Here is a 117968-nt window from a genome sequence, read left to right as displayed (position 1 = left end):
CTGTTAATATGTTCAAAATGGAGGGGGTCCTCTCTATACAAGCATGAGGGTGGCCTCATGCACAGGAAGAGGATGTGTGTTTTGGGTATTTTTTGTGTTAAAACCCACACAGCTGCAACCTATGTTTAGAGAAATCTAAACTAATTATGTGATGCCTGTGCAAGGGTGAGATCTGTAAAAGAACCTCCACAATATGCCACAGCTGAACAGGCTCTGCTCAGCCATTCTTCCTGGGACTCAGGCTGGACACACTGTAACATCTGTGGGAACCACCTGTTTTCAGCCATGAACATTTATGTCAGGGGCTGTTCTATAGATAATTAAGGGTGCATTTGGTCCATAAGGGTTTTAATTCAGGCCCTGGCTTTAATTGTTTATTTTCAGAAAACTAATCCTTGAAAGAAGTTGGGATAAAAGGTGAAATAATCTGACAAGAGGGCAGCATCAATGTGGCACTGCCCTGCTCTGCAGTGGCCACTCAGAAGCCACAGTCAGGCTGTCCCTACTCAGAAATCCATGGAATGGGAATTATTATACTAACACTGCCAGCTGATTTAGGCCATGCATGGTGGCATGTAGGGAGAGATGACCAATGGAAATCTTTCCTTTTATTCGTGGGGCTCAGATTGCATCTGGGAGAAATCACAGGCTGTGTTTTCCCAAGAGCTGCTCCACCCCATGCTCTCCACTGCCTCTCTAAAGGTACTACACGTTTCTGAAACATAACTGCTGCCAATGGTGGAATGCTAGAATTCCTTCTTCCCACTCCAAATACTTCACTGGCTCAGCACTTGGGCTCCTGGATTTCAGTGCTCAGTTCTGAACTGATCTAAGTGATTTTACCTTCAGCGGAGAGCATCTTTCATTCATTAAGATGCCGAAGTGTTTAAGAAATTGCCTACCAGCAGGCATAACTCCATCCATCACTTAAATGCAACAAATCAGCTGTTTATCATTACACAGAAACTCTACCTAAAAGCGTGCAACAGGCATAAAAAAAGAAAATTATACTCAGTTGATAATGCAAAAGAAATCTAAAAAGAAAGTAGCTACACACTCTCCACCCATAGGACTCAAGTACAAACTTTCCTGTTTTTGCAAAATGCTGCTAGAATCATTCTTGATCACAAACAAGTAAGGGCTTATACTCCTGATTAAGTCTGAATTGATTCCCACGTCACTGCACATCCAGCAACCTTGAAGCAAGTGATGATGTGTGCTCCGCTATCTGAGCAAATTTGAGGTGATTTTTTCAGTCCAGAGGAGATGTAAGATCAGTCGCATTGCCTTCTATTTTCTGTGTGCCTGTGTGAGCACAGTTACGGAAGCTGAGCAGATATGCAACGATTTATCAAACTTTAGCCACACAATGGTAAGCCTGAGGCCTGTGCCTCATTCACAGGAGGCTAAGACTGACTGTTTCTCTATGGTTTACCGTGAAGGCTTAATGCTTTAGGTATGAGAACCATTAACAGCTTGGGAAGTGCTGCTAGATCACAGTGCTAGTGTTCAGTACCTGGGTGGCACAAACGCAAAAAGAGAGAGGACGTTTTAATGAAGCTGAAGGCATTTGTGAAATACTTTGAAGTTACACAGAGAAAACAAAAAGCTTTGTTAGGACTGGGAGAGGAAAATTCTGAATTGATAGTGTTTCCCTTTACTTGTGTACATCAATAAGTCATGGCATATGCAAGTGTGAACATCAACACCTCCAAGATAGCTGGAGCCATCAATTCTGTATCCAGAAGGATGTGCATGTGCCTTCTGCGCATTCACTGCCACCACCTCCTTCAGCAGGCTGGAGTCATGCAGGTGTGGAGCAGGGACACCTGGTGTTGGACATACGGTTAAATACAACTGAGTTACAGTGACTTAAGAAGTTAACACTTTTCTCCTGACCCACCTGCAGCAGCATAGTTTCTCTTGGGTTGCTCCAATGACTAAATAAAGCACTCGGCTTAAATCCAAATGGAAGTAGTTTAATTGAAGGCACTTTATCTCACTTTGGGGTAACCTGGGGACACGTGCATGGTCCACAGCACCTTAACTTGCAAGCAACAACTTTTTAAATGGTGGCAAACTGGTGGTGCCCCAGACATGTGCTCAGTACCTGGAGGAGTAGGCACATTTCCTCAGCAAACAGCTGTGGGGGAATTAAGTCATCACACAGCCCAAAAGTCAAATGGCTGAAAATACTATCTACACCTTGGTATGAAAATGTTTAATATTTTGCCACTAGACTAAAATTACAAATAGGACTAAAATTACAAATAGAAAATGTTATATTTTTTTTTTCCCCCACAGTAATATAAAAGTCTTCTGGAAACTGAACATAACACACCCTTAACCTAATTATTATGAACTCAGAAATGCGTTGACTACAATGCAGGAAAACAGCTTTAACTGTTCTAGTTAAATCATTTTCCCTTCTTGAGAAAAAAAGGTCAATTTCTAGCTTTTAAAGGAAAAAATATACATGGTTTCAATGGATTACATAGCCTGCTCACTGCTATTATAGTTGTGGGTACTACAGAAATCTAATAATATAAAGACACAAAGACATTTCTGCATGCACACACGGACTCTAGACATATACATATCATAAATGCAATGGCAGCAGCCATTAAATAAATCACACTTATTACGGTTTATTGCCCACAGTACATTTCTCTTCCCACTACTACACCTTCTTGAATAATGGGCATAATATTCCAAACCTCTAGGGAACAGCTTCCTACAGCTATTTTAAAAGCTGCAGCCAGACAGGCAAATGTTTTGTTCCTTCATCCTAACTGTTGAACACAGATAGCTCCAACCTGCTGACCCAAAGATGAAAGATGAGCATCAGACCTATCACAGACCTCATCTCCACAGGAATAGAAACAGGAACCTTGTGCTATCGGAGTAGATCTCTCTCACACAGCACTCACTTTGAGCTTTATGAGGTCCCAAGACACCAGACTTTAGAACTACAAGGTGACTGTGCATTAAAAAAAACCAAAACCAAAACCAAAACCAAAACCAACCAAACAACAAAAAAACCCCAAACGAACCAGAACAAAACAACAAAAACAAACCAAAAAACCCCACCAAAACAAGCAGAATTTATTCTAGCTTTTGTCAAGAGCTGTCTCGAATGCCTCAGATCCTGAAATGTGAACAGTTGGTGTAAATGAGCCTAAATGCTTTGACGTAACAGGCAAAGGGCTACAAAGATTAAACCAGTGAATTTTCTATACATTGTACAACATTTAAAACCAGATCAGTTTCTGCAAGTTATCTTGAATCTTATCTCTGATTATTCATCTTCTCCAGATTCTAGCCAATATGAACTTTGCATCATGATGAAGAGACATGTATGTTCTACATATAACATAGAAAGGATTGTTACATCAAGATTGCAATTTGAAATTGTTGCTTCTTGACTTACATTTCTTGAGATTCCTGTTCACTAGTGAAGTCCATGAAAGTCCCACAGTTGCTAGCCATAAGAGGAAAAAGAAATAATTTTTACAAAGTATAATATTTGAGGGAAAACAAAAAAGGCTGACGAGTGCAATTTGATACTGCATAATACAACAAAACAAGATACAAGGAAGTTGCTAAAAGAACCATGGTGTATTACAAGAACAGGTTTCTGAGAAAATTGTGTTAAGTTCTGAGAAAACACATATACATTTTTCTTAAAAGTGCATTTCTATTAAATGTTTCATTTGAATAAAAATGTCAAGATATTGGCCAGTGTATGCGCCTCTGTGATCAGAGTTTAAAAATTCAGGTACTTTACATTTACCAGTCATACTAATTATAATCAACTCTGCTGCAATTTCACTGAGATTAATAGTTAGATGAGAGACTGATTTCACCCACAGATTTGAACCTAAGCCATACTGACTCTTCTGTATGATCATTAATACTCAAGCAAAGGGGGAATCTGTGATACCTTTCCTTGTGCTGTAGTATAACAGTTCAAAAGTTAAAGGTGCCCTGAGATGCCAACTCTGGGCCTGCAGGCCACTGTGCATAAAAGCTTTTTTTAACAAGGTTCTCAATTTCCGTGTGAGTTTGGTACCTGCGTATCTTATGCATTTGAATCTCAGTCCTTTGGAAAAAAAAAATCTTTAGCCTTTCAGTATCAAGATGAAATGACTGCACAGGGTGCAAACAGTGGAGAAAAAAAATCCACAGGCACACTAATTCACAAGTTTCTATAGACAACAGCTTTTTATTATCATTGCTTATTTTTGCTCTTTGTATTGCTATCCTGCATGGATTTCATGTTACTATATGTATCAGAATATACCAGAAAAAGAGTTGCTTCACTGTTTTTAAAGGACTTTAAAAAAATTGTCCAGCAACAGGTGACATAACACTTGTAATAAATGGCTCTAGTGGGTATTTGCAGGGGAGTGTTTGGCTCCATACCTTTACATGGATAAGTTTTACACCTCTCTGTGTTTTCTGCTACCACAGCAAGTGGAATGCTCACAGACACAAACCTTCAGTCCGTTCCTTTGGCATTTGAACACAACATACAGCAACAATATAAGCTGAGGTGTGTCTATTGCCCTACTTGTAGACATCTTTTGGTGGACACATAGTACTAGATAGTGTCTACAACTTAGTGGTAACAACTGTTCTGAAATAAACAACTCTAAAGAGCTGTAAGATTTGCAGAAGAATAACAAAAATAAGAGAAAAGAATGGAGTATAGTAGAACTCACCTGAGTTAATAAGGCCATGAGCATCCCTGTCCAAGAGCTGGTAGTAAGAACAGTAAGATCCAGTAGAAGAGTGGTAAGAAGAGAAACAGGTAGCTGAAGGAAATATCAGTATAGATAACTACATTACTGTCACAGCCTAGCAACAAACAGGTGTGCATTCCATTATGTTGCCTACTGTAAGGATATAAAGACAATTTCTCAGTCATGGAAATCATAAAATTGATATTTTATTGTCTAAAAATTTTATTTTCTAAGATGAAAATCAACTAGAAAGCTCCTATTATTTTTAAAACAGTTATATACTAAAGCACGCATAAACTATTTGATACAAAGGAGATTAATTAGGTTAGCAGCAGGTTTAGCTGCTGCTCCCAGTCAATTCTTTTCACTTTGGGAGGACACTCAGCAGTCCCTCCCCTTGCTGGGATGTGTCTGTCCCTGACAGATCCTGCAGGCTCTCAGAAATCCAACCCTCTGAAGTTGATGGGGCAAACCTATACTTCTGGTAAGGCAAAGTAAGAGGTTCCTTTTACTGGCCCCTGAGTAAAAAGGAGTGATTGAGCTATGCTGATGACACACTGCCACATTTGTTTCTCGAGAAGAAAAGGCTATTTGGTCTGGGGAAAGCCTGACTGTTCATTGGAAACAACAGTGCTGATGACAGCGGCTGGCAAACTTAGCGATGACTTGGGTATAAGACCACACAACAAAGAAAATACCCCACTGTTCAGAAAAACATCACACATGCCAGAACTTTGACCCCTCCCTGCGCTCAGGATGAGCAGCTTTTGCTTCTCTCACCCTGCTAATAGCATAAGCACTTCAGACACGCCCCTGAGACCTCAGGGCCTGGATGTTCCTCTTCACCCACTTGCCAACGCTCTACTTCAGTCAGGCAAAGGGAAGAGTGTTGACTGTCTCTCCCCAGGCTGCTGACAGCTCTTAATTGCTCTTACATTCACTGGGGCAGCATTAGTTTTTTAAAGCTGGAGTTTTCAAGCGTTCTGCACCCAGAGCTGAGGCCAGCATGGCAAATGCAGGGTTGGGAGTGGCTCCCACAGTGACAGTGGCTTCCACATGGTTGCCACTTCTTTTGAAAACCTGGCCCCAATTATAGACACTGAGCTTTTCTGCAAAGCTGGCCCTTTAAGGCTGTTCCTGTTCCCATTGCAATCAGTGATGACATTCTGATTGATTTAATGGGGGCAAGCCCAGAGACTTAATTAGAAAATTAAGGAAGTGAGAGAATGCACAACAGATCTCCAGTAGGATGCAGTCAAAGGAGCCAGTTGTCCAGTTGTACTTAAGAGAGAGATTTCAGCCTCTTAAAAAAAAAGAAAAAGATAATAAAAGAGATTGGCAAGATGGCCTTGAAGCTGCTCTTAAACATCTTGTATAATATACAGGTGCTTTTCAGCTCTTGAGTACTCTGTCTGCCTTTTTGATCTGTCCCCTGGGAAGAAAATATGAAAGATGCTAAAACACACAGCCCTTAACAGCAATCAGTATTTTCAACTTCCCTCTTGTGTTGGGAAGCAATTAAAACTTTGCTTAAAACTCCTTACTCTTTGAGAGGTACAAAGACAGATCACATCTAGGGTGTGTTTTTCATATTAGTCCAGCTGGGGCCAAAGAGGCATTTTTCATCAGCCCTTGTTTTAAGAAAATACTGATATTCTCAATTCATTATTGCATGAAAAATTCTAATATCTGGAGGCTCACAGTTGCAACACTCCAGAATTTTTATTTGCTTTGAGAATTATCTGCATTCATGGAGGGCTTGCGTAACAGATTTGGGGTCTATTTCTACACTGGTAAACGCATTTATGTGAATGCAGGATCACCAGCACCAGGCCAAGCTGTGCAGAGTTAACCCTGGTGCAGTCTTATCCATAGTGCTTGGGAATTAATTATTCCTTGAGCAGACTATCCCCCAGACAATGTCTGAGCTTGTCTTGGACAGAAGTAGCTGTTTAATACCTAAGGAGAGCCTGGGCATCAACAAACGTTTGCCTAGTTTGAGCAATAAGAGGATCACGGCCTGAAATGTGCTCTGAGTTATTTGATAGTGTAGGTATACTTTAAGTGTTGTAGTCCTCAAGGGGAACAGTCAGCCTGGGTATGTTGTATCAGGACTCAACACTGACAGGGTGAAGCCATTTTGTTCTGTGCTCAAAAAACAGAAATGTAGAGAGCTCAACAGACTTGTCTCTCTCTTGATCCTCCCCATTCCAGTGGGGCAGCCACGCTACACATATATACACAGCTGCTGGCTGTGATAACTACCTGAGATGTTGGCTGCCAAGCCATGAGAAGAACTTCTTGTCTAAAAAATCCCTCACATTTGGAGCAGTCTCCTATCTGAGTTTAATGCTAAGCTAGTAGCAACCAGGAAGGAAACCAAAAGCCATAACCTTCGAAATTTCCAAAGCTCCAGAATGGATTCTAATTTAGCTAACAAGGTGTATCAACCTCGAATTCAGTAGAAAAGGCAACATGCAGCCAAAAATCTTGATGCGGGTGGAAATTTTGCCAACTCTTGGCAAAACAATGTCTTACCTTTCTTCTGTATGCAGCCCATGCTGCCTTGTCACTGTGATAGCTGGGTTAGCAGAGAGCATTCATACAGTCTCTACAGTCTCCTGCCTCTGGAAAAATAATACAAAAGCAAAACATCACAGGGGGTGAAATGAGGTAGCAGAAACACTTAGGTGTTAGGACAATGTGCGACAACTCACTTCTGATGTGAAGCTGTTCAGACAGACAAAGAGAGATTTCATGGCTGAAAAATTTATGCACAGATGTGGCAATGCAGTGCTGTGACAATTCCTTTCTGGGTGCAAGTTGAAGCCCTCACTATGGAAAAAGCAGAAATCCCTCAGTTGGGTGTGCTCAGGGGCAGTTGCACTCCCACTTCAATGGCAAGGGCACCATTTCTTGGTGCTTACAAAATCTCCTGAAAATGGCATTTATTAGCATGGTGTGGCTAAGATCACAGCAGCAGTGCTACAGTATTTATATATCATCCTCAGAGAATTTTGCATGTCTACCAGGGTGACACAGATTCCCAACTCTACATTCAAATGTGTTCTTAACAAGCATATCTTCTCTAATGTTAATAAAAGTAAAACGCTGTAATTGCCCATTACTGCTTAAACTCCAAAATATTACGAACTGCTCCCACTGTCTGGCTGGTGTAATATGTTTTTGTGTTTGATTCATGGACAGCTTCTGCCATGCAGACTCACATCAGTTAGCACCTCAGGGCTGCACCATCCAGCATTTGCTGATTACAGTCCAAATGATTTAGCCTGCAAGGAGTCCTGTGTTATCTGCACACTCCCCATTTACTTTCAGAGGTCTGCAGGGATGTACACCCCAATCTACAAGAACATAGACTGAAACTACAAATAGAACACATCAGAGCCATCATCCAGTTTTGCTTGTACTAAGCCATAGTCTCACTGCTTGAGAAGTAAACAGGGTAAACAAAGAAATGACAAGGGAATAAAGCACAACCCGGCTTATTGTGTGTACTCACAGAAACTTCCACAGGGTTTTTGTTTTGTTTGGGGTTTGTTAATGTTTTTCAAACTGAAACGATATTTCCTGTAAAGAATGCAGGTAATTCTGTGGAGTAAGCAACCATGGAACATTATTGTTCTCCTAACAGCACACTGAGATGCACTGAGGGTTACAAAGCTCAGGGTGAGACATCCTCGTAAGTAGCATAAAAATGTGGGGCAGCACTGCAGTTTTCTGTGTGGATATTCATAACAGCAGACCTGACCACATAACTCTCTTTTTTTCCCCTGCTCTATGTTTTCCCTGAGCCAGTGTTTGAGGAGAGGAACCAGGCAGACTTGTACAGGCTGTGAGGGAAAGGGAGAAGCTGAAGGGCTAGCTGGTCAAGGGACTGAAAGTAGGAAGAGGTGACATTATCTCAGCCTGTACGCAAGACGCGCACGAGCCCAACACCTGCTCTGTTCACAGCAACTGTGATCATCTAACACCACTATAGCAGCCTAGGCTGTACAGCTTTGGTTGCTAATTGTGCATTGTATGTGATGATTACAAAACTATTTCCACATAGTTCAAAATTGTATACTTACAGACATCATAGTATGTACCTGTAGTTCAGGCTGCCATTCATTTTCCATTATAGGAAATAACTTTCTGCCACTCACACTATTGCCGAACTGTTCCTTCCTGGGCCAGAAGTCTTCATTTCAAGCATCAGAATCAGGATGAATTGTTTAGGAACACTTCAGTCAAAAACTCCTAGCCATTTCCAAGAACAAAATAAGTTAAAATGATTCAGGATGCTGATTTTAAATAAATTCTTTCAACTGTTTTAATAAGAACAAACATTTTCAGATTTGGTGCAAAGATACAACATGTAGCTGGATGGTCTCTGCAGGGAAGAAAATATCACGGTGAAAATGTATCTTTTTGTCCTCTGAAAGCTCTTATTTCTTACACAATACCTACTACAAGCGGACAGTCCTGAGTTCAAAAGTTTTAACTTCATGGTGGGAAGTACCTTTTGTGTGAGAGTCTAATGCTCACAATGTGCTGAGAAAGTGGCAGACTTCAGTATGAGGCCTTTGCCAGAGTGAAAAGATTTAGAAAAAGAAGTATCGGCCAACCGTACATGCTCAAAAAAGACAGAATTTTCCTATTTCTCCCGTCTCTGCTATTGAAAACAGGTAACTTAAGCTCTTGAAATCTTAGATAGGGTTCTCAAAGTAGCTTCTCTGCATGTGGTCCTGCATACCACATAAAATACATGAATTTGTCTAGCTTGCACACTGAACTTTGTAGGGGCACAGTTCTTTAAAGTACTTTAAAACATAATTATAGTGACAACGTCCTTATGGCTAACATGGGCTGTCCAGATGTGCAACTCCAAGTAATCCTCTTGGGCTTCATAGCTCCAACGCACGTTCCAGAGGAACTGAAAACACATTTTAAATTTCAGTCCCTCTATGCAACAACCACCAGTGTATCCTTTCCTACTTGGTATAGTTAACTCCATACACAGGAGCCTGGAGTTTCATGGGTTTGTTTGTCACATAAAGTGCCTTTTGGTGTGGCACAACACGGCTGTTTATGTTTCTCCAGCAGCTGCCCTTTGACAGCTTTCCAGAAGCAGAGGACACAGGCCCAGGTGTGTAGCACAGCTCCTCATTCCCCAAACCTGACACCCCATTTCCAGCCCTGGCTTGGCTGACAACAGCCCTTGTCCCCAGCAGGTACCCCAGAAAGCTCTCCCTCCTTCCTCTCTCGCAGACGGGGCACTCGCTGGTACAGCCAGCTCTCAGAAACAGCCCCCACAGTGGTGAGGGGCTAAATGCAGCGGTTGCCACAGCGCCTGGCTGGAGACATACCAGAAGAGGGGGAAAACAGAAGAGATAAGAAAAAAACAACCTGATTGAGTGTCATGAGGACGGAGCCAGGCTCTTCTCAGTGACAACCAACAATAAGACAAGGGGCAATGGGTTCAAGCTGGAACACAAGAGGTTCCACTTAAATTTGAGAAGAAACTTCTTCTCAGTGAGGGTGACAGAGCACTGGAACAGGCTGCCCAGGGAGGTTGTGGATTCTCCTTCTCTGGAGACATTCAAAACCCGCCTGGACGCCTTCCTGTGTAACCTCATCTGGGTGTTCCTGCTCCGGTGGGGGGATTGGACTGGATGATCTTTTGAGCTCCCTTCCAATCCCTGACATTCTGTGATTCTGTAACTTACGGTCGCTGTGGGGGCGGAGAGGGACCCACCACCCCCCAGACACACATCTGCCCCCCAGCAGCCGCGCTGCCAGCCCGTCATGGCGGCGGCGGGCAGGGCGGGGCCGCCCCGGCCCTTACCTAACGGCGGGCGGGCAGGGCTGGACCGGGCGCCTTACGTAAGAGCAGGGGCGGGGCGACCACCGTTGTGGCGGCGGTAGCAGCAGCACCATGTCCTGGTACCGCAACGCCGTGTGGTTCGTGAAGGGGCTGCGGGAGTACACGAGGTACGGGCGGCCGCCTCCCCCCGGCGGCTGTGAGGCGGCAGCGGGCGCTGCGGCGGGGCGGGGCGCGCCGGGTCCGGCTGGGGGCGCTTCGGGGCGTCCGCGGCGCGGTTAGTCACCTCGAGGTGTTGGGGAGTTTAAAAGAGTTTTTAATCGAAGCCTCCCCACCCCCGCCAGAGCAAACGAATTTCAGGGCCTTATCTGTGGGACCTGCCCGACGGCGCTGCCTGTGCCCACCCTGGGCAGCCGTCATGGGGTGGCCGTGGTGCCACGGCCTGGTCACCTCCGGAGTGACAAAGTCTGGGCCATGTGGGGCAAAATGCCTCGAATCGTTGTCATATTGCTTATTGCAGTGTCACCGGTCCCACAAGTGTGGAGAGTAATGGAGAGATGGGGGTGTACAGCATATGTGGAGCCGTAAGGAGAGCGTTTTTTTGGAAATACTCTCTTCTAGTTTCTCACAGGTGTCTCTGATTCACTCAGGAGCGGCTACGAGTCTGCTTCCAAGCACTTCGATCCAGCCGATGTGGAGGTGAACGTGGCTGGAAGATCCTTTCTGGTCACGGGCGCGAACAGCGGCCTTGGCAAGGCTGCGGCCACGGAGATAGCGAGGAGAGGTGAGCGGGGCTGCGGTGAGGGGTCCGCGCGGGGAGGGTGGAAGGAGGCAGGTTTGGCCTTCCAGCACGAACACAAAGACACAGCTTCCCTGGGATGAGGGGTCCGGTATGTTATTTTACAGGGCTGCTGGCGTGGGTTGGAGGTGTAAGCACGATCACTAGAGTGAAAACCGGAATAATGAAAGAAAATTGGCGGAGAGGATTGGCGAAGTGTTTCTCAAGTGTATGTTAACCGCAACTGTGTTACAGTGGCATTGGAGGATGTTAGTGACAGATCAGGGTCTGTTTAAGGCTGATTTGTTATAAATATGAGTCTAGCTGAATTTGGACTATTTTGCAGAACATGCAAATGTATCATGTGATGAAAGAAAACAGTTGGCTTTGCTAAGCTGAGGGAGTATGGCTGTAGCAATGTAGTTGTGCTTGGTCTTAGAAATAACCTCAAGTTTGTGCCTCTTACCTGATTACATGTAATCATTTTTTCTGTTGCTCGCTGTAAGCAAAGAGATGGTATGAACTGGAACTGGCTACTGTGGAAGGATAAACCTAATCCCTTTCAGGGTTGACAAAGTAATTCCAGTTGTGCAAGAGCGACAGGAGTTTTGGCAAGTAGAATAAAAGGGAGGAGTTTGTGGCTTTGCTCTCTCTTTGCCTACTTACGTTTTGTAATGATCTTATGAAGGAAAGTGGCGACTCAGTTAAATTAATTAAAAATTATTAGCATCAAAAAGCCTTTGGGTTAAAGATCCCCATCAGTGCCAGTATGTGATTGATTTTAGGTTCCCACTACTGCCATTATGCCTAACAGCCTTATGTAAGTATTGCCTTGACTGGTGACTGTTCTGCTCACAAATGGATATGCTATGATAGGCCGTCAAGCTGAGTGGAACTGCAAATGATCTGGTCACCATGTCTAGTGTTAGGGGCCCCAAGAAGTACCTTGGGCTCAGGTCTGATACCTTGCGTGGGTGTTGGCTGTGGCTATGAAGTTAAAATGACTTAACAGTGTCTTCCTGATCCCGTCCTTGCATATGTCAGTCCAAAACTTAATGTCAGCTGTTGGTGCTCTGGCTTCTAGTTGAACCTCTTCAAGTACATTATGACAAGGAAACAAGGAATTCAGACTCAGCTAAAGAATAACCAAGCTACATTGGCTTTACCTTCAAGCACTTCGGAACTTTGTAAATAATGACAGTCTTGATGACAATTTCTCTAGCTTGAGTTCAGCTTTTCTCAGAATCGGTGTCTTATGGGTATTGCAGATCTGGGCTTTCCTGTATGTCTTGTGAACTCTGGGTTGACTTTGATCTGGTCTTCTTCCAACCACTCTGACAATTCCCATGTGTTGTTCAAATAATTTTGATATTTACCATGGAAAATATATTTAAATCCCGTTTCTAGCCCATAGGTCACACTAAAACTTCCCTCACTCCTTAACAGCAAGAAAAAAGTTCATATTCAAAACCCTTAAATCCCACCTCTGTTTTTATTGAATGTTTTCCACTGTAGACTATGACAATGTTCCTTGTCAGCTTGAAGACCAGCTGCTTCTTCCATATGTTTAGTTTGTATCTGCACACGTTACTTGTGCTGTCCCCTTTGCTTTGGGAAGAGCTTTTTAAATGTCTGCAAATGCATATCCTTGACTGCCTTAAGGTCTGTAATTAAAGCTCTCTTTTGCAGTGAAGCCTGCAGTCATTGTGAGAATGTCCAGAGATGAGCCTTGGACACTGTCCCTTCTGATTGTCTTTTCTCTCACTCATGAAATCTACTTTTCCTGGGGCAAAGACTGTATTTCTTTCTGGTCTTTATATATCCATGCCTGTCTGGGCATGGTCCCTTCCATGCATGGCATATGTGTAACACAAACTGAAGATGAAACTTTATTAAATGTTGGTTAGTGTCATTCATATGATTATCTCGGATTCGGGAGTTCTTCCGCTGTGGTTGTGCACTTGGTAAAAGTAACGTAACCAACTCTGGCAGTGCAGTAGAGGAATCACACCCTGTTAGAAATTCTCATCAGAACCTCGAGGCTTCTTACCTGCACCAGCCACATGCCTGTACTTTAGTCCTCTTTTTGAAGGCTCTCTTTAATGTGGCGAAGTTATGAGGTCGTGGTAAGTGTCCAGGCCTTTGAGAGGAGCCTTGCCCTGCGTATTCCTTTCATAGAAAAGTTGGTTGGAAGTTACATCTAGAGGTCATCTTGTACAGCATCTCACTTGAAGCAAGACTGTTGCCAGCACTAGGTCAAACCAGCCATTGCTTAGTCTCGCTGGATCTTGAAACCCACAAGGATGGAAATTACGCAGCCTCTTGGGAAAAGTGAAAACTTTTTCCTTAATGCCTAACCTGAGCCTCCCAAGCTGTGGCCCTGGTCCTTGTCAGTTCTCCCACTGCTGAGAAGAATTCTTAAATGTGGCATTTTAATTACCTTTTCACAGAGCCATTCCAGTCCCTTGTTGTTCAAGCCCTTTACTGAACTTTTTAAGGCATGTGCCAAAAGAAGTGTTTATGATACAGATGCTTTAGCTTCAGCTTCCAGTGTAGCCCTGCTATTCTATCAACACCAAACATGATGTGCAAACTTCACGGATATGATTTGATCAGACAGTGCCGAGACTGCAGTGGCCATCCCCGTCCACAGAACCTTGCTTGGGGGACCCAGTTAGAGCATGATACTTTCTCCCTCCTTCCTGCCTTCACAGTGACCAGAGCCAACCAGAAATCTTCCAGCTTTCTCAGTACATCCGCTCATTGTGTCCTGAACATTTTGTTTACCTCAACTCTTTGACAGACCCTGTTGAGACACTTGGTGTGTCCAGTCTGCCTGGGGATACTGCTGGCTCTGGGCCTTTTGTGGGGAATTTTTCCCTAGGAATGGCCCAAAGCTGGTGGATGTGAAGCTGCTATGGGGTGCTATGACCTTAACTAGCTCCCTGCTCATCAGCAAGTGTAATGGGAACTCTGAGACCTCCACAGACCTTCAGCAGCACCGATGAAAAGCCACGGCTCAGCTCTTGGCTGCAGAGAAGTGGGATTGTTGGCTGTGGACAGCTCAGGAACATTCTGCCTGCTGGGAAGCTCCTGTGATGTTTTGGTGACCACCTAACTAGTATTGCCACTGCTATTAGCAGGCTATAGATTTCCCACAAACTGAAATGCAATTACAAAACGTTTTTTGTTTCCTTTTGGACTGTATTGAAAACTAACCCCAGACAGAACTGTAAATTGCACATCACTTCCTGACCCTCCCTCTTTGCTACTGCCTCCACAAGCACTCTTAGTAATTAACTATCCAATGTATTTCTTGTGGAAATCCACCAGGTGGCACGGTTCATCTTGTTTGCCGAAATAAGGAGCGGGCTGAGGCTGCCAAAGGAGAAATAGTGACAGAAACAGGCAATCGGGTGAGTTGACATTTGGTCTTTTGTTTACTCTTAGAAAGATTGTTAATATAAAAGACCTTAGAGGCTTTGAGATATTCTGTTTTGTCATTTTGCTGTTGTGTTTTTAACAGTATTTTCTTTTGGACATACAAACATCTAGTAGTCTGTCATCCATGTTGTTTGAAGTGATTTAATTTCACTAGGTAATGTCTTCTGTGATTAATAACATCACCAGCAGCCTGCTGTTTTATTTAATGTTAGTTGTTGATATGTTTTGTGATGTCCTACTTACTATTCCTAACTATGTGGCTGAGGCTCTTAAAAGTTAATGCATTGCAATACTCTTGCAACAACATTTATGAGCTTACAGTGTTGAAGTTGGAAGTTTTATGTGTTTGAATAACATGCTCTTGATTTGCTAAGGCTGGCTGCTCTCTGAAGTCCTGCGTGTTGTCCCAGTTCCATGCTCTACAGATTTTTCTATCTCCTTTTCTTATAGTATCTCTTCCTTGGTTCCTCTCTTCAGATTCTTCAGAATCTTCAGATTCTTTTTGCTTCTGCATGTATCACTCTACAGTATACTCCTATAGCTGTCACTGTTGCTTTTGCTAATTATTCAGACAAGTATGTGTATGGAGAAGTACATTGTCTTTCTGTCTTGGTGTATTGATTTTGTCTGGGATAGAGTTAATCTTCATAGTGGCTCCTGTGGTGCTATGGTTTAGTTTTGTGACCAAAACAGGGTTAACAACCCATGTTTTAGTTATAGCTGAATAGTGCTCGCACAGCATCGAGGCCTTTTCTGGTTCTCATGCTGCCCGATCACCCTGTGGGCTGGGGGTTGCACAAGAAGTTGTGAGGGGACACACTGGGACAGCTGACCACAGCTGACAAAAGGGGTATCGTGTACCATATGATGTCGTGCTCAGCAATAAAATCTGGGGGAAGAAGGAGCAAGAGGGTGCACTTGCAGTTATGGTGATTTGCTTTCCAATTACTGTTGCGAGTGATGAAGCCTGCTTTCCTGGGGATTGCTAAATGCCTGCCTGACAATGGGAAGCAGTGATTGAATTCCTTCTTTTGCTTTGTTTTCGCGTGCAGCTCTGCTTCACTCTTTGAACTGTCTTTATCTCAACCCACAAGTCTTGTCTATTCTACCCTTGTGATTCTCTCCCCCATCTCACTGGAAGGGGAGTGAATGAGTGGTTGTGTGGGGCTTAACTGCCCGTTGGGGTTAACCCATGACACTTGGATGGAGAGCTGTATTCATTTTTAAATAGTGACTTGACTCTTGAACATAGTATTTTGATTCCAGAAATAGTTTTTAATGTGGATCGAAAATTATGAAGACTTTTTATGGTTAGAGATACCGTATTGACTAAATTTCTGGTCTTTGGTTTCAGCTCCCTAGTGTGAAACAACCAGCATTACACTTCAGTTCTTTAGTGGAGGTGAATTAGATCAGCCCATATGTAGAACCAAACACTTTCCAGCTGCCTATAACTGTTATCCCACAGCTATAGTAAGACTGGTGATTATCTGTGTTACCTCCTTTTTTAACTGCAGACAGCCTGGGAAGATGGGCAAGTTCAATGACCTCTGAAGGTTCCTTCCTGTTGTTTTCTGTCATTTGGTGAAACAAAACTTGAGGCAAATAACATTCTTCCTCTAAAAGCAGCACAATTACTGCATCCCCACTTTTTGGTAGGCTGCAAACCTGTAGTTTCTCTAGTCATGAAAAAGTAGGCGGGCACTGCAGAGCTAGTTCATGACCCTGGGGACAAGGCACTTGTACAGAAAACAGCATTCAGTGAAGTGTTAATGAGCTGTTCAAGAGGCCCCATGGGACATGTGGCTGCACTGGGAAGAGTCATCTTAATAAGGAATCCACACTAACATCCTTCTTTAGAAGTACTCATTCAGAAGCAATGCAGGGAGGTAATAAAATGCTTTATCTGCAACTTGACAAGCTGTATCCAGACTTAGCTTGCTCTTCTTGATCATCTGGATGGAGATCCTGTTGTAGTATATGCCAAAGATTTTTTTTTTTTTCCATCTTCCACAGCAACACATGCCGGAGTTCAGTGCTGAGATGGTGTTACTATTTGGCAGGCACCTGCATCTAGACCTGGAAACTGGGAAGTTCTCCTAACTGTTAAAGTAGATCTAGTCACGGATATTAGGTCTCACTTTGAAAATTACTTTGTTACCATTGAGGACTTCTATAGGGAACAGGCCTGTGGGTCCTTTTTCTGAGCCACTGTGACAGTCTTCAGCAGATAAGTGTTGATTTAGATCTTTTTTCGGTCTCTGAAAGCACTTGTAATATTGAACATCTGCCCAAAAGCCTTCAGTTCTTCTGTTCCAGTAGATAATGGTAGTAACTTTAAAAGTAGAAAGCTTTTAGAGATGTATCCAGTTAGGAAACAGTAGAGCAGTGTCAGGTTTTTGGTCGGAAATGAACATTGTGATGAGAAAATTCTGACCTAACTCAACTAAGGAGCTGAAATCCAATGGCTAGAGAGAAAAAGTCATATGGGGTTTTTTTTATCTTCAGGGGAGCAGAATTACAGGCAGGGAGTAATGCATTATAATTTTCTCAGCTTCTTCACTTATCTCATTTGTTTGTGTAATGACTATTTAAAGAAACAGCTTGGAAAGAGAGGAGGCCCTTTAATGATTATTTGTTGTTTTGCATGAGAACACATCCTCTGCATAATTATTTTAAAACTACCTTTTCCTGGGGTATGTCATAAGACTGTCTGTGGTGTGTCTTTGAGACTAAGTGCTATCTAGGAGAAGAGTAGGAGTTGACATTCCTTTTGTATGCTGATAAATGCCACTGTGCTGTACTAGGTGAAACACAAATTTGCAAAAAGCAAGAGAATTGCCTGTAACAAACAGTAAAAAGGTTTTTGATGCTTCGAAGAGAGGAAATATTTCTAGGTTTAGTGGTTTAGAAAATTATAACTTGACTCTCATGTCAAGCTTTTCCTTATTTATTTATTTATTCTTTAAATTCTGTTGCATCCACGTTCCTGGCCATAGTATTTCCAAATGTCGTGAGACTGTTGTGACATGGGGTGGCTAACAGGGACTTAGCTGTTCATGCAGTGGTTGGTGTGGAAGGGGGTGCAGAAGTCACCTGTCACTCTGAGACAGCTGGAGTAGGCGCAGGGATGCACCTGACAGCGTGGGCTCCCGCCCCGTTTGGAGCGGCTGTGCCTGGCACGTGGGAGTCTGGCCCAGACAGAGCTCCAGAGGAATGATGTAGCAGATCTTTGGCTACTGGGAGTGACTGTTATTTCTCCCTGAGCTTGGGGCAGAGCATAATGGTGGCCTCATCTCTTGGGTTCTGCTGCAACCAAGGTGCTGGGCTGCCAGGTGAAGCAATGGCAGGAGGTGAGCAGGCTGCATAGCTGTAGGAAGCAGAAGCAGGAGATTGGCAGGGTCTTTGCACAGAGTAGAAGAGCACAAACCCTACGTTGCATGGAAGGAGGGACAGCTAGAAGCTCGGCTCAAATAACTGGTGGACAGAGACTCACAAGATGGGGAAGACTGGAAGCTTGTGACTGCTGGCAACAGAAGGCAGGTTCATTCTCTGCCTGCAGATGTGCATTGGTAGGATAAGTATAGTGCCATGGTAACAGATGAGAAAGAACAAGCTCTGTCAGGGGAGGTGCTGGAGCCAGATGAGCCTGAACCGTTGTTGGCACTGGGAGGAAGTGGTGGGTGATAATGGCTGGAGGCTCCCTCCTGTGGGAGGTGGAGGCGCCCATCTGCAGGCTTGGCTTGATGTCTTGAGAGCTTTGTCGCTTGCTGGGGACTCAGATCTAGGGTATTGTGGAGAGTCTGCTGAGGCTCATCTAGACCTCAGACTAATACCTGTTGTTGCCCAGCCACATGGGCACCCATGACATTGTGAGGTGAGACTTTGAGTTCATCAAGAGTGCTTACAGAGGGTGAAGAGCAAGGAGGCTGAAGTAGTGCTCTCCTAAATCCTCCCAGTGAAAGGGAAGGGCTTGGGTCAGAGCATATGCACCCTGCAGGTCAACACCTGGTGCCACTTTGTCTTTGGCCTTTATGACCCCTTTGACCTTCTCTGAGAAATAAGCGCAGCTGAGCAGTGATAACAAAGTGGAGCAAGAGTATCTTTGCCAACAGGTTTGCTAAGCTAGTGAGGAGGGCTTTAAACTGGTTTCACTGGGAAATAGTGACCAAACCCAGAAGAGCAGTGGAGTCATGGGGGCGAGTACATGTCTAGGGAACAGCAAAATGGAGGAGGGTCTCATAGTTTTCATGTGAAAGCAACATGACCAGGAGTCCATCTCAGATGCCAGTATGTGAATACACATAACATAGGAAACAACAGGAGTCCATGCATGGTTGCACAGCTGTGATCTCACTGGCGTTAGAGTTACATTTGGCATGACTGCAGTGCTGGAATGGAGGTATAAAGGCCCTCTTAGAAGGGCAAGCTGGGAAGATGATGAGGAGGAGGTGTTGTGTTCTGTGGAAAGGAATGGTTTGAATGCATGGAGCTTTGCTCTGTAATGGGTCATGAGCCAGTTGAGAGCTGATGAGTAAGGCACAGAGGTCAGATCAGTGCGGATGATGTCATGGTGGGCGTCCGCTACAGACTGCCTGATGTAGTGAACGAAGTAGATTGAGCCTTTTTTAGAGGGCTAGGGAAGCCAAATGATCACAGGTCCTGGTACTCATGGAGCACTTGAACTACCCTGATACCTGCTGTAAGTTACTCTTTTTTTTTTTTTTTCCTTTAGAATATTTTCTTGCATATTGTGGATATATCTAATCCCAAGGAAATCTGGAAGTTTGCTGAAAATTTCAAAAATGAACATAAATTACATGTGTTGGTAAGTTTGCATACTTAAATCACGTGTCTGCCTTTGAAGTGTATAGCCTCTGAACTTGTCTAACAGGTAGTCTAGATTTTACAATTTGACCCACAGTTCTCTGCTTAATTTTCTCTAGGTGTTTGTTGGTCTGTTTGCCCTTGTCCATTCTCAGTTCACATACACAGATATGACATTTGGGGGAAAAAAAAAAAAGGAAAAAAGAAATGCAGTAATTTTTTTAGCTGCATCTTTTGGGGTTCTTACCATGCAAACACTGTGGCCTTTAGATTGCATATCAGGCTATGCATGTTCTGCTAAACAGAATATGGCAGGGACTGAGGCCTCCTCCCAAGGGCAGATTACACTTGCTTCGAGGTAATCCCTCTTAAAGATTAAATTTTTCTAGAAAGGCTAGATAGAGCAGTCTAAAACTGAGCCAGGGAGGGAGCTAGCAGTTAAGCAGCATGGATGGTAAGGGGCTCGGTTCTCTCCCCTTTATTTAGCAGTGCAAATTTGCTCTGGGGGTTGTACTAAAACTGGGGCAACTGGAGCAGTTGTTTTAGTGCTTACTAGATTCTGAAATTCTGATAGAAATGGGAAAATTGCTTGTGAGGAGTGGCAGTGAAGGAGCAGGGAGATATGTAGGGACAGATCTCTTTTTGACGTGGGAAAGGAAAGCTTGAGCTTCTTCTGGAAGATAAGGCAGAGAAAGAAGTGTGTCTGAGAATATGCTGGCTACACACAACAAGCTTCTGAATTTTCATGAGGTTCTACCTTACAGTGCATCCGTGCTCTGTGCTACAGTGCTGTTTTAGCAGTGTGTGCATCAGGTGGGGGTATCTGTGCTGGATTGCCAGGCAGAGAAAAGCTGGGGTCCTCACAACCAGGGCACAGAGTCAGTGTGATGCACCTCTGCCAGTTGTCAGAGGGGCTAACCCGCTGACCTGGCTGAAGTGCTGCCAAGTTTGGAGATAATTCATTTAATTTAATGAGAGTGGAGGTGCCTGCAGACTATTCTACCATGTTGTGCAGCTTCCCTTAGTCATTTTTCACCAATACAGAAATCTCTAACAGAGAATACATCACCACATAGCGCAGATGATGTGGGATCAGTGTGATCTCTCAGATGAGACTAACAAACTGCACTGTGTTTGTATGTTCTAATATTGGCTCTACAAAGTGCATATTATTTTCTGTGAGAAAAGAGTTTAAAAACATGCAGGAAGGCACGAAGAGGACCGTTGGCTATTAGAGTAATACATATGGGGTGAGCCATTTCTCTGAAGATCCTTTATTTTCTGAAAAACTTACGATCAGCGACAGAGTATATGACTTGGAATTATGTGGTTTATTGAAACAGTTTGTACTTTTGTGTTGCAGTGTCAGAAAAGAGCAAACTATCATGGACTGCTTGCGTGAGTGATTTTGTTTGTAGATATTTGTGTAGATGATTTTTGTTTACAAGAGTTGTCTTACAGATCAATAATGCAGGATGTATGGTGAATAGCAGAGAATTAACTGAAGATGGACTTGAAAAGAACTTTGCAACAAACACTTTAGGTGAGTATTGAAGGCTTAGTTCTGAAATATAGTTATTTTGGTTACAGAAGCATGTTTTTACAGCTGGGTTCAGGAGGTGTATATTCCTGCTCCAAGAAGGATCATACCTTTGCTATGCCAGGGAAGCAGGAAAGAAAAAGAAGAAATACTACAGCTTGTTTGGAGGGTCATTTTTTTTGATTTGTCCATTTTTCAGTTGTTCTCATATCAGTGCCTTTATTTATCAGAGCAGCAGTGGACAAATGCAGATAATGTTTAATTAAATTGGTTCTGAAATTTGCTAGGAAACTTTGTTCCAAGCAGTGCTGCTCATAATACTCTCTGTGTAATAAGCGTACTTCTGTGGCTTGGATGGAGCTTGGAGCATGTTCAGATATTTTAGAAGACATTCAAGTGCTTCAGTAGGCTTGAACAGCCCTGTTTGCTGTGCCAGATGCACTGGGTAGACAACTGTGCCTTATTTTGTGCCCTTGACGTGCTCAAACAGATGCAACATCCAGTCAAGTGATTGAGCAGTACTGGGCAAGTCTTAGGCTAAAAGCTGCACCTCTTGCAAAGAGAGATGAAATGTTTGCACCAACAAACAGTCCTGGCACTCTGTTTTCCCTTTGCTTCCATGCAAGATGGGTGGCTTTCCCAGGAGATTGTCTTTAATATATTCAGAAGTGACACAGTAAGGAGCAGCTGTGGTGCTTTGTTTCTGTGTTTCCCTCCTGTTCATTAATATCTGTGATGAGGAAGAGGGAAGCTTAGGCTATAAAGATCAGGCATTTTTAGAACTAATATAGCCTGGAAACCATTGTTAGGTTTTATTCTTGTCCTTTTTCCTGTGTTGCTTTCTTAACTCCTATTTACTTGTGAAAGCTAACTTATAGTGGTATGTATGTCTTGTGCTTAGCTGATGTGGTGCATACAGCTTGTTTTTTTCTGCAAGTCTGACTACATTAAACTGACAATTAATTGAAGTATAAAGGCATAACTTAATTTTATTCAGATTAATCTTCTGCCAACATTCATCTGTTTCTCATGGTCAAAATTCAAAACTAATTTTATTTTGCTGTCAGATTTCCCATGGTTGCAGAAGTACAAGAACTTCTACCTCGAGAAATGTATTCACCTTAAATTAGTTTAAACCTCTTGTGGTCTTTCAAACAAAAATCCAGCAACATGCAAAGGTGCAGCTCTTCCAGAGGAAAGCAGAGTGAAACAATACAACAGTCTGAACATGAAAGCATGTTTTGCTTTAGTTTTAAACATCGAGGAAATTTATTGCTGAGAAACTGTACTAGTGCATCACTTGAATTAGATTTTATCACACAAGTAGAAGCAACGAGTTCTGCTTTCCCAGTTGTTAGTCAGCCTCACTAGAGACATATAGCTCCATGTATATAGTAGAGGAAGCTGAATTATGATTGTAGCAAACTAGGAAAATGTCTGTATTATCTTTTATGAGTGTTATGTATCGATCTTTATTTGTGTATCACTTGCTGTGTGACTGTATAAGAAGGTCAAGGAGATGATTGCACATTTCACAGATAAGTCATTCTCTATTGACCAGCTTCTGTGGAATTCAAACAAGGACTGGGTTGTTTGCTTAGACTGGTTAAGGATTAAATTTTGAATCTTTTAGAACAGAGTGGGACGTGGTTGAGCTGGAAGAGGCTGTCTGTGCAAGTGAAAGCTTCTGTGCTTGCAGTCAGGCACACATGGAAGACCAATGCTATCAACAGTGCAGGTGTTTTTTCTTTTGAAGTCAGAATTGGAATAAAAAAATAATGCCTGTTGGAGTGATAGCAGGAGAAAACTGTATGGAGAAATGCATATCAGAGTAGATGCGTGTTAAGTCATTTCCCTAAGCGCTGAGTACCTTTGGGCTTGCTTTACTCTGGAGATGTTACTTCTGTATTGGTAATTATTTGTGGTTATAGGTTTGCAGAGAAAACCTTGGCTAAATTAGATGTGGCTATTATGTAGGCTGGCTCTAAACTAGAATGTGGTCTGAGGGAACAAACTGAATTCCCCTCCCTGCCTTTTGCCCCAGAAAAGCCAAAGCCTGAAGGGTGACATGGGCTCAAGGCCCCTGTTTTGAAAATCTGCAGTTGTCCCTCTCATCATCAGCATGGAAACGATAACTCATGACTACGTGATTTCTGCAGAAATAAGATGGAATGACATTACTATATTTTTTCAGATTTTCACATTCCTTCCATCTTTCTTTGACTGTTTCTACCCTGGATCTTGGCTTTGGTCTAGTTAAGGAGTGTGTAGGTTGTAACTAAGAATATGAGACCCTGAACTATAATATGCTTTAAATGCAGAGCAGTCTTTGAATTCTGTATCTGACATGTGATTAATGTTTACATAAGTTGTAGAATTGCTCATCTAGGTGTCTAAAATACTGTGGAGCTTTAAAATCCAGGCTAGGAATATTTTCTTCTTCACTGACTTGTTAGTCTGGTTTTGGATATTTTCATAATGGATGTTCAGTTCTAATTGATAATCTCATTTGTGAAAGCCTACTAGAGTAGGCTATATATAAATATATTGGTATATATTAGTATTAGTATATATAAATATATTGGTTAATGGTTGGACTTGATCTTAAGGATCTTTTCCAACCTAAATGACTCTATGGTTGTATTCTATGATTATGTGATCTTTTCTTGGACATGTGTGAGACAAAAATGAATGCCTATGTCCTTTGGTAGATAAGATGAATACGTACAAAAATAATACTGGTTAGAGTAGAAAGTCAACCTCCCTTCATGTGAAACCCCACTGACTGGCTCATTGAGGACAGCTCACCAAAACAGGAGGTACAGAGTCCTCTCCGATGGTGTCAGAATTTACAGGTGGGTGAAGGTCATGAAAATGCAAAGTACAGATTGATAGTTCAGGCTTTGTATGGTTTGTTTAGTGTTCAGGTTCAAACTGTGAACTGCTTCGAGCAGGCAGTGACAGCCGTATCTGTGCCTGGCATCCTTAAAATGGGGTCAGACACAAACACTATACGGCTACTTGTTGTTCTCTTACTGCTTTCACATGAAATATCTTACCTTTTTTTCCCCTGCTAGATCCCCAAGGATTATTGCTCTGATCGCTGAAGCTCAGTGAAGGTGCAGAGAGCAGAATAGCTGTGGAGCACTTAGGCTGTAACATGGGAGCGCCTGCCAGACATGAGTCTGAAATGGCGTGTTGCTGATTGAATCCCACCTTCGGTGTGGAAGTGAGCGACTGGCTTGGGGTAACATGGGCAGATTTCCTGGGGAGCTGCTGATCTCAGTGGGCAGATTTTGTTGTGTGTTGTTGCCCTTTTGTATCCTCCTGTGGGCTGGCCTTATACTCGGGCTTTTAGACAGGAGCTGGGCAGCAACAAGCAGTCATTTCTTCTGAGACTTGCAGACTTCCGAGTCAACACTTTTTTTAAAAAAAATTAATTTTATTTTACTAGTTTTAGTACAACTCCCAACAAAGACTATTCGAACTGGCAGTATTCTGTCATTTTGGAAAAAAACCTCAGCATTGATAGGCAAGTGGAGGCAACAGCAGCATGTTTTTACTGAAGCACTAGACATATAGCTGAAACAATCCTTGTTCCTCTATTTTATAGCCTGCCTCACTTTACTTTTAGTCAACACATCTTCTTACTTGACATGGAAAAATGGCATATATGTTACATTTTTATTGCTACTTACCAGCCAAGGGGATGCTAAAAACCCACTCGGAGATAAATAAATGATGCTCCCAGCATGCATCTTTTCTGCAGTCTAATGTGCTCTCATGTTTTAATAATATAGCCACATACATTTACTCTCTGTGCAAGAAGGCGTAAGGCCAGGGGAAATAAGGTGCTTTTCTACCACAGTAGCAGTACAGCCCACCTATGGCAATTTGCCCAACCTGTATGAATATTTGTCAGTCTCTTCCCTACACATAAACCGTATCTAACTGGTGTTTCACACGAGCCAGCGTTGCCTGGTGGGTTGTGTTCTGAACTACTTGGAAGTCAGGCAGCTTGGATACCAGCTGTCAATCTGCCGTAAGGTCAGTGCTTAATGTTTGGCAAGACAACCTTACCTGTGAAAAGGAGACTATGATACTAATTTTCTTTCTAAAGAACTTTGAGACTTATGGATGAGAGGTGCTACGTGAAAGGATGAGGTTGAATATAATTGTATATCCACTAGCTATGCTGAAGCCTAGGTTCCCAAAGCACTGAAGAACCCTTATTGAGCTGAGCTTCATAATTCAATGGAAATGTGAACCTTTGTTTTGTCTTTCATGTTCATTGGCTCTTCCCATACACTCTCAGTTATTGCTAGTGTGGGGGAATTGGCCCGCAGAGACTGCACACTAAAATCTTCATTCTTGATCTTGTGCTCAGGAAACAGGCTCAGGGATGTCTCTTGCTTGGAATAGCATACATTGAAGGCTTGAAAAGATAACCAGGTCAAGGAAGAATGTCAGTTTGTTCTTTTTTTTTTTTTTTCTTTAAAAGACTTGGACATAAGGAAAGCAAGCCAATTTAACTGATTTTTACCAGATGAATGAGCCACTGAAATCTGTACAATAAAACTTTTTTTTTTTGTTCCCGCTCTTTTCACAGTTGAAATAATGCTGTTCCTAATAATACTGTGAAGCTCAGGCAGATGGAAAACTTCACTGAGTGTGGTGCTGGCTGCCTGTCCTTGTCTGAATGTTAGCAGATTAAAAACCTCACCAACAATTTACCACTAATTGCCAGATAGAACATCAAGCAAAAACTGTTCTAGAATCCACCAAGACACTTGGGCCTGCAATAATTGCATCATCAATTAATTTGATGTTATAAATGGGTAGTGGCTTTACAATATGACTCCTGCTGAAACCATAATTTTCTTTATAAATCAATTTTAAAGTACAGGTTTTGCGGTCACTTTAAATCTGTGAAGCAGGGAGTAGTCTGTGTTCATGTGCTATTGTTATATGTGATATCCTGTTGATTTCCAAGTCTGAAGTATACAAATCCTAAGGAGTCTTCCAGGTTTTGGCAGGCTAAAGCTGAGTTGTAATACCAGCATTTTGGAAATCTGCCTTCACAGTGTTTTTATATTTTCTGTTGGGGCTATTCTATGTTTTGCTTAGTTTCATGTTCTAGTACAGAAAGATTTGTAGCCTTATGTGGGAATAAAGACCGTAGGCTTCTGTTCCTTGCACGGGGATGACTTTCACTTTGGTTACGGTGTGGTAGAGATGGTGAGATCCACGGTGAACCAACTGCTGCAAGAACATTCAGAGTTACCTTCTTGCTAGACCTTACCATAGGCTTTTCCATAGAGTTCCCTCAGCTTCTACTTCAGGTCATGTGAAAGGTAGCCTCATTTTATTTAGGAATTTATGAAGCAGACAGGCTGATTTTTTTGGTAGCAGTTTTTTAAACAATTTGGTGTACAAATAGATTTTTTTTTTTTCTTTTTTAAATTTCCCTAACAGCTCCTCATTTTTGGCCCTTGCATCACTGAGGTTTCACTCTGTGGTTGTGAAACAGTGAATTACTGCTCATACAGGTAGACAGAGGAGTTCACTGTAGGAGTTAAAAATGGGAGTTGCTAATTAAGACACCATATCAGATTACTCAACTAGATTGAGAAATTGAGAAAATCTCAGAACAAGTGGTGCAGTTACACAATGGGCCACAAGGGAATGCATGGTGATTCAATTAGAATTTTTTTTTTTTTTTAAGCAAGTAAACATGAAACTTAAACATTAACATGATCAGCACTTGGGAGGGACTGTGTATGAACAAAGTGTCTTCTCATTAATTGCCATGCTCATTGCTTCTACTGGAATTACCATGTGTAATGCACAAACTGACAACCCCCACTCTCTGATCTACCATACAATAGAGTTGGTTGAATGATGTGTAATGCTGGAGTAGCTGGATCCTTATAAGAAGGTTGTAATTACATGGTGTTATACATGATTTGCTATTATGTGAGCCCAACTTCAAGACATAAAACTTACAGGAATTTTTCCAAAGAAAAGCAAATGTTCAGAGGATGTTTATCTTTAAAAGAAATTGTGCATCAATCCCAGGAGCCTCTTTAACTGGAGAAAACACGACCAGCAAGTACTGTCTCAAACATGGAACATGGATGTAGCTTGTCCAGTAGGTTTCTCCAGTCAACTATTCACCTCTGCAGAGTTCAGTGAGGGTAAGATGAAATCCTGCATGTGTGGGTGATGGACAGGATGCTTACTCACCCCCTTCCCCATTCCTGCTGCTTCTGAGCGAGCTCCTGAACTCATCCTGCTGGACTTCGGTGTGGCACACCAAATACTCCTTTTCAAAGGGAAGTGTTGTACACTGTTTTCCTGCAAAAATGTATTTCTTTCTTTTTTTTTTTTTTTTTTTATATGACAGTCCGAGCCCTGTCACACAGCCATAGGGGCAGGTAGAACAGCCATATGTCCAGTGCTGCCTTGTAGGTGTGCTCGTAGCTCCCTGCCTGCTGGGGGTGAGAAAGAGAGAGGCTGTTGCTTGAGTTTCCACCATGTCAGTAATTCAAAGTAGTCCGGGAGAGCTCTTCAGACAGAAATGTCCTGCTCCCAGTTGCCATGTGTCCCAGAGGGCACTCTGTTCCTCCTCTGTCCTGGGCACAGCTGCTGGGAAGCAGGCACTGGGAAACGTGGTGGCCTCAAGGCTGAGCATCTCCACTTACAGAGTATCTGCTTGAGACAAGGACAAGCTTTCTGCAGAATACCCCCAGGAGTACTGGCAGTTCTTTTTTTTTTTTTTCCAGGAAAAAAGGTCTGTCTTTTTTTTTTGGTAGAATCCTGAAGGTCCTCTCAGAGAAGGGGCAGGATCACCAAGGTACCCAATGCTTGCAGTGCCAGGCACTTCACTGCTGATCATTGCCTTTCCCTCTATGCGCTTTTGTGTTCTCTCTTGGTCTTTTAAGCAGTTTAAAAAAAAAAAAAAAGTAACTTCAAAAGATCTGCACAGTTTGAACACAGTGGTAATTAAGCATTAATCACGTTGATATGCTTTACCATTTTAACTAAGCTCTGTGGAAAGGACATTTCTCCTTTAACAGACAAAAATGATTTTTGTGTCAAAGAAGTATACTAGAATGCTGAAGTGTTCATTTTGGAAAGGCTGATGTTCAGTACATTGGTATTAATAATCAATTATATGACAAAGGATATACAATTTGGATGTTGTCTTGATTTCCTTAAGTGGGGAGAGAGGGGAATGTAGTTTCTTCTACCAAATCAGTCTTAGTTGTCCTTGCAAATTTTCTTTAACTACAAATAAAATTTTCCTTCTTTGTTTTTTATTCAGTTCATGCAGTTCATGTTTTTATAAGGACTATGGGAGGCAACGTAGTCCTTTGTGGCTTCCTCCCCTTTGACTTAGAAATTCATTTCTGTGCTACTGCACGCTGCAATACAACTGTGCTTGGCCAAACACAGGCCACGGGGTACATGGCTGTGCCAGACATCTAGACTGGCTGCACTTTGTGTTGTTCCTATTTGTTCAAAGGTATCTAGCAAACTACGTGCTAGCTTTTACATCAGTAAAAACATGGAGGTTTCAATTATTGGTGGTGTATTCCAATCAGCAATACACCTTATTAATAAGGTATTCTAATTAATCTGCCTGACAGACCAGCCCATGCAAATAAGAGTGTTTAATATCCGTGTATATTTGTGAAAGTACTGAGAAGTTTGTGTTCAAACACTTAAAATGGAGACAATAGTTGGTGAAATATTTAGTAGTGGGAGAAATTAAATGCTTCAGTTGTAATGTCTGATGTGTTGCATCTGTGTGTGTTTTGAGATACTAGTGCTTACCATAGGAAGCTGGGATCAAAACTGTTTTTTTTATGTGTTGTCTCAAAGCAAATGAGCAAATGGTTTTGTGGGACCAAAAGATTGAATGCTCTGGCTCTGTGGGATTTAACTGAATTCCTAATAAACTTGAGGAAGAGAGGAGACGCTGGATTTGCAGTTAGTTTGTGGTTTTAAATAAGCACATAAACTTCTGACAAGCTGTAGTTGCTATGAGCAAGCAGGATTTTTGGCATTGAACATTTTTCTCATCCAGCTGGAAAACAAAACAAACCCCAGTTGTTAATGAGGCAATGTTAATGCATTCATCTTTGCATCCCTTTAGAATTAACAAACCAACATTAAACCCCTTATAAGTATAAATTACTCTGCAGAACAGTAAAATTGAGCATCCTCATAGCTGGTGCATTGCAGCTCTGCCTTTAGGAAATGCAGCATATTTAAACAAGACATGATGTTATTTTGCATTTGAAGAATCCATAGCAAATCAAAATTTAATCCAGGCTCCCAGCTTGTACCGAAGTGGGTTTTTTTTTCTATTTTTTTACCTCGTGGCAGTCTCCCGTGACAATCAGCGGTAGTTCTTGTCCTAATGATGTCATCCTTCAGTCTCCCTGCCGCTATTGGGGGAGACATACGGGCTCTTGTTATTCACTGGCAACTGCCTTTGCTTGCATTTTCTGTTGAAGACAGGCTGCATTTACTCATCTGATGTGCATTCACTTTGTTTGATTTGCCAGGGTTTTAAATATATTGTGTGCATATGGGTGTCCCTCTGATTATATAGAGAATGCTGTGACTGACGGGAGAAATGAACAGTTTGTTCACCAAGCACGTAACACATTTGATTTTGGTAGCGTGTTTATAAACATGCTGTATTTTAACTGAGTGATCTCATTGCCTCTGTGGAAGAGAGGTTATGAAGACACATGCTGGAGTCTTCATGTCTAGTGGAAAACATGGCCTTGGTAGCTCATGGAGAAAAATATGTTTATCACTGACATAGAATTTTTGAACTAGAGCCATTCGTGAAGAGATGAGAGGGAAGTATTATACTCAGCAAAGAAACACTAGACTAAATAATGCTAGATTAATTTTGAATTAAACATTTTCTTTAAATACAGTTTAAAAGGGAAAAAAGATCTCTTAAGAGATAAACAAAAATCCCTGTGTTGCAGTTGAGCGGGTGAAACATCACTAGGTGTGTCTGAATCAAGCACACCAGCACTTGAACAATGTTTTGAATAACAAACTTCACTACTCATGGTAACAGCTGTAATGGAATATATTTGTATGGTGTGTGCAAATCTTATGCTAAATGAACATGATTAAAGTGGGGAAGGACACAGTTCAGTTTCCCCATGTAATCTTAGCTTAGTCTTGGGCATGCAACATTAATGTTTTGCCCCCAAGGGTTCCCTATCCTCTGCGCCCCACGTTGGGCGCCAATTATCTGTCGTGGTTTGATTGCAGGGTGACAATAAAACCGTGGCAGATGTATTGTTAACCTCCTCTCCCCCCTTTTCCCCTTCAGTCCCTCCCTCTCCCCGCTTCCCACTAAGGACAGGCGATTGGAAGGGAAAGAAGGACAGAGAAAAGAGAGTTGGAAAAAATTAAAAATGTTTTACTAATGCTACTAATAAAAATAGAGAAAATAATACAAAATATACAAAACCAATCTTGAAAGTCCCAGCCACTGCTCTGGCAGATGTGGGGCCGGCACCCAAAGTCCTGGACTGGACTCTGCAGCCAACCGGAACTGGATTCAGTCTGTCACTGGGCCTCAGTTCGCAGGGACAACTCGCAAGGTCCTCTCCCAATGTCGGCCATAAGGAAAAGGGCGAGATCCTTGTGATCCCCCACTTTTATATGAAGTATCACGTGAATGGGATGGAATACTTTAGTTGGTCAATTTACAGTTCACCTCCTGCCTACACATCTCGCGGGATGCATCATTATCAATGACCTTGCATTCCGTTCCTATGTCTACCAAAACATGTACCTAACTTTCAGGAAAACTGCAGTTAGTAAGAAGACTTTAGCTGACAGGGAAATTCACTAAAAGAGAAACTTGTTTTTAACAAAACCAGGACAAGTAGTCATGCTGGCGATTTAAGAGGCAGTTTTTCTGTGTAACGCAAGTCAGAAATGTTGGGGTACTCTGATTTCACAGTGAGAAGGTAAAAGTGGTTGAGTTTTAAGTGCATATGCAAGGGTCTAAGATACACGATGTGAAGCACAGTTTCCTTCTCTTGTTCATGACCCGGCATATGTACATGTATATATGCCACACATGGAGTGGAAATGCATTATCTTTTTCCTTACTTTTTCCTTCCTTACATTGCCTCTCCCACGAGGAAACCCATACCTGAGCCATTTCACTTTAACAGTCATGGCTGGAATGTAATGATCAGTTTGCTCTGTAGGTACTATAAACATAAAAGTCTATAAAATAACTGATGTGCCTTTGGAGAAGTATGCAGCCATGCAGACCAGAACAAGTTGAATAGGCGTATTGCAGGTAAGAAAATGATTAAATTCAGATGAAGCTTCAGAGATAAAGAGATGTTGTGACAGGGGTTGGAGAGAGAAGAAAGCTTTTTTAAAAAGAAAAGTTAATGTTGATGTCTGTCTGTCTTGTAGGTACGTACATTCTGACAACTGCCCTGCTGCCCCTGCTGGAAAAAGAAGCTGATGCCAGAGTGGTGAGTCTGCAATGCTGTTGAAAAGCGGTGGTTTACTATTTTTACAATTCTTGTGACAGCATTTGTTTGACTGTCCTGGTGATGCAGTATCAATTATAATGCTGTAAGAATCTCTAGAATTCTCTTGTATTTTGCTAAAAACAGCCACCTTCTCCAAGGCAAAGCTCCTGCTTGCTGCTCTCAACCCTTCTTTGGAAAGCTGAGTAAAACGCTTCCGTTGGAAACTTCCCCTTTTCCTTTCCCTGGGGCAAGTTATCTCTTGCAGCATAGTGCAAAATACCTATAATAGGAGTACAGGCTTCAAAGAACCTTACAGGTCTTGGTCTAAAATTGGAGAGCAGGTAAATGTTTTAAATGAGATTTCCCAAGTTTTATACAGTCTCTTGTTTTCTAAATAGCTTCTATAAAGGCTAAACATAAACTACAAATAGTGCTGTTCTGCTCTTTTCTTTCTCCCAATTACTTTTCAAAAGTAAATAGCACAAAGTTCCCTGATGGAGTCAACACCACTTCAAATGAAAATCACTTTCTGAAAAAATGCTATTTCTTCTTCCTCATCTCCGAGTATGTTCCACACCTGAGGACAAGCATAGTGCAAAGAATTTGCAGAGAAATCCTTCTAGGGACTTCAAAATATGGGCTGAAGACCACATTATGTGCATGAGTGTGATTGTGAGGAGTTCCTGCATTTGCTTTTCATTCATTTGCTTTTCATTCATTTGCTTCTCATTCATTCACTTACAGATAACTGTCTCTTCAGGGGGCATGCTAGTTCAAAAATTAAACATATCTGACTTGCAGTCGGGAAATGGGACATTTGATGGAGTTATGGTGTACGCGCAAAACAAGGTACAGTCCATGGTTTAGAGAACAAAGCCCAGCACTTGTTTGTTAGGTGGCTTACAACATCTGCTTTGCAAAAAGCCTCTTGTTTGCTGTTGCTTTCCTGTTTTATCCAACCACACAGAGCTATAACCTTCAGGAGTGTGATGGCACGCACTTATGTGTGCCATCTTGTGCCAAGGGCATGGCTAGACTTTGATTTGATTTAAGTCTCAAGGGGCAAAACTGTCTTTAGCTGATGGACACTTTCTGCCTGCTTAGTTCTTAGCTACAGTCTGCAGCAAATAGATGTGGTCAGTAAAAGCAGTGTGACCACTTGAAAAGTAAGCTCGTGGCCAGCATATGGATTGCAATGACTGCAGTGGTCTCTGACAAAATTATCCAATAAATCCAGTCAGGATGAGCGAGGGTATATTTCTGCTATGCATAGGTGCCCTGCTATGGTGTAGTTTATCTCCCTGGGAACTAACTTGTTGGACAGGCTATTGAACTTGATGCTCGTCTGGCTCTTTTTGCTCTATCTCAGAGACAGCAAGTTGTCTTGACAGAACAATGGGCAAAAGCTCACAGAAACATCCATTTCTCTGTTATGCACCCCGGCTGGGCAGACACTCCAGGTAACATCTGCTTGACACTCCGACTGTTTTTTTTTCTTTTCAGGATTAGTCTAATAGCAAAGAGAAATGAGACTCTCTGGTAGATTTCTCCAGCAGGTGCAGTGATTTCTTAGCTCCAAACTGGTGCTTGAAGTAGTTTTGTACTCCCTCGGTAGCTCTGTTCTGCACAGTGTCTGCTGTCTGTGTATACAGAGAATAATAATGGGCAATGAATGGTTCCAGCCCTGCACAAATGCACAGCAGAGCCATAGTGCGTTAAGCTAACCTTGAAGTTACATTTATAGTGGGACTGTTAAACACACAAATAAGAGCTTTTGCCTCTGTGAGTGCTGATTCTGGGAATTTGCAAGGGCATAGAGGAAAATGGAGCACACACCGTTGTGCAAGCCCTGTTCCTCTGCTTTTCCTCTAAACATTCATTGCTGTCAAGAAGCAGCATGTTTGGCCAGACAGCCCTTTGTGGGAGCTGCAGCTGTTTTTCAGTGCCTGTGTCTCAGCAGGCGGGCCAGCACCAGTTATCCAGTGTGCATGTTGCGTTCCGCGGTATCTTACCGGTCCCTAACACCCAAGCTTGGGGTGCAGATTGGCAATTCGATCTCTAGGTCTTTCCTAGGGATACAGTTTCCCAAATTTGTTTCTGGTGACAGAAGCATCTACCCTGTCTACTTCATCTTTGAATACTGTGTTTTCCAACTAAATATCCTAGTATTTGTTTTTCTTTAAAATACATGTATTTTTGCACATCCTTTGTGGATTTCAAACCTAATGAACCATAAAGTTATCCCACCTTAAAGTTCAAGGACTCTCCAGCCCCCAAAAATAAATAGCTGCAGGGGATGGGGCTTCAGTCATCACCTGTTGGGCATAAGAAAAAGAAACCAGAGTTTAAACATGAATTATATAGTTGATTTAGATACTGTTCACCATACAGTTTTTTAATGCAATACTGCAACTGGTTTCCTAAAACTGGTGAGAAAATAAGAGCTAAAAATCCTGTTAGTATACCTGTTATTTGGTATTTCTGTTTCCCCCATGTCTTACTTCTTTGCAGTTTAGAATGGAATTGGCTCAGGAACCTCTTGTGGGTCCTGTTCTCAGCTCCTTCTAGTGTTATCCCTGTAATTTGACCCAAACTAACAACTGGTGGATCATCTGGCAGTTTAGCAGTATTCCCGCACAAGCCATCGTACTCCTAGCTATGGGGAAATACTCGTTCTCTTTCATAAACTCCGAGATGCCTTATCTTCTACCTACACTCACGATGGCAATTTTAAGCTGCTTTTTTTTTTTTTTTTAGTCAAAAAAGCCTTGCATGGCAGACCACCATTCCTTTGTTATTCTTTCTAGCTGTGAGATCGTCAATGCCAGATTTCTATCAGAGGATGAAGAACACTCTGCGCACAGAGGCCCAGGGAGCTGATACCATTGTGTGGTTGGCAGTATCATCTGAAGCAACAAAGTTACCAAGTGGCCTGTTCTTCCAAGGTAAGGGGGCAGTGTCTTACATTGTATAACAGTGGAGATCCCTGAGCTGCCTGAACTCTAGGATCTCCATCTGGCCTGGAAGGGGATGGAGGCTCCACCAGGCAACCGTATTTCAAAGGATAAAGTATTTATCAAAATCATTCCAAGGCTAAGGGTTTCAAGTGAGCATTGCGCAACCAGAGAAAAACTGTATTAAGTTGTTATGTTCCTGCTTTTGTTCTCTAAAGTAGCTGATGGGGACTTCAAAGGATTTCTTTTGGGAGAGTTGGGTTTTTCAAAATGAAAATGGCTGTGGCAGGACTGTGCCAAGTGGAGGTGAATCACAGCAGGAAAATAGCATCTTTTATGACGCTGGGAACTAGCATCGTTCTGACAGAGCACTGGGGGTTGGCTTTGCTTTGACAGGCTCTTCTTCCTACTGTTCCATGCTAGTTAAAGCCGCCAATTCGCCCTTTCTCTAACGCTGGGCAGAGGCTCGAGCACAGTGGCATTTTTGGCACTGTAAGCATCGGGAATGGAAAAATAGGGCAGAGCCTTTCTTTTCTCCCAGGCAAATGACAGGCACCTTAGTAGGAGGAGCTGGAAGCATGGATGTCTTACTGGTGATGCAGGTCAGTCCAGAAGGAGAAGGGCAAAGCTCAGGGTAATTGCTTACAGAAGTCCAGTACTTTTATTGGATGTGGCACTCAAATCCTGATTCACTGAATTTCTAGATGGAACATGCAGGAAACTTAGACTTTTTTGGAGTTGACTTTGTGCCTTCTGTCCCCTCCCAGACAGTCACACAGGATTGGCTGACAGATATTTTAAACAGACCTTTCTCATGTCATCATGTGGTACCTACAGAAACCCTACATCCCAGCTGCTCAGTGTTCTTTGTGAAACCGGGCTTTGCATTTTTCGTACTCTTATCACCTTCTCTGGTCCTAATGCTTCTGCTCAGTTATTCTTTCTCTAGATCATAATTCCACCAGGCTCTTGCCTTTGACCTTTGTCTACTCCCGGATTTAGTAAAAAGGGAACACGCCTTGGCTCTTTAGATGTATCTGTTGACTTTTGAGAGCTTTGGTTTTAACAAGACTGCCCTTAAGGCTGCAAGAAAAGTCCTGTGGCCGTGTCCCATGCTGATCAAATAGTGATGAAGTTGATTATTTCTCTCTCCTACTGCCCTTTGGAAGCCATGGCTCAGTATGGGACTTCTTTGGGCCCTTTCAGTAAAGGGCTTTTTGTGCAGGAGCACTTTACCACAGAGCCTGCTCTTCTGGTCCTAGGTGGCCGTTTCCCAAATCAGTCACACCTTCCCTGCATTTCCTCTGTTCTCTTTTATTCTCTTCCCTTTGAGTGCAAACCAAAGTGAGCATTTTTTTTTTCCTGAGGAAAAAAAAATGGGAAGCGAGAACATGACTCCTACAACATTCTCTTCATCTGCCAAAATAAATAAAAAATGTTTGCCAGAGTCCTGTTTTCCAGAGACTAGAAGCTGCTTCTCCGTGATGCTGAACTTGGCTTTCACACGTAGTTCCCGAACTTTAGCACAGGCTACTGGAAGCACTGCAGTTAGGTAGGAAGCAGCTCGTATTCCGTGACAGAGAAGGGAACATTCCTCTGCATGTTTCTCTCAGTTTTCCATGAGCAGAGGTTACGCGGTTTGTGCAGCCAGTTACAATATTTGCTCTTAAGAGAGCGAACATCTCCACTCCCCTGGGAAGCCCAATGGCAGCCTGATAGGTTTGCAGAGAAATCTGCTCCCCAGTGTTGCAACTGCCTGTTCTTATAGTCTCCTCTTAAATCCCTCTTCTAGTCTCTCTCTCTAGTAGGTGGCTACTGCAGAAGTTGGACTTATTAAATAGAGTAACCATGCTGCACCAGCACCCTCGTGGTTGCTTCATACACATGTGAGAACATTGTCATGAGGTTCCCAGGACCTAAATACTGTGGTTTTGGAATGGATGATGATAAAGTTGTATTTACGCAGAGTGAGCAAGGAGTATGAGATCTGGGAAACCAATCCAAAGCATCAAATTGAGCAAATTTGGTCAGACATCTTTGTGTTGAATACATGTTACTTCTGGTGGTTGAGCAATTAGTGGAAGTTCTTTAGCAATTAGAGTTTAACCATTTATTCTTAAGGATGAAAGTAAGCATTTCAACATTGAAAATTTTGCAGTGTCCTAGCTGGGGAATTTGTGTAGCACCAGAAACATTAGCCAGGAGGCAAGGAAAAACTGTCTCATGCTGCAAAAGCCCCTTCTGCCTGCAACAACAGTCGCAAGTTCTTGGTCTTTGTGTACAACTGTCATGCTACTGAAAGGAAGCTGCCCTAGCCCCACAACAAGGCCGTCCTTCGTCTGTCCTGTCCCTAGCTGCACATGAGATCTCCCTCCCCAGTCTAAGTCATATTGTGCTAAAGCACGATCACTCTAGTTTCAGAATACAATTGAAATCAGTTTAATTTCCGATTTGGAAGATATGCTTAACTAACAGTGTTTACAGATACCTAGAAGGTAAGTTTCCTGGCTTCAAGACCGTGAGGTGTTTTAGAGAAGACCCTAGCAGAAAAATCTCCTTTGTGCTGGAGGAGATAGTTAAATAGTTAAGGATTTTTAAACTTTTTTGTCTTCCAGACAGGCAACCCGTCCCTACACACTTACCCCTGGCAAGCACCCACAGTCCACCTGAGGACGAGGAGAAGCTAACAGAGTTGCTGGAAGAATTCTCCCAGAAGTTTAAATCTGCTTCTCTAGGAACTTAGTGTCACTACTCGGTGCAACCACAACGCTTCTAATTACACAGGAACAGCGCTGTAGTGTGCCTGCTGTTGAGGGGAAGTAGGATGCTGTAGGCCTGTTAAAAATAGATTGTGTTCAGGTGTTCTCATCATGGGGCAGAGTGGTGCCTGCAATTTCTTTTTTTTTTTTGCTGCTGCCAAGTCTCTCTCATTGTGAATATGCACCTGCTGTCTCAAGACACAGTAAGGTTGTGTCCTTTGAATTAGAAGAAAAATTGGGAGGCATAAAATAAAGCCTAAGACTTTGTGAAGTTACCCAAAATCTCTTAAAACAGCACAGAGTATTGCAGAGGAGTGTACCGTCAGTAGCCCTCATGGAAGACTTCAGGAAAGAAGTAGTAAATGTTTTAAACAATGTTCAACCACTGTATTTGACAGGGTGGTGACTTTCTTCATTGTACAAGGCTGACTGGGCTCAAAGCTATAACTGGGAATGCAGAAACTCTCTCTTGCATCGCCTGCTTAGTTTAAATAGAAGGATTCCTTGTAGCCTTCAGTTTCTATAAATCAATGCTGGTATGCAGAAGCGATCTGCTTCCTCATGTTTAAACAGCAAGAATGTGGGAGCACTGCCAAATGCCTTCCACATTACTTTATGGATCTAGGGCTGAAGATCATCCTGTTTATGTCAAGATACCATGAAATGGGAGGTTTCAACACATGCCACACCCAGACGTGGTTTGATCCAGCAGAGAAATGGCTGCATGACTCCAGGCATGAAAAGAAATAATATATTAAGCCATACGTGCTTGCCGTTTCTGGGAAAGATCAAAGGGAGTTGCTTTGTCATTACAAATGGATTAAGAGGGGGAAGGGAACACTGGGAGGCACAGGTTTTAGAGAAGTCTGCCTCCTGATGCAGGGGTTGTATTTTGCCTGGAACTGTTTATTTCCAGACACAGAGGATGGGATTCATCTTACCTGACTTGTGAACATTTGAATTACTCATTGAGATTCTCAGCGTAAATCAGTAGAGAGAAAACAGACTTTTTCACAGTGTTTTACTGGATCTAGTTTAAGAAACAACCCCTAAATTCCTACATCCCTCTACTGATGGTGAAGACAACCAGCTCAGGCTAAGACGTTCAGGTGGGATTCATTTTGTCTTACACATTTCAGATTTACTGCAAAGCCAAGATTATTAATGAAAATAGTGGTAATACATTTTCTCCTGCACTGCTGCGTACTGAACCCAACCGTGTTGCACTAGTGTTTTACACCTGGCTGCAGACCCGTGTGGTGGGACAAAAGACCCAGACACAACTGTAACACAGGTGTTCTCGAGCTCCCTGCAGTGACCGGTAGCTAAAGCCCATGCTGGTGGGCAGTGGAGAACTCGTTATGTCCCCTTTTCATAATTTAGTTTCCCCAAAGATAGCGTTTACTCATTATTCAAAGACACCCTGTTAAGTATCAGTTTAGAAAAAAACTTCTCCTTTCAGCCCATTGTCAGTGTCCTTGGAAAGAAAGGATTTACTGGCAGAGGGGCCCTGAAGTAAGTTTTCCCATGATAAGCAGCGCTGAGGCACGTTATGCCCGTCACAGCCCCTCCTGGAGAGGCTGGATCAGCATTTGAACTATTGCTGCATTTTAGAAGCTTAACTCCTTCTTGCACTGCAGTGAAAGAAAAAAACAGAAAGGCTTGTAGAGATGTTTATTTCTTAGAATTCCAGTATTAACATTTTACTCTTCAATACAGTTACTGAAAATAAAAGCATGGCTGAAAGCATATGTACTAACTACATTTCTCAATCCAAGAGCTGCAAAGCTGAGAAAGACGCATACTCTGATATTTAAGTTGCTTCTCAGCTCTGCAGTATAGAAGAAAAACGTAATGACAGGTATTTAAATAGTTCATAAAAATAACTAAAAGTGCGCAGTATATAACATATATTTTAGTCTACATTCTGTACTGATGTATTTGAGTCGCCTGTATTTTTCTTTTTAGTCACAGCTTAAAAATAAGCTGAAAGTATGAAGTTTGGTCACAGTGTATAACAGCCAGATACTATGGATTAAGAGCACCTGTGATTTAAAAAGAATTAAAACACAGGCCAGCAATTAGTAACAAAATCTGGAGTCTCCCCACACTGATACTATGGTCTGGATGATGCTTTAGCTCAGCCCTTTTCCACAAGAGCAGACACGGCGTGTGCCTGTAAAACCAGCGAGATGCTTTGTGCTGATGCAGTTCAGAATGACTTGTACCTGCATGTAAGCAAATACGTTAATTGCCACCTATAAAATTTTAGAGGCAAGAGAAAAATGGCATCCGGGGACAGATCACCAGAAGTAGATGGTGGTGCAAATTCTTGCTGAGCAGCGCACCCTGAGGTGTCAGCACACACCTGGTTTATAGGAGCCCAAGGAGAAGAACAGCAGCTGTTCTTACTGCCATTCCCTTTCCACGCTCAGCTGTCAGGCTCACATGGCTCTGACCTCAGGGTTTTGTCGTTTGTTTGGGGTTTTTTTTCCACATTCTGAAGACTTTCACATTTTTCTTCATATTGTGAAGTCACTCGGTCGGAAGGTTTTTTGCTCATGGGGGTGTTGCACAAAGAGGAATGTGGTGCCACGGACCATGTGTAGACTCATTTCCCCAGGTCCTAATGGGAAGGCACGGCCCATCAACAGTGCAGCCGGGCTGACCGCAGTGCTGCGGGGGCCGCCGAAACGTTTCTCTGTCTTGGGTGAAAAGTTTAGGAGCTCAATGTAATGAATATCAGATGATTTTGTAAACTGGATTTCCCCTTTTCCTCAATTTCTGGGCCATATTTATTCTTTGTAAAAAATAAATAAAAACCAAAATAAAATGAGCTGTAGTTGATTAAAGGTAAAAACAATTGTGTGTTGTCTGCCTTTGAATAGCAGGGCATTCCCATATGTACTTCACTATTTTGGAGGAAACTGCAAATACCAACTGTTGGCATTTACAACACCACACCCGCCAGTTTCATGCTGTCCTAAGTCTCCACACTTGCACTGTTCCACTCACCAGGAACAGGACACAAAGAAAACTCAGGTGGGGTGTTGAACATGTCCTATCTGGGCCCGAAGAGGGGAGTTGTGCTATAGACTTCAATGTAAAGAAACTTAAGTCAGTGCTGAAAAACTCAACATAAGCAATGTATTTGGTGAGACACAGCCCTGGACCAGACACTGCAATTTTCAGTTCAATCACTAATTGTATTTTTGGAATGACAGGGTGTTTTTTAGAGCCACAGCACTAGGAACAGTACTAATTTTCATTAATTCAGTGAGTGGAGAGTGAAGGTGGGCTTTCTTTCACAGAACAACCTGGTGGTCATTGACTCCAGTGGAGAAGGGCAGCTATCATATAAACAAGTTTAATCCACAAGTTCCTTTTTGCCGGTGCCCTTTTCCATTCCCTGTGTGAGTTGCGCTCTCGCACTCCTTGCAAAAATAAAGCACCCCTTCTCATGACACCATTTTATCTAAAATTGGTGCTGGTCAACAGCCACCCACTGTCTTTGTAAATGAGCTGTTGTCACTTACCAGCAGTGGGAAGCCTCAGATGCCTTCTGGCTCAGGTCAGCGTATTTCCCTGTTTGCACGTCAGGTTTACACGTCTTGTTTTGTTGGGAGAGGCAGCTCTGGCTGCAGTTGGTCAGGCACATTGGGTGATGACAGGAGATAATTTTGAAATGCAAATAAGACTAGTTGAAAACCCTGTATTCCTGCAGTCACGCTAATGGCATGGATCTGGACAACGCAAGAAAGAAGGCACTGAAGAGGCAAGGAGTCTGATGGGGAGCGAGTGTAACAAAAACACTTCTGGGGCTAAAGTGGCCCAATCCAAGAACTTCAGTTTCTGAAGCAGGTCAGTATTTATGTTCCTCTCTCTAGAGGGAGCCATCAGATAGCCATTAGGAAAAATGATGTATTCTTGTGAAGGAACCTCGTTCTCTCAAGACAAAAGCTAATGCACAGCTTTATGAAGAAACACAGCATTGGCCTGGCCAAAGGTCTCAGCAGGCCCGATTTTCAGCCTGCCCAAGAAAGCTCAAATCTTTGTTGTGCCAGCAGTATTTCACAGATTAAAACATCGTCAGAACAGAGGAAGAATGGTAAAACCTGCACTGGTGCAAACATCAGAGAGGGAGCACCCAGGAAGTGGCGTTTTCCTTGATGGTCCAAAATCATCTTCTCTTTGCTTCCCAGCTGAGAATCCACAGGGAGCCTTGAGGTGATGCAGAAAATAGTGTCATTGATTCACTGCCCCGACATGCTGCGTCCTCTGGCTGCTCACCGGCTGCCAGGTGCAGTGAGGATTCATCATAGCAAAGGAATGACCCCGTGTGCCTATAGAACACTTGTCAGTTTTATGACAGCATGCAGAACAGGTAGGTGAATAGCTCCAGTAAAAACTTAATAACCCAAATTCCTCATTACAAATCAACACACACATAGAGAAGGAAAAGTAACAGGCAAAAGCTGATAGAAATTCATTAAGTTGGGTTTAACTAGCACAATTTATTCACTTACATTGGAGGCAGTTATTTACATAACAGTTCAGGAAAGTGTTACCATACAATTAGCAGAAAAGATGGTCAAGTGGCTGAGCAGTATTCCTAGAAAACACTGACCTGAACAAAAGCCAGTAATATCTTTTCATGTAAAAAAAGCTCTCTGTTCTGAAAGACAAAAAAGGCCACAAGATATTGGTCAGTATGGGGAACTTAACTTACCAAGTAGAGTCAGATGCAACTGTCGTTGGAAAACTAAACCACACCTGAAACTAGTGGTAATGACAAAGATGAACCAAGTATGTTCATGTACTTTTTTTTTTTTCTGAAACTGTTTTGATTACTTGGTGGTGGCAACCCCACAGAATTTTCTTGGGACAGGACAAAATAGACCTGTTAATGATGGCTCTTTCACGTCTGAAGGAAGCCCTGATCTGCTATAAAACATTTTTATTTGGTTAATATCTGCAAAGGTGCTGAATTCAGTGAACAGGGTTGAAAAAAATGTGTAAAGAACCTGGAAAGTACAAAGGAGATAAACTCTTTAATAAATTCAGATGATGTAATGTCTAGGGAACAAGTAACTGGAGAGAGGCAAAACCTCTATCTGCATAAGGCCCGACACCTCTTCTGCACCATCTCAGTAGTGACATGTCTCTTCTCCAACAGTTTAATGCTGGAGTACACACTTAGGGCATTTTTCACAGTGCTACTTGAGGTACATAAATACTGTTGGGCGATTAAACCAAAGAACAATTCCATTGTGCATCACTTGTTTTGTATATTCTATTACTATTATAATTATTAATTATGTTATCTTCCTTTCACAGAATCACAGAATGCTAGGGATTGGAAGGGACCTCAAAAGATCATCTAGTCCAATCCCCCCGCTGGAGCCAGAACACCCAGATGAGGTTACACAGGAAGGCGTCCAGGCGGGTTTTGAATGTCTCCAGAGAAGGAGAATCCACAACCTCCCTGGGCAGCCTGTTCCAGTGCTCTGGCACCCTCACTGAGAAGAAGTTTCTTCTCAAATTTAAGTGGAACCTCTTGTGTTCCAGCTTGAACCCATTACCCCTTGTCTTACTCTTGGTTGTCACCGAGAAGAGCCTGGCTCCAGCCTCATGACACTCACCCTTTACACATTTATAAACATTAGTGAGGTCTCCCCTCAGTCTCCTCTTCTCCAAGCTAAAGAGCCCCAGCTCCCTCAGCCTTTCCTCACACGGGAGATGCTCCACTCCATCATCTTTGTGGCCCTGCGCTGGACTCTCTCCAGCAGTTCCCTGTCCTTCTTGAACTGAGGGGCCCAGAACTGGACACAATATTCCAGATGAGGTCTCACCAGGGCAGAGTAGAGGGGGAGGAGAACCTCTCTTGACCTACTAACCACCCCCCTTCTAATACACCCCAGGATGCCATTGGCCTTCTTGGCCACAAGGGCACAGTGCTGGCTCATGGTCATCCTGTTGCCCTATTAAACTGTCCTTATCTCAACCCACAAGCCTGGGGTTTTTTTCCCCCTTTTGAGTCTCTCCCTCATCCCACTTGGTGTAGGTGGGCGAGTGGCTGTCTGGTCCTAGTTGTCCACTGGGGTTAAACCATGACAGATGTTTTCAGCTTAAAAAGACTGAAGTTTGGGGCTCAGGTTGACCTTCCTTCAGCCACCTGGACCACGAGTGGCTCAAGTCAGCTGCTCAGACACAGCGTACGCGACCGCTGGCTGCCCTGTCACCTGCCTAAGCACTACAGATACTGCTCATTTTAAGACCAAGAATGGCAGGTAGATGGTCTGAAGAACACTGCTTCTTCCCCCAAGGAAACGGCAGCTGAGAGAAAAATTAAAATCAATTTTCTAAAGCAAAGAGCAGAGGAAGGCCAGTATTGTTTGTACATCCCTTGGCACAGCAGGAGATATCGCTAGAAGACTGCTCCTGCACTGCAGCAACCCTGGACTCTGCTCCATATGAGTGTGTGTGGGGTGCTACATAGTTTGCATCTGTACCAGAAGACAGCCTACCCCCGCTCCCCAATAATGTAGTTCATAAAAATAGCTCAGATTTGTTATTCAGCAACTAACATGGAAATAAAACGACCAGACAACAAAGATCCGTTTTTGTGTGTATGTAGAAGACGAGAGTGTTCCCCTAACACATCAAAACAGAAAGGCAGGCGTTTTAACTCAACATCAATTCCTTCTTGTTTCATTTGGGAGGTAAAGGAATTTCTTGAATTAGAGACACCTATTTTCCCTTCATCTCTCTACATTACAGCTCTTGAGATCATAGCAAAGGGACACACTTCCCCTCCTCCACCAGCTTCCCTTTCAGCTTATACCACTTTCTAAGCCAAGATCAGTCTGTCCTGAGACTGCAAGATAAAGGAATGTTCAGGTTAAATTCACATAACCCTGCAGATAGTTTAGTCAGAAAGAACAGCAAGGGAAATTTTACAAAATGGATTTGTATACCCAACATCCATCCATAAGCAACACTGAACCCACAACTGCTTGGAAGTGGGGGTGGCCAAGCGTTCACTGCAGAGCAGCCCAAACACACCTCGCTCTCAGATTTAGTCTCTTTTGGAGTTGGTTCCTCACCTTCGTTTGGACATCACGTGTTCAGAAGGACTCAGCGTTGACCCAGGAGCAGATCCTCAGCTTGCTGGCTCCACTGCTCCATCACTGGAAGCGCAATCCATGCTGGAGTCCCAGGCTTGTTGCAACAGCGATGCGTCTTCAGGAACAAGGTGCTGCGCAATGATTTCGGTTCACTTCGGCGCTCCCATGTTTCTGCCACTACGTGAGAATCTCTCTGCACAGCAAAGCGAGTCAGGTCTGCGGCCAAAAGGCCCTGAGCCCAAGGTAATGTGGAACAGTGTAGTCCAGCAAAGTTTCATACACCTTCTCCAGCTGGAATGAAATATTGGCAGGCGACTTGCTCATCTCGCATAGCCTCGTCAGCCAAGAACACTTCAGTCATCAGAAAACATGCACAAGGTGTCATGAAAAGCTCTCCAAGAGGAAACAAGCATCTAGCTTCCAGGAGAGAAAGTGGGAGGACTTGGAAAACAATTATCATTCAAGCTGGAAAAAGAACCTTTTCAGTGCTGTGTGAATTATGTTTTGAAATATGCTTTAAAATATGCTGCCTAGAGGGGAACCAACAACACGCTGTATGACCAGGAAAGCCAAAGTGGCATCATTTCAGAGAACGTGACAGCAAAATGCTTAAACACAGTTTATAGGATGTTTGAAAAGAGAATTTTCCCTGAAAATACATAGCAGTCCTGTGACACGCACACAAAAGTCCACTCACCCTTTACTGCAGCAGCACACTGGTCTAGAATTAATGCAACGGATGGTGTTAACCTTTTTGTTTCCTCAAAAGCAAATTACTTCCAGGCAAACAGAAGAGAACCCTTATTTGCTTTTGGCAGTATCACTCAAGGGAAAACACAAGGCTTCTCTAGGTAGCAATGTGCTCTGTAGTGGTAAATATCATGGCCTCCCTACTTTAGCGGGGAAAAGTAAAGTCTGAAATGGGGCAGGACTGAGCCCCCCGATGTGCTGTGTCACAGTGCACGAGGACTGCTTAAGGAAGAGATACAGGAAAGCCCTGTATCTACACCAGTTTCTTCAAAACACATCAGCAACAGCATGCTAAAAAGTCAAAATGGATTAAAGGAACAAAGAATTGACTCCTCAGAGAAGATCCCTTTGGAAAAAATGCCTTTTTTTTGTTTATTCATCCTGGCAATGTCCTTCTAAAAAGGTAATTTAGGTCAATCCAGGTTTTAAAATTGTTTTTATTTTTAAAAGAAACCATAAAATATGACAATAGGACAATGGGTGTCATTCAGCAATATCAGTTTCTGGTCTATAGAGAAAATTAATAAAAACCATCAGCATTTTAAAAAATAAATATGACTAACCATATAGAAAACAGGAAAATCAAATTCATCTTCAACAACACAGGTATAAATGCTGAAATGTTGCCGCACAAGGTAGAGGTAGAGGTAAACTAGATTTTTCAGACTAAGACCAGTTTTAGATCTGCCCCCCTCCCCCCATGCACACACACCTCAAAGTTCCTGTTGCCAGTAATTTGATTTGATTCAGCCTGTCAGCCTCATCAAACTCAAACACGTCTGTGTGCTCCTTGTAATGCTCTGAGACAGAAAACTATTTCAGTTTTTGTAGAAATTAGTTGCTAAGTAACCTGGCCCCCTGGTTTTGCAACTTGTGCAGCAAAGAAAGAGGCAGGAAGCTGGATTTTAGCTACTACAAACCAATAACACTCTCCCTGGGTGATGCCCGCTAGGACAAGTAGATGGTAGAGCCCTTTTAGGAATTGGAATAGTCCTCAGTGATGCACCCGGAGAACACACGACACCACGGCTGGAGTTCCAACACTGAAGAAAACGTGGTCCGCAGAAACATCCCAAATCAATAGGTACTCGCTGCGGGGAGAGCCGATTGCCCGATACAGTATGTTGATACCCAAAACTCACATGGTAAGACAACCCAAGAACCTTCTGTACAAACTAGCAAGTATCTTGACACGCTGAAATAGAAAAACTAAAAATCGCACCACATACGGATTTTCCAAAGAAACTCAGGACAACTGAAGTTGGATCGTACAAACCATTAGTTAAAAAAATACTTTCTTGTATATTTTGAGAATAAGTGGAAAGAGTCTTCGTGCAAATGTTCAGCCTTGATCAAGCAGAGGATGTAAAATCATTGTAAACACATTAGTTTCTTCTTCATCTGCTGTATGTGCCCAGCGTTACCTATCTTCTGCAGTATGATTAGGGTTAGGAAGTCTGTTTCTTCTGTAAATATCACCTTTCAAGCTCCACTGATGTACCATCAAGACACTACTGGTGTCATATCCCACAACTGTTAATACAACAAAATAAAACAATATAGTGAATAATGGTAAAAGATAATAAAATATAGTATACAAAGTAATCTCTAAATAATTTCACTTCTTTTATTTTTTTCTGCTTAAGAGAGGCTACATGGTTAGAGGAGGAAGCAGCAAGTCTGAAGAAATTTGCTTTCGTTTTCCAGCACTCGTGTCAGACCAATGGAGGCTGACCAAATGACATTCTGTGTGTCACTATGCTTTATGAGCCATGTTCACAGCTGGCCTTAAGAGAAACCAAAAATCCCACACTATATTGCTAACTTGAATGATTAACATAGTCATAACACATTGTGACGTGGGTTGTTTTTTTTATGTTGTTTTTTTTTTTAATTATTCAAGCTTTGTTATAAACTTATTCATTATTTTAGCTGTTTCTTTACCTAGCCACACAAACTGAGATTCACCAGGTCAAAATACAGTTTGTCTTCCCAGAGGAAAAGCTACAGTGAGCACTTATCCCAGCCCCTTCAGGCAGTAACTTCATAGACCAAGACCTCCTTGGTCCTTATTGGGCAAAAGTTGATCAGTGAGAGGTCGCTGGGTGGAAGAACGCAGGTAGGACATACCTGAAACCACACTGGAGAGGAAGGGGAAATGCCACACATGAGCTAGAGCAAGCTCCTCACTCCTACCTTAATAACCTTGTCTGTCCCCGAGGTCAAGAGCCATCCTCTGGTGGCATCAAAGTGTACGTGAACGATGTTGTGCTTACTGTCGTGGAAAGTAGCTGTGGGCGCCCGCCTGAAGAAAGAGATCCAGAAATCAGCAAAGACTACGACTACAGGATTTTCCTCAAAAATGTTCTCTGTCGAACAAGTATTTGAATGCTGCTGTAAGTCATTAATGCGGCAGCCTCTTTGTAAACTCCACTTTGAGACATCTCCAGCATGAGAGGCACAGGGGTGGAGGGCTCGCATTCCCCCTGCCCGTCCCAAACACTGGAGTTTCACCTCACTCCAGGGCAAGCCGGCTCAGTGTCCACACTTACTCTTCATCCGTTATGGACTCGTGACAGCTGTCACAGACCCTCACTTCGAACTCGAACCCCATCAGCGGGATGGAGGAGCGCTTGGAGCTGCACTTGCCGCACACGGCTTTCCCACACTTCCGGCAGTGATGCTGTGGGAGACAACATGCAGAAAGACATCGTGAGCCACAAACCCATGTCACTGCTCAGGTCCCACTGGCTCCACTGTCTCACTCCAGCAAGACCCAGCCAAGGCTGCAGCAAACAGCAAAGTGACTCTTCCAGAGAAGATGAAGAAGATGATGGGAAGGATGGGGATGGACTTTGTAGCAGGGCCTGTTGTGGTGGGACAGGGAGTGGTGGTTTTGAACTAGAGGAGAGGAGATTCAGGCTAGGCATGAGGAAGAAATTTTTTACAATGAGTGTGAACAGGTTGCCCAGAGAGGTGGTAGATGCCCCATCCCTGGAGATATTCCAGGCCAGGCTGGATGGGGCTCTGAGCAACCTGATCTAGTTGAAGAAGTCCCTGCTCATTGCAGGGGGGTTGGACTACATGACCTTCGAAGGTCAACCCAAACTATACTACGATTCTGTGAAGGAAAATAGGCAACAACCTCAGAATAAATGGGGGAAAAAAAATTCTTACTTTCCCCCCCTCCTCCATTACCTGGGGCAAGCAGCAGCTGATCACTAGCATGGACACTGGGAAATGGCAGATAAAGCTCTGCCCAGGCTAGGTGGACTCTACCTCTCTCTCAGGCTCCAGGTGACACTCTATACCACCCAGTAAATCATTGCTGCCTCCACCACCTGGCATCTGTGGATGTAGCTGTGGGTCAGGACTTCTACACTGAGTGTGACCTGTGTTACAGGAGGTTTTCAACAGGGCAAAAGGTAGAAGAAGGAAGTGCAAGCTGTCCTTTCTTTGTTAGCACAGCAAGAGATGAGAGCACTGGACAAAGAGCCCTGCTATGTGCGTAAGAGATGTGTCCCTGCCAGATGGGCATCGGCCACAGGGCTGGGAGCTATAATTATCCCTGTCCCCGAGAGTCTCACTTTGAGGTTGTAGGGGATGACACCACCACTCAGCAGCATGTGACACATTAAGACATCTCCAGGTTGAGGTAGGACAGGGCTACATTAGCACAGTGCCATTCTGGAGTCCCATCCCATCCTCTAATTATAAACATCTACCACCTAATCATCTTGGTCAACTCCTTTGGCCATTTTTGGCCCCAGAAGCACTAGTGTTTCTGCATTTTGATGCTACCCACCTCATGTTTTCTTGTGCACTGGCTGTGTATGATAGAATCACAGAATGTCCTGAGTTGGAAGGGACCCACAAGGATCATGGATTCCAACTCCTGTCCCTGCACAGGACAACCCCACAGTCCACACCATGTGTCTGAGGGCGTTGTCCAGTCCCTTCTTGAACACTGTCAGGCTTGAGGCCGTGACACCTCCCTGGGGAGCCTGTTCCAGTGTCCACCACCCTCCGGGGGAAGAACCTTTTCCTAATGTCCAACCTGAACCTCCCCTGGCACATCTTCCTGCCATTCTCTCAGGTTCTGTCATTGGTAACCAGAGGGAAGAGATCAGTGCCAGCCCCTCCTCCAATAACCTCGTGTAGAACTGCAAGGCTGCCTCGGTGGCCGCAGGACAGGCAGGCTCTGCAGTGATGAGCGTCACATAAAGAGAAGATGCAGCTCAGCTCTGCCACAGACACCTGGCTTCTCCAAGCTCCATGAGAACATCTCTTTCAGCATTTTTATGCTTCTCTCCCAAAAGTCTGCAATCCACAGACCTCTCCTGCTGGGCAGGAAAATGCAGCAGCATGTTCCAAGCAGACCAATAAGCCTTTTCCAAAACAGCCTGAGCAGTTACAGATGTTTACTCAACCTCATTGAAAACAGTTCTGGTTCCAGCACAATCTCCAAAAATCAGCTGCAAATTTCTTTTTACAACACATTCAACTAACAATAAGCAAAATCCCACATGGCTGAAGCCATGGAAGGCCCCAAACCAACTTAATCAGTCCGAGGCCTATACACGCATTTCTTATTGGGACTGGCTGAAAAGCAAAAAAATAAAAGAAGAAAAAAGAACTGTGCTCCTTCCAACCACAAAATCAAGCCCTGTCAGAGGGGAGCTCACTGTCCCACTATCGAGCACTCAGTGGAAGAACAAAGTGCAAGTTCACGAGGCTTTATGGGGAAAAAGGTTACCACTATTATGAGAGAAAAGTCTAATTGCACCATATTAACACACCAAGGATGCATACAAACCTGCCTGAGGCCTATTTTCTTACTGTCCCACATTTGCTTGAAGTTCCAGAAGAAAGGCTGGTCACATTTTTGACAGGAGTCACTATCCAGCCACTCAGGGGTCTGCAACACACACACATAAATGCAAAGTGGGAGTGAGCAACAAACAGAAAAGCTTCCAATGGAGCCAAGAGACAGGACAACAAAGATGTATTGGGGTGTGGTAATGCAGCCAACTAAACTTAATTTAAAATCCCCATTTTCACAAGATGCCATTTTGACTGTTCTTTGGGATGTCTTTTTTGGCTCAGCTCTGAGCCCTGAAGGACACAGGAGGAACATTTCTTACCCAAATCGTGAAGCAGCATTTGATTATAAGACCATAAAAATAACCCAGGAACAAGCAAGCCTCTCCCACCTCCCCAGGTTTGGAATTAAGCATGTAGAAATATTCCGTCCTGTCTGGACAGCATTTAACATCCACTATTGCCTCTGGTGGGAACTGGGGGTGATTAGTATTTTCCAAAAGCCAAGCTACTCCTTGGGAGGGAAGGAGAGGTATCTGAAATGCACGGGTTTTTCATTATTATTTCTTTCTTTCTTTAAATACTGTAAGAGGCATTCCTGCTGTCAGAGGTATCTCTGCTACAAATCACACACAGGGGTGAGCAAGATGAGATTCACCTGAACAAGCCTAAAACCCAAACCAGCTCTTTTCCCTGCTCTTACACAAAGACAATGGAAGGAAGGTCTTCCATTTCCTAACACAGGGTGTAGCTTTGCACTCATGCTGTGGATAAAGAGGGTAAGAAGATTTAAAGAAAAGAAAGAAAATATTAAAGGCACTTCTGTCTCCTGCAGCTAGGTTTTGCTGTGCAGAGTAGCATGGACCAGACACCCTGTAGGGAAGCAAGTCTTGCCAGATCCTGAAAGAGCTCAGGAAACGCCTGAAGTGGTAGAGGGACATGTGGAGGGGGCAGGTGATCTCCTCCCCTACATTTGGGTCCCTTGATACTTGCCTTGCTGGAGATGGCCACACACTGTGTCTCCCCACGATGTTTAAGAAACGTTCTGGGGGATGCGAGACTCACAAAGAGTCTTGGTTCTTGACCCCTTTCCAGCTGGCTGTCCATCCATCTGGCCTGGCCTGGCCTATGCTCCTTCCCAGCAGATGACTTCTGGTCCTCTCTCCTCGTCCTCCCCAAAAGCTCAGCCCAAAGCTGGTGCTAACAAGCAGGTTTGTCCCATCCCTCCAGCGGGGCAGCCCTGGCCAGCCCTGTCACCAGTGCCTCAGCACCACTGCAACACCCTCCCACCAGCCCCACCAACCCCAGGTGATCAAATAACTAATAATGTTTAATACTTTATGAGGAACTGCTATTAGCAAACTGTGTTTGGCTTATCAGAGCCACTGGCTTCTGACATGCTGCAATTTAAAATGGCAAGAAACCCAGCTGAAATTAAGAATTAAAAATAATACAAAAGCCAGGCAAAGATAAGGTAAGGCTGATGGAGAGCCTCAGCTCCCAGGACAGCTTTGACCCCCAGCAATAAAGCAACTGCCTGCTTCAGCTTCTTCTGCTAGTAACTCTGAAGGCAGCTCATTCTGCTGTGACAAACCCTTGTCTTTTCTACCCACAACAGTCCTCCCATTTAATGTCTACAGATTTACATCTGTATGTATACGTTTCCATCTCTTAAGCATCTGAACACTATAGATGAGCAAGACATTTTGCTTGTGACAAGTAACTCCTTTGTAGTCAAATAGAAACATAGCTTCCAGCATCTTTCAGATGTTACAGCTTTTTAAAAACAGAGATTAAAATAAAACGTTCGAGGGCTAAAACTGTTTAATTCCCTCTAATGCAACCTCAGAGATCTGGGAAAATCTGATAGCATCAAAACAAGTACTGAACACACAAATCACATGCAGAAAACCCCTAAATAAGGGCAAAAATACCAAAGCCAAAATCCAGAAGAAAATGCTCTAGGACCCCAAACCAGGATTTGGTATTAAAATCTCAAAGGTTCATGTTTCAGGGGTGGTTTAGCACCACGAACACCCTATCATGCTACTTGATAACATGAACAAGCACACATAGCCAGATTAGCATCTGCTGCTAAGCCCTCATTTAGCTAATTACATTTCTCCTCCACTTTTTAAACAGCACAGCATTGCTGCCTGTTTTGTGAGAAGCCAGTCTTAACCCTCAGCACTGACTTTCAAAGGCAGCAAATATATAAAGGATTTCGTTTCTGGATGCTCGAGTTGCAGCAAAAAGGAAACATCTGTTGGGAAGGAGGAAGCTGCTCTGCTTTCGCTTCACTTTGGAGCTGATGACATAATTGCCCATTAGATTAGCAATTAAAGACAGCCAACTGGAATGCTAATTCACATTAAAAAGGGAGCTCAGTTCCTGCCTAGGCCTATTTCAGTAGTTTTTTAAAATCCAATTTTCCACTTAACTTTCCTCCTTGCTCCAGGGAGACACACAGGACCCGGGGAGGCCAAAACCCTTGAGAACCAGCAAAGCTGGCGAAAGCCCGTGCTGCCGAAAGCCCTGCTCAGACCTACCCACTGCAGGGACTCGGGGTGCCCGTGTCCCCCCTGCAGGAACAGGGCAGAGGTTTGCTGTGACTCACGTTGCCGGGATTTGCCGTGGTGCCGAGCCGGGCTGGCGCCTGACTCACTCAGCACCGCGCTCGTTCTCCCTCTCTCTGAGTCAGGTCTCAGAAATTGCCAAGCGGAGGCTGCTCCCACAGTGCCAACGACCCGGGGTGCATTTTTTGTACCTGCTTACGCTCATTAGCTGTGCAACACAAAAGCAATTAGGAGCATGTGGGTGAAATCTTACTGTCTGGATCGGCAAAGTCATCGCTTACCCTGCTTCCATGTGGTTACACCAGAGGGAAGCAAGATCAAGTTACGGGTGAGATTGAAGCCCTAGTTAAATGTCATTTTAGCAAGAAGAGGAAAAAAACCCTGACTTGCAGGTTTCCAGAGGTGACAAAGAGCTTTCTTATTCAGTTTTCTTAAAAAACCCTAATAATTATGAATCTATTTACCTCTGAACTGATATTTCTCATGGTGTCATGAAAAACAAAGCAGAACATCTCACAATACCCTTCTCGGAGGATGTCTTTTGGAGCAGTAATGTAAAGAGTAAGAACCATTTAGCAGCCTACTTAATATGCATTTTCTGCCAGACAATTTCCCCTGTACCATATTATCAAAGGCACAGCATAATTGCTGTATAACAACTGGAGCATGTCCAAAAACATTTTTAAAGCCTGGAATGATCTTGTTCAGGTTGAAAGTTGCACATTTTAGAAAGGCCCCTTCTTCCCAAGACTGTTTCAGACCAAATCGACAAGAACCGAGTACCTACCTCCTGCCTCTCAACATCCATGTTCCAGACAACGATTCCCCCATCTGCACCACAGGAGATGAGCTGCCGAGTGTGGTGAGCATAGGAGAGAGACTGAACTTTATCGCTGAAAAAGAAACAAGACAGTTACTAATCAACCATCTACGGCTAGCACACAAGTAAGTGTTGAATATACAATAAAGCAGTATAAACCACTTGTTTGCCCATGTTTCCCTCCCTTTACATGGCATCCATCAGATGCGGATCAGTCTTTGCTCTCCAGCTGGGATCAGAACCAGTGTGTTGCTCATTTGGGCAGCATCTGGGCAGCATCCACAAAAGCAAAGACCTGTTCTGACAACTGCTTTTGCTGCCCCTGAGATGGGAGGTCCCAGCTGCACTGGGAAGCCAGAACAGAGCTGCAGCTCTGGGCCTCATTGAAGCCATGTTTGGGTGCATAAATGCAGCCCCAGCAAGGTACCTTCTTGTCAGAAAGTCAGTAACAACTTCGTTTTCATCAATCTCTGTAACATCTAGGAAAGCAGCACTGAGGAACTACTGAAGATTCTTTTTTATCACTGGAAAAAATAACAGGAATCGCTAAATTTTTCCTAAACCTTCCTAAGGTATGGTGGACGATTTAGGTGCTTCTGCTTCTTCTCTTAAGAAAAAAGCAACATGGGAGAAACAATTCAGCTTAAACCCTTAAAGCTGTGCTCAGTTCTTCATAAAAGAAAGAAAACTAGGCCTCATCTCAAGCTATTTGCAACCTGAGAAACAGAGACTATTTTGGGAAAATACAAGATTAAGAAGAATCAGTAACTGAGAACTGAGCATACAGTGACTGGAAATCATCCACAACATTCGGTTTTCTTTGCTACCAGAGGGAGGAGCGGCCCTATGCACAAGAAAATGCATTGGCATCAACGTCCTTTGGGAAGACAAGACCGGCGGTGGTAGCGTTTATGTCACAGTTTGCTTTCACCTCACCTGCCTGCCCACATCAGTGGCACCATCAGGTGAAACGTTTCTTGGTCCCTGCAGTCCTTAGGACCAGGTTTCCATGCTGTACAGCGCCAGCCAACAGCTGTGCCACAGATTAAGACCCAGAGGCTAACTTTTTATCAGGAGAACTGATTTCCACAGCAATAAATCTAGCAGTGGTACATTAGCAAGAACCACTGTTAGGGTACGAGGGTAATCTGGGAATTTCAGCAAGAGCTCTGCAGTGCTCTGAAATCCCAGCAGCATCCAAATTGTTCAGCAGAGTGCAGGATTACTCAAAAGAAATGTATGAATATATAAGAAACTTTTAGACCAAAACCACTGTGGGATTTAGCCTTTCCAGACCTCAGCACGGTGTGCAAGCCCCATATGTATGCACTCCCAACACACTGAAACAAACCTGTTGCATTGCCAGGTCATTGCTTTCTGATCTCTACTCAATACCCAGCACAGGCTTACTCTTCTTCGAAGACTTTTACTATGCTACACAAATGTGAGGTCTGTACATGCAAAGATGAAGCCTCTTTGCATTTGAAGAGATGGTGAAGGTCCCTATGGGTAAAGCACATTATTTAGAATTCAGGCTGTAAGTAAAGTGGTATGGAAAAAGTTAGCATGGAGTAAAAAGGGACTAATTGTCCAAGCCTGATGCTCCCTCTAGGGGAAGGAAAGACCTTAACACCTAAAAAGCGAGAATTTCCCTGCAGCTGTTCTCATTTTAGGACCTTCCTCTTTCCAACAAAGGGGCAGGCTCTGGCATGACACATTCAGGACTACAGATATTGTGCTTTCCTTCACCACCATTTGCAGACTCTCAAACCAGCCTGTGGGTCCAACACTGAAAGACTTACTCTAATCAACTTATTCCAGTTGTATATAGACCACAGGGAGTCACACATACAAGCTTGAGGCATGTGAAGACTGTAACCTTTGGGATGTTTGTTTCCAAATGTGGCTTCTGGCTTTAGGTTTTCTCCCATAAAAGCAGGAGGAAGGGCTTTGAACGTACTTATGTCCTTGCAGCTCGATGGCTGTTCCTTTTCTTCCTCCAATATCCCACATTATAATGGAATGATCAGAACTGCCTGAGAATAAAACTCGCTGTATTGGGTCCCAACAGAGAGCAGTGACACCACCTGAAATAGCACATGCACACAACAGTAATTTCATTACAGAAAGTGGAAGATAGGAATGTAGCTAAATATATATATATATATAAAGATACAACAAAAAATAAGAAGAATTATTAAAACACAGGTCTCTTTAGCAAGGGCCACACAGCCACTGTGCTTGCCAGCTGAAAACTGACAGCCTAGAAAATCTACTGAAGCCCCATCGTGCTCTTCTGCAGGCAGAGAGCCCTCCTGCCACTCTCATGAGTGAATCCACTGAGCAGTAAAGTAGAAGGATGGTCATGGTGTGACTACACAGCTTTTCATCTCCATCATTTCCAGGAGATAGATTTTATTAAAAAAGAGAAGCAAGTGTGCAATATTACGGGTGTCTTCACCGTATACTAGCACGAGGATTGAACTACATTGTGCTACCTCATGACTGAGCTACTAGCATTCAATCAGAGAGGAGGGCTACAGAAAGAGCTCAGAAATGACCACCATTTCTTCTGTTAAATGGCAGGATCACATCCCAGGATTACTGTTTTTAAAGCGTGACAAGGCACAAGTCCCAGCAGTGAAACAAGGAGTTAGCGCCTCCAAGATGTGCCTATTCCACTTGGGCAAAAGTGTCTACCAATATGGCTCTTTCCTTGAGGAGGATCCTTTTTCCCCCAGAGTTACCACAACTCATTCTACTCTCGCTCTGTTTTAATTAGCAGCTACTGGTCGTGGTGTTTTCTGCTACAGAAGTTTTCTGATCAGAAGTCTGATCACTCTTGGTTTTACCCATAAAGAATAAACTTCCCTGAGCTGTAGTGACAGTTTGAGGTCCATCTCCCTTCCATGCTACACACTGACACAAGCCATCCTAGTGTTTCACAGGAGAGTCAAATCGCCATGACACTGAGCACAGATGAAGAACCAAACTGGGTTTCCTCCCCGAGGCCTTACCTGTGTGTCCCTTAAATGTCGTCACAAGGCTACAGGACTCTTGCTCTAGCTTGAGTATGGTCACTTGCCCTGAATGATCACCAACAAACACGTGCCGGGTTTCCACATCAAATCTGATGGATAAATGCTGAGGAAAATATATTGCTTATACAAGCTTTGCATTCCTTTCATGACTTGTTAATTCTTTTAGCATGAGTGTACTGCAACCTCGTGCATAGTGCTCCAGTCTCAAGGAGGTATTCAGAGTGTACTTTTAGGCATCAAGCTTATACCTCTTCATATTAAAAATGCAGCCTCCTTGAGTAAAACAAAAAGTGAGAAAAAATGATACTATTCCAGAGGACGCAATTTGTGTTTATGTTATGAAATGCCTTTGAAGTAGCCCTTCACCATGAACAGAGGAGTCATCTCCTCAGGCTCTCTAACTTAGATGCTAGAGTTGGATGGTGTCCATTCTCTCTTTCCCTTCCCAAATTGTATAAAATAACTATTACTAGTTTTCTGTTTCTCCATTATAGTTAAGTTTACAAATACAATGAAAGGGTATTCATTTACGTTGTATTTGGGGAAGTGTCAGCTACGTCAGGTGCATCACTCAGCATATTCTAAACTGAATGAAATCTGGACCCATTCAGCCACCTACTGGAACCACCTATCTGGACAGATTCTGACCTCTTCATCCAGTTTAATTCCACATTCAGAGTCCATATTGGATATTTAAGGAACAACCGCTTAGCACTGATTTTATGCACACAGAACATTGGGGAAAAAACCCCCCACATTCCTGGTTCTGCCAAGATTTGTGCAATATTTGTCAGTGATTCTCCATTCCCCTGCCCTTCAACAGTATGATCTGATGACCCAAATTAAAGTGTCCTCCAAAATTTTAAATGACTCAAAATGGTCTGTTCTCTAGAGAGGTTTAGGAAATACAGGTCGAATTACTGCATCACACTTTCAAAATTATTTATCACTTCATTAAAATATAAGTTTAGTCTTAATGCTTTTTAAATTGGCTGAATGACCAGACAATATAAAGCAAGACCATGTTCAGGCAGTAATTCTGGGTCACTTCCTATGAACTAACAAAACACCCATCGTCTATACCACATATGCTACAGGGCACTAAAAAGTCTGTTTATGCTAACCCTTGGTTTCAGCCTAAGAGCTCATACTTTTCCACTTCCCTTTTCATTTGCAATAAAGCTAAATTAATATTTCTTTTATTGTCAGGCAGCTGCGGCAGCTCTAGGTGAATAAGCCACTTGAGTGCCATTTCTGGAGCCATTTACTTGTTAGTTAGCCCAAATTCCCAATATATAGTGGGTTGTTCCAGAGTGAAGGACAAGCACTCATTATTTTATATTAAAGTAATTTAATTTTTACCATGCATACACACAGGCATGCTGACCTGATCACTGACCTACTTTGCTACCGTTAATTCTTAGAAAAAAGCATGTGCTGCATGTTTAAATGAAGGCCCTGTCCATATTTATTACAAAAGCAGACCACAATAGGTTGCAGATTGCCCTTTGTTCTGCTCAAAAATGCTTAGACCTAAATATGCCACCATGCGTTAAGGAGACAAAGCAAGGAGAACAGACAGTTTTTAAAATTGGCTTTAAATCACTGTTTCTCTCACAAAGCACTGTACCTACACAGGGCACAAAATTTGGAGGACAAATAGAAAAATACACCAAAAAAGGCTCATTAAGTGCCAAAGAGCAGAAGCAAAACCCAGAGCTCAGCAGAGGATACTGCAGGCCGCAGGCCCCGGCGCTGGTGTGGTAACCCCCCAGCCGCTGGCCGCTCTCCGAACAGTGCCACGTGAAGTGCTTGTCTTGTCCAGTGCTCAGCAGCCACTCCATCTCCAGGACAAACAGAACCATCATGACCCTGCTTTGATGAGCTGAAAATTAAGCAGAGAGACATACAATTGCACTGTGGAGAAGAACATGGATGCAGAAGACCACTGCAAATACCAACTGCACGCAGCTCCTCCACTCCCTACTCACCCATTGCCCCCTTCCTACAGAAGAAGCTGGTATTTAATAATCCCGTTGACACAAGCTACCATGCAAGTTGTGAAGTCCCTGCTCTGCATGTTCAGCGCTTGCATGAGAAAGAGCAGAAGCAAGACTTAATTCCTTCCATGCCTATTGCAGCCATTTATCTTCTACAGTAGCACAAGTCTTCCTTCCATCATTGTATCATCACTAACAAAGCTGCCATTGTGCAAAACACTCGGGGCTCTACTTAAACATCTTTTGAGTTGGTTTTATGACAGCAGTGCAGATGCCTATGCTGCTGCTCCTCCTGCCATGAGGTCTGGTGGATCTGGGTGGTGGATTGTGGTACCCCAGCAGAACGATGCCCAGAACAGGCACAACCCTGCGCCAAAGGGAAGTTTTAGCATTGCATGTAAACCAGCTAAAAAGGAAATTAGAAAAAATAAAAATAAAATAAATAAAAACTAAAAAGATCACAGCTAGGCAAGATGAATAAAACAGCTGAAGGAATAAATCTCTACTGCAACCTAAATAAAGCCATCAAGAGCTTTTCATTATAGCAAGAGAACTCAGGCTTCTATAGGCATTTTGTTTTGTATGAATGACCAGTGGGCTTGGTCATGAAGTGCTGATTGAGATGATTTTTTTAATAAAACAAGTGGCTGGAAAGACATGCAGAATTATTCCCAGCTGTAATTTGGTGGCGAATGCCATACTCTTCAATCCACAGCCCTACTGGTTTATTACTGTTCAGAGACCAGGCAACACGTGTCACACAAAGCAGGCTGCTTGTATTTGTTTGTGTAAAAGCTGACACATTGGAAAGATTAAATATCTTTGGAAGTTTAAAAACCACCCTGAAACCTCTGTTTGAAATGCAGATAAATTCCTTCAGAACAGCATGGGAAGATTGCTGTCTGCCCTATACAAATATACATCACAGATGAGAGCTGTGTTCAAACACTATGAGGAGAAAGCAGCTGTAGCAAAGAACAGGAGACTTGCACAGGCCAACATCTGCCCCTGATCCATGCTGCCTTTTACACCCAGATTCCCCGAGGAGAATAGTCAATAGATGCATTGATGCAAATTTCCATAACTGTGACTGGCAGCTGGACTAGTTTACAGCATCAGGCTTGAACTGTGCCCAGATGCTTTCACCCTTGCCCATAGAAGAGCTTGGACTTTGGCTCTTGTTTCCATACATTTTTAAACTCCAGGTCTGTAATAAGGACAGAGGGATGGGGACTACCCAGGAGTCACCTGAGCTCTTTTAAACAGATCCTCTCTTCTCTTCACCCTCCAGATTTCTTCTCTGGGAAGAAATCCAGTAGCCCCATGGGTGACTAAAGCTTGTCTTTACCTAACTGCCGGTCTCCCTGGGAGCACCTGCACTAGCTGGTGGAGTGGTGCACTGCAGAGAGGGCCACGATGGGGGATGCATCCTGCTGCAAGCACCTCATAAGCTCCTATACATGTCCCAGGGGCTTGTGTACACCAGCAGTGCTGAAGACAGACCAATGTACTTCCACAGGACGTGCAAAGCCGGCTGAGATCAGGGTGTCCAAGGCCTGCCCAGGAATGTTTTCTCAGCACATGGCAACTGCTGCTGCTCATGTCGGCTTCCCATGGTCTGAACTGGCCATGGGGATAGCTGGCATAGAATAGTTTGGGTTGGAGGTGACCTTTAAAAGTCATCTAGTACAATTGTCCTGCAAGGAGCAGGGACATCTTCAACTAGATCAGGCATGACCCAAATCTCCTAAATCTCCTCCTAAAACTTCTTCTAAAAGGCAGGGCTTATACCTTTTGCCTGCCCTTGGATGGTGAAGCAGCTCTCTGGCAAGAAAGGAGTAGACATTAAAGAAATGTGTACGTGCCAAGAGGTAGAAGGGGGGTGCATGATAGCTTTGCTTATCCTCCCTGCCCAAGAAGGGCTTTCAATTCAGCATTCTCTTGCCCACCTGCATGTGCTGCACTTATTATCTGGTGCCACCACACACATGCTGATGGCAGAAATACCTGAACTAAGTGAAAGAGCACAGTGCACACCATCTAGGTAAGGGAGGAAAGAAAGGACAAGTGCAAACAGAGAGTGTCACTTGTCATTTAGAGGCAATTTTACCCATGTAAGTCTTAAAGAAGGAAAATGTCAGAAGGCTGGAAGTTGATAGTAGAGCAAGGAAGAAGTCTGGGCCCTAGGATTAACACAGGTTCAGGGTTGTGAAGCAGCAAACAAAAACCTGGTCCTTCAGCCACAGAAGGTTTGATCACCATTTGTGTGCAGAACAAAAGTGGAGCAAACACTTCCAAAGCTGCTCACTGCAACAACAGCAGGATGGAGAAGCAGCGATGGAAGGTGAATGTGGTCACAGTACAGAAAAAGCCACAGCAAGCACCAGGCAAGAGGAGATCTGTGTAAGACAGCATGAGAAGAGAGACCGTGTGCGAGGGAAGATGGAGCTGTGAGACAGCAGCAGTGAGCACCACGCAAAGAGCAGGCTGGAGGGAGGATGGGAGGGCTCTGCCTAGAGAAAAGCAGCTGCAGCCAGGAGGTGCACACTGAGACACAAGCAGCCAGAGTGCAGGGGAAAGGAGGGTCTGTGCTGTGTGTGAAGGTGAAGGTCTGAGAAGCACAGGCAGTGCGTGGCCATGCACAGTGCAGGGCAAGAAGTTGTGCTGGGTGAAATGGAGAGCTGCAACAGGGAAAAGCAGCAGCAAACACCAAAAGAGAGGTAGAAGTTAGTAGTAAGAAAGCAAAGCCTAGCATGCGCAAGAAAAGCATAAGAGAAGAGGCTGTGCAAAGGGGAAAGCAGAAGTAAGGGCACGGCATGAGCTGGCCTGAAAGCAAGGAGGCTGGGGGACACCCCTGAAACTGGCAGGCTACAGAAGCAAGACTACAAATCCTGTTCAGCAAAACCAGTACATGTATTGCAGCAGGAGCTGTCATATCATCCAAACAGAAGAGTCCCCTGGCAAGAAGTTGCAGTTGCAAGGAGCAGGGTGGAGAAGGCTGCGCAGAGCGGAAAGCAGCAACAGCCACGCAGCAGGACCAGCCTGTGAGGGGCTGGAACTGAGGCTGCTGAGGGGAGGGAAGGGCTTTGTCAACATGTCCAGAGCATCCCAAACAGAACCGCTCAAACGCCTGCACCACCCCTCCTCATGCAAGGGAAGGAGTTAGTGCCTGCAGGAGGCAAATGCCTCATGACCCACCTTGGAGTCCCGACTACCAGTGTGTCACATCCCCAATCTCTGTGTCTTGATCCCTTTCTCAAAAGGGAAGTTTTCACAACTCCAGACACAGCATTGCAGCAAAACCTCCGCAGAGCATGGCATGCCACCTCCACTGCCAGTGCTCAGCCGCCATACGGCACCAGACCTGGCCACAGATCCCTGCCAAGACCAAAGCGCAGCCTATGCTTGTGCTGTCATCCTCTGTCACTAACAGAGCATTTGGCAGGCATATTCATGGCCTTTCAAGATGCAATTAGTGTCCTGTAATCACTACAGCACCTTCAGCTACTTATACTAATATCTTCTTGTGGGACATGATCAATAGCCAGCCAGTCACTCGGCAAGGTGCTACTTCTAAGAGCATTGCTGAACATTTACAAACAAAGCCAGCACAGGCAAAATCAGGCAGCATGGCTGAGCTAAAGCTCCTTGGTAGACTAAATAAAATTATTTACTCCCCCTAAAATATCTTTAAAGAACATAAAGGCCTTACTTGAAGACTTTAAATAAAACCCAACACTTTTAAAAGCAAGGCTTTTAACAAATGAACCACTAGAAGGCCACCATACTCAACAAAACTCCATGGTCCTTTTTAATTATGTCTTTCCTTCACTGAAGGCTTTGCCAAGATGCTTATGCCAACCCCTATACCTTGGCACAGCCATGTGAGGAAGCTCTTCTACAGGGATAGGATTGTGGAAGGGAGACATTCTGGACCAGGTGAGGAAGGTTCATCTCTGTTGGAGCATCACATGCCTACCCAAAGGACTAAGTGGCCCTTCCTTGCATATTCTCCCAGAGAACATGGTGAATGAACACAGGGCCCTTCCCACCTTGCTGTGTCCCAGCAGTGCTGTTGGACTCTGGTCCTAGTGACAACTCCAGGAAGATCTGATCCAGTGTCCTGGATGAAGACAACTATGAGGAGCACAGAAGTACCTCCTGGTGCACGTTCCAATGAAGCTGTAGGAGCCTGTGACTGACAGCAGCTCACAGAGCATCTCACTTTCACCACACTTGCCCAGCACCACAGACCTCCAGTACGGGTCCAGCCGAGCCCAGAAAAGCGTAGGAGCGGGTTCTGTGCTCCCCTACTAACACATAGGGTGAGAAGTGGAGAATCAGGGATGCCTCTGTGGATGGGGGTGGTGGGAGGCACTATGCTGTGGAGCAGTGAGGAGACTCAGGTCATCAGTGCACTGCAAACAGTGGGGAATATCGGCTTTGCTTTCCTCCCTTGCACCATCAAAAACCTGCCCGCTGCAATTGCCCCTTGGGACTTTGAGTGACACTTTCCAGTGGTGCAGAGGCAAGCTGAGATTGCCCCTGGGTTGTTGTAACCTACTGAGTGCCATGTCACTGCTGGTCTGGGCAGAGGAGCAGCCCAGAGGGGTGTAGCTCAGCGTGGGTTGGCGGTGTTGCTGGTAAGCTGGGCAGAGCATGTCTTTGTGCAGAAGCTCCCCTCTGTCCCCATGTCCTGCTTGGCTGTGTTATGGCAGCTGTTGACCACTGTCCCAGAGGAAGTTTCCTACCAAATCCAAATGGCCTTTCACCGAGTCTTGTCCCTCCTGTAGCAAGGAACTGGGACCTGTCTTTCCCTCTCTCTGGGCATAATTTCCATTTGCAGCAGTAACAGCGGGTGTGTCTTTCCTAAGCCAGCAGTGGGGGGAGAAAAAAGAAAAGAAAAAAAAGCATCTCCAATAGTACCTGAGGGCATATTTTTCCAAAAATTTTGCCCACGTGGCCAACAATGTGCAGAAAGCAGAACATCAGCTTCACTGCTTCTTTAACCCTTGCACAGAGGGGATCACTATAGAGACATGCCCCCCACACACATGAAGTTCGGGGATCTCAGCAGCCTGGGAATCACACTTTCTTTCCAGCCCCAAAACTCAGTCACTCACACGCTGCCACTGTTTTTTAAATTAGGGGAATACAGTTTTCATCAGCTTAAACAAGGAAAAGACCAAACCAGACTCTGGAAGTGACAGAGGAAAACAGGGCAGGGGCTCTGTGACCCTGAGGGACACAGTGGGCGGTGAGGGTTGCAGGCACTAGCTTAAGTGCCTGAAGGCAGACACTGTCTGCTGTCAGCCATCACCATGGTTTGGGCTAGAACTGAAATGATGCCTATTCTGGGCACAAGTATTGCTTCTCTTGCCCTAAAGTGAGTCGACCGTTTCCACATAAAATCTAACACATTCTCTGAGAGTCCTGGCACAAAATGACCAGAACTGATCAAAAACCTTCGCATGGTGAGACAGGCAGTCTAAGAAGGAGGAGACTACAGCTGGGACTGTGGTCAGTTGTACCACCTCTCTGTTGATATTAATGGAGCCTCATTAGAGTCATCTGTTGTCCAATATTTGGGGGATGCCAGCTGAACTCTTGGTGTTCTCCCACAGAACAAACTATGGAGGTTCTCCATAGCATGCTATCCAGAGACCTCCTCCAATGCTCTGCAGCAGCAGCGCATGTGGCACGCTGCAGCCAAAGGCCATGAGAACAGCCTTCATTTTCCTTTCTTCTTTTTAAATTTTATGCGGGGTGCTCCCCAGGCTTTGGGTGGCCTGCCACAGCCAACTGGCTACTCTGCCACCCCTTTCAGCCTTTTCCCCAAAGGGCTCAGAAAAAAAACATGGTCTCATGCAGGTGTTGTTCAGCATATGCAGAAGAAAAGACTTCAACTCATCCTTCCTGGGCTGTGATTGGCCTGCATGATTGAATGCAAGCATGCAAATGGATAAGCTAATAACAAAGGGGGCTACAGAACAGTCAGTTGGGACTCTTCAGTGCAACAGCCCTTAAATATGAGACCTTTGGTGATTGTGGAGCGATCACAACTTCCAATACTAAAGACTTGTACCATCAGACTGCAACAATCTTCTTTAAGATTCACATATGTATTTTATCATCATTGGATATTTTTCTTCAGTTTTCACAAGCTAAGAAAAAAATGCAGGCATTCTAGCTTAATTTTACAATGAACCAGGCATTCAGGAAAGAGCTGAAGTAAAATGCTCAAAAGCTGATGCATGTTAGCTGTGCCCTGCCAAAATCACGATTCTCTTCATACCTTAAAATCTAAATGTTACGAAGTGATGCCCAGAGCCTCCATTTAGAGATTTAAATTATCCTCTCAACCTTTCAAGGTACAAAACTCAAAATATATGAGTAGATACATATTTTAAAATGTATGTAAGAAATCTCAAGTCAATATGTCAGAGGCTTCTATAAAGAAACATAATGCTTAGTATATAATGATATTATACCACAGAATATCATACCACCTCTTAGTCTAACAGCAAGAGATATAAGAATAAATTGCTGCATCTATTTGTGACTTTTATAAGAATACCCATCCCAAGCACAGTGTCCTTTAGAGGTCTGACATGGATAAACAGCCAGGTTTCTTAAAACATCACATTTGTGAATATCAGAATATATAATTAGAAAAGCTATGGATTAGCATTTCTTGACCTTCTACTATGAGGTATTCACCGATAATCTTGGGATTACTGAAGCTGACAGTTATTGAAATATAACCAGACTAACTCCAAAAGCTACAATCTTAAATGCCTCATCCCTAAAATATGGGTTAGTTTTCTAAGTTGTTTCATTAGATACAGTGGATTAATAAAGATGAAAAATTAATACTTCTCTTCCCCAAACATGGTCCAGATTTTTGACAGTTCGCTGTCTTGAATGATATTGCAAAATAACATTTATAAGGAAAAACAGAACATGAAACAGCTCTTTAGAAGTCTTGTAATTTCAGAACAATACACATTATTGATCTATTGATAAAACCAGCATTTACATTAGTTAAAAAAAAAAAAAAAGAAATCAGTCACTGTAAAGGAGACTTCTCTCCATTCACACTCTGAAGAGAACATTAACAAAAATTAATGACAATACAAACCAATTAAGACAGATCGTGGTTCTTACCCTGATAACTTTTCACTAGTGTCATCTTGTTGTAATCTTCTGATAAAATGAATTCCTGAGTGAGGGGAAAGAAAAAACAAAAGAAACAGTGCTTAGACATGTAAAGTGGTTGAGAGTGTTTTCATTTGAATTTGTTACCAAGGTGAGCTCTCCCTCCTTTGCAACCACTGCCCTGTCTACACTTTTGCTAATTTTTAGTACCTCCATCTGAAAAACTGAATTATTTTACTTTTTAAAGCTGCCTAAGAAACAACATCACAAGTGCTTTTGCACAGGATGGTGGAGGTAAAAGAGGAACTATTAAAAAAGAAGTCAAAAGAGCTGACAGAAATGGCTGGCTGTGAGCCACAAAATGAGAGAGCTGAGATCTGGCACGTAGCAAACACCTATTGCTCAGGACTGCCTGGGCTGAAACCTGCATGTGATCACAGCTGCATGTGTGCACACACATGTATCCATGTGTGCACACACACTACATCCCCATCTGAACACTCAGGAAATTCAACATAATTATGCAAGAACCCCTTTGAAGTTGCTTAGTCCAAACTAGGAACGAATAATCAATGGGAACACATTTCAGGTTTCTGGTCTTCTCAGTGCTTCAGACAAACAGAAACCCAGACTTTTGACCCCTTGATTTTATCCCACCGTTGGTTAATATTAAATCTGGTATCTCAGAAGCAGACCTTCCTGCTTTGCTACTGCTTCATTACGGCCAACAAGCAGCTGTGTGGGATGGAGGGTGGCTGTGGGTGCCTGGGGAGAGAAGCGTGGTGTGACCCAGCCGGGCTGGCTCCTGCGGCCAGGGAAGGGCACAGCCATGGGGACTGACTGCTCTGCAGCCCTGCTGCCTCGGGCCTGCTGTTTAACCACCGATATGGCTTTGGCGCAAGGAAATGATGAAAACAGCAGCTGAGGGTCTGCACGGCAGCCTCGGCTCCTGGAAAAACCACGTGTGGTTAAACTGACTGAGCACCTGGATGTCCCTGCTGGTTGTTTTGAAGAGGAGAGGTTGCTCAAGGCAAGGGAAATGGAGTGGCCACAACAAAACACCAGCAACAAAAACCAACAAAACCCAGGCAAAGGGTAGGCTCTGCAGCCTCATCGCATGAATTAGCTTTCAAACTGCTGTCGGGTATCTACATATATGCACCACGTACTCAGAGTACACAAAGAAGAAACCAGGAGTGTAAAAGCACGTCATATTAATAATTTATAGCAAACTACACAGAAACTCCCTGAGCTCATCTGCCTTGGGGACAGAAGAAGTAAAACCTAACTCATTTAATCTGGAAATAGGGTGAGAATGAGAGAAACATTATAAACACAAGATAAGCTAAATTTTAAAGCACAAAGTTGTGAAATATTAATGTACAGGCACTGCCAAAAGCACTGTGCAACATGCAGGTGGAGAGGACTGGTCTTCAGGAGCCTACAGACTATAGGTGAGACAAACTAAACATTTAGCGCAAAAGACTCTGAGAAGACATTCTAACCACTGAAAAACTGGTATTTACCCATAGTTTCCAAATCAGAACTTAAAGAAAAGTCACTATGCATTTTCTGTGAGGTCACTGCACGTGATCTGGACAGCTTTACAGCACCAGGATTACCCTACCACACTTTATCTACTGCTTGACACCAAGGAGGAGAGGCTACAATACTCATCTATGAACACCTACATATCCCAGCTTCCTGCAAAACAACTGTGAGTTGAAGCAGCTATCTATATATTTTGCTATTTCTAGGTTTCTGCTCATAGGTTAGTTATAGATATGTTCTCTTGAATTGCTCTTCTTCATCTTCCTTTCCCTAATCTGTTCCGCCTGCCGTCAGCTTTCCCCTGGCAGCAGAGGACTACAGTGGGGAGTGTCATTTAAATGGCAGTAACAAATCAATTAAGTCAGCTGGATTTCTATACCAGGGTCACCTTAACTCTACAAACCACAGAAGGTTAAAAACCTGCTATACCCACCTAGCTACTTGCAAGGGAAGTGGTTTTCATTAACCACTGCCTGAAGAATGCTAAACCACCACATAGAATGCGGTGTACAAAGCCCACCTGAAGCAAGACCCTTTGCTATGAATGGTAATTTTCTGCTGTTGTTACCTAAAGGGAAACAGCTTCAATCGCTGCAACACACAGTGGGAGAATGTGTCTGCCTTTCCCACCAATTTGGTTGTCCTGGTACTGACCCCAGCTTTCCTTGTGGTTGCAACACAGGTACTGCTGACTTCAGTCACGATGAAGAGTGTGGTTTGCATTCTCATTTTTCTTCACATTTTTTCCCATAATGAATTTGATGTGGCCATTCTGTTGCATGATCTGAACAGTACTACAGCTTCAGTGGAAGACTGAAAAGGTTTTTGAGTCTCTCCATTATAATACAGTGAATCAAACACAACGGCAATTTGTAAGGTTTACCCAAGTATTGATTAGCTCTGTATGCTTTAATACAAACCACAGCTATGTACTACTAATATACCACTCCATCCAAAGAGATAAACAAACGCAGTACAAAATAAACACAGTTCAATTAACCTGAATATTGGATATATATTTTTTTTTTCCACCCCTGAAGACTTCTTGCTTCTAATTTTCTCCTTTGAATGCATTTGATAATTGCCAATGCGTTTTCTTGTTTTACATTTTCTAATCTTTCTCCAGGTCTTTTGCTCCCTGCTCCCTTTTACACTATCACGTTCTTCCATTGCACTCACTCCCCTTTCCCTCTCAAGGCCAAATGTATTAGTTGCGTCAACAGACAGGTATTTTAGCAGAGGGCACCTTGCTCAAGAAATTCATGCCCTGTTGCACATACATTGTGTCATCTGCACTACAAAAACACTGACTACATCTCTTTAATGTTGTACCAGCAGAAACATGTTTTTGGTTTTGGTTGGTTTTTTTTTTTTTTTTTCCTTTCATACGTAGATGTTTTGTGCCTCTCAGAGCTGCTGACGCTCACTTCTCATTAGGCAGCTTTTTGGCTCTTCTTAATGAGCTGGAAAGTCTGGGGTCACCCACACTGTTCAGCCAGCGCTTGTTAACAGAACAGAGAAAGACTTCTGAGTCCTGTTAGAGCCCTTTTGCACAGGAGGGGCTGGAATATATCAGACTGTTCAGGATAGCAAGACCAAAACCCTTCCTTGCAGGGATTAAAAAAATTTTTTTTTTTTTTGGAAGATTGCACTTTCCTCTTCGAAGGTTTTTTCCGAGCTACTTTACTACTTTTTTGCCACACTGAAAATGTTAGTGATCAGTCTTGGCTATTTCAGGTAATCTTATTATTACAACAGTGACTTCGTACCATGAAAGCCTTCACAAAACAGAAAGAAGTCTTGAGCATCTGCAAAGACTGTCCCATCTAGTGCCACTGTTGTACAAAGACTCTCAGCTATATCTTCATGGAACACAGCTCCCTCACACTGAAACATGTACACCCACCATAAACTTCTCTTGAGCCTAAGACCTCTGTAAATCCTCACCCTGGAAATACTATCAGCATCTTTTTTCAAATGACACTTGCTAAGGCAAACAGAACCCAGCCTTGTGCTATTTCAGAGTCCTTGGCCATGAGGCTGGCTGACAGGGCCCAGGGCCTAAGGAAAATCTACACCTTTCCAGAGAGCAGGTGGATGCCAACTGATGTATCCCCAAACAGCACTAGAGACCTCTGCTTAGGCAACTGAATCAATTTCTGAGAGTTAATAATCTTTATATATCAGTTATGTGTTACCCATTTGCAACATAGTTCCCACCCCAGGGAATTTACAGTTTGTATTCTGACAGATCATGCCACATTGAGGATCTCCTTAAAGGTTTGACTTTGCCCTTTTAACACAAGTGACCAACAGCACTAGCACCATGTCTTCCAGGGAACAATAAACCCACTTCAGAAACAGAAGAGAAAGAAGACTCTTAAATCTACTGTGAGACCCTACATCTATGTCAGTTGCAAAGAAAGCTCTATAAAATGATTGCAGTATTTTTTAATTTTCACTTCTACTTTATAAAAAAGTACAAAAACTGGGAAACGACAAACTATCATGTAGTTTTCTTGAAGGAAAAAATGGTAAACTTCCCACAGTGGCAGAGGGGAAGGGTGGACGGCAGCAGGTAGAGCCTTACTCAGTCTCAGGTATTCAAAGTGCTGTTTGTGGCCAAACCTGTAGACATCTGCAGATCAAATGATGTGGAAGATGAATCTATCTTAATAAGTACCATCCCCAATGAAGAATTCTGAAGGGGTTATTCTGGTGTCCTGTTGTCCTTGTGGCCCTGCTCGAAGTGTGTAACAGCTCCATCTAGACAAAAGCGTGGTCAGCAAAAAAGATCAATTTAATTCAGGTTCAGCTACCTAAAAACTAAATCCCTCATTTGAATCTCCCCAGAAATGAGGAGAGAGATTTATGCCATTCTAAGGTGGTTTCTAGGGCAAGCAACATGACTACCTCCAAAGGCAATTCAATTCTCCTCTACTGGCTCCATAACCTAATGATTGACTTTATCTAGGAAGCAACTTTCAAATGGTTGAAATAAGGTGAGGAATCTCATCCTGGCTGTGGAAGTCTCCTATCTGTTGCAAGTAATAGACCTTTCTTCTCTTCATTCTTGTTGTGGTATCTTGAGAGACTTGAACCCATTAAAGCATTTTTTTTTCCACTTCAGAGCAAGGAATTTAAGACTATGATAAAGTCTTTTGGCTTCCAAAAGGGACCTCAGGCAGCCTCTAAGACATAAATGCCACTTCTTCTCAAAAAAAGGGTTGCAAAGTGTAAAAAAAAAAAAAGACCACAGAACCATCTTTTTTTTTTTTTCTTTTTACTTTAGGTACCACTGCTCTTCAAGCAAGATATTAGACAATTTTTCACTCAAGGGAATGGTCTACTGTACTGCACAAATGTTTGTGCACCCTTCACATTGAGAAGTTACAAAAGGTTGAAAAAATCTCTTCATCTTTGTAGAAGCAAAAATTTTCACCCTGTTTCACAAAGGTGGCCATACAAGCTCAGCTCATGGTGGCTTTGCTGTAACTTTTTTGACAATAGTATTGCTGCCCATCCTTCTCAAAATGCACCAGACACATTTCTGAGATTCCAGGCTCATAGCCAAAATCCATACAATTTACAAAAATGTCATGTAAAAGAAAAAAACGGCAGTTCCACTTTCTTATCCCCATTTACATCTGCAAGTAAAAGCCGCACTTCCTTGCACTGCAGAAAGATTAGTTTGAGATTATGTGGCACCCTCATGAGTATTGTATCAGCTTGTAGCCCTTGCAAGGAGTCCTTTCCTTCTACATAGTCAAAGTGAAGATGCAAAACAACTTTCAGTAATTTTTTTGGTCCTGCACTCAGCGTACAAAAGAGTGCTGGGCCTTACCAGAAGTGCTGACACGGAACTGCTGACTAATTCCCAAATATTTCAAGCTGCTCAAGTACATTGCCTGTACTTTCTCTTTGAGGGCCACAGTGTTAAAAGTAAGGGCACTAAGGTCAGCACGCCCTGCTTGTAATCTCCTGCGTTAAACTGATCATCCCCAGAAGGAAAATTTATCCTTTCCTCCAGAGAGTGGTTGTAACACACTTTCAAATACCTGGGGATTTTCTCTAACACCCTGGTATTGGTGGGACTTGAATATGGGACTATTCTTGCTTGCCGCCCATTCCCATCTCCACCACTTCTTGTAACACACTACACTTGTGGATTCTCTTACAGGCCTTAGGTTTGCTACAGAAGGAAACGTTTCATTGTCTGTGGAAGTTTGTGGAGCACATTTTCCACACAATCCTCTACCACACAACTGCCTGCAACTACAGGGGACTAAATCAAGCAGCATAGACAAGCCCTTCCCCCCACCATGTACTTGTATCCAGAAGACCGGGAAAAGAAAAGCCAAGCTTAGCAACAAATAGAATCCGCCTTAGAGATGGCAATATACAGAATCATAGAAGAATTTAGGTTGGAAAAGACCCTCAAGATCATTGAGTCCAATTGTGAATCTAGCACTGCTAAGTCTACCACGAAACCACATCCCTAAGCACCACGTCTACGCGTCTTTTACATACCTCCAGGGATGGTGACTACACCACTTCCCTGGGCAGCCTGTTCCGATGCTTGATAACCCCTTCTGTAAAGAAATTATCCCATCTAAACCTCTCATCCATTTCCTCTTATCCTGTCACTAGCTACTTGGGAGAAGACACAAACACCCTCTATGCTACAACCTCCTTTCAGGTAGTTGTAGAGAGCAATAAGGTCTCCCCTGAGCCTCCTTTTCTCCAGGCTGAACAGCACCAGTTCCCTCAGCTGCTCCTCATCAGACTTGTGCTCCAGGCCCCTCACCAGCTTCGTTGCTCTTCTTTGGACACGCTCAAGCACCTCAATGTCTTTCTTGCAGTGAGGAACCCAAAACTGAATACAGAATTCAAGGTGGGGCCTCACCAGTGCTGAGTACAGGGGGACGATCACTGCCCAGTCCTGCTGGCCACACTTTTTCTGATACAAGCCAGAATGCTGTTGGCCTTCTTGGCCACCTGGGCACACTGATGGCTCATTTTCAGCCAGCTGTTAATCAACACCTTTGGGTCCTTTTCCACCAAGCAGCTCTCCAGCCACTCTTCCCCAAGCCTGTAGCGCTGCCTGGGGTTGTTGCGACCCAAGTGCAGGACCCGGCACTTGGCCTTGTTGAACCTCATACAATTGGCCTCAGCCCAATGATCCAGCCAGTCCAGATCCCTCTGTAGAGCCTTCCTACCCTCAAGCAGTTCAGGACTTCCACTTGTCTTGGTGTCATCTGCAAACTGGAGTTTTAAATACCTTATTTACAGTCACCTTCACACTCCTCAAAGGCATGGTGAAAGCAAAAGTGTCTAGTAGGACTGGCAAATGACAAGTATTTCAGAGAGTGGGAAGGAGGGAATTTCAGAAGTTCAAGGAATTCTCTGGCAGCTGTCCCATCTCCTAGATACAAAAGCAGAAATCTCCTACAGGCACAAAAAAAATCTCTGCTACTAGACATTAATAGCTTTATAGGTCAAAACCTTCACATCTTTGATACAGTTCACAGGGAACAGCTAAAAGAGTCACACAGCCTTTCCCAAATACCACCTTGGCTTCAGTGCTGACAGCTACCCTTATGTCAACCTGCAAACACTCATTCAGTTATAAAGCTCATAAGGCAGAGACAATAGCAGTAAAAATCTGAAATGATCGCAAAATGATCTTAAACTGGAAGAGGAGTCTATTGATGAGGCATTGGTGAAAAACATCTCTCTGACCCACGACCCTCCCACAAAATTATATAGCTCTTTACTCACCATCCTGCAAGAAAAAGCCAACCAATAAGGTCAAATGCTACCCTCTGTCCCAGATCTAAAAGACAAACTCTCGTTTTAATACACAGCTTCCTTTGCACACATACAGATCCCTCTTAGATGTTAGGGAACCAAATCTTTCATCGACAGCACTGCCAGTTGAGAGAAACTCCTCTGAAGGAAGTGAGAGGAAAACAAAATCTGAACCCTGAAGTCTGGAAAAGCAGCTAGCTATGGAGTAGAAATCCACCTTCTGTCTCTCAGAAGATAATTCCCCCCTCTTAGTTGTTGCTTTCGAAAAACTTTGGTATTTTATGATTAACAAGGCACTCAAATTTAATAAAACAACAGCTGTTTTTCTGTGTTGTTATTTTTTAAGAGATATGCAAATTAAGACAGTTTGTTGAGTTGCCTAATACATATTGTAAACCACACTCAATCTCTTTGCGGCAGTTGGAATGAAATTTGAAATAATCTGCCATTTTCTACGCTACAGCTTCAGTGCCACTAGCAGTAAAAAGTCTCTCTCCCAAACAGTAGCAAAAATATCCTCACCACAACATCACACATATACTTCTCAAAAGGGAAGCATTTCAACTAGAAATCTTTGGATGTACTTACTGAGATTGTACCATTGTCTAGACCTATGGACAGCCTTCTGGTTTCCGGGTTAAAAGACATGCATGAACATGGAGCTGAAAAAAATGAACATGTTGATGAAGTTAACAAAACTGCGATTCTCATTGTCTTGAATTTCTGGAAAGCCTAAAACTAGCCAACATGCTTTATGATACTGTTCAGCATTTTGCCCCTTCCAATAGACAAGCATTTAAAAAAAAAAAAAAAAGTGTTCTTGCAGTTCATTCAACCCTGTCATATTAGGACATGGAAAAATGGCTATTTCTTGCTCCAGCACCTTCATTTTTTCTTACTAGTTATCTGAAAACAGGCACGTCATAGTAGAGCAGTGGTGGCATTTTGATATAAGAGGCACCTGACATTTCAGTATAAATCTGAGACATTACTCAGCTGAATAACTTAGTTTTTTACATCTTCCTGAACTTTACCAACAACAAAACACTGTATTATATCAGAGGCTTCCATCCTATATCTGCAGTAAGAAAGTTAACCTGTAGGAATCCACAAATTGGCCAGTCTTAAGGACTGTGAGTCCAACTGTCCCCTCCTCTAATTTCACCACAGACAATGCTATGACAGTATCACATACTATGGCCAAAAGAAAAGACTGTATTAAAAACTAGCCATTGTTTTATTATATTAATATTACTCAGGATATACCCTTAAACTGGAAACAAGTCAGTCATACTATGCTCCGTCAAGGATCTGGCAGGGTTCACATCAAGGGTAAAATCAGAACTTTCTTGCAAGAATTCAAGAGCTATCCTTGGTTTAATGGAGAAACTGTGAATTTGCCTCCAGAAGGCAGGGATTGTTTTTACTGCTCAACACAGCAGCACACAGCTGGGAATTGTGCTGTCTCAACAGAAACCTTCAGGAATCATTTTTCAGCAGCAATTGCCATCTGCAGCTAGGGGCAGGCATTCTTGCTCCTTCGATAGTGATAACAGTATTTTTTAAACCATATTCTTGCAGTAAATGTAGAGTACTGTCAGACGCGCTTTTAGTTCTGCTTTTTTCCCCCCTCTTGGTTTCTACTCTCCATTGTGATTACTCGCAGTGTTTTTGTTACTAACAAGCTTTGAGTGCTCTCTTTTGCAATGCTGTATATCTGGTATGTTCTCAATTTGTGTAATGTCTCACCTTAGATTAAACAGTCCATAGCTCAGCAAATCTTCCTCAATAGTTCAGTTGGCAGCAAAGCTATATGAAGAAGAGGCAAGTCTGTGTTGACTGCTTAACAAAACTTGTTCTACCTTCAGTATTGACTCCCCCTTGAAACATTTCCTAAAGGACAACTAGCCGCAAGGAGAAAACCTACCAGATCCACATCCAGGCAGGAACCTCAATTTATTTATTTCCTGAAAGGGCTGACTGATTTAAATCAAAGTTTTGGTTCAAGAAACTGCCAGAAAGGAAACACTTAAATTAGGGCTACTAACAGTGACAAAATTGTTCCTTCGTATACCTCTCCCTCAGAAAAGGCTAAATTGAATTATTCCTTCAGATGGTCATGCACTAACTCTTATTTGAGGCTTCTAGGGTTATAGCAAAATGAGACAGTTGTAGTAAAAACAGACAGAAAAAAGGCAATTCTAAGCAGAATAAAGATCAAACCCTTTTAAAGGCACTTAATGCCAGAATGGGCACATTCCACATATCAGCCTTCAAATGCTAGACACTGTGCATACATTGAAAGAGCTACTACTAATTCTGAAGGCAACAGATTGCAGAGAAAAAGTCTCAGGTAAATTAGCTATTTGAAGTATGCTCTTCCCAAAGGGCCTGAAACACTTCAGACACGAAAGGTGCAAGCAACTGCTTGACACGGGCTGATTACAAAAGAGTGACTCCTAAATTCCAGACCCATGTGTACAGAGTCATAGCAGTGTAAAGATACTTACTTTGCTATACTTGTTTTCCTAAGGGAATTCTTCAGTAACACGTACTCTTGGAAAAAACATTATGTCAGCACTAAAATGATGTGCACACTGGCTACACTAATGTAGCTAAAGTGATGCCAGTTGTAACATGATTGCAGCAGCTTATGCTTTAGTGAAAATAAGATGACATTCAGATACTTAAGCACTTGTGTTCGTTAAGAAGAGGGGGAGACAAAAACAAACAAACCAACCAACCCACCCCACAAAACAAAACACACCCAAACCTTAAGCTTCTGAGATGTTTAAGATCCTTTAAAAATAATAGCCAGGAAAAATAACAGCACTCTCAATGCCCTCTAATTCAGTACCTAGTTACGGATTTCAGACTGGAAAAAGATTGATTCGAACTACTACAGAGGACAGGTAGGATATTCCTTATGCAGAAGTCTGGCTGTAGTCTTTACACACACTGATCTTAGCCTTTAGAAAATAAATTATGGAGGAAAAGCCCAATTACATATTTCACACTCTCAACAGTGTGTCACCTTTATTAGAGGCTGACAGAAGGAGAAGAGAAACACAAACTGTACCTGCAGCTTCAGAGACCCCATTTTGAAGTGCCTAAAAGTAGTTTAGTTAAAGACCGAAGGAGCATGTTTTGCTTTGCAGGTTTTTTTACCTTCCTGTTCAAACCAAAGCATTAGCTATGAATACCGTCATAAGACAGTGGCCCAAAGACTGGATACTCCACTGTTCCTCAGTACAATAAATCCTTTACTTCACTCCACATCTGTGAGAGGTTTTTGTTTGTTTGGGTTTGGGTCTTTTTGTTTGGTTGGTTTGGTTTTGTGTGTGTGTGTGGTTTTTGTTTTTAGTTTTGTGTGTTTTGTTTTGGTTTTGTTTCCCCAAAGCTTATTTCTCTTGACTAGAATTCCTTCCCCTTCCATAAATCTGCGTCTGTTAATTTTTTTTTCTCCTATACAGACGCTGCCCAAAAGTCACACATCTAACCATGGTTACACATCTATAGTCTATGTCAGTTGTGTAACCAAGGGTACACATCTAACCATGAGGAGGGTTAACATGCTCATCAGAGCTCTGTTGTTAATATGAGTTGTTGAGACAACACTGGCATGAAGGAGATGCATTAGCCAGGTTTCCAGCTTACCTAGTCTGCCTTACTGATGATATGACAGTGTGTATAATACCCACAGCTTTTTCTTTCTCATGGGCTAGAGGAGACGATAAAAAATGTGGCCATTGTATTGTCCAGAGTTTTCCAACCACAGAAACACCCATAGACAGGACATAAAACTTCATAATTGCGAAAATCCCACCTCTAAACAGCAGCATGTACTCCTACTCAAAAGGGATGTACAATCTTGATCTTTTTTTCCAGGTATTAAATGGGCTTCACATTCAGGACACACTGATGGCCCCACTGGTTGAAGAGCTTGACCAAAGCACATGGCTGACTTGGCCCAACTTCACAACCTCCTCATCTCCCAGAGTACCCAAGGTGCAAACTCAATTATTAAGGCTACCTGATATCAAATCATAAAAGGGTGTAGGTCACGCACCACCATAACCAAAGTCACAATTCATGCTAACAGGGTATCTATGGTTGAGACCGCTACTCACAGGCACCATCATGCCTACTACATTTTTACAGAGAGAACCTTGGGGCAGTTGTTCTCCAGACAACAAAAAACATGTGAACCTAAAACAGAGGACTGTCAAAAAGGTGTTCCACACAGAAACAGACAAAACTATCATCTCCAGTCAAGTGCAGACTTGTGCAGAAGCTTACTCAGAGCCCTTCCTACCATTTCCAAGCTTAAAGTCATGGCTGCTAACAATGTAACTGGCATTGCTCTAGTTCTTAATTACACCTGATCATTTTTGAAATTGGTGAATAACAGTATAATTTTAATATCTCATGGCTCAAAAGCTTAGCAGCCTTCTAAGTGAAGGAGCAGTGTCAGGTGTTCAAATTTATGAAGGAGCTTTAAAATAGTCCTGTTTGAGTGGATCTAGATTTACTCCATCATTTCCGGTGAAGCTGTTATTACTGGCAATAATGCAGCCTTACTAAGACCAGAGGAGGACCTAACGTGATTTTAAATGCAAATGTATGCAAAAACACCACATGGAAAAAGAGAAGTATCCATGCCAACCTGCTAGAATAGCCATTTCATAACAGTTCGACTGGGGAAAGCATACAGATTCAGATTAGAACAAATCGAGGGAACTCAGGCCACCTGCTAGTGATCGTGACAGATCATGGAGACAGATGCTCTCTTCCAAATCTAGCTATCTTAGCTTAAAAGAATTATTTCTCCAGACAGTAAGAATGCCTCGATGGGACTGGATAAATGCTCCCCAATCTGTGAATTTAAGGTCAGCTTCATAAACTTTCTAAAGACAGGCTAACCCAGCACCTCTGAAGCTGATTGAGGAGCATCAACATATCCCTGTTGCTGATGACCTGCAGGGTTATACTCCTGCACTCAACACAGGGGTTATGACAAATCTCTAGGGCAGTGATTTCTTCAACTGTCTCTTGAAAAAACTGACATCGATCTGCAGTTTCTTTTAAAGAATGAACACCCACTTTGAGAGAGGAGACATACAGCAGATCATACTGGAGGGATCCATCAAGAAGACTTGGTTTTCAACATCTAATTGCAGTGGTAAAATGATTCTCCTTCTTCACTGGAAGAGCTGCCTTCCCTCTCTAGTATCCTCTCTACCATATTAGCAGCTGCAGGATATTAAGTTATTAAATAAAACCATTTACCATTGCACTCTAACAGACAGAGCATATGCAGTAGGATGGGCAGAGTGATTTATACTGGAGACTTACAAAGCTTTATGGACTCCATTAGCAGCAGAATGCAAGACTACATTTTGAGCTCCCACATTTTTAATCTATGTTTGGATTAAATGCTCATCCCTTGTTAGCATATCTGTGTCTTCTGCTGCTGTAATCCCTGATGCCTCTCAGAAGCAGTAGCATGTAACTTGGTAAAGCTTCACGGAAACCAAGGGATTGTTCATTAACAGTATTTAATATGGAGTGATAAGCTTGCAAATGGTCATAAACAGAAAGCTTCATCAAAACCAGAAAAGCCATTTTGCAAATACATAGCAGAGAGCAAACATCTCCTTATACTTACATGGCATTGCATGGTATATGCTGGGCCAGTACTGCCCACTGTCTCTCTTCAGCCAGACACGAACTGTTCTACAAAAGAAAAAACACAACACACATGTGAGGAAGAAAGAAAAAGTGACTATGAATGAAAACTAAGTGGTGACGATGAATGCACAGGAAAATTAAATTATTTTACTGAGAGGGAAAAAAACCATGGAAACTCCTACAGCAGCCTCATACATCAACCTCAGATTAACCCCTGTAAGGTGATGAGGGTAGCCCATTCCTTGGTACCATGTAGTACTCAACATCTCAGCTGAACACATCAGAACAGTATCTGCAAACTGCAGTGGCTTTTTGTTTTTTGCCTTTCCCAAGGACTGGAACACCACTGCTCATTCAATGCCTCATGAGGATTTGGGACACCCTTGGTAGCCCAGGAACGCACTCACGTATCAGCCCATCCAGACCCCATCACTGCAGAAGCCTTCCCCCAGATCTCAGAGTAAGCCTTGGTCCATCTGCTGCCTGTCGTTTCATTGTTCTGCTTCAGGAAAATCCCTAAGCAAAGCAACGATATTCTGAGATTTTTGGCTTCTGTTTATTAAGATTATATCCATTTGTGCCAACAACGAGCTCTTCAGCTTCAGGACTTTCCCCTCTCCTCAGCGTACTCAAGAGTGCTATCAGACGCCCACTGTGCATCAGGCTGAAGAAGCCAAAGTCTGAACCTTCTCTGAAGAGTATGATCAAGGCAACATGCAGCCTGGCAGTTCTCCTCTGCCCCATCAGTTCAGATTTACCATCCTCAAACAGAAGCACCTAGAACCACCCAGTGGTCTAGGCCTTTCCACAAACACATCAGTGGTTTCCCCTCTGCTAGAAGACCTTCCCAATGTATCTCAGGATTACTTTTGCTTTCTCATAATTATTTCACGCTGGCAGCTCCCTGTCACTCAATCCATGCCCTTCACATGCTCAAGACACTTGTTTCTTGTTTCCTGAACCAACAACCTGGACCGATGATCTACCTGGGTCATTAAACATTTATTAGTTCAGTACTCAGTGCCATTTGTTTTGGTCCAATCTCTGAAGCCTCTTTCTAACTGAAGCTCTCTCTTACTTTAGTTCATCAGCTACTAATTTCATGAAAACATGTCTAAGAACAGTGCCATCAGTTAAAGCAGCAGGCAACCAGTTATCTCCTGCTTGAGAGAGTCCAGCACAGCGCCACAAAGATGGGTAAGGGAGTGGAGCATCTCCCTTATGAGGAAAGGCTGAGGGAGCTGGGTCTCTTCAGCTTGGAGAAGAGGGGTGACCTCATTAATGTTTATAAATATATAAAGGGGGAGTGTCACGAGGATGGAGCCAGGCTCTTCTCGGTGACAACAAATGGTAAGACAAGGGATAATGGGTGCAAACTGGAACACAAGAGGTTCCACTTAAATTTGAGAAGAAACTTCTTCTCGGTGAGGGTGCCAGAGCACTGGAACAGGCTGCCCAGGGAGGTTGTGGAGTCTCCTTCTCCGGAGACATTCAAAACCCGCCTGGACGCCTTCCTGTGTAACCTCCTCTGGGTGTTCCTGCTCTGGCGGGGGGATTGGACTAGATGATCTTTTGAGGTCCCTTCCAATCCCTAACATTCTGTGGTTCCTGCATAAGCCATGATCAGCTCAATTACAGACAACTCTTACCTGCCTTACTGCTCCTCAAATCCTTGTCATCTCCAGTTTTAACTAGCAAATTCTCCATATAACACTGTATTCCATGTGTTACTGATTTACACCAAATGTATTCACCTTCTCTAGAAAATCTAGTTGTCCAATACAGACAGCATTGTGTTAGTGTAGCACAATACATTTCAACCCAGGTCATCCATGTCTATTCAGTTTTTTAGTTAAGTTAGCATGTGACAATAGCTACAAGAGAGATCTAAAAAACTATTGTTAAAAATAAGCCTTATTTTCCTGTAGCAAATCTATGACTTGAATTTGATAGTATTAAGGAAAAAAAATAAACAAAAAAAAAATCCAACACACTACCACTGCCACCACACCCAACCAAACAAACAAAAAAACCCCACAAAAACAATTCACAAAAAACCCCACCAACCAACCAACAAACCCCACAAGAATGTTCTTTCCAGTTCATGAAACATGTGGAAATATAGCTTATGGAAAAGTCTACGTGGTCATTCCTATTGTTAAGTCGTTTTCATGGAAGAGCAGATTTCAGCCCTTTTTAGCCAGCAGATGTTTAGAGCAATATGTTAATACAACACAATATAATATAAATTGATCTAAGACATCACAAACAAAAATCAAGTCTGAACAGAGATGCCATGCAATATAATCAAGCAATTCAAGAACCAGTTGTCTGTCCTCCAAACTTCAAGCTAAAGGCTGCACCGTGGTGTGTTCCAGGACTGCACATACCCAAAATCAGTTTTCTGCCCATCCTGCCCTGCATCCAAACTCATTTTTCAGCAAATAATTCAGAGAGCTGCATATTTGGGCACCACACAAGCTGTATCATTTTAGAAATGTCTCATGCATACACCCTGACACAGTATGTTGCTCCAAAAACTAACATTTCACTAGGGCAGCAAGTGCCATGGTTGGAATACTCTCACGAATTACTTAAAATATACAAAATTCAGTATAATCACCCTTAAGTCTAACAGCCTTTTCGCAACAAACACATCAGCAGCTCTTCAGCAGATCTGATGCAAAACCACCAATACTTTTTCAGGGACAATTCATCAGCTGATAACAAAGCTACTGTATTGTCGACAGCAAGAGGGTCAAATCCTTCTGTCATTTCTGGCTGGAGGTAACGGTGGCTGTTGTCAGAGCAGGACTCTGTGTCCAAACATCAGCACACAGATATGGGAAGACACTCACAGCCACAGGGCTGTACACCAGGTTTGTGAGAGGGTCCAAAACTTTTGCATCCAAAGGGGTTCACCTTTGCTAATACGATCACTGTAATTCTGGAAGGAGATCAACCACTCTGTTTCCCAAAGAGGCGAGCTCCTAATGACATGTTTATCCTCGACAAGTGAAGTTATAGTGAGAGTGAATGAGTGTGCACAAAAAAATAATGGGATGAATCACAGGGAGCTGAAATAAGTCAGTATGAGACAGCCCTGAGGAGGTGCACCAATATGCCGTGAGAGGCCTGTCCTTCTTTACCATCCCGATCTATATAAATCAGTGCTACCCGTTTCAAAACTCCCAGGCTTTGACAAAATTGCCTCTCCACTTTAAGGTTCTTGCAAATAATAAGTCCAGTACAACATAGCACAGATTATTCTACTTGTTAAAAAAAGGACTATGTACAATAAATGTTTCTTTAAAAGTTAGAGGAAATAAAAATCCATCTGATTTGCAAAAATGGCAATAATTTGGATGCTTTGTGTTATTTTTGTTGGTTTTTAAACTGTACCCACTACAGACTTGCTAATTAATTTGACAGTTATGTCAATGTTAAGACTTTTAGCTGAATGATATTGAAACAAAAATATTTTCTACTTAATTTAAAGTAGAAACTAAGAGGTTCCTAGTTAAGAGTGAAACTCCTTTTATTAGTGTAGGCCTCTTCTGTAGGTATGTAGTAGGCTTGCTTCATTAGGTAGACAAATATATTTCCATTCAATGACTAATTCATGCAAAATGAGAAAAAAAGCATTCTAAGAATAAAGAGAGTATGAAAGGATGTTTTTTAACTCTAAGGTGTGTGAAAGGGGACATAACCAGCAAGTCAGTTTATGAAACTCCTTACAGAAATACTTATCTCCCCAGTAAATAGTTTTAAATAAAGGAAAAAATCTTGTAAACAATTTAAAGTTAAGGATGATTACTATGCATGTCTTTAAAACAAGCATTTTAAAGTTATGTTAAGCATTTTAATGGAATTCCAATATCTAAGTTGATGTAAAAGTGTAAAAATTCTTCTTTATGTCAGAAAATGATGTTTCATGATTTTCTCTTAAGATCACTGGATTAGATAAGGTATTTTATTGAAAGAAGAAAAACTGACATCAGTTCATTAAACTTTTCTGGGTAACTCTTTCTCAAAGTAGATTTGGGCTAAAGAACAAACCGCTGACAATTGAACTTGGGAGAAGCCAAATGTTCCCGGAAGAGGGTGTCTTTTTTCAGTTCTGCATAGTTTTGTATACTTATTAACACAATACTACCCATTAGACATGAAACCCAGAGCTTCTGAAGCTTTCAAATAATGCAAAGAGAAAAAAAAAAAAAAAAAAGAATGCAAATAGGCTTTTTTAAATGGATATATAGCACAAAGAGTACTTGCTGGTTGCATGGTTACTGGACTTAAACACGGCACCCACCCAGGTCAGGATCCATTCTTCAATGGCTCTAGTGTGATTCAGTTGGCATCACCATGGAAATGAGTTGTCCCTTCATTTTGTTGCCAGTGAATTGATTTAGAAAGATTTTTATAACCTGTCAAATCAATGGATACTCTTCTAGTCTTTTCATAACAGAGATGATTTATTTTTAAATGAGACAGGCTATACAGAAATAATTCTGCCATGCAAAAGACCGGCTATGTCTCCATATATTAAGGGCATGTGAAAAATGTATATTTTAAAAGAAAAATTGCTTCTCTCTGTTATGCTCCAGAGTATGTGTCTTAAGCCCAGGTGGCTGTGGTTGTACTGGCAGGTCTCAAATGCACTGCTACGCTGTGCATGTGTGCAGGAGGTGGGCTTCACCTGAGTATCTACTGCTCACAGAGGTACCCACATCAATGGCACATGTCTTCAGTATGGCAGCTCTGCACTTCACCATCTCGCCAGGGGAGGTTTAGATTGGATATTAGGAAAAAATTCTTCACAGAAAGGGTTGTCAGGCATTGCAACAGGCTGCCCAGGGAACTGGTGGAGTCACCATTCCTGAAGGTGTTTAAAAGATGTGTAGATGAGGTTCTTAGGGACATGGTTTAGTGGTGGACTTGGCAGTGTTAGGTTAATGGTTGGACTTGATCTTAAAGGTCTTTTCCAACCAAAACAATTCTATGATTCTATCTACAGAAATTTATTCAAGCAGCGGTACATGCCACAGTATCTTCTTTCTGATAAATAAGTTTTGCTCATACAAATCTTACGTTGTGCTTTCAGGTTGCAGTGTGCTCTCCATGAAAGTCTGCACAACACTGCAGGGCAGGATGCAAGATTCTCTACTTGATCCCTAGCGAGGCCTGAACTTCTTGTCATCTCACTGCTGGGCATGTCCAAGCACTGTCCCAAGAAGTCTCCACATTGCAATACTGTGAACTCTGTTGCAGGAAGATCCAACACCACCATTACCTAGAGAAACAATTTATCCCTATTCTACTCCACTTCTCCAGAATATCCATAAAACCACCCATTCTAGTTGTACAGTGTCAGTAAAGAAATCCAATGTATCTGTTTCCTATAATAGATCCCTCCTCTCCTGTTTGTGAATGTTTTCCTTCCTCATTCCTGCCTTTTTAACTATTCCTCTTCATTGAGATGCACTTGTGTAACACACTATTGCTTCCATGCCCCAGGCGTACAACAGCTGTATAACACAGCAGAGGTAACTTTCAACACATACTATTCACTACAAGATTTTGTAGGTATTCTTGGGCTTCAGGAAATCATTTTAAATGGCATTTGAACGTACTCCTCATTGTTGTGTATACTTTGGACAATCTACTGTGGATTTTTTTGATCTCCTGTCTTGCTGAGAGACCAAGAGGGTAAGCATCAAACCCAGAATAAGCTGTGAAATCAGTTTTATTCCTATTTGTAGCGAGCACCTGGTACAGAAATTTTTATCTGTTGCGTTCTAAAGTCATATCAGGCCCATTCAGAGATCAACATCTGTCCCTTGCTCATTACTGCTCCTTGGGAAAGGGAGGCAGGTCATCAGTGCAACGGTTAAAAATAAAGACATCCCCTTCAGTCAGCTGTCCTAAACACAGAGCTGGTTTAACGCAGCTACAGAACACTGCCCAAACAGGAAAAGGAAGACACTAAACTATTCTGGAAAAATACTTTAAAATGCTCATCTAATTGACAGAAGAAAGAAAGAGATCAGGATAATACCACATCCGGGGTTAGTATAGTCAGTGAGGTTTCGGGCATACCTAATGGAGTATTAGCACATATATTGACATTTTCTTTACTGTTGAAACAAAACACTTAAAAGCTCTACCTGTTCCTAAATATCTGAAAACAGAAAATTCAGGAGTATTAAAAAGCCATGTCTCTCTGGGAACTAAATACTTGCTTTGGAAACAGCAAAAGTTTTATCTGCTGTCATTAAATAAACATGACAATAGTAGTATTTGAAATCCAAGTACAGCACTGACAGTTTTACTGCCTTTCATAGAAAGACACTGTCATTAGATAAGGAAAATATTTAACAATTGCATTAAAGATACTACAGTACAGCAAACCTCCCAACTTCTCCAGGGACTTTTTTGGGTAAGAGATATAAACAGACTCTTGCTCCCACCAGTTAATGACATGAGTTGCTACTGGGATTTTCTGAAAGAATAAAAGATCTTTCATGGTCAGTGGCAGCTCATGAACCACTGTCACTGTACTGGAACCAGCGATGAGGAGTTTCGTTTCTCTGATAAATTCCGAAAGAAAATATATGAAAGCAAGAGTCAAAACCAGAACTGATTTCTGAGCCAGCCGGTGTTTCAGGGAAAACAAAAAGAAATTTAATGGCAGAGTGCCAAAACCTCAGGCATCAAGAAGACTTTATCGAACAGGTCCTCACCCTTTGTCCTCCTGAAAAGAACAAACAAACCCGACACAACACTCAAACCAAACAAAAACCCCCAAACCCCAACAACAACAACAACCCACAACCCCAAATTCCAACACTTCCACACCACCACCTGCCCCAAACACAACCCCAATGGTCCAGGGAAGTGCAGGACTGTGTCTGTCAGACTCACCCACACTAGTGCGCACAAAGCCCATCACACAACTCTGACATAGGGTTCTGCATAAACCCTATGATTTTCGGGCACATTCCAGGCTCTACTTCCTTTTCACTGGTTTTGATAAACAGATGTGCAATTTAAACTGAACTAATCAAGAGTTTACTCGCTGGACTTTTTCTAAGACTATTAGACAGTGTACAGCTATACATCGCTGTAGATTTGTTCTATGTTCTTTCACACTATAAAAGTGCAGGTTCAGTTTCTAAAATGAAGTGCAGGAGCTACTAGATCAGGAAAGAGGGACGATGAGTGGGGAAAAGATCGAAGAGTTTTGAAGAATGGGCTTTATGTCAGGGCTGGTTTAGAGAGGTTCTCTCTTAAGCAGCGATTAGATAAGGGCATTTCTAGATGATACAATATCTTCATTGTAACCTCAGTCTGTAACTCAAGCATCAGGCTTCCTATAAAATAAAAGCCTTTTGAACAATAATTGCTCTCTTTACTCTGTGTGCCTCAAGCCCTGCAGCAAAGCCATAGGAGCAGTGAGGTCTGGCTTCAAGAGGAAGCTGGACCAGCCCCCAACAGCCACCACCTTGGACATCCTAATGTTGTATCTGAAACGCCACTGCCATTGCCAGTCCAGCAAACCTTGTGCACAAAGCTCAGAAGCCCCAGAGAAACAAAACTGCTGCAAGGGAGATGAACCAGATAATGGCTGCATGCAGTCCTAGACATGGACAGCACAGGGAACACATCAAAAACCACATGGAAGCAGCTGGATCTGGCAGCAGTAGTTCAGGCGCCAACTGTGTGGGCGGAAGGAATCTGATTGAGTCCCTAAATGTTCAAGCACACTGTCCATCCCACCCAGTGATATAAAATGCCACTGCTTTGATTTTATACATGTCCAGGCTTGCGGAGAACGTTTCAGGTGAAGTTCATCACTACAGCAATCTCCATGATAATGATCTATGTAGCACTTTTCAGACATGGGTCAATAAAAGTCCAGACTCTCCTTTTCTCTTTCTGCCACACAACGGCAACACCAGATGCAGAATTTACAATGCAGGCACCTGTCTGATGCTGAACAGGGACCTCAGGAGCAACTCTGCAGCCTGATGCAAAGAGTAGGGTAGGAGAGAAATGCACAACAGGGTTCACTCATGGACTTTCTTGGCCATCAGCTGGTGGCAATGAACCTGATTTTTGCTGCCTTTAATGATTCACCTTATTAAATCTAAATAGTCTTATTAGCTCTTCTTCATAATCGTCCCCTGCAAATGTCTCTTGCCTCATCCCTTCTCAGAGTCACAAGTATAGTATCTTCCCATGGAACCCAGCAAGACCCCGTAACCTACAAAAAATAAAGAATATATGTCTCATAAAACTTTTGATCATGAATAATTTCATTTTGAGCCAACGTCTTAGGGAATGAGCTACTAAAGTATTGTGCAAACTAAGCTCAGAGGTTAGTGATCCCACAAAGCACTTTACTAGTTCTTTTCTGTGGTGGAAAAGTCCTGGAATGAAACTCAGTACAAAGGTACAATAGGGAAGAAACTGCAAATGTGAAGTACTGTACATTTACCACCTATCTTCAGAAAAAAAATTGCACAAAACAGTAGCCCAAGCAAGCAGGCAGACAGACCAAAAGGCAGGAACTTTTTCACACAAAGCTTACACAACATCCTCACCCAAACTACACTTTATAAGATATTTCCCAATGTAATTCATGCTGCTGTAAACTAAATGCAAATGCATATTGCATAATAGGAAAAATGTCACAGTTTTGGTAGGTTATATGCAGCTATAGATTGCATGGGTTTGTCAAGGAAAAACTGTTATAACCATCAGTGGTACTTAGACCTAAGAGAAAGAGACACCACTTTATTTAACACAGTTTTGGTTTACACAGAGGCCTTTTTGGGTATTTTGTGGGAAGTGACTAGAAAACAAAGATTCATAAGAGACAATCTCAGGAGAAACGGATTTTTATGACTCAGAAAAATGATAGCGACATGACAGTTTTACTACTCAGCTGTGTAACAGTTTCCACCCATTTTTCAGTTTTCTGGACAATGAGCAATGCAGTTCAGTGATTTTTCCAGTCATCCGAGCACATATGCCTGGAAGCAGTGCATGCTCTGCTGGTCAGGCACTGGACCTAAATCAGATTCTGACCAGTTTCCACTGCAGAAACTTCCGGCAAGTAAAGAGAAACCAAAAAAATGAACCAGAAGTCACAGCCACAGAAAAATATTGTGTTACTCTGAGGTTACTAGCACAAAGTTCAGAGAGCTGAGCTGCCTCAGGTCTCCAGCAGCTCCACAAAAGCACTGCTCATCATGTATCATATGAAGCAGTGCAGTGACTACACCACATTCCAGCACAAATGCTGTAGGGAAGCTCATTTTACCTGCAAATGCAGGTAAATGCAGAGCTGGAGTTCTCAGTGAGCATCAGCCTGCAGTTAGGGGAATTATTAGATAATGAGTGTTATACCACACTAAGATTTTTTTCAAGCAAAGTTTCAAAGTTAACTCCCTCATTAAGACCTGTGCATCAGTATTTCTTAGAGAGCCTTGGGGTAACAAAATGATCATCCCTCCCTCTTACCTACAGACACCCACCCCCACCTGCATCCCACCAAATTATCTCCTTCCAGAACAGATGCAACTTCAGTGCTTCTTGTACCCATTGATTCCTGTTTGCATTTGGGAAGCGTAAACACACAACCTTTCGAAGGTAATTGGATGATTTAATTATTGCAATCCAATTACTTTCACCTCCTTCCCACATTCAAATGTTTCAGTAATAGAAGTTATTAGAAAGATCCCCATTAGATTAAAACACAGGCCTGCTATGCAGTAAGTGACCCAGTGGAAACATGTTAAAAATACCTAGTGGATCCATGATTTGCAAGAAAGCAACCCTCCAGCTACCTTATAAATCGTTCATGTAGCAAAGGCAAAGAACAAGAACCTACCAGGTCGCCAGCCCAGCAGCTTCCAGCTGCCTGGTAGGAACATCTGTTCAGAAGAACACAACACATTTTTCTATTCTAAAGCTGCTATGAGCTATCAACTCAGTTAATGCTCATTTTTATAATAAGTTACGCATACTTCACTCTGCAGAAAAATGAATTCATTACCCAGCAGATAAAAAAGTAAGCTTATGCTTTTGAATCTGTGAAGTGAAAGCTGGACATACCCATTTCAATATACATACCACCAGCAAACAATTTCTAAGAAATTATATTCATATTTGGGCTAACTTATGGGAAAGATTGATATTTGATCCCAAGCACTAAATTAAGTCCCTGGCTGGAATTTACAACAAACATAAATGCTAGTATACTACAGCAGAAAGAATTTCCTCAGTTTTGCTCTTCTTTCCCCTGCTGCTCTGAAACAATACCACGGCATCAGGTAAGAAAACAGCATAGCACCTGGGAGCAGAAATGAATGCAGAAAAAAAAAGTTTGCAAGTAATAAAGTGATACAGAGGAAGATGAAACATCCTGGCTCGGTCATGCCCTTAGATTTCAATTTATTTTTCATATAAGTATTTTCCTTGGTTAACTATACAGTGCAGCATCTAGTAAATTATGGATTTACTGTGCGGAAAGGAACACACATTTCCAAGTCCATAGGATGATGCTCTCTCTCAGCATTTTAATTTCTGGATATAAGTCATCTGCATCATCTATTGCAAAAGACTAAATTAAATCATTAACTACTTCACTGCTTCTTGGAGGATATTTGATGTATTAATCAGAATATAACCATGCATTGCAGATATTTGAGAATCCTAGCATAAGGAAAATAGGGTCCTAGCTGCAAATAGACAAGTGCACGCAGCACTTATTAAAGTGTCATTTTCCACTAACAGTATACTTATTACATTCGGTCACAAAGCACCTAACATTTAATTCATACAACACAAAGTTGTAGGGGAAAACCTGTGTCTCTTGGATTTTGAGAAGACCATCAATCATATCCTGATGCAAATGAACCCCTTTCCAAACAAACAGCTGTCAAATCCTAACATCCAAACAGAATCATAGAATGGTTTGAGTTGGAAGGAACCTTGAAGATTGTCTGGTTCCAATCCCCCTGCCATAGGCAGGGACATCTTCCACTAAACCAGGTTGCTTGAAGCCACATCCAGCCTGGCCTTGAACACTTCCAGGGATGGGGCATCCACAGATTCTCTGGGCAACCTGTTCCAGTGCTTCACCACCCTCATGGTGAAGAATTTCTTCCTGTACAAGTTCCCATAAAGTTGTTACCTCTCAATTTAGACATGTATTTCTGTCACTATATGAACTTTCATTTTAATTCATTGTTCTTTGTGCAAAAAAACCCCAAAACAAAACACCCAAACAAATCCAAACCAAAACCCAACCCAACCCTCATACCTGTATGGTACAGCTAAGGTCCTTAGCAAACAAATAGGACAATCAGCTGGTCGCATGCAGCTACAGATGTTGAAGGCTTGTTGAAAAACCTTCTCTAAGAACAGATAGGCTTTTGTTTTGTAAGTATTTATGAACAAATATGGCACTGTTTTTCCAGAGACAGCAAACACATCTACATGGAATGTATATGCGTGCTCTGCACCACATCAAGATGCCTCTGGAAATGCTCTCCTTGCGGCATCAAGGACTTACTGCAGAGGATTCCCATTTCCAGTTCCTCTAGATTACCATTCAACTTGAACAATGATTCACAGGTGATGAAATGTTCCTTCAGCTTTTCTGATCTTTGCTATTTTCTTCTCAGGGCAGGTGGACTCAGAGATATTTTCACTGTCCTCACACAAACCCAACTCCTACCTGCTTTGCTGTGCTAGAGGAGGCATGAAGCCACTCTTGCTCTGACCCAGCAGGACAACTTCGGCTGGAGAGTCACAGAACTCCCTGGGAAGGAAAGCAGCAAGCCCAGCAGCTTTAGTGCCAGTAAAAAGGGCTGGAGAAAGCAGGGCAAAGCAATTCAGATTCAACCTCATCCTGAAAGGTTTGTTCTTCAGCTGCGAAGGAACTGCAGCCTTGAAGTGCCCTGCTAGGGGTTCTCAGTTTTCTTCTCATCACACATACTGAGTGCCTTGTCAGATGCCAGCAAAGCCCAAACCTCTGACTGTCATTTAGAAGCGATCTGACATTCCAAGGGCTCACAAGACAGTCACAGTTTATCACCTCTGCATTCCTGGGGGGAATGCGTGGGGAGATGGAAATGAGTACTAGTGAATAGAAACTGTCTTCAAACCTGTATTGCAAGACTGAGCATCACATCCTAAACTTAAGGGTTTATTATTAAAAAGAAATCCATCTCAAACATGCATTCCCACTTCACATCCAGCTACTTCTTTCAGATAGCCTCATTACAGCATTCCCATTCTTCAGCATTCAACTTCATACTCTGCTAATTTTATTCTACCATCTTTAAGTTAGTTAACTGCTAATTTCATTGAAGATCCTCTTGCTCTTGTGCTACATGATTGGAAGCTTCTGTTGTCTCTATGTTCCGCCCTGGCTAGTTGCTGTGTATACTCCTATCATTTCTTACACGCTTCCTCTTTAAGGTAACCAATCTATCCCATCTCTTGGGAAAGCTGTTCTTGGGTCCTGTTCTCCTTACCTGGCTTCCAATCCCTTTAATGAGGCAATATCCTGTCTGAACTGGCATCTTCTGTACTAAACACAGCAATCCAGACACAGACAAACCTGATGAATTATAAGAGCATTATCATTCTTTTCTTTATCCATCTTTTCCCTGTACGTACCCTAGCAGTATGTGCTTGTTTGGCAGCAGCTGTACGTGTTTTTTATTCACACTGGCAGGATTTAGAAACTTACAAAATACAGGTGAAAGAAAAATGTGTATTTATCAATATTAGATTCTCTCTGCAATACACTGCCACCCACTTACCATATTCTCCTGCAAGTCTTCACATCTCTCCAGACCAAATCAGCTTATGGGCTAATTTGGGGCAGACAAGTGGCCCAGACTACACTGGTAAGGGAGGGAACAGAGGAGTCACAAATACAGCTCCTAGGGGCAATCCCAGAACCACCACATGTTCCTGGCAAACAGAGGTGGAAATAAAATCATAAAGGAGAGCAATGGGCTGAGGCAATCACACGCCAGGGAAAACCTTGACAGTAGACATCACACTTTCTCCTAGTGAAGATGGGTTGGGAAAGCCATGTCTATTATATAAGTGTAGGAAGGACAAAAGACCAACTCTCTCCTCAAGTACAGAAAAATACATTATTTAAATATGTGAAATGATGCATTATATTACAGTGCAGCTTTGTAAAGATGCCTGGTAGAACTGACAGGAGGCCTCTGCTTAGGTGACAGCTACCCACGCATCAAACCAGTAAAGCCTGTAGCAGTTCCAGTTCGTTTATCTAATTGTTGCCGTATCGGTAAGTTCTGCTTTGCAATAAGGGAAAGCATCCAGTTCATGGCAAAAGCATCAAACATTACTAAAACCTCTCTGCTGGCACCTTGTTACTAGCTTACTTTACTAACTTATTTTTCTCTAGAGGGTTACAAGTCCTCTGCAATTCCTGTCCAGATGCTGTCTCAGCTTGCATTCTCCAGATCTTTATCACTGCCGTTCACAGAGGAAGTATCAGTCTTGTCTTGGAAGAAACAGAGTTGAGGTCTTCAGACAAAATCAGCTCTAAAGATCTGCTGCTTTGTTTTGCAGCGCCCCACATGTAAATCTTATTCCAAGGTAATACAAAAGGCAACATCCTGCAGTTCAAATGTAGTAAGTTCTCACTAGGTCATACTATTAGGCATGATGAACACAATAAAATTCACAGGAATCAGAGATTTGAGGCAGAGTACTTTCAAAGCAGGGACTTTACATAATAATTGCTGATTTAACTACAGAGCAACTGTACAGCTTCACTGGAAAAGGCTGATCAGCTTTCCCATCCTGAATAAAGATGGGGTGTCTTACCAGAGACCTTCCTTTCAGTAAGCTCCCACACCAGCCTATCCAAACTGAGACAAGTAAGGATTCTTAATTCACATAAAAGAACACTGACAGGTATGAAGGCTACAACAGATGCAAGTCATTTTGTAACACGTACCACAGAGCTGGCCCACCACAGCAGCACAGTGCATATGCAGGTTTGAAGAGCCCCGTCATCCACTGTGCTACATTAGCTACAGTGTATGCTGCAAATAAGTGCTGTACGACCCATCCCTGTCATGGTCAGGATGGTGTTGTGCCTCTTATACTATTAGCAAATCAGGCAATCCCCAGTAAAGTTAAGATCTGGTGGAGACACTGAGCTATTTCACTAGCACAAAGATGATTTGTATGGTTTCTTCTTAGGAAAGGGTAATTTGATGTTAACCAATACAAGTACACATCACCGATCTCTGAGTTAAGTAATATTTTCACAGTGGCCCGAGTTATGTAGAGAGGGGTTGCACGCACATGAACACAGCTTGTTCCACATCACTCCATTCAGAGATGTTGCCTTCCAGCAGAAGACTATTAGGTAGCACAGGCACGGACAGTGCAAAGAATGGTGTCTGAAGCAATGACTTTGGGCTGTTCAAGGGTGGTTGAAAGCAGAGGATGGCAACAGACTGAAGCAGGCTAGATCTATCGCTGACCTTGGCAGAGGACACCAGTTTTTAAATGGTAATACAAGGTAAAAGACAGCTAAAGACCACCCATTGGGCAAGTAAATCCTTGTGCTATTAGTTAAAGCATAAAATCAGCTCACAGCATCTGCCAAGCAAAAAGATGAGCTGAGATGGGGCAAAGGCAGTTAATGAGGGAAGGGTCCTTTATCATCTCTCTGCCTTGCAGGCTCAGCACTGCTTGAAAAATTAAATCAGGTTTGTAATTTTGACTCAGCTATTCACAGGTCAGGCAGGATTGCTTCATACATGGAGGGCAGTGAGGGGAAGAACAGCTTTCCCTGCAGACAGATAAACTACTATGAAAAAAGGCTGAGATGATACAGTCAGTTACTTCAAGCCACAAGATATGCTTCCCACAAAGTAAAATCCATTCTTTCTGTTTCAAACATCCATGTGTATTCTGCTGCATCAAGCAGTTCCTCCTCCCACTCTCCTGTTCTGGTATCTGAGACATGCTGAAAACATCCAGGTGGAACAACTTGATGGTCCAGTAAGTCTCTTCCATATTTCACATCTACTATAAGTAAATTGTGTCTTCTTATCAAACACACAGAGTGAGCTTTGGAGAGATATATCCAATTTGTGAGCAGTTATCAAGAAATGTAAATCATTAACAATCTGCAGTAGATTAAGCAATTAACTCAATTCAGAGATGTCCCAACTACTGAGCATCCAGAGGGAGGCAGCACACATGGAGGGCAGTATTTTAATAATTTACTCAGAGGTCAGTGGCAGGTTACAATTTTTATAATCAATTTTTATTCCAGTTGTGGGGGAGGAGGGAAAACACCATTCAGAGATTAGACAGAGATGTGTCGTGGGCAGGATCTGCCCTCTAAAACAGATCAGCTGGACAGCTTGCTTTAAATAATACCAATAAACAGTAACATCGAGTTTACGAGAAAGACCCAGAACAGTTATGACTTTGAATACTGCAGTGAACAAATGGGTTGTTCTGGAAATACACACAAATTTTCATCATCTGTGCTGCACGGTATAAACAAATGCAAGCTAACAAAGGCTCTTAGAAATGCAACAACCAGATCATTTCACAAATGCATCTTTTTCCCCCTGGCACTGTACCTTTAGAAGTTTGTCTTTGCTTTTCTCACTGTTATTTTTGATTGTTTGTTTGGGTTTTTTTTTGTCCAGACCATTTAATGGTTTTGCTTGATTGAATTTTTAAAAGGGAAGTATTTCTGCAAAAGGAAAGAGAAGCTCACGGCATGGCAGCTACATGGTAGCCACTGAATGCTGAACTACATCTTAGCTTTTCCAGTGGTCAACCAATAGCCCCTATTTAAGACACAGGAACCAAAGACAGCCTGGTAGTGTGTTTCCAAATCATGCACTTAAAAGCTTAGAGTCATTTTGTTGTATTCCCATCAGTTCTCCTAATCATCTCACACTATCTGCTCCTCTGGCACCCTTCATTTTTACGCACCTTTCGACCATGCTTTTTCTCTCCCCAGAAATTTTGCTTCAGCACCCTGGTTTAGCAAAGGCTGACAGTGATTTACAAGTCCTGCTACACTTGGGCTTTTAAGAATACTCACGCTCTTGGCAGGAACATAAGCTTCAGGTGTGTGTGGGGGGGAAAGGTGCAGATCCTCCCTCTGCATCCCAGTCCCCCTGTTTTTGGAAATACCCATTAATCAGCAGGTACCAGACTTCCAAGGTCACCTCTCCTTGGCAGCAGCAACTCTTCAGCACTTGTGCAACCCCAAGCAACTGCAGAGGTAGCCCACATACCTGCTCAAGCAGCTCTTGTCCCCTTCCTCACAAAGTCAATCACGGCTTTGAAGAGGTGAGGCAAAGACAAATATAGTCACTCCTTCCACCTCATTGCAAAGGAAATAATCGCTTCCCATTTGATTTCCATTTCTGTACTGGTTGGAGTATCCCAGCCCACTCCCTGTTGTCTGAGAGGTACCACACATTCACTGTCTCTCAATTACTCAAAACGATTGAATGCATTTTAATAATATTTAAGGAGGTTAAGAAAATCAATTAATAAACTGGGAATTACTACAGGCTGCTGGTGGGAAAGGAGCTGCTGAAGCACAGAATAATATAGTGGATATGTTAGGTTTTGAAAAGGCAACATCTGGCAGATAAAAACAGCTAAACACACCAAACACCTTTCACATCACCAATGTACAACATGTTTTTTACCAGATTTCTGGTGCTAGTGTTTCTCCCAGTCCAAGCTGCCCCATTTCACTTTTGTAGGAGATGACTGCTGGATATTGGTATTTAACATCATTCAGCATTAGCAAGGATGTGCAGCTGCTCCAGCAGTTCACGCAGGAAGGAGGCAGTCATCCTTTTATTGAATTTCAAATTGATAAGACAGGACCACCAAAAGAATGAATAAACAGGAAGGTGAAGAAAGGACACAGTGAGTTGAGAGGAGTTGTGTTAGAGATAAAAGATGAATGGGAAGAATAAGCAGTAGGGAACAGGTTATAAAATAAAAATGATACCAAGTCTACAGTAAGGGTGGCAGTGAGCAGCTGGTTCAGTAACCCTTGGACAAGAAAACTGAAACAGCACAGTATTTTGGTAATAATACATCCATCCAAATGGAGGCAACAGGCTGAAGACAAACCCTTCAAACTCTGAGACACTCCTTGCACCCCAGGCACTGGGGTCTCAAGAGGACTTTGTGTATAACGTCACCAGAAGGAAGGGAGAAGTCCAGCTCCACAGTTTCCATTTACAAAGCAGTGTGGTGGTGACAGATGTGGTAATGAAAACCCTTCCAGCTGTACTCAACAACTATTTCCCTGCATATAACCTCCAAATATCTAACATGGAAAATATTTTCCACATTCAGGCTTCTCCAGACAGTGCACTTGCACTTATGTCGGTACCTCACAGATATGAAGTTCTTGCTCTGCTAATTATACTTGGGACACTATACCCATTAGGCTGTATCAGCTTTCTCTTAACAGATGGTGAGGTTTTCTTGTCACTGAAAGCAAAAAAGGTTCATTACTTATCACTGCAAAATAAGCATATAAGAAAATAAACAATAGTTTGAAAAAGAAAGTCTAACACGGACTATCTGAATTAAATGTCAAGTTATCTTTCTCCCAACTGCACACTGCAAAATTTGTACTTGTAAGAAAACATTTGCACTGTACAGTTTTTCAGGGAGAGAAAGAACTTCCCTTCAATTGTCTTCCTGTGCAGTGCTTATCAAAAATGTCAAGTCTCAGGACTAGCTCTTAAGAAGCTCCTCCTCTCATTCCCTCCCTTGAGTCAAGTTACTACCAAATCTCAAGAATAAACCAGGGTTTTTTTGTTCAAAGCAGCTTAGTTTTTGAATTAAAAAAAAAATAAACACACACCACTGAATCAAACTCAGTCCTGTTCACAGAATATTTACCAAATATTAATATTAGTCAAAATAAAACCCATATGTTTGAGATGCTTCTAAATCAATCCTAGACAGGTAGGGAAAGCAGCACCTCCACCCAGCTCCACAAGAGAACTTAAGGAGAGGGATAGCAAACACCAGCAGGTCTCTGGAAAGTGCATGTTTGGGAGCACTGCCCTCCTGAAACACATAGATGCTCAAAAATTGAACTCTCATTAAACATGGCAGTTCAAGCCAGTTCATGTAAAATGCATTGTCTGAAATCCCACAACCTCCTCAGACCAGGACACCCTCCTGCAATCCTGATTTGGAGTGCATTAGCACCTGGATCCCAAAATCTCACCCCATGACCTGTTTTTACTCTGTAAGAGCTTAGCTGTAAGAGCAGTCAACTAAGAGGACAAGGCAGGTGGTAAGATCTGAGCATGTGGGGACTGACACCATCCTCCTCAGAATCAAATCTCAAACACAAGTCTGGATGGGAACAATTGAACAAAAAGTTGACGCTAGGTCCCATGACAGGGTTGACATTAGCTTGGCCATTTTATCCCCAGGACACTCAGAAGTCTCCTGTGTCTGCTAAGTTCTTACAGCAGAAACTAACCACTACACAAACTTATCAAAGATGCAGCAGTTACCTCCAGCAGCAGTTAAAAACATACAATTGAGACTGCATAAACACCAATTGAACAAGGATTTAACTTCTTTGCAAGGCAGGATGGATAATCACACATTCTCCCCATTCACTCCCTCTACAAAGAAATTTTCCATTTCTACTTCAGCTTCAGCAATTTTTTTTTTCCCCAATTGCCTAAGTTTTTTCAGATAATACATAACCATAATACATTGTAAAATAGCAACACAAATGCCACTCTGATCCGCAATTTTAGGAATCAGTATAGATTTAGTTACATAGGAGGAAGGAGAGCCAAGTCTGCATAATTGATAGCTATTCATAATTTAAATTAAACTCAAAATCTGCTCCTGTCTCTTTGTATCTGATTAAATATTGTTGTTTCCACAAGATTTTATGCAACAAAGGCTGAGTAGAATTTCTATTTTTGTACAAGAATACTATAAAGACTGTTGTAAAACCCTTATGTCCCAGATATTCGAGGCACTTATGATTCAGGGTGCATAGGAAAACTGACTGGATGACCGGGCCCAAAGGATTGTCATGAATCAAGTTAAATCCAGATGGTAGCCAGTCAAAAGTGGTGTTCCCCAGGGCTCAGTATTGGGCCCAGTTATCTTCAATATCTTTATCAATGACCTGGGTGAGGGGATCAAGTGCACGCTCAGTACATTTGCAGATGACACCAAGTTGGGTGGAAGTGTTGATCTGCTGGAGGGTAGGAAGGCCATACAGAGGGATCTGGACTGGCTGGATTGACGGGCTGAGGCCAATCGTATGAGGTTCGACAAGGCCAAGTGCTGGGTCCTATACTTGGGTCACAACAACCCCAGGCAGTGCTACAGGCTCGGGGAAGAGTGGCTGGAAAGCTGACTGGAGGAAAGGGATCTGGGGGTGTTGACTGACAGCCGGCTGGACACGAGCCAAGAAGGCCAACAGCATCCTGGCTTGTATCAGGAATAGTGCGGCCAGCAGGACTAGGGCAGTGATTGTCCACCTGTACTCAGCACTGGTGAGGCCCCACCTTGAATCCTGTGTCCCGTTTTGGGCACTCACTACAATAAAGACATTGAGGTACTGGAGAGAGTTCAGAGGAGGGTGACGAGGCTGGTGAGGGGCCTGGAGCACAAGTCTGATGAGGAGCAGCCAAGGGAACTGGGGCTGTTTAGCCTGGAGAAAAGGAGGCTGAGGGGAGACCTGATTGCTGTCTACAACTACCTGAAATGAAGTTGTAGCATAGAGGGTGTTGGTCTCCTCTCCCAAGTAAGAAGAGACAGGATGACAGGAAATGGCCTCAAGTTGCATCGGAGGAGGTTTAGATTGGATACGAGGAAAAACTTCTCCACAGAAAGGGTTGTCAGGCATTGGAACAGGCTGCCCAGGGAAGTGGTGAAGTCACCATTCCTGAAGGTGTTTAAAAGATGTGTAGAGACCCATGAAACATTCTTTCTTTAGCACGTAACATGAAACTAAATATGTGTTTCAAAGGAGTAGATGATCAGTGGCTTGTACTTCAAAACTGGTCTTAGTACAGCTTAGCATTGCTCTATGACTTTCAAAATACAGGACCAAAACCTTCACATGGCCTGAAACAATGGAGGGACCTCTTCAGAGGTGAGGGTTGGGCTCTTCTACTGGCAGCCCATGGAGCAGCCCCAGTGCAATGACACCAGTCCCAGTGGAAGGATGCTACCCCAGTATGGCCTAAGCAAGGAGCAAGATGGCATGTAAAGAAGCATTCATGTCCTGTCTCCCAGAGCTACAGGACATGACGAAGCAGTGCTCTGCTCAAACCAAAGATATTTCCCTGGTTGTCTGAAGCAAAGGCTTGTGGACACAAATTATCTTGACAGCTGTTGATGACGACGAGGAGATGTATTCACACAGGTTATAGGCCCTATGCTTGGGCTTCTGGTGGTGCAGCAAGCAAACACAGGGGTCTAGTCGGAGGACCAGGCCACAGAGGCCATGAGTGCCACCTCAGTGCTCCAGCTGTGTTCAGCCCTGGCTGCAGCCCTGTGGGTCACTGGCTGATGTCACACACAGGAATTTGGCAGCACATGCACTTCTGCTCAGCATCACAGCCCCAGGAGACCTGCTCTTCCCCAGACATCTGGCTGAAGTTAGTTTTAAGAATCTTGAACTATTTTTGGTCTCAAACTCAGGCTTTTTAAACTCATAGTTAGAATCACAGAATCATTTTGATTGGAAGAGACCCTCAAGATCATCAAGTCCAACTAAACCATTTCCCTAAGAACCTCGTCTATACAACTCCTTCCAGAGATGATGACTCCACCACTTCCCTGGGCAGCCTGTTCTAATGCCTGACAACCCTTTCTGTGAAGAAATTTTTCCTGATATCCAATCTAAACCTCCCCTGGTGCAACTTGAGGCCATTTGCTCTTGTCCTATCACTTACTACTTGGGAGAAGAGACCAACACCCTCCATGCTACAACCTCCTTTCAGGTAGATTGTTACAGATCTCAAATTAGCAAAGTGTTTACATGCAGACTAGTTTTAAAGGTTGTGCCTTCTTTAAACCAGCAGCTTGTGTGTTTTGTTTTGTTTGTTTGTGTTTGGTTTTTTTCCTTCTTCTTGTCTGTTTGTTTTGGTTGGTTGTGTTTGTTTTTAAATCACAAACCAAATTTCCTATAGGCAATCTGACTCCCCACCAGCAGGGACAGCCACATGATCTGGGTGCCCCAGAGATGTGAAACACACCTGGATTAATAAATGACAAAGGCCAGGGACCGGTCTCTGGCAGCGAAGCCACCTGGCACAGAAGCCAGCAGCTGCACCCACGCTGTGTACTGGGAGCAGTCCCTGGTCCAAGCTGACTCTCAAACCCTGTCTGGGGATTGTTTGATGCTGTGCAAATTGGCTCATGGCAAGAACAGTGCCTGGTACCAACAATCATATGGTACAGCCAGCCAGATCCCTGTGCCTGAATACATACTCTCATGCTATTTAATTTACTAGAAATAACAGCCCTGGGTTCAGCTGCCCGCTTCTCCCAGCTGGCTCATGCAGTCATTGAAAAGAGGAACAATATTGATCTGGCTGAAGTTTGCCCTACATACACCACCCTGTGCAATACTGGGCCTGTTCAGAAGAATTGGGAATTTGGAACGAGCAGCGGTTTGCTGTTTCTGCTCACAAGAACCTTCCTTTTTTGTCACTTTGCACACCACAATAATATCTCAAGGTGGCCCATACTTTCTCTCCTTCCTTTTTATTAGTCTGAGGTCGGTGTAAAGGCATTGGCCAGGAACTGAATAAAGAGCGTTTTCTGCCTTAAATAGTCATCACACACAGCCATAAAGGGAAATGAAACTAAAACCAAAAAGATGACCATTGCCTGAATAATGCTTCAGAGTATCACAATGGCTGGCTTTCAAATTAGGAGCCTGCCTGCAAAGACAGGCAGTATCATTTATTTCTGGAAGAATACTATTGAGTCTGAGGTAGCAATACATGCACACATCCCACTTTTTCAAACCCCAGTTTGCACTTTTTAATCCACATGTAAAACACTTGAACACAGACCACTAAGCAATTACCTATGTCGTTTGCTTTTCCCACATCCAGGATTTTTGTCAAAATGGTTATTTATCTACTTCTCTCACATTACTTTGTATACAAAACTCTTGCCTACATAGTTAATAGTCCTGGTTTTGTGATTAAGAGGTGAATAACAATTACAATTGTTTCTCAAATAATCCAGTTCCTTAAACCATGTAAAGATGTCTGTTCATGTCAAAAAGTGCAGGGGAACACAAGCTCAGTTTTAGAGCAAAGGAAAGACCATGGGAGACACTGACGGAAGCACACTAAGACATTTCTTAGGTTTATCCAAGCTTCCTGCTGGTGACCTTAACTCTTGCAGTCCTTGGGCCATTCATGCAGATATGTTCATATCTCATAAAAAGCAGACAACTATGTTCATTTCTGATTCCTCAAAAAAAATTCTTTTTAAGTCATCACATTTTTAGAAGGATGAATATAAGCTGTAACCAAAAGTATTCTGTGGATGAAACTAGTTGGGCTTGGAGACTTCTTGGCTTGGTTTCCTGTTAATGAAAACTTACTAAGGAAATCCTCACCAAGCTTATCTCCTATCTATCAAAGAACCTTCTGGGAGGAGGGAAAGGAGGAGTAAAAGTATTCTAAATCACAGAGGAGCTTTCAGAATTCAGATAAAGTTCATGCATTTTCAGGCACTACAGCATGTATGTTTTTTTAAAACAATCAGTACATTCATAACTCCCTTTCCCTACTACTTTCTCTGGTATCTAATATGGCTTAGCCACAGTATCTGAGGAAAAGTTAACTGCTGGAAAGCTAAGGTCCATGACCACCAGCATTTACAGCATTTTTTGTTTACTAAAAAAATCCTGCCTTTGCTTTTAATCTTCCACTCTAAAACAAACACTCTAGAACTGAATTAGTGGTACAAGCTACCGTGGGACTTCCTGCTTTCCTGCTGATCACAAGCTCCCCCACCTTACAAGCAACCATGAAGAGTGTACAAAGGGGAAGATGAGGTGCTGAACAACAGGGGTCCCAAATGTCCCCCAGAGCAACATTTGCAGCTGTGCAGCCTGCAAAAACCCTGCCTGCAGTGGGGCTGAGACCATGTCTCTGCAACAGCCCACCACACTCAACAGGGCTCCTCATCTGCTGGTGCTTTGCAGCTCAGGCTGCCATGGGACTCCAAACACCAGAGCAAACTCCCTAAAGTCTACGTGGTTTTGCTTTTTGGCTACAAATAAATCTAGCAACAGGAGGAATCAGAGCATGAACGTGAAGATTCAGTAAGTGCTTGTAAGATGCTGAACTGATGTCCCTGCTGAAGTCTAGCAGGATCGTGAACTAGTTCATATTTTGAAAACATGATGATGGATTTCTCTATTCCCACTCATTTACCAGCCGTTGCAGAAGTTACCAAGAAGAGATTTGATTTTTAAGTCTGATTCATTTCCTGAAGGGAAGAGACTGCTCTCTTCTTCGGAAATGGATTAGTGCCTATACGTTGTGTAACCAACCCCTGCTATGTAAGACACCATGCCAAGTACAGTGGTCTACCACCCATTGGAGTTGATGTGTTTAAGCTAACGACTTCCCCTGCTTTTTCCTGCCTGAAGAAATCCAGTGTATATCCACTATTAGCTGACAATGGCAGCTAATGTACTCTCAGAAACTCCTATTAGTCCTGACTTCAGATGCAACACAAGCTAGAAAACATAAGGTAATATCAGACAGGCTTTTGCTCATCGTATCAGACAGGCTTTCACTTGTCAGACAGTGCTAAAAGCCTCAGCAGCTAAGGCAGCACATAGACCAGCCCAGGAAAGGCTCTGGTAGATGTAATACGCACTTTTGGAGTTTAATTATAGTTATTCTGACTGAATGGGACACAAAATAGGGCTCAGTGGAACAGAATAAAATGCAGCACTTCACTGCCACAAAAAGTATCAACTTCTTAATTCCAGTCATTAAATAACTTTAGTCCAGGCTTAGGGTACAATAAAGCCAAAGGTGTCAATTTTGACTTGACAAATACATTGTCTTCTCACCCACACCCTTCAGCACAATTAATGTTGAACCAGCTTTAGTCCTCTCCGCCCTCTGTTAGCACCTACCACACTGCTCTAATATGATCTCTAGCTTTCAGCACAGGCAGAAGCAGGTACTGATGAAGAAAACCATTACCGCAGCACATTAACAGCAATCCTTGAGCTCTGGAAGCCAAATGCAGGGCTCTCCAGCAAAGGCCCATCTCCTCTCAAGCTCCTGGCCAGCAGAAAGAGGGCTACACCGAGGCCACTGCCTGACCGAGGACTCCTGTGCCACAAGAAGCTGAAGCAACGTTACCGACAGGAGCAGGAACAAGGACTGTGTGCCTGACGTTGGAAAACAGCACAGGCGTTAACTTTCCTACTGGACTTTCAGGAACTGCAGAAGTGCAATCAGCCTTTGACAGCAGCTCATTGCTGGTGAAGCTGCTAAAATGGCCAGTGAAGTTAAGGCATGAATCGTAAGTCCAGCCAAGACAGCATGTAGAGCTTTCTCTCCCCTGCCATTAAAATGCTGCAGCTGTCTTTAGCCAGCCCCGCACACAGTAAAAGCCAGGTTGGACCACAGACTATGTCCTTACCATCAAAGCAGAAAGCATCTCCTCGGAAATTTTACTTTCATCCTGCGCCACATGCAGGCTGCTGTAAAACATGAGGCCTTCACCATGTCGATTTGGACCACTTGTTGGTTGACTTCATAGCCCACATCTGCTCTAGCAAAACACAGCTGAGAAGGAGGGACAGAATTTCCTTGTATCAAACAGGAAAATTGGGATGGAGTAGGGGAGTGAGAACATACAGCTTAATAACACTAAGGATCAAGAGGAAAATATTTTAAGTGAGGGTAATTTAGCACATGAGCAAAATGGATGCGAACTAGTTACAAATAAAATGTTAAGCCGTCATTTCCAGTTTCACAGCACTGAGATTCCTGAAGTTTCCAACAAACATAAACGGGGCAAAATACTTAATGAGGACTTGTCTCTTAGGACAGATAAGGGGCAACTGTTTTACACGAAAAGGCAATCCCTTCTGGATCTTTATGTAATAAACTATCCCAGAAACAAACATATAGGCAAATGCCTTAAAGAATATTGAGTTCAACACTATATTCAGCCAACGCCTGCAAGGGAAGAAACCTCAGTGTGTATGTTCTCAGAGAAGCATCCAAATCAGAGGAGATGTCTACAAGATAAACTTTGCTGTATTGCTTCAGAAAGGCTAAACATCAAGAAGGAAAGCATCAGAACAGACTAATTTTCAGTGCTTTCCTGCTTCATCTTAGCTTGTATCACAATAAACGCACTGGATATCCACTTTCAGTCACTGCCTATTTTTTTTTTTAATTCCAAGCCACAGATAAACTAAATAGCGTGGAAGTCAGAGGCTGTTGGTAGCTATACATCTAAATCCTGAAACCAGTGTACCAGGAGGACACACACCACTGCTCTGAACCAACACCGAAACCTTCTTTATCTCCTATCTTCTGGCATACATTAGCTTGCATAGACGTAATTATGTTTTCACTATACCTTATTACCTTTTAAGTTAAAGTAAAATCTTTAGCACCAACTCACGATTAGACCTTACTAGAGTTTGTTTTCTTTTTTTGTTGTTGTTGTTTTGGGGTTTTTGTGTTTTGGTTTTGGTTTGGTTTGGTTTTTTTTTTAACTGTTTACTCTAAGACCCTAAAGTACTCCATAAGGCAGATGCACCACCTGCTTAAGAATACAATTAAGCCTTTATTTGCTATTATAAGTGAATTCAAAGCCGAAGGTAAATTTATCAAATTTGCACTCACTGCTGGAGGGGGTAAAACCTCATTATCTGTCCTGTTCTAAACACAAGTAAAGATCTTGTCTCCATATCCCTTCGAGACAGGGCACCGTATTTGCTTTGTCACCTGAATCCAGATAATTCTAATCCAGATAATTCAACCTGTGGCAAAATAGGCCAATTCACATTAGGACAGCCTTTTCTCAGATTTCTCTCTGCAGGACTCAATTCCTAAGGAAATCTCTATTACAAACTCGTAAAGGTCAAAAGCATTGCCTTCTGGGGCTGATCAATAACTATTGTTGTTTCAAGAAACTGCTAAGAACATTGATCTTTTATCTCACAGTAAGAGGGAACAGTATGGGATTTGGAGGATAAAAGACAACTTGAAATCAAACTTCTCTGTAAACTTGGCAGCAGAACTGCAGTGCTCTTCTACCCAGAACTGTGCTTTGGCTCTGCCTTCAATTCAATGTTCAAAACCTTAAGAGTTCCCTGAAAAACTTAATTTAAGTGGTGAATACACATGGTATGACAAGCAAAGCCCATATGTTCGAAGTCTGGCCAAGGTTAGTTACACAACACTATTTCCTGGAGCCTGACTAAGAAAAAAATTAAAACCTCGCTTTTTTTTTTTTTTTTTTTAACCCAGCCTCCACAACTGTTCTTCCTATTATGAGGGTGAAGGCTGTATTTTGTCTATCTAAAATTTTAAGATAGTCTAATTTGCAAAATTTTTTACCTGCTTTCTGATAGGCAAATATGCATTTTGACTGTTATTTATGCACAGTTTCAAGCCATCAGGCAGACAGAATGTGACATATGAAGAACCCTGGACATACATACAGCTTCATGATTATGTTCCCTCCCAGTAGCGCTGCCTCGTAAACCTGCCTTCTCCTGCTTCTTTCACAAAATTGTCCTTTTCATTCTCTAGGCTTGCTCCAGCCACTCGCCCAACCTGTTTGCTGCCGTACCTGCCATTCCCGTGTGGATGTCTGTTTTGTAATTTTCCCATTTACTGCATTTCATGCTTCACCTCACAACAGCATAAAGAAGGAAGTTTTGTTTTCTCTTTCCTAAAACAACCCATGAGGACAAGGCTCTGCTGAACAGGATGTGTCCTGCTGTGTGTAGCTACTCTCAGTCCCCCACGGCCACTGGTCCTGTCCCCTCCCACGGTGTCCCGACCCATCCTGTGGCACCACGGCTGCATCCATCACTCCCTCACACCATAAGCAGAAAGGAAACAGCTGTGGTTTCCCTTGCTCCCCTCTTTGCAAAAGACTACGCTAGGGACTACTGCAATTGTCATGAAATCTCTGGGCAGAGACACGCAGATACCAGCAGAGTTTTATATAAAACCACTTGTATTTGACAGGTGTGTGACAGAAGTACCATGGGCAAGGTAATTAACATGGCTTCTGGGGTGCTTTTAAGTGAATGGTCTTCCAACAATGTCTGAGAGGTTACAGGGCACAGAACAGAGTGATGTACAGACGATGCTTGTGCAAAAGCCAGTTGCTCTCCTTAGGGCATTGTGCATTATTTACAAAGCTTTTAAAGCTCTCAAGCACAGGAGCAGCACGTGCCTGCATTACACCCTCCAATTTTTCTTTCCCATTTGTTCTCTGAGCTGTTAAGCATATTCTGACTTCTCTTAAGACTATTACAGACAATATTTTACAAAACTTGTTCCACTTCTGAGCAGTCCTCTTACACATATTATCACATAGCTAAAAGATGTTGCTGCCAAACCTGTGCACAGACCCCTGTCTGCAGATACCATGCAGGAACCAGTGCAGCTGGAGAGAGGGAAAGAAAAAAAAGAGTCTGCCTCAATAACCAAAATCCTATAAGGTAGGTCAAATGAGCTACTGACATATTTCCATTGTGCTACAGCTTCGCATGCTATTTGAGACCTTCCGTCCACTAAGTGACCCTCAATGAAAGACCAGCCTTACTGAACTAGCCTGGTCACTTCAAAACTGTTGCAATTCCTTTATTTTAAGATATTACAGCTGTTTAACACTGTAACATCCCTGCTTCCTCTAGCCATCCTTAGCTTTAGGAGAAAAACCAACAAGTTTCCTGCAACAGTACATTTATAGTTATATGCCGGCTCTGTACCGCACATCCTCCATAACCAGGATTTGTTTTGCTTGCAGGGGCCACAGGGCACGCACAGAGGTGGCATTGTGCAGTCCCCTCTCAGCGAGGAGCGTTGTTCAGCTGCAGAACTGGAGACACTGCAGGGGAAGGTCACCAAGCCCGACAGATGCAAGATGCACTGATGAGAGATCCAGGCTCTGTGTAAACGGATGCCAGTGAAATTAAGATGGGGTCAGGGAAGACAAGAAGTAAAATGAGAACTGGGTAACATGGGAGGCGGAGCCACCATCCTGAAACTTGCTGCAACTCCAGAGCATTGTTCAGCAACTGGCGGAAAATGAGGCTACCATAAGGCAAACGGAAGGTGTATTAAGTAGCTCTTCTTATTCTAAGTATAGCTTGTAAGATACAATACATGCATCTACACCTTTTATATAAAGGATAATCTCTGAATCAGAGAGGGAGGTAAAAACCACTGCATCTCTCACTCTAAATTTTCAAACACCTCATGTTCCACTCTATTTTGATGCCTAACTGCACTGCTAAAACTAGGTCTGTACAATGCCTAAGCCACATTGTCATATCGCATTTTTGCAGCTGCCATCTTGCAGATAAGACATGAACTTTATACAACTGCAGGAGTTGCACCAATTTGTGCATTGACCTACATGAACTAGCAGGTTAGCTCAAATCAGAAAGACAAGTCTTAATGCTTGTTCTTTAAATCTTTAACTGATGCTAAGTCCTTGGGGAAGGAGAGCATCGTAAGGCAAGGGATATACAAGGTTTGGCAAACTTCAACAAGTCATCTCCTGGTGGCACCTAGTGCCACACGGGGGTTAAAAAAATACATTGCAAGATCATCCAGTATCCCACAAATTACTGCACAGAGTTTATCATCCCCCGCAAGTACTTAGCACAACATTTTCTGTGCTAGTCCCAGGATTCTGGCATCTCAACAGGATACATGTTTGTCAAATCAGGAACAGTTACTTTTCAACATCTGCAACAGTTTCTGATTCCAAGAGCTTTTGGACCTCCTGTCTTCTCTTAAAGCTCTTCCCAGCATCCACTTCTTCCACTCCAACAGCCAGCACTAACCCCCACCCTCAGCTTTCTTCCAAATGCAGTCATCAAGTTGCAACACATCCAATTAGTTTAAAAAAATGCAGAGCAAACAAGTTGCATCTATGGTAATAGGTCTCCTACAAACTTTTGCACTGTTAGAGTTCCTTCATTTTCTTGCAACAATTTTATTGGTGACCGATGTTTTCATAAAAATTTAAAGAACCTCCAGGCAGGGACAAGTCTTTTAACGCCCATGAAGAGCACCCACACCTTTTGCACTGTTTGAACTGCTGCTTATGCTGCAATAACCTGGGTGTGAAACCTACAGGCTTGAAGCAATGAACATACACAAACAGCCAGCATCAAAATCAGTTCTCACACCACGTGCACTTCTACTGCGAACCAACAGCCACACACAAAGCAGAGGGACTGTCAGTGACATAATCCTGTGTTTAGATGAGAATCACAAACCTGTATTGCAACTACAGCTCTGCAAAGCAATTGCTCACTACCATTCCACCACAGGAGAAAGGAAACCCAGAGAGTTTACCAAGGGTCTGGAGGTTCTCGTGTCTTGGCTGGATGCAGCACCGAGTGAAGAGTCCAGCTTTTCCATTAGAGGCACTTCACAGGTGTGAACTCTTTATGCCCTGGATCTAGACAAGAAAACCACAAGGAGCAAGAGGTTGCTTTTGACATGTTTAAGGGTGGGAAGATCACACTTCTCCATGCTAGAAGGCACAACAGTGGGATGCCAAAGATAACCCCCACATTTCTTCTCACATATGCACATTCCCATTCCCAGTTTACCATTAGTTTAGAGAAGTTGAGATTTAATCAACAGAGTCATTCATGTTTTGTACCCCCTAAAAACCTGCTAGTTAACATATCCAAAAGACAAGCATTGGACAACAGCTTAAGCACACATCTGCATTTTAAAACTTCTTAAGTATACAGCTGCATTTAAAAACCTCAAACTGTAAACCAAAAGTAGCAACACAAGCTCCGCACAGTTTTCCCTACATGAGATGAAGACACTAATACGAACGCACGTGACAAACAGTCTGGGCTCACTGTTTATACAGTGATCCATACAAAGAAGCTGAGACATCTCAGTTCAAAAGGAGCTTAAGATGATATGAGGTAGTGGAGAAGGCAAAGGTCTCTGTTCCCTTGTTTAATAATAAAATAAATACCATGGCATAAATACTTTTCTCCTAGGTTTTTTCTCCTTTTAAGAGACTAGAATGCCTATTTTTAAAAAACAAAGGATTTTGACAATTTTCAGTTGACTATAAAAGCTGTTACCTCCTGTGATTACTTTAAGGAGAACAGTTCTTGAGCGCAACACCTACATTTCCAAGGACTATAGCATGGAAGTGCGCACAGAACTCCCACTCAAAAGAGGGCACAGACCAGAGTTCATAATTACCAGGAAAGCCGCCTACACCAGTGCATGTCTAAGATTTCCTCACCTACAATATAGCTAGTAGAAAAAAAGATGGCTAGTGGCAAAGTGCAGGTTTACCGTGATGACACCCAGCCCCCTCCTGCCAGTCTTGCACAGTGACACACGATCAGCACATCGGACATCCAGCTGAATTAGCACTCACAGCACTGACAGGCTCTTGAGAAACACAGAAAGGTGCCAGCGCCAAGCAAAACTGCTTGCACTGAAAGCTGGGTGAGTCAGTGCACATCTCCCACCCTAACCCCATGCTCAGGTAAGATTAATGACACTAAATCTTCTCTGGAGCACAGAGTGAGATATGCCTGAACTTGACATGCCAGTGACCTACTTTTCAGACATGCCCAACACCCACATTCCCTCTGAAGACAACAAAAGACAAGGAGGCTCAGCAATTTTGAAATGGTAGTCTATGCTTTTAACAAACAGAAAGCTCAGGGCAACTTAGGGCCAGCTGTGCACATTAGGAAAATCCCACTTCAGCTTCACGTGCAGCACCTATGGCATTCAATGCTATGGATCACTAAAGACTCTACACCAGGAGTGTCAAACTCATTTTCACTGGGAGTCACATCGGCCTCGTGGTTGCCTTCAAAGGGCCAAATGTAATTTTAGGATCGTATAAATGTAGGAGTAGTTACATTTATATAGTCCTAAAATTACATTCGGCCCTTTGAAGGCAACCGCAAGGCCGATGTGACCCCCAGTGAAAATGAGTTCGACACCTCTGCTCTACACATTTGGATATATGTGTCTGTTAATTCCATCCATTTGCTGGCAGGTGAAAGAGCACAGATGAAAGCTAATAATTTATTACTTATAGCCGTCCTGCATCACACTTATACATTCTTGGATAACAAATGTGACCACTCCTTTAACTCTCACCTGCCTAGACAGGTGCACTCCTTTTCCATAGAAGAAAAACACAAAGTAAAAATACATCTTCTCCCTCCCAATGTACACCAGCCGTACTATAAGGAGATACAGGCTCAGCCTGTTTTGCCCTAGTAAGGAATCAGCCAAATTAACTAAGTTTAGGAGATAATGGACATCATTCAATTAACATGACTGACTAGGATTCAGAAGTGAAATTTGTAGAACATACAGGTCATGCACACAGAAAAGAAACCCCAACCTTGCAGGTTATGTAAAGTTTAGATAATCTAGTTAAGTATGTAAACGTCCTCTGAGATTCCTTCATTCCCTCTCTATGCCAGTCTTTATGAGGAACAACCACACTCTCTATTATTACTTAGCTTTCATTTTATTTCTTAAAATACGTGCATGTGCTACAAATGAAACAATTTGGGGCTATATAATGCAAGACTATGTCTCCAAGCTATAGCTGGAACAACTTCCATGTCTTTTAAAACCAGATAAAACCACTGGTGGCATACAAAGTCTAGAGACCAAGCTCCTGCTTTGGAGGGTTTATGGGTATAGAGCCATAACAAGTGCTAAAGAAAACCTTTGAAGTGGTAGCTACTAATTGTGTATGTTAAGACTACCAGTGAATTCAAGAATATGTTCAGCTGTTAGCCAAGGAACCGATGGAGAACTCCCTCCTCTTCATCTTCAGAAGAGCATCCTCCCCAGCCTGCAGCAAATGTTCGAGACAGCAAGTTCTTCCAGCTGAAGTTCTCTGCAAAAGTTTCAGAGCATTTCTCTTATAGGAGCAGTGCATATCACAGGCTGGTAAATGCAACCAAAACTCATTTATTTGACTAACAGGAGAGAGATAACATCACCATAACTGTCCTTTGCAGCTTCCAGGGATCTCTAAAAGTCCTCCACATTCCAAGGCTATTAAACAACTGTGTCAACACTAGCACTAGAAGGCAGGTCTAAACAGGAAAAGATACCATAAGGATCTGCACAAGCCTCATCATAAGCCACAGGTACTGAGAGTTTGATGAATTATTCTTCCACTCCACATATCCTGAAACCTCCAAGTTTGATTCCTAACCTGGTATTCCTTCCAAGTAAGTTTAAACTCTGAACCTTATAATTACAATAAAAATGCTAATGTAGATGGAAAAGGAAAGAAAAACCCATCAATCAACATCTTCCTGCCTAAAGAAACAAAAGGCATGAACATAGCTTATAGCATCTCAAAGATGCCACAAACCAGCCCCACAAGCAGGCAAATTACCTGGTTGGTGCCTTTAAACAGAAAACAATCTGGGAACCTCCAGACATTACTATAATATTTTACTATCCGCATCACCAGCAAAGCTTTAGAGATCTACCAGTACATCTAACAGCAGATTTCTTCAGCCAGTTTCATCAGTAAGTAGGACCTAACTGACCTGCACCAGGAGGTTGCTCTGGGATGGGAAGGGAGAGAGTGGTGCTCATGAACTAACAAGTTTCTTAGTGGAAAACCCTGGTTTCCACTTCACCACTTGTTTCTTGAACCTGACAGCTCAGTTATTAATGAAACAAAGATCTCTAATCAATCTCTTTCTCTACATTAAAATATTGACTTGGAGCATCAACAACTCGTACATGTTAAAACAGCAGAAGCTAATTCTTTTTTCTAAGGTGAGAGGAGAGGCAGAGATTGAGAGGGACACATATACAAGAGCAAATGAATTTCAGGAATACTTTCTTGCAGATATAAAGAATTGGCTGAGTAAGCCTAACAATCTACAATAAGCCAAAATACATTCAAGCTTTATTCAGCTTCACAATAAATAAGAAAATAAAATCATGGCAATGTAAAACTCTGCTTGAAGTCTCTTTTACAGCGTACTTGTTTTAAGTAGCTCAGTTCCTTTTGCTATGAGGCATGACAGTTCACTTGGAGAGCACAGCTTAGAGGAAATTAAATGATCTTAAATTTGCACATATTTGACAACTAGCTGAAAACTAACTCACAGTGAAGACAAAGACAAGATGAAAGAAATACTGTCAGTTTTCCAGAAAGCTAGCAGAGACATAAAAGCAAATACTCAACGAGATAACAGGCATCCAAGAAAAACAGTCCACCAAAAAAAACCCTTGAGAATCAAAACATCTTCACACACTGGTCAACATTTGTCTTTCAAGCTAGGGACACAAGTTACACACTGTGCACCAGTTGCAAAGAAACCGTGCTTAAAATAATTATTTAGGTACGGCAGAAGCAAAATGCGCTCTTAATTTAAAGGCGGGCACCTTGTCCTGGTTTCAGCTGGAATAGAGTTAATTTTCTCCACCACACACCTTCAGGATGGAGTTTTAAAGCTCCAGCTGCAGGGCTGAATTAAGTTTGAGCTCTTTCAGAAGAGCCAAAGCTGCCTCTGGGCAGCCTCAGACCCCGCACTAAGCCACTAAATGGCCTGAAAACATTCTCCTCTTTGGCAGCTTTACAACACGGGGTTTAACTCCAAGATCTTATCACTGATACCTGGAAATTTTAAACAATTACCAAGAAACGTTTCGAGAGGGGAAACGGGAACCAAAACTACTGTTTTAGCCAATGCCACCGCAATCTCTAGGCAAGGTCAAAAATCTCCACAGCCTCCCCAGCAATCCTGGTGATGAAGGCGATCTCAAACCCCATTTTACTCACGTTAAGAAAAGTCACTCAAGTCCCGCAAGTTTCAGCAGCACTGCAGCCCACTCACTGCCCTGACCAACACGGCGGTGGAGGAGGAGATGGACACCAAGCTGGAGACCCCCTGCCCCACACTCCTTCCCCAGCAGGACCAGGTGCGGCTGCCTAAAGCCGCGTCCCCATGCTGGACCACCGCGACCCCGACGCTTGCCTGGACCCCGCTGGTGGCGTCCACAGTCACATCAGCGACGGTGTGCCACCAGCATCCCTCGCCAGTGACGGTGATAAACCACCATCGCAGGACCTGTCACGTCCCACCAGCACTCGTCGGTGATGGTGGCGGTGGCGGACCAGGACCCAGGTCCACAACCATCACCGGCGAGCGACGGGGGACGCGACAGGCCACGGCCCCGCAGGACCTGTGGACGCCCGCTCCCCGGTACCTGTCCTCGGAGACGCTGATGACCCCGTCCTCCTTGGGCACTATCGCTGCCATGTTCACCACCTCCTGCGAGCCCTCCACTTTGTTGAGCAGGAGGGGCTTGCGGGTCAGCGCCTTGGGCTGAGGCTCCGCCGCCATGGGCGCCGCGGGGCCGGCGGGCTCCGCCGCTGCGGCCGGAGGAGGCTGCGGCCGGGGGAGGCGGCCCGCACTGCCGAGGCGGAGGAGGGACTTGCCGGAGCCGGCTCCGCCGCCGGCTCCCTGGGGCGCAGGAACCAACGCGGCGGCGGCACCGCCCCCGAGCCGGGCTGTGCCGGGCTGTGCCGGGCGGGGCGGGGCGGGCTGAGCGGGGGAAATGCCGGCCGCCCGCCGCCATCTCGAAGCGCAGGGGTGCTGCGCCGCGCCTTCGCGAAGGGAAAGCTTTGGGCGGGCAGCGGTTTAAACACGCATCCCCTTCCGTGGCCGCCGTCCCAGGGGCGCGGGCTGTCCGGGCCGAGCGGGGGCACGCCTCGGGGGGCAGCCGGGTAAACGCGTCCCGGCTCCGAGGGGCGCCCGCTGCTCCTCTGTTGGCACGGGTGGGCTGTTGTGCTGGCCGTGCCGTGGTGACATCGCCGTGAACCCTTTTGCGAAAGAAAGCGGGGGGGAAAGATTAAACGGGGCGATCGCTTCCCTCTGTTTACAGTACTTTTTCCTATCTGGGTTTACCTTGGGGCTGAAGGTCAGCAGGTGATGTTAAAACGGGATTTCTGCTGCTGCATTAAGCAGTAGGACCTTGTGTTAAGCTTCATGTGTTATTTTCTGCATCACACAACGTTTACGTAACTGAACAATTTCTACGTGACTTCCAGTATTTGGGGTTGAAAATTGGTGAAATAAAAGGCGGGGGCAGCCCGGGCAGAGGTAGCGGCGAGCACGAGCCTTGCGGCGGGCAGGGCTTGGCAGCGGGTTTGCGGCGTGGCGGTAGAAACCCACTGTCAGAGAGTTCATTCCGAAGGGAAATGCAACTGACTTCCGGCAGCTTGCATCCAGCAAGATGCCACTTTTCACTCGCTTTTCCTGGCGGATTCACTGAGGTCCAAGAAGACCAGATAACTTGCCCAAAGCTCTGTGCTAAAGCCAGTGAAAAAGCACTTCCTCCTGGGGCGTGTGCCAAACTTTCATAGTCTGTCTCAAAAGATTCTGGAAAATCATGCTCAATGTCTGAGCTGTTGTCCTACGTTGGAGAAGCTGTCAGCTGATAGGAAAGCATTATTTCAGCTGTAACTTTAATTTTATCCACAGCAGTTCTCTGTGAAAAAAATCAGAGCTCCTGCCCATCAGCAGAAAACTGAGGAAACTTTGGAAGAGTTCAGGTACGAAAAATTCAAAGATGGAGAGTTTACTTTTTCTCTGGGGGTAACACACAGCAACAGAGCAAATCCTGGTGGCCCACTTGGCACTTATGTTGCTTATGTAGTATAATAGATAGAGGCAACAAAAGAAAGATATAGCAAATTCTTTGGGGCAGAAAGTAAACTTTCACAATGTTCAGTAATCTGTGTTATGCTAAACAAACAAGCAGTATTTGCAGGACCACAGCGAGACATACAAGCTTCACTTGACTAAGCTTTTGAGGTTCAGAAGTGTACTGTGGATGGAAAGGTCCGGTCAGCAACACCCCAAAGCTGTATAATGGCTTATAGGAAATGAATCTGCAGTCTCAAGCTCTTTCCCAGAGGATGTGTGATTGCACTAGATAACATCTCTTTCTCACAATTCCTAGAAGGGAACTACTTATAAAGAGACAAAGACCAATCCTCTTACTGCTATGGATGATCCTGTGGTCTTAGGCTAGACCTACAGATAGAAATGCTTGTCTCACTACTTAATGAGACAAGTGAGATATTCTTTCAGGATGCCGATACACTTGATAGTTTTCAGAATGGATGTGTATGTAAAAATGTCTTTTAAAAGCGAAATCTGGCAAGGTCTGCTGCCTTTGCAGTTGTTTGCATTCAAGACTGGGCACTGTGCATTGCTGACAGATAAACGGGCTGAGAATCTGCTGGAGAGAACAGACTGCCAGCTCTTGGGAGACCCTGCTTTTGCCAAACAGTCTTCCTTAAGGAAGCAGGTAATGGAGAAAATGAGTGTCTTGATAGGCAAAGGTGTAGTTCACAGGGCTGGAAGGAGGTCCTATATATCCCCCAAATTAGCTGGATTTTCTTCAGTTGCCTATCGAGACATGCTACATTTCCCTATTAACCTCGTCTCTCCTATATCTTTAAACAGTTTCAGGTCCAACACTATTCCTCCAAAGCTTAAGACACTGTTTGGAGGAAAACACTGAAGGGGGAGCATGCATTTTGGACCAAATCCAAAAAATAGTATGCCGAAATCAAATATATGTTTTATATAAAGTTTTGATCTTAGGAAATAAGTTACCCTTTGGGAAACAAACAAACAAAAGCAACTACAATGCAAGAGAGGCTCCAGCAGCCAGTCAAGATAAAAATCTTAAGGACAGGTTTTAAAGCTTATCTGTAACGGTGACTTCCTCTGCAAGACCAGGAAGGCTCTTGAATAATAGAAAGATGTCCTGAGGTGTAGTACATTGCTTTACCAGGTGTCCAAACTTGAGGTCAGTGCTCTACTCTGCCTTATTAGATGGGAGAATATGGTTGGGAAACTACTGTGCACAAAAGCAGTTTTGATATGACAGCGAAGAGAAAAAGTAATGCATGGAAGACTGGGGAGAGGAGAAGGGGAAGCAGAGAAGAAATAGAAAGATTTCAAAGTGAGGCAGGAACATGGAGCTTCCTCCTGCATTGCACCCAACAGGCTAAAGGAATATTGTTGTAATGGTGGAAAAGGCATTGAAATTAACATCAAGACCTGAGTGTTCTTCCAGATCTACTGTTGTCACACACAATTCAATCAAAAACTTTTAAAAAAGTTTTCCCATAAAGACAAAAACTAATGGGCAAAAATGCTTCAAGTTAGAATCACTGTAGACATTAAATTTAATGACTACCTACAGAAGCAAAATTAGGGTAGAAAAGTGTTTCCCCATATAATCGAAAAAAAAAGCCAAGAAAATAAATCTTACAAGTACTTCTTAGCACTTTTTTTTTCATTTTCTGTCTTAGCTTTCAGGTCAAATTTCATGGATTAAAAATATTGCTAGGACTGAATGCAAGATGACTTAGTAAATGAATTTGAAGCCATGAAAGGAAAGCTTATTCAGTTCTTTTTCTACATTCAAAAAAATTGTGGGGTTAAGAATTATATGCTGCTGCTCTGGTACATGCTTTTTGCAGGTAATCGTAAACATTACATGGAAGGAGATTTATATGACTACTTCATTTAAAGGTTCTTTTTCTTATTAAAATAAATTACAAATGGGTAGAAAGTGTGGTTACTAGTGTGGTATGCTTGGATTATTTGAACTTTCTTGGAAGAGCATATCCTTCAGTAACACAGGGTGAGAAACAAGCTTACTTTATATTGGATTAATATTACCTCATCTCTGTTGCTTAGCGTCATTTTCTCACCCTGCATTTTGGCATGACAGCAGGGTAAACAAGGCATCCTTCCCTCTGTTAGTTTTGGCCTTTATTTTCTTGATGTAGGTTGACTTTCACTCCTTGGATGGAGCAGAATTAGGCTGCCTGCCTATGAGCAATAGCACTGATGTGTTCCCGAGCACGATGACGACAGGATCCTGACCTCTGGAAAGGAGCAGTGCTGGTTGGAACCGATGTGTTCGCGCACAGTGGAGCCACCACCTTCCGTGCCCTCGTACCGCACCAAAGGCTCAGGGGACTTCCTCCAATTGCACATCTGCAGTCTGGTATGAATGAAGCTTGGGAATTGGGGCAAAGTGAATTCCCCACCCTCTCTAGCAATTTGCCTTAAAAGCTGCTCTCTGGCTCCATCTTCTGTTTGTTAATTGGTTAGTTTGGGGTTGCTTTTATTTATTTATTTATTTATTTATTTATTTATTTAGGTTTATCAGGGTGAGTGAGATTCTTCTGAGTTTTATGAACTAAATTTGTTTAAAAAGTAGGTAGTCGTGTCTTGTGTGGCAGTTCAGACAAGCAGAAGAGAATCCCGACCCACAGGTGAGGAGGGAGCTGGAGGCTCTCCAGCTCTTCTGCCAGCCCGGTTTAGATGCTCCTGTCTGCAAAGTTTTTCTCTTACAAGAGGGAAAAAACATCTTGGCCAAAAAGCATGGCAATATATTCTGGTTTGGTGTAATCGTAACTTTTCTGCACAATTATGATCGTTACACGATCTGGCAACATGGTGGCATCTCACAGACCTTTCAGCTAAAACTGGCAAGCACTAGGGCCCCTGAGTAGGACAGTTTAATAAACAGGTTGGCCTCTTTGCAGATACTAAGAAAAACAGCCCTTTCATAAAGTGCTCAACAATAATAAGAGTAATAATAATAATCACAAGAACAGGCCTTTAATAATGAAAAACTATTTTATGGCGATGAAATCTTAGGCGCGAACTATTCAACACGTGCTCCTTTGAGCCATTAAGTAATCTGATGCCAGTTGCGCTCATTCTGCAAAGAGGGGAACTAGTGTGGGAGCAAAACTGCACTTAGACTGATTCAGTGCTTAAATTTA

The 117968-nt window shown here is 43.0% G+C and overlaps 2 protein-coding genes across 5 annotated transcripts; one reads left to right on the top strand and one right to left on the bottom strand.

Moving 5' to 3' along the window:
* Positions 1-10644: 10644 nt before the first annotated feature.
* On the top strand, positions 10645-40195 carry DHRS12 (dehydrogenase/reductase 12). Of its 2 annotated transcripts, XM_065642893.1 has the most exons (10): positions 10645-10739; positions 11220-11353; positions 14681-14763; positions 19527-19619; positions 21080-21161; positions 31638-31699; positions 32444-32548; positions 33069-33159; positions 34507-34644; positions 37269-40195. In XM_065642893.1, exons 1-10 carry the CDS (start codon positions 10684-10686, stop codon positions 37394-37396), a joined length of 972 nt encoding a protein of 323 aa, XP_065498965.1. In that variant the 5' UTR covers positions 10645-10683; the 3' UTR covers positions 37397-40195. The 2 variants fall into 2 exon arrangements, with proteins under 2 accessions (XP_065498965.1, XP_065498956.1); XM_065642884.1 differs by lacking the exons at positions 10645-10739; positions 11220-11353; positions 14681-14763; positions 19527-19619 and adding an exon at positions 19429-19493.
* A 5570-nt stretch (positions 40196-45765) lies between these two features.
* On the bottom strand, positions 45766-113540 carry WDFY2 (WD repeat and FYVE domain containing 2). 3 transcript variants are annotated; one of them, XM_065641122.1, is made up of 13 exons: positions 113354-113399; positions 108452-108557; positions 78736-78803; positions 73656-73729; positions 65715-65769; positions 58282-58432; positions 56524-56636; positions 55467-55593; positions 53474-53579; positions 50106-50207; positions 47842-47972; positions 47486-47594; positions 45766-46822 (listed from the first exon to the last, which is right to left on the bottom strand). In XM_065641122.1, exons 3-13 carry the CDS (start codon positions 78740-78742, stop codon positions 46793-46795), a joined length of 1005 nt encoding a protein of 334 aa, XP_065497194.1. In that variant the 5' UTR covers positions 78743-78803; positions 108452-108557; positions 113354-113399; the 3' UTR covers positions 45766-46792. The 3 variants fall into 3 exon arrangements, with proteins under 3 accessions (XP_065497194.1, XP_065497181.1, XP_065497188.1); XM_065641109.1 differs by lacking the exon at positions 108452-108557 and having other exon boundaries at positions 113354-113540; XM_065641116.1 differs by lacking the exons at positions 108452-108557; positions 113354-113399 and adding an exon at positions 94906-94975.
* Between the last annotated feature and the right edge of the window lie 4428 nt (positions 113541-117968).

This window comes from Caloenas nicobarica, chromosome 1 (assembly GCF_036013445.1).
Source record: "Caloenas nicobarica isolate bCalNic1 chromosome 1, bCalNic1.hap1, whole genome shotgun sequence".
NCBI lineage: Eukaryota > Metazoa > Chordata > Aves > Columbiformes > Columbidae > Caloenas > Caloenas nicobarica.
This window is presented reverse-complemented; position numbering and strand designations above follow the sequence as displayed.

What these genes read in the sequence shown, in the direction of transcription:
- DHRS12 (XM_065642893.1), top strand. Translation starts at nt 10,684, where the DNA reads ATGTCCTGGTACCGCAACGCCGTGTGGTTCGTGAAGGGGCTGCGGGAG. An exon ending in GGGCTGCGGGAGTACACGAG is followed by an intron (nt 10,740 to 11,219) that starts GTACGGGCGGCC and finishes TGATTCACTCAG; the next exon opens with GAGCGGCTACGAGTCTGCTT. An exon ending in TGGTGTACGCGCAAAACAAG is followed by an intron (nt 32,549 to 33,068) that starts GTACAGTCCATG and finishes GCTCTATCTCAG; the next exon opens with AGACAGCAAGTTGTCTTGAC.
- WDFY2 (XM_065641109.1), bottom strand. Translation starts at nt 113,490, where the DNA reads ATGGCGGCGGAGCCTCAGCCCAAGGCGCTGACCCGCAAGCCCCTCCTG. An exon ending in TAGACAATGGTACAATCTCA is followed by an intron (nt 65,770 to 73,655) that starts GTAAGTACATCC and finishes CCCCTCACTCAG; the next exon opens with GAATTCATTTTATCAGAAGA. An exon ending in GGACAGACAAGGTTATTAAG is followed by an intron (nt 46,823 to 47,485) that starts GTAGGAGTGAGG and finishes TTGTATTAACAG; the next exon opens with TTGTGGGATATGACACCAGT.